The 135528-nt window shown below is 57.1% G+C and overlaps 5 protein-coding genes across 12 annotated transcripts in view; all 5 read right to left on the bottom strand.

Annotated features, from left to right (window-relative positions):
* Positions 1–19271, bottom strand: part of LOC133343117 (dachshund homolog 1-like) — a 32205-nt gene extending 12934 nt beyond the window's left edge. The window contains exons 1-3 of the mRNA XM_061552624.1: positions 17810–19271; positions 16302–16411; positions 15084–15176 (exon numbers count right to left, since the gene is read on the bottom strand). Of these exons, the coding sequence (XP_061408608.1) occupies positions 15084–15176; positions 16302–16411; positions 17810–18714 (1108 nt within the window). The 5' untranslated portion in view covers positions 18715–19271. The remainder of the gene's footprint in view (positions 1–15083; positions 15177–16301; positions 16412–17809) is intronic.
* A 4706-nt stretch (positions 19272–23977) lies between these two features.
* On the bottom strand, positions 23978–63419 carry LOC133343070 (LIM and calponin homology domains-containing protein 1-like). 5 transcript variants are annotated; one of them, XM_061552541.1, is made up of 23 exons: positions 63017–63419; positions 62707–62777; positions 60363–60435; positions 49354–49451; positions 43457–43502; positions 42878–42985; positions 40979–41397; positions 40157–40444; positions 36772–37152; positions 35271–35567; positions 33229–34770; positions 32284–32398; positions 31634–31788; positions 30450–31119; positions 29809–30048; positions 29283–29385; positions 28600–28628; positions 28121–28216; positions 27481–27573; positions 26630–27177; positions 26240–26348; positions 25746–25860; positions 24122–24284 (listed from the first exon to the last, which is right to left on the bottom strand). In XM_061552541.1, the coding sequence occupies exons 1-23, from the start codon at positions 63098–63100 to the stop codon at positions 24262–24264; spliced, it is 5703 nt and encodes a 1900-aa protein (XP_061408525.1). In that variant the 5' UTR covers positions 63101–63419; the 3' UTR covers positions 24122–24261. The 5 variants fall into 5 exon arrangements, with proteins under 5 accessions (XP_061408523.1, XP_061408524.1, XP_061408527.1 ...); XM_061552539.1 differs by lacking the exon at positions 25746–25860 and having other exon boundaries at positions 23978–24284; XM_061552540.1 differs by lacking the exon at positions 25746–25860 and having other exon boundaries at positions 23978–24284; positions 29283–29358.
* A 6082-nt stretch (positions 63420–69501) lies between these two features.
* LOC133343116 (uncharacterized) lies at positions 69502–77519 on the bottom strand. The gene is made up of 9 exons (XM_061552623.1): positions 77506–77519; positions 77077–77200; positions 75864–76125; positions 74829–75083; positions 74078–74284; positions 73391–73421; positions 71830–71870; positions 70761–70820; positions 69502–70230 (listed from the first exon to the last, which is right to left on the bottom strand). The coding sequence occupies exons 1-9, from the start codon at positions 77517–77519 to the stop codon at positions 70193–70195; spliced, it is 1032 nt and encodes a 343-aa protein (XP_061408607.1). The 3' UTR covers positions 69502–70192.
* Positions 77520–87128: 9609 nt separating this feature from the next.
* On the bottom strand, positions 87129–104902 carry LOC133343068 (uncharacterized). Of its 2 annotated transcripts, none has more exons than XM_061552537.1 (13): positions 104454–104902; positions 101526–101649; positions 98914–99261; positions 98388–98684; positions 96417–96713; positions 95781–95811; positions 94848–94915; positions 94619–94696; positions 94270–94323; positions 93551–93628; positions 92789–92896; positions 89447–89545; positions 87129–87877 (listed from the first exon to the last, which is right to left on the bottom strand). In XM_061552537.1, the coding sequence occupies exons 2-13, from the start codon at positions 101587–101589 to the stop codon at positions 87816–87818; spliced, it is 1584 nt and encodes a 527-aa protein (XP_061408521.1). In that variant the 5' UTR covers positions 101590–101649; positions 104454–104902; the 3' UTR covers positions 87129–87815. The 2 variants fall into 2 exon arrangements, with proteins under 2 accessions (XP_061408521.1, XP_061408522.1); XM_061552538.1 differs by having other exon boundaries at positions 95781–95808.
* Positions 104903–109761: 4859 nt separating this feature from the next.
* On the bottom strand, positions 109762–127347 carry LOC133343067 (uncharacterized). 3 transcript variants are annotated; one of them, XM_061552534.1, is made up of 10 exons: positions 126957–127347; positions 122622–122770; positions 117910–117999; positions 116590–116889; positions 116004–116288; positions 115047–115244; positions 114529–114594; positions 114353–114409; positions 114125–114196; positions 109762–112723 (listed from the first exon to the last, which is right to left on the bottom strand). In XM_061552534.1, the coding sequence occupies exons 3-10, from the start codon at positions 117953–117955 to the stop codon at positions 112584–112586; spliced, it is 1164 nt and encodes a 387-aa protein (XP_061408518.1). In that variant the 5' UTR covers positions 117956–117999; positions 122622–122770; positions 126957–127347; the 3' UTR covers positions 109762–112583. The 3 variants fall into 3 exon arrangements, with proteins under 3 accessions (XP_061408518.1, XP_061408520.1, XP_061408519.1); XM_061552536.1 differs by lacking the exon at positions 114353–114409; XM_061552535.1 differs by lacking the exon at positions 126957–127347 and having other exon boundaries at positions 122622–122920.
* Between the last annotated feature and the right edge of the window lie 8181 nt (positions 127348–135528).

The following is a 135528-nucleotide window of genomic DNA, read 5'->3' as shown; positions in this document are numbered from 1 at the left end:
GGGGACGGCACTCAGCACCGGCGAGCGCGGTTATGTAACACGGCGGGGGGCGCTCACGGGCGGGGTAGGGGGGGCAAGAAGGTGGTACGGGTGTGGTTCAAGACGAGCACGAACCCAAGCAGACGCGACAACACGGGCTGTTTACCGTCTGTACAGACACGCACCGTGCGTGTATGGTGAGCGGTAGTGGAGTGTAATCATGGGGGGCGGTAGTGTATTGGTTAGCGTGCTACATGCATCATACATACATCATACATGCCCAGCTTGCCAATGCATTTTGAAGATCGAGCAGTCATCACGGCCTAAGCGTTTGTTACCACCACCACCACTGCAACTCCCTCTGCACTTAGGTATGCGCTTACCCTTTCCAAAAACTTCGCCCATAATATATATTAATGTTAAGACCACACAGTGGTGTTGATACACTGAGACATGTAACACTCCTGAATCAAAATAGCATCTCCAGACCCCGTGCGGGAGGAAGACACCGAGCATGGTCTGGCGAATTAACTCCACCAGCTCGGCGTCTGAAAAGGAACGTGGAATTTCCAGCTCCGTTTGCAATCGGAGTAAGAGAGCAACTTTCTCTTTTTCACTTCGCCAGTCCCAACTAACTTCATGATTTGGTGACAAAGACAAAGCCCCCCCCCCCCCCGTATAGCTTCTAACCAACTGTTGGGGCAAGTGCTGTTAGCGGGTAGCACCTATTAAGTGCCAACACGGCACACGAAGTGGTGGGTGGCCAACACCATCCCCGATCGCCTCTATCTACCCAGTGGAGATGTTTACACAGCGCACCACGCACTTGTTTGAGGCTGAGTCGACCTCCCCACACGCTGGGATACACACGCACACGCCAGCTTTATATTTAACACGCGTGACGTTCCAGCTACGGCAATGAGACCCCAGTCGTCATTCGCAGCGTGAGATCTGACACCATCGCCATGGACTCAAGTAGGAATAGAACAACACGTCGAGGGGAGGAGGTTGGGTGAGGAAACCGGGTGGATGGTCATATGTGCAGCTCGACTTCCAATCTAGTTAAAGGACCAGCAGATTCCAGACACCGGATTGTCAGAGTTGCTTCCCGCCGATCTCACGAGCATCGAGCCATTGGTGCTCATTCACTGCCGGCTCACAGACACGCAAATCTCTGGGCCCTCTGCTACATGCTGGGAAGAAGCACCATTGTCCGAAATTTCGCTTATTATAACTTAAACATATATAATATAAAACACGTCAATGTTATTGACGACTGGGGGTGATATGGAGTGAGTTCAAAACAACGAGCAGAGCGCCGAGCGGCTAAAATGCCACACGTTGGCACAGTAGGAAGCACAGGTGGCGCATCTGCCAGTCATAATCACTCAGTCAACCCATGGAACCTGGGTCTGTGTCGTGATCTTCTGGACTCAAAGTGCACCTAGCCTGGCACAAGTGCCGTGGTGTTGTATACAACTCTGCATCATCAACTTTGCATCTCTAAATATTTGGGAGGAAAATGGGTGTTGGTTCCCGAAATCCACACACATATATAACAAAAGCCGCCACACACATGTAAAGACAAACACACATGCACACAACTACCGTACAATGTACACATATATTGCACATAATGATTACGCAAGCCTTGTCAGTGCAGTGGTCGAGACTAACGCGAGAGTGGCAGGGACTCGCGATGATGCTGGATAGGCTGATGAAGTTGCAAGTGCGATTTCTAAAGAACGAAGCGTATGGAAATGTGGTTATTCAGTTCAGTTTATTTTCAGTTCAATAAGTTCAGAGTGTGAATGTGATTTTGACAGGGAACATGTCGGGCAATGAGAACCATTGGACGCAACTGGGAGGAGAATCCTCGCTCCTCCGATGAGCACGGTCGGCCACGTACGGTGCCAAAGAGGTTGAACATGCAACTCGATGATGCAGAGTCGTTGAGTCTACACGAGCCGGCGTCTTTAAGAAAGGGCGTGGTGGCTCACAGACGCAGAGAGAGGGAGCGAGATTGCAAGGGGCTCGGTCCACTGGTGTCCGCGTGCCATATCTGTCGTGCCTCGCTTTCTGGCCCGGGTGGCAGGCGCGGCCTATCAGCGCCATTTGTTGTGGGCCCACCTGCACGTGAGGACGCGCAGAGGGCCGTGACATCTCACAAAGGGCGCCAATGTATTCGTTTAGAAACGTGTGGTAGGTACCCTTTCGCAATCGTGGCAACTGTTTTTTTTTGTACAAATGCGTCGAAGTCTCTTTACTTATTTACGCACGCCGGCGTATTCATTACACATATACACATATAGACTACATGCCCGCGCGTGAGCACACAGGGGCGCGCAATCCCATGTTTGGGAAGCCTCGCTGCTGCTTCTGCTATTGCTGCGATTGTGAACACGGCACCACAAACATACAGATCCCCGTATAGCCTTAACAGACTTTTGGGGCAAGTGCTGTTAGCGAGCACCGCGTGTAGGCTGGCCCGCCACACGTGGAGGCCGTGTGTGTCCTGCCCCACGCCCGGCTGCCTTTGTCTCTTGAGTAGCAATGGTAATACATCGCACTAGGTACGGTACTCGTTTTTGCTGAGTTGACCTAGGGGAGGCCCCGGTTAAAATAATCGTCACTAGTGTTTGCGGCAGTCAGAGAGAATCCAACTTGGGTCACCGGGTTGTTAGCGCAGCGCGCTAACCACTGCACCACCGCCCCCCCCCCCCCCCCCCCACACGCGCAACTCCGTTATAACTGTGCGATTCAACCACTCGGCGATTCTTATTTTGGAACCCCTAAAGCGCTGGGGTGGCACGCGTTACGGGGTGTGTTGGAGGGGGGGGGGGTGAGGGTCAGCCCCGCAGGTCCCCTTACCCCGTCGGGGCCCCAGAGATCCCCTCTACCCGTCGGGGCCCCCCGGCAGTTGCACGCGGAGATGTCAGCCGCCTCAGCTGCCTGCCAATTATTTACGGCCCTCGCAGTTGTAAATAAACGAAGCGATGCGCGGGGTGCGAGGTGGCACAGCCGCCGCCACCACGAAGCTGCACACTCCACACGCGCGTCAATAGCACCACCGTGGCCTTAAGAGGGAAACACATAACAGGCGACGTTTCGGGTGATGGCCCCTTCTTCAGTTGCACGTATAAATGCGCTGCTATTAATACACACAGCACATATTTCACGAATCGGACGTAAGTAGAGAGGCCAGAGGAGAGACCGTGGACGATTAGAGTTGGAGAGAACACTTCACACCAAGGGACCAGATGGCAATTCAGTTAAAAGGGTCATTGCCCGAAACGTCACCTATTATATATTTTAAGGCCACAGTGTAATTGCGTGTTGGGTTGTTTTCTTATTACTGCTCGTGCACCACCACTGCTAACACGGCGATTAACCCCAGAAAACTGCGCTCGCCCCATCGCCCTTTCCATGCCGAACGCGGTCACGCGACTCGCCCCACATAACTACAGCGCCAGCCCCTTAACACAGTGGCCTGTCCCACTCGCCCTGTCCCACTGAGCCTCACAATACTCTGACGTTCATCACATCTCGAGCCCACAACCCTCCGAGCCCTTCGCCACACGCACCCAGGCCGAGAGCTCTCCCCTCCCCGGCCACCGCGGGAGGAGGAGGCGCTGTGAAGGTGAATATGAGAGTGGAAGCGGTGGGGGGGGGGGGGTATTAATGGCCGTGGGGTGCGGAGACAATCGAGGATGCGAAGATATCGATTTCTAGGCGTGGGGTGGGGAGCGGGGGTAGGGGGGTGGGGGGGGGCCGCGTGGAGGCGGGGGAAGCGAGCGCGAGTTTCTCGTCTCCCGACTCAGAGCCCCGCGCCCCCCTAGCGGCGCTCCGTGCTGCCTGAGCCGGTGATGATTTTAGCACAATTATTTAATTATTAAATCATTAATATTTACTTATTATTACTACATTTAACCCCCCTCTGCCCAAAGCAGCGACTCAATGACAGCAACGGCAAAAGGAGTTGGGCCGGGTCCCATCGCCCTGCTCTGCGCGCTCTGCCAGGGGCGAGATGCGGCCTCTCCTCTCGAGGGAACGGACGCGCCCCCCCACCCCCTCCCCCCTCCCCCCCCGCCCCCACCCCCTGCACGAAGCTCGTAGCCCCGCGGCTCCCGTCTCAGATTCAACCGCGTCAAGCAAAACGGGTCCTGCACTCGCCCCCCTCCCCAACCCCCTCCAATCTCCACCCCACAGACTCAACTCGGCGAGAGCTTTGGCACACGTGACCCTGGGTGTGAGCGCAGTAAGACGGGGTGGGGGGGCTGTCTGAGCACACCCGCCGTGTCCGTGGTAAGGAGACACCCGCTGCTTGTGGCGCAGTCTCCGCCACCGCGCCCCTCCTCTCCTCCTCCTTCTCTCTCTCTCTCGTTGGTTTCTCCGCCGCGGAGCGAAGAGCGACCCGCGGCCACGTCTCGCACGCGTCCGATTTCAGCGCCCGAGTGCCAAAACACCTTAATATAGCTGCGGCAGCCTGGCACTGGCGGCCACGGCCTGGAGAGGCGGCGTGGACTCCTCGCGAGGAACATGTGGAGTACGGCCCCCACCCTCGATCCCCCCCCCTCCGCCGAGTCACCCTGAGTTGAGACGTAGATGCTACCTGAGATTCATCCACATGCCTCGATCACATCGACCAAATAATTTCACCATCAAATGTTTCTACCCAATAACTCATCCGCCAAGTCGTTCGTCCCACACCATTAATTTCCACCACATTAATCCACCATCAGATCTCTCGCCCACCTTCTCACTCATCCCCCAAATCACGCATTCACATTGTTTGTCGTTCACCAGTTTCCGTATCCACAAATTCCGTAATCGACCAAACCACTCACCCACCAAACCACTCACCCACCAAACCACTCACCCACCAAACCACTCACCCACCAAACCACTCACCCACCAAACCACTCACCCACCAAACCACTCATCGACTGCACACCTCTACCGAACATAGCCCCCCACCCCCCATTCTTTGCGTCTTTTTTTCATGGTCGCTCATCCGTAACGGGGACACGGGGTTCATTTCTGAATCGTAGCGAGTAATTTTAAAACGCGCATTGTTCTCTCATATAGCGCGTTGCGCCCCGAGCACTCCGGAGCTCTACTTTCACCGCGACATTCCATCGGGTCTTCAACGTGCGGCGCTCTACCGCGACGTGCACTTTGGTATTTCCCCTGTGGTGGCATTCTCGTCGATACTCCCAAGTGGACTTGTTCACAACACTGGCCCCTCCCTCCACCCAACCACACCGCTACCCATTTCTGCTCCCCCTGAACCCCTGGATTCGCCTCGCCATTCCAATCTTTTATGATGTTGAGATGACAAATATTTACGCGGCTCCACGCTGCCGCATTTGTATTTAACTGTAATGGCAGTCGCGGTGTTTATTTGGAGTATTTTACGCAGAGGGCGCCTGTGTGCGTGGGGAGTGGGAAGCGGTGAGCGCTACGAACCTGACGACCCAAGTTTGATTCCTGCTCAACGCCATCACCAGTGACGATGATCTTAAACGGACCAGGGCTTCCCCTAGGTCGACTCAGCCTCAAATGAGTACCTGCTGCGATGTGTAAACATCGCCACTAGGGAGACAGAGGCGGCCGGGCGTGGTGCTGGCCACCCACCCCCTCGTGCGCCTTGCCGGCCTTCACAGGTGCCCGCTAACAGCACTTGCCCCCACAGTCTGTTACAGGCTATACGGGGGCTCTTTGTCTGTGTTTACACGCCGTGTTTGCTGTGCGCGCGAACGCCGCGCCTCGAAGTGGTCGCGCCGCGCGCTGTTTGTTTGGGGCGGACGCAGCGTGAATTTACGAGTCGCCCACGACGCAGCGGAAATCGCTCGCGTCCCATCGATTCACCCCTTCCTCTCCCTCTCTCTCGACCTTACTGATTGACCTGTCAAAATTCACCTGCATAATTGACCGAATGACCTTGTTGATTGACCTCACGTATTGACCGGTCCTACCCGATCCTATTATGGCATTTCTCCCCACGCATGGGGTGTGTTCAGCCTTTCCTGCTCCTCGTGTTTGACCGAATGACCTAATCGATTGAACTTGTTGATTCACCTATGTGATTGGACCTGACCCGCGACTCGGTGACTCGGGCACGGAGACGAGATGAGGATCACGATTCGCACGTCGTTGGCAATTCGGAGCGTTCAATCGACGCCTTCAATGCCGCCGCCTCTCGCATGCAGGTCTCCCTCCTCTCTCGCGACACTGAGCCTTGGACTCACGTGGGATGTCCGTGATAAACTACTGTGCAGCGCCTTACACATTGCAGAAGTATGATTATTGGTCTAATAATAATTATAATAATCGGAAGAAGAGGGGAGGCCGTGAATATTTAGAATGTATTGGGCGTTTTGTCAAAATGTGAAATTGTCTCTGAACGAGAGTGACCACTCTGGGGGGTTGGACGTGGCATGCGGGGCGTGGCGATGATGATGACAACAACAACAACAAGGACAGCAAGCGAAGGTCGTCGTTGTTATTGACAGGGGCGTCTCAGAGTGCTGCACGCGCCATACACCGCAGTTGACGGCATTCGTCTAACGTCAGAAGGGGTGAAGCATTCAGTAGCTTCAGGGGCGATAGTGAGGACGGAGCCCCCCTACACCACAATTCGAGCCCCCTACCCCGAGAGCCTTACCACCATCGCACCACCTCCTTTCCACGACCCCCTCCCCGCCTGATGCTGGAGCAGCGCACGGGGTGGGGCGTCTGGGGTCTGGAGCAGGCCCCGAGTTCCGTGCGCACGGGGAGAGGGATAAGGGGAGGGGGCTGGAGAGGGGGGGGGGTATCGCGCGGATTGCGGAGCGATTACCGCGCGCGCGTCCCACAAGCGCCGAGTGACTCCGCTCAGACGCGGCAGGTGGCCGCGCTTCAACACAAATACAGCGCAAGGCGATCCGCGGCGGCTCTCATCGGCCCGTGTGAACAGCCTTCGGCGACGTTACAATTGCGCAATTGCGCAACTGCGGGTGTTGCCCGGGCGGAGTTCGTAAATCCCGAGCATGATCCCCGCGATGCTCGCACAGGAGCCTGGAGCCCGCTTCGCCGGGTGGCGGAGGCACTGACGACGCGCGCTGCTGCCGCCACGACCGCCTCCGCCCACCACACCCCCCGGGGTCGCGCCGCCTTCGATCAGAGTTGATAGTCGCGGTTGCCCGATCGCAGAAACCATTTAGGGTCCATTTAAGGTCTATGGCGCAAAGCGGCCAGCGACTAAGAGCCCCACAAGGTAATAGAACAAACCCATTGTGGCTTCGTTTTCATTTGAGCGAGGGTGTCGGAACAAACACAACAACCACACTGACGATGGCAGCGGAGTTCCAAAAGTGGAGGAGCAGTGCGATGGGGAGACGGGGGAGGAGAAGTTGTGGTGGTGGTGGTTGTTGTTGTTTTATTCCAGAAATGTGGCAGTTGAACGCAGTGCGGGCGAGGGAGGGAAACCGGCGATCTGATCGAAGCTGCCTGCTGCTGTCGCCCGCAATCGCGCCCATGCCCCACTCCCCCCTCCCTCCCTCGCTCGCCGGCTCGCGTTTGTCTGGCGGTGGCAGCACCTGCCCGAGTCGTCGCCATGGCAGGCTCCCACCTCCTCCTCCTCCTCTTCTTCCTCCACCTCCTCCTCCTCGAGGCTTGTCCGCCACGACGCGCGCACGCTTTGATCATCAAACACGGCCCCCGATCCTGGGCTGCCTTTGGTACGGACCGCGACATCAATCAGCGAACACTCGCGCGCATTATTATTACTTACTGCTGATTAAAATAATCTGCATTACACGCGAAAGCAAGCTCGGGTGGGGGTTGTGATGTTGGGGGAGGGGGTCTGGGGGGGGGGGCATTGGGGGGAGGGTGGGATCTGAGGTAATGAAATGGCAGAGGCGCGCGCACCCGCTCGGCCGGATCTGCAATGCCCCGATAAGCTGCTGAATGGTAGAATGTAATTAAACCCAATCCAATTAAAACAGCGTCTCCGCTTTCTGCCTATGCAAACAGCTTCTGCGTGGCAATAACTAAGCCCTTAATAAAAGTGCTCATCCCTCCGTGGGGCGCAGATTAAACAAACTTCAATAAATACCCCGCGTCCCGCGACAAACGCAGGATGCGTTGTGACGCGGCGCTGACCGCGAAGTCCGAACATCCACCGACTCGCACACAAAGACAAAGGTTGGCCTGCCGACGACATGCCCGGCCGCCTTTATCTCCCCAGTGTTGATGTTTACCACACACAGCACCAGGTTACCCATTTAAGGCTGCGTCGACCTAGAGGAGGCTCGGGACAGGTTCAAACATTCGCTGCTATTGTTATGATTCCCTAGGTGGGAATCGGGTCACGGGGTGCGTTGCGCAGTGCATCCGCTAACCACCGCGCCACCGCTCCCCTCCGACACACACGCACGGACCCACACAAACACGAGGACTCGCACTCGCAACAACAACAACAACAGCAACAGAAGCCGCCATTCGCCACGTAGTGGCGGTGACATCACCACGGCTCCTGTGCCAGGTCAAGTGCACTTTGACGCCACGTGAAGTGTCGAAGGTTCGCTGACAGGAGGTCACGGGACAGATCCAGGTGCCTTAACACACACATGAGATCGAACATACACGCGTACACACGTGCACCATTGACGGATCTAGAAACTTCCCAAAAGGGAGCAATTGGGGGGTCGGTCCAGTAATGGCAATCATTTAATTCGAGCCCCCTACATTAATAATGAAGACATTCAATGTATGCCCTCTGGTAAATATTAATACAAATACCAATTTTTGGGGTCTCAATGGAGGGCGGGGTGGTGGGGGAGGGTGAGCGATCGATGCCCTCCCCCCTCGACACGGACTCGCCGAGATGATCTTCAACTCACGGACTACTTAAATCACACACACGAGCAAAGACAAAGAGCCCCCGTATAGCCTGTAACAGACTGTAGGGATAAGTGCTGTTAGCGAGCACCTATGAAAGCCGGAACGGCACACGAGAATAGGTGGCCAGTGGCGATGTTTACACATCGTATCAGATATTCATTGGAGGCTGAGTCGACCTAGGGGAGGCCCAGGACGAGTTTAGATAATTGTCACCGGCGTTGGCCCCGAGCGGAAATCGAACTCGGGTCGCCAGATTCGTAGCGCAGCGCGCTAACCGTTGTACTACCGCTCCCCACACACACACTCGTACTTTCTCCGACACAATCACTCTCACACACTCACTCGCACACTCACACACTCACATACACGCACTGTCACACACACGCACACTCACACTGTCACACGCACACTCGCACACACACTCACTCGCACTGTCAGACACACGCACATCACACTGTCACACACACTCGCACACACTCGCACTGTCACACACTCACACTGTCACACACACTCGCACACACTCGCACTGTCACACACTCACACATTCACACTGTCACACACACACACACTCGCACTGTCACACACACACTCGCACTGTCACACACACACTCGCACTGTCACACACACACTCACACTGTCACACACACACACACTCGCACTGTCACACACACACTCGCACTGTCACACACTCACACGCACATCACACTGTCACACACACTCGCACACACTCGCACTGTCACACACTCACACTGTCACACACACACACTCGCACTGTCACACACACACTCGCACTGTCACACACACTCACACGCACTGTCACACACACACTCGCACTGTCACACACACGCACACTCGCACTGTCACACTCTCACACACTCTCACACACTCACACTGTCACACACACGCACACTCACACTGTCACACACACACTCTCACACACTCACACACACACACTCACACACTCACACTGTCACACACACGCACTGTCACACACTCGCACACTCACGCCAGCGTCTGCACGCGAGCGCAAAAACTCACACACTCATAAACAAGGCGCGCACACAGCCACACGCACACACACACGCACGCACACACACACACAAAAGCACGCACACACATACACACAAACGCACGCACAACCCATTTACAATTCTAATGAGGAACAAAAAGACATTTTACTCCCCGATAAAATCCGAGTAATGCGCCGGCCTGGAAAGGACAAGTATTCTCTGGCGGGCGCCGGCGCTCAGAAATTTAATAAAACACGCAACGCTTGACTGGCCTTTCTAATTACAATCCATCAATTCTGCGGCAGGACAGCGCTTCTAAAGAGACGTATTAAATGAGAAACTCCCGAACGCAAATCTATCATCTCTTCAATTACGCGGCCCTTTCACTGCTCTCTGAGAGCCCCGTGCCGCTGGCGTCAAGGACAGAGTTGTCCGGTCGCGGTAAGGGGGAGGGGGGTGTGTGCGTGCGTGTGTGTACTGCGTCTGTGTGTGTGTGTATGTGTGTATGTGTGTGTGTACTGCGTCTGTGTGTGTGTACTGCGTCTGTGTGTGTGTGTGTACTGCGTCTGTGTGTGTCTGTGTGTAGCGCGTCTGTGTGTGTGTACTGTGTTTGTGTGTGTGTGTACTGCGTCTGTGTGTGTGTACTGTGTGTGTGTACTGCGTCTGTGTGTCTGTGTGTAGCGCGTCTGTGTGTGTGTACTGTGTGTGTGTGTACTGCGTCTGTGTGTGTGTACTGTGTGGGTGTACTGCGTTTGTGTGTGTCTGTGTGTAGCGCGTCTGTGTGTGTGTACTGCGTCTGTGTGTCTCTGTGTGTACTGCGTCTGCATGCATGTGTACTGCGTCGGTGTGTGTCTGCGAGTGGGTGGATTGGGTCAGCGTGCTGAATTACGAACCTGGCCACCCGAGTGACGATTATTTGAACCGATTCTGGGCCTCCTCTTGGTCAACTCAGCCTAAAATGAGCACCTGGTGAGGTGTGTAAACATTGCCACTGGGGAGACAAAGGCGGCCGGGCGTGGTGCTGCCCATCCACCCCCTCGTGTGCCGCGGGGACCTTCAAAGGTGCTCGCCAACAGCGCTTGCCCCAACAGTCTGTTAAGCCTATACGGGGGACCTTTGTCTTTACGTCTCTGTAGGAGGAGCTCCCAGATTCACGAGTCACTGGTGTCGCGCACAAGGACGCGGAAGAAACGGAATCAATTTGTTTGGACTCACGATGGGAGGGGGCCGCACGTGATCCGGCTGATTGATGAGCCGGCTGATTGATTAATTATATTATTTATTTATCAGCGATCATTGAAGAGTCACGGCGCAACCGGCCCCGTCCATGTCTGGAAAAAGCGCGGGGTGGGTGGACGGGGGGGTGCAATGGAGAAGAAATGGGGGGGGGGGTTGCAAGTGCGGGGTGGGGGGCTGTCGTGAGAGCCGCTGCCACGCCATGAGTAATCGTCTGTTTGTCCCAACACTCGGAGAAAGGTTGAACTCAAAGCGTTCACTTTTCCGAGGCCCCGCGTGCGAATTTAATTACGGGAGCCGCGCCACCCCTCCCCTCACCTCCTCTCCCACCCCCACCCCCGCTCCTCTCCCCCCCCCACCAGCATCTCCACTCTGTCTCGATCTATCCATCTCTCTCCCCGTGCCCCCCCCCCCCCCCATCTTTGTCACGTCGCTCCCTCCGATCTCTCCCCCCGTGTGCGTCCAGCGACAGGCCACGCGACATCTGCGGGACTGTGAACAGGGCGCTTACCACGAGCCGCTCGCTCTGTCGCCCCCAGCGTCACACCGACCGGGAGGCGAATGACTTGGTCCACTGACGATGATGACGACGTGGACTGTGCGCGCGCGTGTGAGTGATTAGCGGGATGTCGGAGCGTTATGCTGACCCTGTCGGAATGTCATTTTCTTCTCCTAAACACGATATCGATCGGACAAAAGCTCGGAATGCATATCAATGGCACAAGCAATGTTGAGGGTTTCAGGGTGGGGAGAGGTGGTGCCGGGGCTGGCCTCCACCGCCCCCCCCCAACTTCTCGTTCGTGGTGTCTGCGCTCTCACGTGGTAGAGCGGCATCTGTATTGCCACAGACTCTACAGACTGCCTGCTAAATCTCAGCTTCATAGTCCTTCTCAGAAAGTATACATCGATCAGTTACGATTCTCCGTATGAATCACGCCAAGTTAACGTTTCGGGCAATGGCTCTCTATCAGATGGTCTTCAACATTCGTCTTGTATCTGCTGTATATATTTGTTTTGCGGCGATGTTAAAGTCAGACGTGAGTGCCCTGTGTTAGTGGGGAGCGGTGGCGCAATGGTTAGCAAACCGCACTACGAACCAGGCGACCCAAGTTCAACTCGCGCTCACGACCAATGATGGTGGAGAAAATGTGAACCGGTTCTGAGCGGCGCCTTAGATCGACTCAGCCATAGCTGAGTGCCTGGTGCCGTGGGTAGGAAACATCAGCACTGGGGATACAAAGGCGGTCGGGCGTAGTGTGTGCCATTTCGGCCTTCATAGGTGCTACTCGCTAACAACACTTACCCGAAGCAGCATGTTGAAGGCTATACGGGGGATCTTTGTTTGTGCTCGTTCGTGTACTTATTAACTCCCAACGAGCCGAGACACCTTACAACAGCGCGAACTATTCGCCCATAACACCGTGGCCTGAAACAAGCAATGTACAATAGGCGACGTTTCGGGAAATAGCCCACCGTCATAGCACTTCGATCAGCACACACGGACCAATCACAGGAGGCGTCTCTCTGTATCAATTGACACGCACGATATGTCAACGATGGCACACACACACACAGACAAACACTCCATCGCCCGTAACGTTACGAAGACTGCCATGGGAAAGGACTGTCAGCGAGCACCTATTATAAATAGCAGGCACGGCACATCAGGAGCCGGTCTGGCTGTTGTCTCTCCCAACGCTGCTTTTTCTTCTACTTCTTTCAAATGGTACCAGAAAACGAATTCAAGGCTGAGCCGACCTTGGGGAGGGTGGGGAGCGCGGGGGGTGACGGGATATGTCCAGGTAGCACGTACCACTGGTATTAGTCCGGGGCCGGGACTCGGACCCAGGTCTCCGCAGCCACACGGTGATTCATCTTGCGGCTTTCTTCTTCTTCAAAAACAAATATTCACTCAATATCTCTGACTATGAAAATGGAGCATTGCCACAAACGTCGCCTATAGATACATTTGTTATATTTATTCTTGGGCTACGGTATCATTATGAGTATTGACTCGAGGCGGTATTTGTTGTTATTGTTGGCTGTGCTTGTGTGCTACTGCCAAGGCAGTAGCAGCATCGCAATGTTTTGCTTCAATTGCGTTTTTTGCATTTTACTCTATTCCCGAAAATAAACACAATAATAAAAATAGTCATTAGAAATATTTTAGTTTTTCACGTGGAGGAACAGATACGGAATAAAGTCGGTTGTCTGCTGATCGATTTGGTGTGACACATTCTCCAGAAAGCCGCTAATTGTTATTTTGTGTTGCGTATCATGGAGTTGTCCGGCCAACTCGGACCGTTGTCTAACAGAGAGGGCCCTTGCCTATCCACATCTGACAGTTCAACCAACATTGGTCCAAGCGAGAGCCTGCTGATGAGAAAGTGAATGTCGCAAAACCGGCCCACAGTTGTGCTTGAATTAGAACGAATCCTGTTGAAAATACCACTCCCAGAAGGAAGCGGAGTGCGACTGATGGGATGTGTAAAACAATAGTTTTGTTTGCGTATCGTGGGGAGTGATAGATGGGAAGGAGTCGTTGTGTCTGCTTGTGTTCGTTGTGTCTGCTTGTGTTCATTGTGCCGCGAACACAAACGGCTCGACGGGCCGAGTCCGCGACGCGCCCCACAGCGAGAGGCAGGGTCGTGGCCCTCGAGGGCCGAACACCGCGACCCCATCTACCCCGCTCAGCAGCCCCCCCCCCGCAGGTCCTGCAGGATCCCTCCTCCCCTCGCTCTCTTCTCCCCGCTCGCTGCACCCCCGCGGGACGGGCGGTCTAATTAGGAGGCGCGCGAGCGGCGGGCATGCTGAGAGCGAGCTGAGAGCGAGCTGAGAGCGAGCATCCCATAACGAAGCTCTAATTCATTTGGGCGTGTTATTTTTAAATTACGTGCAATGCTCCTGACATTTAGATTAATTTGATTGTCTGAGTCTCCCACGACACGTCCGTGCAGCTAAACACTCCCGCTCCTCACAAACATCCATCTCATCACCCCCGCCCACCCTCACCTCACCACCCTCCCCCAACATCACTCCCTCCCCCACCGCCTCCCTCGCTCAGCGCTGACAAGCAGATGAGCTACAGACTCCCCCTCCCCTACACGGGAGAGTAACTTCACCGCGGATATTATGTGTACATCGCCACCATAATCGCCCTCATAATAAATACTCCTCTGTGTGCGACTGCGGCGACATACTCCCAAATCATGGACCACAGAACTTCGCACCGCCCCACATATACCCGTGAAAGCGGTGGGTGAGTGAGTGGGTGAGTGAGTGGGTGAGTGAGTGGGTGAGTGAGTGGGTGAGTGAGTGGGTGAGTGAGTGGGTGAGTGAGTGACTATGCGCGTGAGTGGGTGGGTGGGTGCGTAGGTGGGTGAGTGAGTGGTTGATTGAATGGGTGGGTGAGAGGTTGAGTGAGTGGGTGAGTTAGTGGGTAGGACAGTGAGTGGGTGGATGAGTGGGTGAGTGAATAAGTAGGTGGGTGAGTGAGTAAGTAGGTAGGTGAGTGAGTGGTTGAATGAATGGGTGGGTGGGTGAGAGGCTGTGTGAGTGGGTGAGTTAGTGGGTAGGACAGTGAGTGGGTGGATGAGTGTGTGAGTGAGTAAGTAGGTGGGTGAGTGAGTGAGTAGGTGGGTGAGTGAGTAAGTGGGTGGGTGAGTGGGTGAGTGAGTGTATCTGCAACTCACCAACTCTCAGAGCAATTGAACGGCCAAATCACGCAGAACGTATTCTGCAAGAGCTGCTCTTCTGTGGCCGCACGAAATTAATTAGTCAAACAACCACCATCATGCGAGATCAAGGACTCCGCCAAACTGGGAAAGCAGTGAAATGCAAACCATGAGGCGTGCAATACCACTGACGACTGCTCAACAAAACACGCGGTGGAGCGAGCGAGCGAGCCAGCTGCTACCCTGGATGCTGCTGCGGAATGGCCACATCTTCCTCGTCAGCTCCTTCCACGCTGACGTCTCACGGAGCGCGCGCGCGCCGCGGAGCCCGAGCGGAACCGAGAGGAGCGCGCAGATGAACGCGCGGCGCGCGTTCCCGTGCACGGACGGACTGCGACTCCGGTGCGGCTTAGGGGGGGCATGGGAGGCGGGGGGGGGGTGAGGCGGAAGGCGGAGGAGGTATGACGAATTGGGGAACCGAATTTCAACTGATCCGATGGCGGGAGGTAGCGAAGACCCCCCCCCCATTCACGAACTCTTTGTAGCGACCCCGCGTGACCCCCCCCCCCTCAGAGCTGGTGAATTGAACCGTGATACACGCGCTAATGCTCTATCACGCGCTCCTGTGAATCATGATAGAATGGATGCATGAAAGAGAGGATAAAGGAATGAATGATCGAATGAATGAATTAGCGAATAGATGGATTAGTGAATGAGTGAGTGAATACGGATGACTGTGGCGTTTGTTGCGTGAGCGTCTCACGGCCGCTATCAGTGGTGCCGCTGTGACAATGAAAGGGGTCTGGGTTTGGGGGGGGGGGGTCACAGTGGGAGGGGTGCGGGCGGACAGCCGCGTGTGTGTCGGGTCGAGGGGGCTGGGGACGTCCCGGGGCCCTCGCGACGTGCAAATGTGTCGCCAATTAACGGCGCTGTCGCCAATTAACCCGCGAGCAGTCGCGCCTGTTTGCTCATCAAAGCGACGTTCAAAACATCTCGGAGGCGTCGCGTTGAGAGACAAAGGCGCGCGTGTTTCCGCTACGAGAAGGCGCGCGGCTTGCTCTCGGGCAAGGCGCGCTTCAGTGACGGAGCCCTTCCCCATCCTCCTCCTGCTCCTGCTCCCATCCAGCACAAGGTTGACCCCCTCCGCCCCCCATAGCCCCCACAGCCCCTCCCGTCCACCCCCACCTCGCAATAGCGCCCGAGCCCCCCTCCCCCCCGGGTCGCCGATGGAGGCGCGCGGGACGCGCAGCCGAAGGCGCGGAGAAAATAAAAGGCGACCCGCGATGAACAACAACGCGGCAGCCAATCAGAGTCGCTCGTGGAGGCACACGGGTGGTGTGCGGGGGGGGGGGGTAATGGGCGCGACAGAACCAAGTATGGGGAGCAAGGGGACCGCGGCCAGAGTTGGCGCTCGGGGTACGGGGGCTGGAGTTGCCGATTGGTTGCAGAATTCTTTTTCTGAACTCCAGACATGACCAACACCCCCCCCCCCTACACCTTGCCCTGCCCACCAAACCCGCGATGGCCCCCGACTCCTTCATCCCATGCGCCCTCCCCGCTTCTCCCATCCACAGCCCCTCCACCCGTAGCTCCCTCCTGTGCCTCGCGTCCGAATTCTCAGCAGTGCTGCACAGACCACGCGTCGAACCTGCCCCGAGCGGGTATCATTCGCAGTCTATGGGGGGCCCAATAAGCATGACAAAGTAATACAATCTTGACATGAAAGGTGCTGAGTCTCAAGACTAATTTACAGGCGAGTCCTGCCCTGGGATGAGGGCCCCGATGATTGTTTAATGAGTTGGGGCTGTTCTTGCTTCGTGTGGGAGGTGAGCGGAGCACCCGGAGAAAACCGGCCACGCGTTCGATGGTGGATGAAACAAATCAAATGTCCGCACAGATAGGTGCGTGAGCCCGCTCGCTCGACTGGCCACCGCATGGCCACTCACCCAGCCCCAGCGCGTTTGGGAGTTTCAAAATCTCTACATGATCCACCAACCCCCCATCTCACGCTGCATCCTCCACCCTCGCACACACCTCTCACACCCCCAACCCACACACCTCCCACACGCACACACACACACCTCTCACACCCCCAACCCACACACCTCCCACACGCACACACACACACACCTCTCACACCCCCAACCCACACACCTCCCACACGCACACACACACACACCTCTCACACCCCCAACCCACACACCTCCCACACGCACACACACACCTTTCACACCCCCAACCCACACACCTCCCACACGCACACACACACACACCTCTCAGACCCCAACCCACACACCTCCCGCACGCACACACACACCTCTCACACCCCCAACCCACACACCTCCCGCACGCACACACACACCTCTCACACCCCCAACCCACACACCTCCCGCACGCACACACACACACACAGACCTCTCACACCCCCAACCCACACACCTCCCGCACGCACACACGCACACAGACCTCTCACACCCCAACCCACACACCTCCCGCACGCACACACACACCTCTCACACCCCCAACCCACACACCTCCCACACGCACACACACCCCGAACGCACCCTCGCCATATACACAGCCTCACACAAATACAAAGATCCTCCGTATAACCTTAACTGACTGTTGGGGCAAGTGCTGTTAGCGAGCACCTATGAAGGCTAGCACGGCACACGAGGGGGTGAGTGGCCAGTACCACGCCCGGCCGCCTTTGTCTCCCTAGTGGCGATGTTTATAAATCCCACCAGCTATTAATTTGTGGCTAAGTCAACCTAGTAGAGGCCCAGGACTGGTTCAAATCATAGTCACTGGCGTTGGTCGTGAGCGGGAATCGAACTCGCTTCGCCGGATTCATAGCGCAGCATCCCAACCGCTGCGCCACCGCTCCCCCCACGCACACACAGCTCTCGCCCCTACTACACCGCGCACGTACCCTCGGCGCACGCACACCCCACCACGCACACCCCACCACGCACACCCCACCACGCACAGCCCACCACGCAGAGCCCGAGCCCCGTCCGTCACCTGGCGCTCGTGCAGTCGCGGTAGAGGGTCTCGAAGTCGCGGCGCGACAGCAGCTTGCAGCGGTTCACGCCGGGCTGGATGGCTCCGAGTCCGCGCAGCACCCGCACCTGCTCCACGTTGCACACGAGCGGCGCGATGTGCAGGCGCTTGAGCTTCGTGTAGACGGTGTGCAGCCCCCCCACCAGCGTCTTGAGGAAGAGCTCGAACGCCTGCGGCAGGCACAGCATCTCCTGGCCGTGCACCGTGAAGGCGGCCACGCGCGCCCCGTGCACCTCCACCAGGCGACACTCGTTGTGCGCCGGGGTGTTCTCCACGGGAGACGGAGACGCGTAGCCGCTGCGGGGCTCGGCGCGGGGCGGGCACGACGCCCCCAGGGGCCCGAGGGGACCCAGGGGACCCAGGGAACCGAGCGGTCCCGTGGGGCACGCGGGCCCCAGTTCCAAGCGCAGCACTGGGGCGTGCGCGGCGCGCGGCGCGGGGCTGCATCCGCTCTGGGGCTCCAGGCGCGGCGGGCCCTCGCTGCCCTCTCTGCCCTCGCTGCCCTCTCTGCCCTCGCCGCTCTCGCCGCCGCCGCCGCCGCACGGGACCTCGGGCCCTCCAGGGCTGCTCGCGCCGCTGCCGCTGCTGCTGTTGCTGCTGCAACCACCGCCGCTGCTGTCATCGCCACATCCTCTTCCGCCACCGCCGCCGCCGCCGCTGCCGCACGACGCTGCTGCTGCTGCTGCTGCTGCTGCTGCTGCTGCGGGGGCCAGGAGCGACGGGCGAGACCCGTCCGCGCTGCTCCCCGGAGAGACGACGAGGGAGCGCGTCGGCGACGCGGCGGAGGCGACGGCGATGAGCGGCGGCGCTCCGGCCCCGGCCACGACGGCTCCTGCCAAGGCCACGGCCAACTCGCGCGCCTCCATGAGCCTCTTCCTCTGCCGGGCGCTTCTCACCTCATGCCCGCGTCGCGATCCGCTCGGCGGGCCGCGCTGGCGTCAGTGTCCGCGCGGCCGCGCTGCCGCCCGTGTTTGTCTCCCCGCGCGCGGCCGGGCGGGGCGGGGCGATGCTTATCGCGCGCCCTCTCCCGGGACGGAAATAAACACGCGCGCCGCGCTCTCCGCGCCGCGTTCCCCCTGCTTCCCCGGCCCGCGTAATTGACTTGTCCTGGATATTTCCGGCACCAAACAATGGGCGAAACCACGGACGCGACGAGATGCGGCGGGGCGCCCGGGGGGCCCAGATTCCGCAGCTCCTGCTGCCGTTGTTGCCCCCCCAAACTCCTGCCTCGTGCCGCGACTCCGCGTGCGCGACCAGCGTCGGCTCCGTGCACCTGCGGGAGCCGCGGAGCTCGGAGCCCGAGGGCGCCGCGGGAGAGTGAGCGGCGGGTGGCGGCGCGTGGCCGCGTCGCCCCCCCCCCCACCGCTCGGCGCTGCGCGTTCCTGACCAAAAATAGCGCGGGCCGCGCGGCCGTCCCGCGCTCTCGCGAGCGGAGTGACCGCCCCGAGTGACCGCTCCAGGCCGGGCGCTGTCGCGCGCGTTGTGTACCGCTCAGGGGGGCGAGTGCCCCCACCACCCACTCCCTTCCACCTGCCCCCCCCCCGTACGGCCTGCGGGCAGGTGCGCGCGTGAGAACGATGATTGTATTGTTAAGGAGGAGGCGAATATACGTGGCCACAGCCCACGTCGAGGATATGCATTGAGAGGACACTGCTTCGGCCTCTTACTTGAGCAATGCCACCCCCTCAACCCCCTCAAACTAAAACCGTGAGGAAGCAATTACCCCTCGCTGTCTGTGCGCCCAGACTCGCGTTGCGAGTGGCACCTATACAGATCATAACGAGGGCCCTGGAATTAGCTGCCAGTCTCAATTCCAACGACAAGACAAACAGTGTGAGACACGTGGTATTTGTCATTCGGTCCACCCCGTGGTGTCACCACCAAGAATCTCGCCCAGACCCGGAAGAACGCGACTGCTGTCCGAACCAAGTCCAAGTGGAACAACGCAGACGTCCAGGACAAACACCTTTTTATTCCAGACCAACACATAATCGCACCTCTTCCTGGCTTTGATATTTATCCTCCTCGAAGTCACTGGTGTAGCCATCACGACATCAACGGCAGACCGATGCCCACATCTCCATGAATGAAAACTTAAAGTCACAAGCCACAGTTGTTCGATTGTCGCCATGCAACTCAAACTAAGGACCGCAACAGCAACCCCGCTGTAGTCTGCGCTCCTTCGACGGAGGAGAAACAGCAAAACTACACTGACCCCCCTCTCGTGGTGACCAGCAGCCCTCAGGCTCGCGTGGCCACGCGGGTCACATTTATTGCGTGAGTCTGAGAAATACTTGTGAATGCCCCCTGCCTCCTCCTTCTCCTCCTCGCCCTTCTCGCCGTGCACATGGGGACCTGAGTCTCGCCGCCAGGTCCCAGGCGCCCCCCGTCCGCCTCTGTGGAGGTGACACGCGCCGAGCTCCGCGCGTCCACGCCGCGCCCTCTGCCGTGCCGAGGTCGCCGCGCGTCACTCGCGTCCGCCGCGAAGACGGAGCGAGGAGATCGCCTCGTGTGTTCGTGTGAGAGAGCGAGAGCGATTTCGTTGCTTCGTCTACTGGGAGGATGTCCTCTCGGGCGCGTTCTGTTCTCTGGCTGCCACTCCGTTATTAATCTCGACCATCGTCCATCATCTCTCCGAGCCACGAGGCGGTGCTGCCTCTAAACCCGTTTGCTGTTTTTAGCAGTTTGAATGACATCAGTTTGACTTGTGACAGAACTATGAACTATTAACATACCCCCCATAACCGTCACCAATTATATTAAAGATTAAACTGATGGTATTCCATTCCTGCGATGGATTGCAGCAACCAGTGCAGCAGCGGAATGCCAATGTCCAAGCGTGCACGTGGCCACGAGGAGATGGCTTCAGCAGAGAGTCCGTTCGTGTCGTTCTCCTACTCCTCCTCCGCTGCAGGAGCGCTGACTCCAGTGGGCTGACTGCACGGTCCGTGGTGTGGGTTGCATGGCCACAGTCGCAGTGGCCTGCGTCTTTAACTTCCCACAATTGGCGCGTGTGCGGAGTGGGTTATTGCATCGCATGGACAGTTGAGAGAAGGCAACCGCTTGGGGAGACCTTCATCCAGCAGTCGATAGATCATGGCGTATTAACGCCCTCTATCTTAGGAGGGCGGGAGGGGGGGCTGTGAGCTCATCACCTTCACCTAGAGCTCGTGGAGGCCGCTGGATGGCGCGCGTCGCTTGAGGGGAGATCCTGGGGACCTCCCGGACCTCGAGCCTGGGCGAGCTCTCTCTACCCCCCCGCCCCCCGGTATCGCGCCCCGCCACGCTGCTGCTATCGCCGAGTCTGCATCTACACAAAGCCGCAAGGTGCACGACTCGGCCGACACGTTTTATTGATAACACCTTTATTGTTGTTGTTGTTGTTATTCGAATGGGAAATCAAGCGGTAAAAATTTACGCAAACAGAAAAAAATCCACACGAGTTTTTGAGGCTTTGTCTTCGCTACCTCCTCCTCCTCCTCTTCACCTCGAAACGAGAGGAGAGGCGCGCGTAGGACCCGCTCCGCTCTCACTCCCATCCCGCGCAGCACACACACACAGGCAGCATACACACGCACACGCAGCACACACACACAGGCAGCACACACACAGGCAGCACATACACGCAGTACACACAGGCAGCACACATATACACGCAGCACACACACACGCAGCACACGCAGCACACACACACAGGCAGCATACACACGCACACGCAGCACACACACACACGCAGCACACACACACGCAGCACACACACGCAGTACACACAGGCAGCACACATATACACGCAGCACACACACACGCAGCACACGCAGCACACACACACAGGCACCACACACACGCAGCACAAACACACGCAGCACACACACAGGCAGCACACACACACACGCAGCACACACAGCACATATACATGCGTGCGTACACACGCAGCATACACACAGACAGCGTACACACACACACGCAGGTAAACAAACACGCAACATACGCAGCGAACGCATACACACAGCACATATACACGCAGCACACACACATGCAGCGTACACGCACGCGCACATAAACACGCGCACACGTAAACACACACACACGAGTGCGCGCGCACATGGCCACATACACACGCGTGCAAACACACACACGAACACGCGCGTAGCATAGACAAATAATAATAACAACAACACTACTAATAAATACTCCCGAGGCGCGGGTTCGCAGGTGCGGGGCGCGAGGAGAACGCGAGACGAGGGAGACAGAGAGAGTGAGAGACGGGGGATCCGTGGTGAGCAGCAGCACCACCTGCAACACCTCCAGCACCAGCAGCAGCACCACCAGCACTACCAGGACCACCACCAGCACCACCAGCCACATCAGCACCACCAGCACCACCAGCCACATCAGCACCACCAGGACCACCACCAGCACCACCAGCCACACCAGCACTACCAGGACCACCACCAGCACCACCAGCCACATCAGCACCACCAGGACCACCAGCACTACCAGCCACATCAGCACCACCAGCACCCCCAGCCACACCAGCACTACCAGCACCACCAGCACTACCAGCCACATCAGCACCACCACCAGCACCACCAGCACCACCAGCACCTCCAGCACTACCCGCATCAGCAGCACTACCACCAGCACCACCAGCACCTCCAGCACTACCCGCACTACCCGCATCAGCACCACCAGCACCTCCAGCACTACCCGCACTACCAGTATCAGCACCACCAGCACCACCAGCACTACCAGTATCAGCAGCACCAGCAGTGCACCAGCAGTGTACGAACTCGGGTCGCCGATTCCCGCTCACTGCCAACACCAGTGACGATTATCTGAACTGTTTCTGAGCTTCCCCTATGTCGACTCAACGTCAAATGAGTACCTGGTGCCGTGTGTAAACAGCACCACTGGGGAGACAAAGGCGGCCGGGCGTGGTGTTGGCCACCCATGTCCTCGTGTGCCGTGCCGGTCTTCATAGGTGCTTGCTAACAGCACTTGCCCCAAAAATTATGTTAAAGGATGCATGGAGCATCTTTGTCTTTGTGTGTGGGAGTGTGACCGTGTGTTTACAAAGCGAAGCGGTGGTGCAGTAGTTACCGCACTGCGCTACGAACCCTGCGACCTCGGTTCGCTTCTAGACCACGGATAACATCAGTGGCAGGTGATGACAGAATCCGTCAAGGAGGTTCCCCTAAGTCGACTCAACCTCAAACGAGTACCTGGTGCGGTATGTAAACCAGCTCTGGTGATGGTGGCCACACCACTCCCTCGAGCGCTGTCCAGGCCTGAATGGGTGCTCGCCAAAAGCACTTGCCCCAAAAGTCTGTGTAGGCTATACAGTGGCCTTTATCTCTTTCTGTTTGTGTGTGTGTGTCAATGAACGAATATCAAAGACAACGATCCTCCGTACAGACTTAGCGAGCACCTATTAAGTTCGAACGGCGTACGAACGGGATGGTTTGGTCATCATAACGCCCGACCGCATTCCCAATGCTGATGTTTGACACACCGGACCAGTCGAGCCCAGGGCCCCTGGTTCAATCACTCACCGCTGCTGTCACAGGCATGGCCAAGAAGGACTCGAACTCGCTCGCTGGGCTCGTTGGCACACATTGCTCTTGTGACCAAGAGGCGGCTTCCGCTCATTGGCCCACGGGTCGGTGCCGTCAGCCTCTATCCACTGCTGATGTGTTAGATGAGTGTCTGCTAATTAAACCCGTTACTTGCTGCGTGATGGGTGGGGAAAGGAGGTTCGTTTAATCCCTGCACTCTGTTAATTCAATAATTGCCTCCGATTAATCACAACGCTTCATCCACCGTAGCTGCTAAACCATCGTGAACCCGTCTTAAACAGCAGTAAAATATGTTTTGTTTTCTTCTTAGAACACTTATTATATCATCATAATTGTCTTCCAACGCGTCTGACCAGCGTAGAAGAGTCGACCGCACTACCCGATCGAGATCATTCCTTGCTGGAGGAAGACTCCTTCAGCCAGCAGGCGCTTGAGCGAGCACTTGCAGGGCTGCGCTTACACCTCCACTGCGTGTAATGTCCAGGAGCAGGTTCGCCGTTATTGGGCTACTCGAGCACGGATGGAGATGGAGGCAGGTGGAGATGGAGCCAGCTGGAGGCGGATTAGGTGGAGGCGGATGAGGTGGAGATGGAGGCAGGTGGAGATGTACCAGGTGGAGATGAGCCAGGAGTAGATGGGCCAGGAGGAACCGAGAGAAGCGCTGGATAAAGTGGAGCTGGAGCCAGGTCAAGGAGAGGGTCTGGTAAAGGTGGATCTGGTTCAGCTGGAGCTGGATCAGCTGGACCTGGATCGGCCGGAGCTGGATCAGCTGGATCCGCTGGAGCTGGATCACGTGGAGCTGGATCGAGGGCCGGGTTCAGGTGAGATCCCCGCTCGTCACACGGCCGTGGGTTTCCCGGCTGCGGGTCAGGGAGGTGGAGGGGGGGGTCACAGCGGCGGCGTGAGCGGAGCCTCTCCCACGCGCGCCTTCACTGAGCACGCAGGGAAGCTCCTCGGAGTCTCAAGACTCCTTGTCACGAGGGTGCTGCTACGTTGGAATGATTGGCCAATGCCATTGTTTAACAATGAGGATTGCTTTGATTCGTGTCGGAGGAAAACCGGAATGCCAGGAGAGAAGCAACCGCCTACGCGAGGGGTGTCTCACTCAAGGTTCGATATTATTGCTGCTGCTGCATTGGCAGTGGTGCACTAACGACACATCAACACGCTCATCAATAACGCTCTATGTGCGGCCTGGAAAATAAAAACATTGGGTACGTTTCGGCCAATTACTCTCTTTCATAGAGGAGCCAGGAGAGGGTCAGGGCGGACGATACGAGTTGTGGATTGCGTGGGTTTAAACCGTTGGGCCTGGTGATGCTCATGAGAATGACATCTTAAACAATGTTTTCTGATGAAGTCAGTTTTTTTTTACTGCCACGTGAATAGTTACACTAATAGTGGCTGTTGGGTAACAGACAAACCCTTCACTAATCGCAAACGTATGACGAGATGCACTCAGTCATATCAAAAGTAAAATGTCCACCGCGAGGCGCTCCGGGCCTTCAGCTGTGCTGCCACCTCGCGGCCTCGCAGCTGCGGGTCGCAGGGACGCAGCGCGGTTCTGGCAGCTTCGCTCATCGCTCTCGTAGAGAGACGGAGCGCGAGAGGGGACGACTCGGAGGCGCCGGGAGGAGGCACCACAGGCGAGGAGCGGAAAGGCAGCAGCAGCGTCGGCCACGCGGTGAGGAGCCGGCGTTACCAGCAATCGCCCAAGGTCTGCCAACTAATGAGTGGTTTACATGTCGGAGGAAACCCACGCGTGCGAGGGGGAAACACTCTATCCCGTGCAGATGGAACAGGCAGAGTCCACATGTTTGCTGTTCCGCCTTCTGAGGAGCCAGGGGACGGCACCTGCTGGAAGGGAGCGCCACAAGATCTCTGTGCGACCCACCAACCCGTGACTTCAAAGGAAGACGAATGAGCAGACGATGGGAGCCTCGGGGTGAGTGTGGGGATGTGGGGTGGACAGCGATGGAGGTGGCCGTGGAGGATGCTGGAGGGGTGACGACAGTAGGTGTGAGGTGCGTGTGAGGTGGGTGAGAGGTGGCGATGATTGGTGGTGAGGGTTGGTGAGGCAATTGTAGGGGAGTGATGGGAGAGCGCGAGGAAAAAGGGTGAGTTTGGGTGAGGAGGATGATGACAGGGGGTGGTGAGCGGTTGGTGAGGTTAGTGGTGGGTGGTGTCGATGGGGGATTGCGAGTGGTTCGAAAGGTGGGTGGAGCAGCAGATCCATGCATGCTCCATGAGGCAAGGTGAGTAGCCGGTGAGTAGCCGGTGAGGGGCTGGTGAGGGGCTGGTGAGGCTATGGAGGGGACCACCTCTCGCGCGGCTGTAGCAGGTGGCGCAGTGCAGCCTCGCGCCCCGAATGCGAACGTCCGCTCCCGTCCCCGCTCCCGCCGCGCTCGCAGCCAGCGCCCGGCCACAGACGCCGCACTGGCGGAGGGGGGCGGGGGGAGGAGGGGTGGGGGTTGGCGTGGGGGTCATTCGCGAGGCATGTAACGCCACCACCCTCGTCCCTGTGGTCCAAGTTGGTGGCGGGTTTCATGGAGGAGGTGTTGGGGCGATCGGGGGGGGGGGGGGGCTGATCCCCACCAATTGAGTGGAGTTATTTTTACTATCGAGCAATAACTGGAGACCAATGACTGTGGACCCAACGACTTTCGTTACATGCCGAGCGCGTGTTAGTTCACATGGAATGAGACGCGCGCGTGCAAGAGGCGCAATGGGTGGGTTGAGTAGGGGTGGGGGGGGGTGATGTAAGTGTGCCGATGTGCCCCCCCCTTCCTCTCCAGGGGGGAGGCGGGACCCCCACCTTGAAGCACTCCATGTGGTAGTAGAGACCCACGGACTCAACGATCATCGCGGCGCCTTTCCCCAGGGGGCACCCACACGCCGTGCACAGCTTCCTGCCGCTCACGGACCTGGGGGGCGTTGTGGGGGGCGAAGGTGGGGGGGGGGGGGGGTTAGGAGAGCGGCAGTGGCGGCGTGGAGAGGTTAGTCAGTGAGAGGGGTTTGTCGCCATCGTGCGGTGACCGCGTGAGGCTGCCACCTGACGCCGCTGGGATGCCGCGTGTCCCCTGAGACGCGGCACGAGCCACGTGTCTCTCTGCACCACGTGCCTCTCTGCACCACGTGCCTCTCTGCACCACGTGCCTCTCTGTGACGTAGAGTGCACGCGTCCCACGTGTCGCTGTGGCCTCACCTGCTGGGAGACGTCGGCGCTGACCCCCGCTCGGGGGGCGGGGTGGGGGTCGTGCCCGCCACTCCCCCCGGCATCGCCTTGAGTAGCACCGACTGCTGACAATCTTCGCCGCCCTCCGTGGCGCCCACCGCGACCTGCCCGGCGCCCCCCGGAGCCTCCTTCCACGTCCTCGTCTCTTCCTGCCACTTCCTCCTCCTCCTCTCCTCCTCCTCCTCCTCGAAGCTCATCACCTGCTCCTCCAGGGACCGCTTCTGCTCCTCGAACTGGCGTCGCAGCTCGTCCCTGTTGTGCTGCTCGGCGCACTCCATCTCCTCCTTCTCCGTCTTCTCCTTGGCTTCGTGAGCCCCCCCTCCCGCGTGAGGGGGGTCCCCCGCCACCTTGCCCCCCCCGTGAAGCGAGGACAATTTCCCGCGCGTCTCTATGTGGAACGCGGGGGGCTGGGCGCGGCTCTGCGGGGTCGGCGTCGACTTGGCAGTCGCGCCGGGAGGGGCGGCGAGCAGAGCGTGCGGGGTCAGGGGGACGATCGTCTCTGCCAGGATTCGCTTCTCCTGCGGGGCGGGTGAGTGGGGGGGACGATAGAGATGGGGGGGGCACGGGGGAGACATTGGAGGCGAATATATGAGAGACGAGAGAGTCAGGAGAACACGGGGGGGGGGAGCATGGTGATTGGGGATTGACACTTTCTGTTGGGTGAGATGGTCAAAATTCACTATGACCGTCCACCAACCGTTAGGGCCAATCAAACGAAGCTGTCAGGCGTGGGGGGGGGGGGGCAGTGGGTGGTGCCCGCGTGCGCGGCAGGAGGTGGTATGATCCGGGAACGTGGCGGCGAGCGTGGCCTCGTGAGCTACCTCCTCGTGGTACCTCCTCTCCTCCTCCTCCACCTCGCGCTGGGAGCGCTCCCACGCCTGGCGCAGCTTCTGCTGCTCCTGCTGGTAGCGCTCCTGCTCGCAGCACGCACAGCGCACGCGGCACACACGCAGCACACACCCAGTACATGCAGCACAGAGTACGCGCAGCACACACGCAGCACACACGCAGCACACACGCAGTACACACAGCACACACGCAGTACGCGCATCACACACGCAGTACGCGCATCACACACGCAGTACGCGCAGCACACACGCAGTACACACAGCACACACGCAGTAAACACAGCACGCACGCCCCGAACCCCATCGCCAGCTGCCAGGGTGTGGACCTCATCCGTAGCCCGTGGTGCCTCGCGGCTCCAGGTCGAGGAGACTACAGACTCCACCTCGGGGTTTGCAGTCCCGGGTGCCGCCTGCAAGTGGATGTATTGACGACTGGTTGATGATGCTGGTGGTGCTGGAAGTCACAAGACATATCTCTCTGCGTGATCCACCAACTCCTGCTTCCAACACACCACTGGATCACAGCGCTGTGGCACCTGAGACTTGAAAAACCCGGGGTGGAGTTTGTTAGCCTCCTCCACCTGGCGCCACGTGGGGCCCCCCGCCCCCGTACCTGGAGGTGCCTCTCCTGTTCCTGCTGCCAGCGCTCCTGCCGACTCCTCTCCGCCTCCAGGTCCCAGGTCCAATTGCCCATCCGCGCGACCGGCCCCTGGATTCCCTCAACAGGGGGCCCAGAGGAGAGATTTCACAAGAAGAAGAAGGGGATGGAAGGGGTGGCGAGGGGGGTTGAGAGGGGGGCAGACTCCATGAGACTCAGCAGCAAGTGGAGAGGTTCATACTGAGCGCGTATGCGAATCAACAATGGGGTAAATCGCCCGTGCGTGAACAATGTGTAGCAGGTATCTGCACGAGGGAGACAAAGGGGGCCGAGCGTGGGGTTTGACCAGCCAGCCCTGGTGCGCCGTGCCGGCCCTCATCGGTGCTCGCTTAATAGAACTTGCCCCGACAGCCTGTTAAAGGCTATACGGGGGATCTTTGTCTTTGTTGTGAGCGTGTCGCTATGTCGTGAGCTCCACGCGCCACCCGACTCACGTCTGCGCCGCCGACGCCGACTCCGCCACCTGCGGAGAGAGCAGAGCACAGGGGGGGGGGGGGGGAGCGTGGCGGCCTCGCGCTGGTGAACGGTGCAGGGGCGTGCGCGTGAACCATCCCCGTGGACGTGAGTGAGACGAAGAGGAGGAGAGCGATCGTGTGCCGACGTCGCGGTCCGCATTTTAATTGGGAAACTCGTGGCAATCATCTCCCCCCCCCCACCGCGAATACAGAGCAGGACCCTCCTGAAACAGAGCCTCAGGACTCTCCTGTGTGCGGGCAAGCGGACGGGTGGTGGGATGAGGCTCGTTGCGGGTGAATCTCCGCGCCTCCACACACCAGACACGTCTCTCGTGCTTGACAAGCTCGTCACGTGGCCGACAACAGTGCACCATGTGAGCGGGGCTGTCGAGGCATCACGAATGATCCCATGTCGCAATCCGGACCGTCCACTAAATGGCTTCCCGGCCACGAACTCGCAGCAGCGCGGGTCAAAGCAGGCAAACTGTGAACCGGTTTGTAGTCCATAGCCGCTGGCGGGTGGGGATACAAAGACGGCCAGGCGTGGCACTGGCTGGCCACCCACTACCCTCGTGTGCTCTTGCGGCATCGACAGGCGCCACGGTGGTCGTCGTCGAGGCTACACAGGAGGAGTGGGGGGGGGGGGCTGGGGGGGGACGTACCCGTCACGCCGGCTCCGCCGTCTCTCTGCCCCTTGGTCCCCAGTCCATTGGCTGGTCCAGCTTCGCGATACGGACTCTTCACAGACACAGGGACACAGAAACACTGACAGAGAGACACAGACACAGGGACACAGACATCCCGTCATCGTTGAAAAGGACTGTTGGGTCAAGTGCTTTCATTAGCGAGCACCTATGGAGGTCTGGCACGGCACACGAAGGGGTCAGTGACCGACACCGCGCCCGGCCACCTTTGTCTCCCCACTGCTGAAGTTTAACACACCGCACCAGGTACTCATTTTGAGGCTGAGTCTATCTAGCAGGACTGGAATCCGTGTCGCGGGTCTCGTAGCAAGGCAGCCAATCACCGCTCTAGCGCTGCCCCGCAGCCAACGGCGCCAGCGTTGAGCCCCGTCGTCGATCAGTGCCAGCATGCAAGCAGTGCAGCCGTGTCCTTGGTTACACAACGCCAATTAGCCGAGAGCAGTGAAGTGTCACAGTTGCTGTCGACCCCGCACGCGCGTCTCACCAGGGAGCCGAGCGCGCTCGCGGTGACCCCTCCCGCCGGCGGCATCCACATCCCAGCGGACGCCGCGGGGGTCGCGGGGGTCCGGGATTCGGGGCTCCGGGGCCCCGCGCTGCCCGCGCCGCCCGCGTCCGTCGCGGGGGGCGCCTCCCAGGGGGGGATCACGGCTCCCCGGGCGCCGTGAGTGGCCGCGCCCTGCCCCTTGGCCTCGTTCCCGTTCGGAGCCGAGCTCTCCTCCCCCGTCTGTAGGAGCGAGAGCGACAGAGGGAGCGTGCACGATCAAACCCAATCTCCCATGTATCCATTCGCTAATTCCATTCGTTGTTCATTCACCCATTCACTTATTGCACCATTTATTTATCCATACAATCATTAATTAGTCCACCCACTCATTCGTTCATTCACGACATTTCTTCAATTAACTTATGAATTCGCTCATTCAATAACTGACTAAATCTGTAATTCACGTATTAGACATTTCGTTCACTGAATCCTTCACCCTTTCATTCATGTAAGTATTAGCTCACGTATTCATCATCAGCATCACAATTGCTACCGAGTTGCCACTTTATAATGTGTGCAGTAAGGAGTAGCAGCAGTACGAGTCGGTGGGCTGCGTTGCTCGCAGTGGGAGCGGCCTGCACCTTGGGGTAGCGCAGCATGGCCTGCAGCTTCACGGGCTGTGCCCGGTAGGGACGCGGCGCGAACACGGGCAGGAGGCGCGCCGCAGAGGACGAGGCGGCGGCGGCGCGCGCGGCCGCGGACCCCGGAGACCCGGGACCGCCCGCGGGGGACCCCGCGGGGACCGGCGAAGCTGCGCTCCGCGTCCCTCGCGCCTCCGACGCCGCCTCGGCCGCCGCCACCGCCGCGTCCCCCGGGGCGGGGGCGCCCTTCGCGAACGAAGAGCGAGGAGGAGGCGTGGGCGCGTGCCCCGGAGTTGTCGAGGGCGACTCCGCGGCCGGCGCGGCGCCGCCTACGCGCGCCTCTCCCCCGGGCCAGCGGCTCGGGGGACCGCCGCCCGGGGGGGGGCACGGCTCGGAGCGTTGCCGTAGGAAGGGAACGCCCGGGCGCGGGGGCGCGTCGGGATGCGCGTCCCCGTGTGGGGGTGCCCCCGGCGTTCGGCCCGGCTGCTGTGGCTGCTGCGGCTGCTGCGGCTGCTGCGGCTGCTGGGGGTGCAGGAAGGCCGGCGCCTCGTAGCTCTCGCCCGCAAAGTCCTGCAGGAAGCGCTCCTGGTAGTGGCGCAGGATCTCCCGCGCCTCCTCCGCGGAGCGCGCTTGGCGGTACGCGTCCTGCAGCTCGCGCTCGCGCCGGGCCCTGCCGGGGAGGGGGGCGGGGGGGGGGGGGGGGGTGGAGGGGTGGGGGCGAGGGGGGGCAGGCAGGTGGGGGCATAGAGAGGGGTGCGTCATTAATATGAAGGCAGGAATGGGGGGACAGGTAGAGAGACAGACACAAGACGGGTAGGGAGATGGAGTTTGGCAGCAGGGAGAGGCACTGAGATATACGACGTGGATCAGAGGACACGGAAGGAAGGCGACACAGGGAGGGAGAGAGTACATAGACAGCAAGATGACGTCAAGGAGAGGGGTGAGACAGGGAGATGGGGAAGGAGGGGAGGGGAACAGAAGCTGGGAAAGGGGGCAGGCAGAGGGGGCTCTTGCTGCGAGTGTTGGTTGTGGTGTTGGCGTGCGTGGTGTTTGTGTTGCTCGTTGTGTTGCTGGTAGTGGCTCCTTGCAGCATCTCGCGGTCGGTGGTGTTTCTGATGGTGGTGGTTGTTGTGTGGTGGCGGTGGTGTTGCTGTGGTTGTTGTGAGTGGTGGTGGTGCCCCCACTTCTCCTGCAGCATCTCGCGGTAGGTTTTGATGCTGCGCAGGCGGCTGCTGCTCTCCCCGTCTCCTCCGCCCCGCTCGCGCTCATCCCGCTCCTCCTTGCGCTTGATCAGCTCCTGGGACAGGCTGCGCCTCCGGCTCTTCCAGCGGGCGAGGTCCTGGCCAGAGAACGGCGAGTGGGGGATCACGGTTGGAGCTCAGTGATGCATCACTTTCATAATCGTCATCACTTTGAATCATCATCCGCTTCCAACCACCACGAGCAGCATTATCGTCATCCACTCTCACCAGACCACAATCTTCTCATCATCATCATCATCAGACGCCACCATACTCACCATCATCACCATCACCACTACCTCCATATACGCTCATCACACCACTCACGACTTCATCAACACCACCACTCCACGATCACGTCACCACCATCTGCCAATCTCATCACAACGACCACCCGCTATTATCACCATCACCACCACCACCATATGCCAATTTCATCATCACAACCACCACCATCATCCACTCATACGACCACCATCACCACCACTCAAACGATGGCATCAGCACGATCCACCAATCTCATCCCCACCACCATCTGCCAATCTCATCACAACGACGGCGGCGGTGGTGGTGGTGGTGGCGAGGAGCATCACCTCCTGCCAGCGCTCCTGGTCCTCTCTCAGCATGGCGTGGACGCGCTGCAGTTCCTCGTGGTGCTGCCGGCTGTGCGGCTCGGGCCCCTCGCCCTGGTCCCCCTCGCTCATCCTCCTGCGGGGCACGACACTCGTCGTCGTCGTCATCGCACATGGGACTCACCCCGCTCGACCTTGAACGGGCTCTTGGGGCAAGTGCTGCTAGTGAGCACGCCGCCACAGCACACGACGGAGGTGGCCAGCACCACGTCCCAACGCCTTTGTCTCCCCAGTGCTGCAGTTTACACACCACACCGAGTACCCATTTTAAGGCTGAATCCACGTAGGGGAGGCTCAGGGACCGGTTTAAATATTCGTCACTGATGTTGGCCGTGAGCGAGAATCGAACTCGGGTGGCTGGGTTCGTAGCCCAGCGCGTTCGGACCACCCAGTGAGGACATTCTGCACTCACTCGTGACCGCCGCGCGTTGTTAGCGCACGCGTCGCGCGTTGAAACCCACAACAACAACCACGCGCATTCATGTCAGCAGTGCAAGTGTTAGCGACTCGTCGCGACCTCACACAACCGTGCTGGTAAAACACAACAACAACATCAACATCGCCATGGATTAGTTGACCCTTCAGGCAAATGGGCTGGCATGCCGACACAGAGACACTTAGAGACAGCTTAGTCTTCAAACCAGGTCATTGTTCAAGCCAGATCACTGTTCACGCCAAGTCACTGCTCAAAACCAGATCACCGTTCGGAACAGAAGCACTGCAAAACCCAGCCGAGACAGCGAACGTTGCGCGTCGCGTGCGAACGCAGATTTAGTGGCAAGGCATGCGGTGTGCGCGCACGCGCGCGCGTGAACCTCGCGTTAATCACTGAGATCACCACAGGGGTCGGGAGGTCGTGCTGCGAGGTTAGGACGAGCCATGCACCGCTCAGACTCCAGAGCTCACATCTCTTCGTAGAGCAGGAACTTCCAATCATCGGGGGAGCCTCCTCCCATCGCCGCTTGCATCTCCCTCTCCCACCCCGGAGGGATCTCGAGTCTCGGCAAGGCGACGCCTTTGCTCCACGCGGTGCCAATCAGAGCTCCTTTCGCGCTGCTCTCGGGCTCCGGGCGCGGTGCCTGCTGCTGCTGTTGCTGCTGCTGTTGCTGCTGTTGCTGCTGCTGTTGCTGCTGCTGTTGCTGCTGCTGCTGTTGCTGCGGCTGCTGTTGCTGCTGCTGTTGCTGAGAATAGGGCAGCGACTTCTTCTGCTGGGAAGCTGCAGGAACCCCTGCAGGAGCGGCCGCCTGAGTCCCCGTGTCACGGGGCACTGGCACCGCCGCCGCTTCCTCCTCGTCCGTTTCCTCCTTGACGATCTGGAGCTTCTGCCACCTGAGCAGATCCTTCTCGCTCATGGGCCCGGCGCTCACGAATGGTTTCTGCGGGGTCGTGCTCGGCGCGCTGTGAGGCTGGGGATGGGCGGGCCGCGTCGTCTGCGCCGGCTCCGGGGAGGCGGCGGCGCGTCCCTCGACCTCCGCGTCGCCCTCCTCTCCTCTCCCGATCTGAAGCTTCTGCCACCGCAGGAGATCCTTCTCGGTCATGCCGCCCCCCGTGCCCACGAACTTCCCCGTGGATGAGGAGGAGGAGGAGGCGGGCGCCCTGGGTTTGTCGCTCACAGTGGCGGAGCAGCCGCTTCTGCCCTCGTCTCTCTGCCCACTGCCTTCCTCCTGCTGCTGCTCCTCCTCCTCTCTGGAGATCTGCAGGCGCTGCCACTTGAGCAGATCCTTCTCGGTCATGGCGCCCGCGCTCACGAACTGCGCGTGGTGCGCTCCCGTGCCGCCGCTGGCCGGGCTCGCGGCCGCGTGCGGGTCCTTCTCGGGGCCGGGATCGGCGAGGGGCGCCCCCTTCTCGCCCTCCTGCCGGGAGATCTGCAGCCGCTGCCACCTGATCAGATCCTTCTCCGTCATGGGGCCCGACGGCACCTTGGGGTGCTGCCCTGGCGCTTTCTGCTGCTGCTGCTGCTGCAGCTGCTGCGGATGCTGCTGCTGCGGCTGCAGTTTGTGTGCAACCGGAGGCGCTGTCGCTGCAACTGGCTCATCCCCCGCGTGCTTCTTCGCCGCCTCCTCCACCTCCTCCTCGTCCTTCTCGCTCGTGATCCGCAATTTCTGCCACCGCTCCAGGTCCTTCTGCGACATGGCCCCCGCGCTGCTGACGTGCGAGTGCGGCCCCGAGGCCTTGCCGTGCGCTGCCTGCTTCTCCCCGCCCGCGCCCGCCTCCTCTTCCTCCTTCTCCACCTCCTCCCCACCGCGGCCGCCTTCGTCTCCCTCGTGGGCGATCTGAAGCTTCTGCCACCGCTCCAGGTCCTTGCGGGACATGGGCCCCGAGGAGAGGAGCTGCGGTTGGGGCCCGGAGCTCGGGGCCCGCGCCCGGCGCTTGGCCAGGTCGTCGCGCGTCGCCACCTCCGCGTCCACGACCTGAAGCGCGGCGGCGGCGGAGGCCGCGTCCCCTTGGCTGCCGAGTGGGACACGCGGCATCACTCACTCACCCTCACGCTGCCTCTCCACGCAGGTGTCTCCAGCGTGACGCGTGCCCCCTCTGTGACACACGTGCCCCTCTGTGACACACGTGCCCCTCTGTGACACACGTGTCTCCAGCGTGACGCGTGCCCCCTCTGTGACACACGTGCGCCCTCTGTGACACACGTGCCCCTCTGTGACACGTGTCTCCAGTGTGACGCGTGCCCCCTCTGTGACACACGTGCGCCCTCTGTGACACACGTGCCCCTCTGTGACACACATGTCTCCTCTGTGACACACGTGTTCCCTCTGTGACACACGTGCCCCCTCTGTGAGACACGTGCCCCTCTGTGACACACGTGTCTCCAGTGTGACACACGTGTTCCCTCTGTGACACACGTGCCCCGGTGTGACACACGTGCCCCTCTGTGACACACGTGTCTCCAGTGTGACACACGTGCGCCCCGGTGTGACACACGTGCGGCACCTGCTGACCTGGCCGCCTCTCCCGAAAACTGAAGGCGCTGCCAAGTGTGGAGGTCGGCGTCCGTGGCCCCCGCCTGGCACGCGTTGGGGGGGCCGTGCGGCCCGGGGCCTCCTCGGGCCACCTGCGCTTTGCGCCTGGCCAGGTCGTCTCTCTCGGGGTCTGGCCGCACCACGACTTTCCGGGGGCCCCCAGCTGGGGCCGGGGCCTGGGCTGGCGCGGCCGCGGGCTCCCCCTCGGGAGAGAGGCCTGGGGGGCCGCTGCCCCCCCCGTGAGAGGCGTCTCCCTCGGCGGCCCCTTCTTTGCCGCTGCGAGGTGGCGAGTGCAAGGACGGCAGAGAGATGTAAATAATCATGGTCACAGCACATCAAACAACGGTTATGAAAGGCTTATGTTGTTGATACGATTCGGAAGGATAAATAATGAAGTTGATCCCACGTGCAAAAAAAAGTAATCTTTATAAAAGGTCAATTAACAGCAACAGTGGATTACACAGCACCCCTGTGGTAGGAGCAGACAGTCGGCCTCAGATGGACATCACCAAAGACGAGAGAGGGCACAATGGGCTCCCCAGACTGATCATCATTCCAAAAAACATCAGCAGAGCGACCATGACTTAGAATCACCATCAGACAAGTGATGAGCCGAGAGGAACACCGACAACCCTGGCCACTGAAGGAGACCTTCTCCACCCATGTGCTGTCGCGACCATGGCGACTGCTCTCCCGAATGAGTGAAAGTGTCCGACCGTCAATTGTGGTCGACAACTTCCAGAGAACTCTCCCCACCGATGTTCTCAGCTGCCGTACCTCTGGCGGTGAGAGTATGCGGTCTCTTCCCTGCTCCCTCACCTCACCACTCCCACACCTCACCACTCCCTCACCTCACCACTCCCTCACCTCACCGCTCCCTCACCTCACCACTCCCTCACCTCACCACTCCCTCACCTCACCACTCCCTCACCTCACCACTCCCACACCTCACCACTCCCTCACCTCACCACTCCCTCACCTCATCGCTCCCTCACCTCACCACTCCCTCACCTCACCACTCCCTCACCTCACCGCTCCCTCACCTCACCACTCCCTCACCTCACCGCTCCCTCACCTCACCACTCTCTCACCTCACCACTCCCTCACCTCACCACTCCCTCACCTCACCACTCCCTCACCTCACCACTCCCTCATCTCACCGCTCCCTCACCTCACCACTCCCGCACCTCATCGCTCCCTCACCACTCCCTCACCTCACCGCTCCCTCACCTGCACCTCACCGATGTGCAACCCGACCCGGCGCGTTAGCGCCCCATTATCCCTCCAAGGTCGATGAATGAGTACCACTGCACTACACTGCCCCTGCGCTACCACTGCACTACACTGCACTACACTACCACTGCACTACACTACCACTGCACTACACTGCACTACACTACCACTGCACTACACTGCACTACACTGCACTACACTGCCCCTGCGCTGCCCCTGCGCTGCCCCTGCGCCGCGCGGGGCGGACCTGCGCTGCAGCTGCAGCTGCTGGATGGCGTGCTCGCGCAGGCGACGCGACGCCTGCAGCATGTCGTCCCAGCGGCGCGCGTCCTCGGGGCACGAGGAGGCCGGCACGAAGCGGGCGGGCGGCACGGCGGGGGCCCCGTGCGCCGCGTCGTGCCGCTGCGCGCGCCGCGAGACGAGGTCGTCCTTGCGCACGTCCGGCAGGGCCCGTCTCCTCCGCTGGCCGCCCCCGCCGCTGCCGTCGACGCGCTCCCCCGCCAACTCCCCCTCGTCCCCCTCGTCATCATCAGAGTCCCACTGCCAGGGAGCTTCCTCGGCTCCTCCTGCTGCTGCTGCTGCTCCTCCTGCTGCTGCTGCTCCTGCTGCTGCCGGATGGCCCCCCGCGCTGGATGAGCGGTCCACAAGGCATGGCCGCGGGGGTGAGCGTGTGAGGTTAAGAGAGGCCGAGTGGCACGCCATTTGTCTCACGCGTGCGGCAACAACAATAATGATGATGACGATGTCGACTCGCAATGCCGCACCGCCGCCGGACAGTCTCCGCTCCCTCTCGACAAGAGAGAGAGAGGAGACGGCTCAGAGGCACGAGGAGGAGGAACCACAGACGAGCGGGAAAGCAGTCGCAGTCACGCGGCGAACGGCCAGCGCCAAATTCCTCTCTGCCCTCCAAGCTCTGCTGTCCTCTATATATGAAGGCGTCATCGGCCAATTAATGAGTGTCTATACACGTGTGAGGAACCCGGAGCACGCGGACAAAACCCACGAATGTGAGGGGGCAGCACTCTATCCCCGTACAGATGGAACAGATGGAGATGATCCACTTGCTGTACCGCCTTCTCCTGGTCAGCCAGGGTACGGCTCCTCCACGGAACGGTGCTGTATTTACAGGCCACGTGCCCAGCCACTGCTGCCCAATATCATAGTTCATAGAGCGAGAGACGGGGAGCGGGTGCGTTGGATGAGGCACGGAAATTCAAACCTCTATAAAACCAAGCTCATTACTCAGGGGTTGGAAGTAATTGTTGTATTTTGCTACGAACCCGGCGACCTGGGTTCAATTCCCGGGCACAGCTAATGCAAGTGACAAGATTGATCTGAACCGGTCCTATTCCACCCAAAACTATGTTCGCTAAAGCGCACTGACCAGCGTGGTGAAGTATGGTCAAACCACCCCCATGACTGACACGGCGTGGGGTGGCCTTCATTCAGCAGTGAATTTAAACATAAATAACACGTGGAAATTACCGTGGCTCTATGCACCAAGAGACTCTCACAACTATGGGGGCCCTGATGGGGGTGGGGAGGGTGGGGGGCGGCGACACCACCGGCGGGAATCATCATCAGCAGCAGCCGCAGCAGCATCGTTCATCAGGGGTCGCGCATGCATCAGAGCTCGCGCATGCATCAGGGGTCGCGCATGCAGCATCACAGCGCACGGGGCTCGGGTCGGGAGACTCCGCGGTGAGCATCCCCCTGATGGCCGGAAATAGAGCAGAGCAGCCAATCAAAAGCCGAGTCGTGTTCGAGCGATCTCTCCACCCAACTTGTCTCCTCGTGTTGGTAGCGATGGTGCACAAACAACATCGACACTAAGACGTCCGTCAATAACAACACTGCGTTTGCCGTTAATCTGGGTAAATATAACAGGCGACGTTTCGGGCAATGGCCCTTCTCAATAGCGACATTCCTCACCACAAAACCTATCCGTCCCCTTGTCCCCACGTGTGTGGTTATGTCGCGCCCAGGGACACCCTCCCCCCTTCACTGCCCTCTCTGGACCCCGGCACCGACAGCCGGCAGCCCCCTGTGTGTGTGTCTTGAGAGTGAATGCTCGCGGTGGTGCCTCCACGTCGAATCATCTCGATAGCTGCGCTCGCGACGCAATGGATCGATTCGTGCGCGTGTCTCGGACGCAGCGGGTTCACGTGACCACCGCTGCCGATATCCAACACAGCGTAAAGCAACATACCTATGACGCAATCAAACTGCCCCCCCCCCCAACCCCTAAATTCGGCCTAATCACCGTCTTGTTAGAACTGAAACGCGACCAGGTGCGGTCGCGTTTTGTTCCAGCTGCAGCGCGGGGCTGCCGCCGTCGCCGCCGCGCATGCGCCGACCGTCGCACTGAGGTCGCAGAGGTGACGGGAGGAGCGCGAGGTCAGCAGAGGTCAGGAGGTCACGCCCGGAACCCGTCGTCGCGCGCGGCGCCACGGCACTCGAGACAAATCCCACCACACCGTGCAGCAGCAGTACCACGTGCAGCAGCAGCAGCACCACGTGCAGCAGCAGCAGCATGAGCAGCAGCAGCAGGAGCAGCAGCACCACGTGCAGCAGCAGCAGCAGGAGGAGCAGCAGCACCACGTGCAGCAGCAGCAGCACCACGTGCAGCAGCAGCAGCATGAGCAGCAGCAGCATGAGCAGCAGCACCACGTGCAGCAGTACCACGTGCAGCAGCAGCAGTACCACGTGCAGCAGCAGCATGAGCAGCAGCAGCAGTACCACGTGCAGCAGCAGCAGCACCACGTGCAGCAGCAGCAGCACCACGTGCAGCAGCAGCAGCAGGGGGAGCAGCAGCACCACGTGCAGCAGCACCACGTGCAGCAGCAGCAGCAGCATGAGCAGCAGCAGCAGCAGCAGGGGGAGCAGCAGTACCACGTGCAGCAGCACCACGTGCAGCAGTACCACGTGCAGCAGCAGCAGCAGGAGGAGCAGCAGCAGCGAGCGCGGAACACGAGGCAGAGGCGACGCCGCGAGGCGTTTTCCAGCTGATGTTTTTATTTCTTAAAGCGACGTCGGTTGTCTGAGCGCTACGAACAGACGCGCCCTAAGATGACGACGTCGCCACCTCCTCCAGAAGGTGGTGGTGGTCGTGGTGGTGGTCGTGGTGGTGGTGGCGGTGGTGATGGTGGTGGCGGTGTTCTGGCCACAAACGTCGATGTTGCTGATGTCCCACTTCACCTTGACACATGCGTGAATATTTGATAAGTATCCTCGTCTGTGTGTGTATATATTAGTACAATAGTCACCCCATGTATTGGTTTCATGTCAATGTGTGTGTCGCATGGGTTTGTAATTTTGTGCTGTTATCCGAGTTGAGCTGCAGGGAATGTTTTTCCTCACGTGATGCAGTCGTCTTTGTTCTGGTTTTTGTATTCGCTTTGCTTTTTGTCAATTTGGTGACCCAAATCACTCTTGCAAACGAGACTCGCCCTGGTCTCTCGACATTTCAGGCGGCAAACCAAAGCGAACTTGAAACTTGAAACTTTACAGCGACGTTTGCGACGAATAACAAGGCCAGCTGGAAAACGCCATCATCGTCATCATGCAGGGAGGCAGCGGTCGCCACGGCCACCACCACGCAGACAGTCGCATGCCCGAGCGCCGATCCTGACCTCGTCGCTCCTCCGGGCGTCGGGGTCACGCTCCCGGTGCCGCCGCAGAAGGGCCCCACGGTGCGGGGACCGGCGTGGGGCAGCGCCACGGGCCCCGTGTACCCGCGGCTCCTCCCGGCCACGTGCAGAGCGCGCACCGCCAGGTCGTCACGTTCCAGGTCCGGGTCTCGAACCTCGCCCTCCGACTCGGAGCCGCTTTCGCACGCGGGCGCCAGCCGCCAGTCCCCGCTAACCCCCGGGGAAGGAGGCCCCACACCGGCCCCCACCCTCGCCCCCGGCGCTCCGGGTCTGTGCGTGAGCGCGGCGGGGCGGGCAGACGCGGGGGAGCGGTCACTCGGATAGCCGCGAGCCCCTGCGGCTCATGCACCGCGTTCACGGCCATGGCGAGGTCACCACGGCCAACGTCGCCGACGCCAATCGCACCTCGCCGCGGCCTCCTTCCTTCTGCTAGATCCCCTCAGCTGCTTCAGTGACCACACTCGCCCTCCGATGATGCCCCAGCCTCATCCCGTGCCGACCCGAGGCCGTGTTGCACACTCGTCAAGTCCTTCAAGGAGCCCCCCGACAGACGGCGCTGCACCCCGTGGCCTCGGGGCTTCCCCTCGACCGCTCGCCTCCAGATGCGCCGCACACGCGACCCACCACAACTCCCTCATCACAACTCCCTCCCTCCCTCTCTCACCACATTATACGCCGAGCCTCCACCTTGTTTCCCCACTCCAGCTACGGTATTCGAATTCCCGTGATCGACCGCGACCGTGGCCCTACCTGGGCCCCGGCGGGCGAGGGCCGCAGGCCAGGGGGAAGGTGGCCGCCACTCACCTCTCGGGCTGCCGCGTCGCCTCCTCCGGCCTCACGTCCGCGCGCTTGCGGCGCAGCGGCGCGGGGATGTGCGCGGGTTGCCCTGGAGGCGCCGACTGCTGCTGCTGCTGCCCCGCGGGCTGACTCTGGGTCTGTTTGCCCGGGAGGAACTGGTTGAAGGGCAAGGCTGGTCGCGGCTCGGAGCCCAAGGAGGAGCGCCTGGCAGACATGTCGTCGTCGTCGTCGCCCCACCGGGCCGCGTCGGGTCTCGCTGACGCCGCGGGGGCGCTCGGCGCCTGGTGGCCGGGGACCGCGGGCGAGGGGCTCCGCTCGCAGCCGTAGGAGCGGCCGCGAGCGTGCGACGCCGCGGGGGGTCGTGGGGAGCCCGGGGACTCCGGGTCGCGGTGGAGCCCCGGTGGGGGGCGGGTGACGCTCGGGTCCTGCGCGAGGGGAGGGAGTGAGGGGGAGGAGCGCGCGCCGGAGCGTCACGGCTCAGGTGGGCGGCAGGAGCGCGAGAAAGTCTCGGGCAGGTGTGCGTGACGGTGTGAGCCGGTATATGTTCGTTTACGTTCTTTCGCACCGTACGTAGCCAACCGTGCTAATCGAAGGTGCGGGGGAAGGACCACAAACTAAACACAAACAGCAGGTGTCAGGGTGTCACACAGGTGTGTGTACAGTGCCACACAGGTGTGTGTGTACAGTGTGACAGGTGTGTGGGGTGTAACACAGGTGTGTGGGGACACGCGCATTCCTCGCCCGCGTGGCACACGTCGCGCGTCACGTGACAACACAACTCGTCGTCGCGAGTGTCACGTGGGGCCGCTCGGTGTCATCTCAACAGCAGCCGCGCGGTCCGCACACCTCGCAGAGCTGAGCGCGAACCAATTACCCCCCTCACCCTTCCACCCCCCCCCCAAAGTGTCCCCTATCCCCCGCGTCCCTCCCCCCCTACACACTGACCCCCACCCCTCTCTCGCCACTCAACTCTTACATCTCGTGGGGAGTTGAAGTCGCTCCTTCCCGCGTCACCTGTAACGAGCACAGATGCGCGGAAGAAGGTGGGGGTCGGGTGGGGGGCGCCTCTTGTGAGGGGTCCGTCCGGCGTCCGCCCGGGGCTCGGGTTTGCTCCATGGGAACGCGGCCACGCAGCGAGTCTAAATGCAGCGGCACGCTAAGCATAGCCACGCGGCGGCGGCACCCAGCACCCCCCCCCCTCTCTAGCTCCCGTTACTCCTCCTCCTCTTCTCCCCCCCACCTCCTCTCTCCCCCCACTCCAACCCCCCCCCCCCCTCCCCCAGACACACGTCCAGAACGCTTATCAGGCCGTGTCCCGCATTTAGAAAGCCGACAATCCTCGGCTAATCGCGCGCTCCGAGTGAGTTCCACGCGCAGCCCCTCCCCTCTCCCTCTCGGCCCTTCACGGTCCACGGCACTGCGACGAATCCCGACGGCTCGCCGCCTCTGACGGAGCGCGGTTAACGGGAGTGCGCGGGTTGTCGCATTTAAAAGGTCGAACAGTGTGGAGCTTCGCGTGTCTCCCCGTGCGTTTTCTCGGGGTTCCTCCCGCACGAAGCCAGACCCTGACTCGTCGAGTTGGCCACACATCCTAGTGACGCAGGACTCTCTCGACTAAACGAGTCTCGAGACTAATGGATTGGAGGACTTAGGGAGGGGAGCGGTGGCACAGTGGTTAGCGCACTACACTGCGTACACGCTTATCCGAGTTCGAGTCGCGTCCACGGCTGACATCAGTGGTGAGTGATATCTGAATAGTCGTGGGCTTCCCACTCGCTTCACGCCCCGCACAGAGCCAGCGCGAAGTGCAAACCAGCGGCCCCCGAGGAGCGAGGCGGCGTGGGGCGGCCTTCATCCAGCAGCGAATACACGAGGGGACGCGCGAAGGGGACGCGCGGCGCGTACCTCGCCCAGAGCCCCCGTGAGGACCCCTGTGAAGACCCCCTCGTCGAGACGGGGGACACCGCTGACGCTCTCGGATGCTCTTCCCAGGCAGTAGATGGTGGTCAGCACCTGCGGGCGGAGGGGCGGGCGTGAGAGGGGGGCTCGGGGGGCTCTGGGGGGGGGTGCTTTGAAGATTGGGGGGCCCCTGCGAGGAGTCCCCCGACGTGCCGCGTCATCGCCAGCCGCGCCGCACGCCGCGTCACGGGGCCGTGACCAGTGCCGTGAAGATCTGCGGCCTCTGTCACCCGCGCGGTCACCTTCGGTTGTCCACCAAGGCCCTCTCTTCCCCCCTCCCGTCACCCTCATCCGCAGCGCGACTACAGCCTCGTCCGCCGCTGCGTCCGCTCTACACCGACGTTGAAGAAATGACGAAGGGCTCGCCTCGTTCTTAAAGGGCCACGTGTCAACGTGCGCAGCGCGCCGTGACACGATCCTTAAAGCAACTTCCATCAAGATTGACAGCCACCTCAGTGACGTCTCTACTGAGCCGTGAGAGAGGCGAAGCCTCGCGCATGGCGGGTGGGGGGTGCAGACACTCACATTCCTCAGCCTCCTCTCTTCCTCCTCCTCTTCCTGATCCTCTTCCCTGCGAATTGCAACCACGCACGCACACAACAGCGGCGGTGGCCGTCAGTGGCGACGAACCACACGCAAAGCTCGACTCCAGGTCCCGCCGCGGCCACGTGAGTGAGCGGCGTGGGTAGCCCCGAACGAGGAGACCGATCGTCCACCCCCCCCCCCCCCAGGCATCGGGGCGTGGGGGGGGGTGTGGGGGGGGTGGATGGGGGGACGGGGGGGTCGGAGTGATGGACACTCGCGCGTGTTACTCGCAACCAGTGGGGAGTGTGAGCGGTGACATCCCCCTCCACGTCGACCTCCCCCACCCCAACATCCTCCACTTGCCCCCCCCCAGCCCCCGGCCTAGCCCCCACCCTCATACCGTGTCACGGCGAGAGCCCATTACAGAAGCTGTGCGTCAACCGGGCGAGACGAGGTTCGGAATGCGAGCCAAACGCGGGAAGGTGGAGATCGCCGTTCGTCGACCTTCACTCTGCTGAACCCAGTTATGGCGACTGCTGGGTGGACGTCGGCGGGCCCACGGTAGCTTCAGAAGCGTCGCTCCGTTGCTGTAGCTGCCTCGCCGAGAGATCGAGTCTCGCAGGGCGATATCGCTGGGTTTCCAGCCACGTGGGCTGCCAGCCACGTGGGCTGCTCACCACCCAAGCATCATCCCCGAATAAATAGAAACACAATTTATACCGCCACCTAAAATTAATGTTTGCTCTCCGCTCAGCTGTGCCCAATTCCGATGGCAGAAATACACACGGGGGGTGAGGGGAGGGGGAGCGGGGGGAGAGGGGAGGGGAGGCGGGGGGAGGGGGAGGCGTGGCGTGGGGGGCAGAGGGTGGGGGGCTCCATGAGGAACCCGCGTCACCAGAAACCGAGCACAAAATATGAATGAGCGTCGTCGTGGAGAGTGTGAGGAACAAAAGCAATAAGCACTCGTCCCTCCTTCGGCGTCGCAAACACTCAAGCGCTTTCTTTACACATCCCATCAGCCACGCGGCATCGTTGGGAGGACATCAATTCAGCAGCGTTGGTTCAACGCGAACAAAAAAACGTCGGACATCGATGCCGATCAGCACGCGGTACAAGAGAAACACGAGACAAAGATCTCCCTTATAGCCTTAACATACGTTTAGGGCAAGTGCTGTGAGCGAGCACCTATGAAGGCCGGCACGGAACACGAGGCGGTGGGTGGCCAGGTCCACGCCCGGCCGCCTTTGTCTCCCCAGTGGCAATATTTACACACCGCACTAGGTACTCATTTGAGTTTGAGTCGACCTGGGGGAGGCCAAATACCGGTTCCGTTAAACCTCATTGGTATTGGCCATGGGCTGCCATGGGAGGGAATCGTGGTGCAGCCTACTAACGACTGCGGCACCTCCCCCCGAGAGCTCGCACGGGAGAGCGAGAGGCGTGTGGTGACATTATTGTGGGGGGCAGCGGGAGGGTTGGGGGTAGGGGTTGTCGGTGGGGGTGCGGGAGGAGGAGCTGCCACCAGGAGCCACGGGTTCTGGGCGGCACCCTCCCCGCGGCTTGTGGGCTCAGCGCGGTGCGCGCGCGGAGTAATCACGACCGGTGCAGAATCATCATCATAAAAAATAGACAATTATTACTTTTAACTGGAAACTCTCGTACTGACAGAAGGGCCATGAGGAGGAGGAACCACAGGCGAGCTGTAAGGCAGCAGCAGCCACGTGATGAGCCGATGCCACCAACATTTGCTCAAGCTCCGCGGCCCTCTATAGATATATGAAGGTGTTATCATGTAAGTGAAGGTGTTATCATGTAAGTGAAGGTGTTATCATGTAAGTGAAGGTGTTATCATGTAAGTGAAGGTGTTATCATGTAAGTGATGAGCGTTCATCGGTGTGGGTGGAAGCCGGAGCAGCCGCAGAAAACCCCACGCGTGCGTGGCTGCAACATGATCCACCATCATCATCATTACCATCATCATGACCGTCATCTTCATCATCATCATTACCATCATCATCACCGTCATCTCCATAATCATCATTACCATCATCATCATCATCACCGTCATCTCCATCATCATCATGACTGTCATCATCTACATCACTCGACACAGCTGCGGGAGAATTATCTTCCTCTGTACTGCCACTCACCACATCTCCCCCTCCCCCAACACCACCTCGTCATCTCGTGTGCGCTAATTGGGCCCAGCCATTAACATTCCAGCGCGCGCGGACGGATGATGACAGTGGCTGGAGTCGAGCCAGCGCCGCCGAGTAAACTCGAGCGCGTGGAAAGCGGCGGAGAGGGAAAGAGATGGAAGGAGAGGTGAGAGCGGCAGAGAGGAGCGGATGAGCGAGGAGCGGATGAGCGAGGAGCAGACGAGATAAGAGAAGCGCAGAGGGAAGCCGGGAGGAGACGCGACGTGGTACATGGGACCACGTGACTGTGTTCCCTCGTCCAGGGCATGGGTCAACTCCAGCCTTTGGGTCAACCCAGACGCGGGGCTCTGACTCTGACGTGCCCGCCAATGCCACAGATTGTCGCGTGTATTCTCAACATCCCCATCTATTGTATATCCACTCCACAGTAGTCGCCCTGTCAGGCCCGTTCCATACTTTGGCTGCCATTCCGTCACTGGTCTCGTCCATCGGATATCATCAATTCTAGATTGTGTTTTCTGGCCAAGCAGTGTGTTTTAAATGGCCAGGAACACGCGTGCGCGTGTGTGTGTGTGTGTATTTTGGGGTGCACTTTGTTTTCGTGCGTGTGCCGGTGGCTGTTTCTATTTCTCTGCGTGAGCGCACAGCCTCGAACTGGCGCTCCCGGAGCGACGCGGACAGGTGTCTCGCTCCGCGTGTCCTGGGGCACTCCGAGTGCTTCTCCACCCCCGGACCGCGCGGTCCCTCCCTCATTCAGCTCCCTTGTTAAAAGCTAAATCGATGACACGGCGCTGGATAAAGACATTATTAGAATTCTTAACAACTCAAAACGATCATTAGCGAGGTTGCGGAGAATAGCAGGAACTCTGCTGATTAGACACTGTGTGTCTAAATCAGTCCAGAGTTTTCCTGTCAAACCCCTCGAAAAGCGTGGGTTTTATCCGGGTGCTCCGGTTTCCTACCACATGCTTTGTAGAAAACATATTAACATAGAGAGGACCGCAGAGCTCGGGCAAGTGTTGCTCGTGCCGACTGCTACTGCTGCCTCCCCGCTCGTCTGTGGTTCCTGCCCTTTCCATCCCTCTCACTTCGAGAGCGAATGAACACTGCGGTGGCGGCGCGTCACGGCCCGGTGTGGGCGGCGTGTGCCTCCCCTAGGTCGGCTCGGCCTGAACGTTACGCGGGCGCGCGCGGCGGTGGCTGTCGGTCGCTGGCGAACAGCCACGCAGTGTTCGGCGCGGGGTGGCGACGTGACGGCTCGAGGTGAGGGTGGAGGGGCGCTCAGTGCGGCCTGGGTCCGTGGCAGGGGCCGGTGGAAAAGTCCCCCCCACCCGCCCCCCATGCCCAGCACAGCCCCCCAGCTTGTGCCATTGTGCGGGCAGCCGCGCGATTGGCGTGGGGTGAGGGGACGAGCTCCAGGGGAGGAGGCGGGAGAGAGGCGACATTGTGCGCGCCACGGCGCGCGTGACATCACCGGGGGAGGCGCGGATCCAACACAGCGAGCGCTTTAGAGGCATCAGTGGCAGTGGTGGTAGCGGTAGCAACAGTAACAGCAGCAGTAGCAACAACACCGGCAGCAGCAGCTGCAGAGGTCACCTACAGAGGCAGCAGCAGTAGCAACAACAACCCCAACAACACGACCGAAGCAAAGGGGGGGGAGTGGGTGAGCGGTCCCTAATGGGGAGCTTGTTAAACAGGGCACTTCATTAACAATACAAACAGCAACAACACAACCTCGTTCAACGTATTTTCTCTGGAAAGTATACACAACATTCTACTCATGTGTGAGGGGGGGGGGGGGTCTCAAGGGACTGCTGGCCCCGTCGCACCCCACCCCATCACCACCGCGCCCCTCCTCTGACCCCCACCTTGGACCCATCACTGACTCGGAGGGAAGAGAGAAGTTGGGATCACCGCGCTCAGCTCAATGCTGAGAGGGGGGGGGGGGGGGGGGGCTCGGGGCGTCGTGTTCTGGGGGTCGAGGGCAGCGGTGGTGAAGTGGTCAGCGCACAGCGCGACGGACCCGGCCACTTGGATTCAATTCCCGCTCACGACCAAATATGACCTCTTCACGACGGATATTTCAACCGGCACTTCGGCCGACTCCTCTATCTCGAGTAACTGAGTATTTGGAGTGCTGTGTAAACATCAGCACTGCGGAGACAAAGGTGGCCGGGCGTGGTGTTGCCCTCTCCCGTGCGCCGTGTCCGGCCTTCATAGAGGTGCTTGTCAAGAGCACTTGCCCCAACAGCATGTTCCAGGTTATACGCGGGATCTTTGTCTTTGGAGGACATCGTGAGTGGATGGTGGAGGTGGAGGGGCAGGACGGGCTGTGAGTCGGGGGTGAGGTGACAGGAGCGCCGCCGCGTGACCTCCTGACCTCGTAAAGTTGCGAGCGCGCGTGGCGTTTAGGGTGACCTACCGCTCACCACAGCCAGTGCCGTCGCTCCCTTCCCCATGCCAGATCACGCGGCCGTCCCACAGTCTCAGCCCGACCGCCGAGAACTGTTACAGTTACATCCCAATATCGCGCTTGAGGCCTGAGGACCGTGTTTCACAGCCAGCGTGGTCCTCCAAGGGTACAGACATAAAAGGTGCAAGCGCAGCCCTGCAAGTGCTGTGCTCACGCCACTGCAGGCGGCAGAAGTGTCCACAAGAGAGAACTGGAGAGGGCCCCTCTTGGAAGAGGTGGCAGTACCCAGGTGGCACCCCACCACTGACGGCTCGACAGAGGCGGCGGAGATGCAAGAACATCGCCCATTAATCAAACACGTCACTCTCATTCGTGGAATGCACGGCCAAACATTCCAATGTAGCAGAACCACAGTTTCATTCCTCAATAGATATTTTCCGGATCGCTGCTAGGCTTAATTCCGAGTATAGATTATGGCGTAAGGCACTACCACGAGAATACAAGGCATATGCCTATTCTATCTATTATTGTACTTCACCAGCAACATTCACTCGTGGCTACACCACGGGAAAGGGAGTAGCATCAAGGATGCAATTTAAAGGGAAAATACAACGTGGCAGGAATGAAGGGAGTAGAGAAGAAGAGAGAGAGCATGGCGACTCAGGGGAAATGGATGGGAAGGGAGAAACGGGAGCACAGGGGTCGGGAGAGACGAGGCATCGGGGCCTCGACGCTGCCATACAGAGGCGGAGCAGCGTCTGTTTTCACAGGGGGCGGGGTTAGAGGGGGGGTGTTCAGAGTGGGGTTGGCCACGCAGGAGCCACGTGACTGTACGGAAAACTGGTTGAGACGGAGAGATGGATATTGGTATGATTCTGCCAAGGGGCGTTGCGAGGAGAGGCCAAGGCGAGATGAAGGGCTGCTCAGCCAGAAGAGCTCCGGACTCTTCTGCCTGAGCAGAACACTCCTGGAAAAAGAGTCTCAGAGGCTCTTTGAGACGTTCCTCTGTTAATAGAAAGGTCACCCTCGATAATATAAATGAGGCATTCTCCTTGGCTGTGGGACGCAGTTATGTAATATGCCAGGGGGCAGTCGGGCAGGCGGGCGGCATGAGTGGCCTGTGTTTGCGTGGGAGCGACAGAGAGAGAGAGCGTGAGTACGTGAGAGAGAGAGAGTACGTGAGAGGGAGAGAGAGCGTGTGAAAGTGTGAGAGTGTCAGAGAAAGAGAGAGTGTGAGAGCGTGCTCAAGAGGTGCCTGAGTAATCGCACGCGAGGGAGTCCTCGTGTGTAGGTGGGGGGAGGAGGGGGTAGGGGGGGTCACGTACGTGAGGGGTTCGACGTTCAGGTCACAGCAGGGGTCAAACAGCTGGGAGCTCCGCACTCCGAGGCGTGCACAGCCGCTCCGGAACGCGCGGTGGAACCCCTGCGGGGGGAGGGGGTGAGGGGATGTGAGAGACGGGGAGTGGGGGTTGGTGGGCGACGAAGGTGAAGCAAGGAGAGGGGTGGGGGGTAGAGAGACGCGCACACACGCGGTGGCTCAGCCCCCCCCCCCCTCCCACGACCCTGCCCCCTCTCCGCCCTCCCCCCCAGCGCCAGTCGCTGGGGGGGGGGGGGGGCGGAGAGGCGCCGGGCCGATTGACCCCAACGCGCGCCTCGCCCGTGGGGATAACTTCTCTCTGACCCCAACCCCATCGCCCTGACACTTTACTTTTGGTGATCACAAAACTATGATGATTATGATTAGAATGATAATGTTACCGATGATGATGTCATTGACGTCGACGATGATGATATTCATGATGATGTTTCGTTTTTTGCCCTTTCCACGCACCTCCGATTAGCACAATTGGCTACGTACGGCGCGAAAGAAGTTCAACATACATACACGTTATTGCGTATGTCAATGGTGTTAATTTGAACGATGGGCATCATGTTCATGACGATGATGTTAATGATGTCGATGATATTAATGATAACGATGATGATGCTGTCCATGATGATGTTGGACCGACGGGAGCAGCTGTGCGTGGCGGAGCTCTCGAGCCGAGCGCGTGGAGTGCTCCGAGGCTCTTCAGGAGCCACTGAGCCCACCCCCCCGCCCCCCCGGCTCCTCCACCACGAGCACCACTCCACCAGCCCCACTCCCCCCATCCTCCACCCCCGCACAGATGCACACGTGCATACACACGCGCACACAAAGACAAAGATCCCCCCGTATAGCCTTAACAGACACCACGCACGGCCGCCTTTGTCTCCCTAGTGATGATGTTTACACATCGCACCAGATACTCATTTGAGGCTGAGTCGACCTAGGGGAGGCCCAGGACCGGTTCAAATAATCGTCACTGGTGATGGCCGTAATCGGGAATCGAACCCGGGTGGCATGTTTCATAGCACAGCGTGCTAACAGATAAACACAAATTGTCTCTCTCTCACACACACACAATAACACACACATACACACACTCTCTCTCACACACACAATAACACATTTTCTCTCACACACACAATAACACACACACATTCTCTCTCACACAATAACAAAGATCCCCCATATAGCCTTAGCAAACTGTAGGGGCAAGTGCTGTTAACGAGCACCTATAAAGGCCGGCACGGCACACGAGGGGGGTGAGTGGTCCACACCACGCCCGGCCGCCTTTGTCTTCCTAGTGGCGATGTTTACACATCGCACCAGGTACTCATTTGAGGCTGAGTCGACCTAGGGGAGGCCTAGGACCGGTTCAGATAATCCTCACTGATGTTGGCCACGAACAGGAATCGAACCCGGGTCACCAGGTTCGAAGCGCAGCGCGCTAATCGTGACACTACCGCCCCCCACTCAATAACACACACATTCTCTCTCACACACTAACACACACAATCACACACACATTGTCTCTCACACAGAATAACACACGTACATTCTCTCACACGCACACAATAACACATATTTTCTCTCACACACACACAATAACACACAATAACACAACATGCTCTCTCACACAATCACACACGCTATTTCTCACACACACAATCACACACACACGCGCTATTTCTCACACACAATAACACACACAATAACACACACACAATCACACACACACAATCACACACACACGCGCTATTTCTCACACACAATAACACACACAATAACACACACACAATAACACACAATAACACACACACAATCACACACACAATCACACACACACGCGCTATTTCTCACACACAATAACACACACACACAATCACACACACAATAACACACACACAATCACACACACACGCGCTATTTCTCACACACAATAACACACACAATAACACACACAATAACACACACAATAACACACACACAATCACACACACACGCGCTATTTCTCACACACAATAACACACACAATAACACACACACAATCACACACACACAATCACACACACACGCGCTATTTCTCACACACAATAACACACACAATAACACACACACAATAACACACACAATAACACACACACACAATCACACACACAATCACACACACACGCGCTATTTCTCACACACAATAACACACACACACAATCACACACACAATAACACACACAATCACACACACACGCGCTATTTCTCACACACAATAACACACACAATAACACACACACAATCACACACACACGCGCTATTTCTCACACACAATAACACACACAATAACACACACACAATCACACACACACGCGCTATTTCTCACACACAATCACACACACAATCACACACACGCGCTATTTCTCACACACAATAACACATACAATAACACACACACAATCACACACACAATCACACACACAATAACACACACAATCACACACACGCGCTATTTCTCACACACAATAACACATAGAATAACACACACACAATCACACACACAATAACACACACACAATAACACATACAATAACACACACACAATCACACACACAATCACACACAATAACACACACAATAACACACACACAATAACACACACACGCGCTATTTCTCACACACAATAACACACACAATAACACACACAATAACACACAATAACACACACACAATAACACACACGCGCTATTTCTGACACACAACACACACAATAACACACACACAATCACACACACAATAACACACACAATAACACACACACAATAACAAACACACAATCACACACACACAATAACACACACACAATCACACACACGCGCTATTTCTCACACACAATAACACATACAATAACACACACACAATCACACACACAATAACACACACAATAACACACACACAATCACACACACACGCTATTTCTCCCACACGCACTCTCACGCTCACTCAGCTATTACTCTCGGGCGAGAAAAATAGTACTGGTAGGAACCTCCTGGTTACACCAGCCCACAGGGGATTATTGTGTCCGTCCGTCCGTCGTGCATCCAAACATGGGAGGGGTGGGGCTGGGTGGAGAGGGGAGGGTGGGGAGGGGCTGGGTGGGGAGGGTGGGGAGGGTGGGGAGGGGCTGGGTGGGGAGGGTGGGGAGGGGCTGGGTGGGGAGGGTGCGGCTCGGTGGGGGGTGGGAGGGGTGGGGCTGGGTGGGGAGGGGCTGGTCACCCCGTGGTGCCCTTATAAAAGTCAACGTTTAACCTACTCACGCCCGCTTGTGCCCGCCCTCTCAGTCGGGCATATTTGCAGAATACACCACGCCGCCGTTGACCCTGGCCATTGACCGAGCAACCCAACGTCCCTACCAGCTCCCTCCGCAGGAATGTGTTTTCCACTAATTTTGGGAAACAAAATTGCCGGCATATAAATTAACGTTTTAATCACCTCACATTGATGTTAACATGTGTAACATCGGATATTATAAATCATGCAAACATATGGATTACGTAAACGCTTTCGATCCTACAATTGTCGTCGGGAGTGCTGAGCGATGATGACGTCAATGTGCAACAACCATTTGGCGCTGGTTCATTTGTTTTTGTCTTGCCAAGCGATGTGGATCCTCTGGTCGGTGCCAGGCGATGTGGATCCTCCCCCGGGTCTCTTCCAGGGTGGAGCTACCTCCCAGGAGCGCACCTCCAGGCTCAACGTGAGCTCCTATGGGGTCATCTTCACAAGCGTGCGCGTGGCCCCCGCCGCTCCCTCCACCCCCACCCCATGAGGCACGCACAGACGAACAGTTGTATTATTATTATTATTGTTTGTGAATGTGTCCATGATTTCGTATTAAATCTCTGCACAAAGAACGTCGAGAATATCTTGCCGCGTCATAGCCACATTGTGGCAGGGAGGAAGAGCCACAGACGAGCGGGAATTGCAGCAGCTACGGGATGAACCGGCGTCCCAAGCTCTGCAGTCCTCTACATGTCAAGGTGCTCTCTGCTAATAATGGATGTTTGCACGTGGGCAACACTCACGCGTGCGTGCGTGCATGGGGGGTAACGCTCGATCCCATACAGAAGGAGCAGGTGGATTCAACATGCTTGCTGTACTGCATTCTCCTGGCGAGACAGGCCCGGCACGGCTCCCGCTCGACGCCCATGGGGGAGAGTTCCACACACAACGTCTGTGCGTGGTCCACCAACCCGTCACTCTCGAACCACGCAGTCCATGCGGAGCGCCCACGTGGTGTCGCGCTCGCCTCTGTCTCGCGCCGTGACACAGAGGATCTATTCCGGTGACGTTGTGGGGGGCAGCGGGGGGAGGCGCGGAGGGAGGGGGCGTGGGGGGGGACTTCTCGGAAACGCTGGGATGCTTCGCTGTTGGGTGGCGGACCTGATCGCTCAGGAGCGTGCGTCAACATCGCTCGCGCCCTTAGTCAGAGTGAGCCCACGTGGCCTGGGCTCCTTCGGAGGAGGAGGAGGAACAGCGAGACGACACGAACTCTCTCTCAGGAATCCCTCTCGCCGTGGCCAGCAGCAGCGGACCTCACCATTGGCGTTCAGCTTTAGAGCCACATCGCTGTTGCTGCTACTGCTGCTCCCGCTGCCATCATGCTCACGAGTAGAAGAAAAATCGTGGCCTTAACGATTCTATCCACATTCGCGATTCCATCCGGGGGGCAAAGCTCCCCTCGGTTGCTCCCCCGGGCTGCTGCCGCGCAGCTCGGGGCTCGCCTCTCTGGCTGCTGCTGCTGCTTCTCGTCCTGGTGGGTAACGTTTTTGTTTGACACCGACAAATCTGACCCCCCCCCCCCTCCTATCCTCCTCCTATCCCCCGCCTCTCTCCCTTTATCTCCATACTTTACCATCATGACAACTTTCAGATTCGATTATTGTTGTGCGCGGCTCACATCAGATCCATGGGACCCATCGTAGCCTCCGCCCCCCGCCTCCCCCCCCCTCTTCACCAACGCACACTGAACTAGCGTGGTGAAGTATGGCCAGACAGCCAGGAATGGCCGGCAAGGCGTGCGGAGGGCCTTCATCCAGCAGCGGATTGACATAGGGGCTGCACAAAATCCACATCATCATCAACGTCATGAGGATGATCATGATGATGAAAATCGTCATCATCAGCAATGATCAGGATGCCAACTCGGGTCCCTGCGACCCTCACCGCTGTTAACTTCTCCTTGACCCCGTCCCCCGGCGCTGGCTCCCCGTGGAATCGATGTCTCGTGGAAAAATCGTTCCACGCCGACCACGGGAGTCAACGATTTCCCCGTCAGCACGACGGGCACAGCCACCGTGCGCAACCGAGCGAGCGCCGCGCCATGAGCCAGCCGTGAATCAAACACGCCACCTACCCTCCCACCCACCCATCCACCCACCTATCCACCCACCAACCTACCCATTGACCAACGTATCTACCATCCCACCCACTTACCCAGCAACCCCCGACCCATCTACACAGCCATCCATCCAGCCTGCCACCCAGCCACCGACCCACTCATCCACCCACCAACACACCGCCTACCCACCCATACACCTACCGACTCACCCCCCCCCCCAGCACAGCTAGCCACACACCTACATATCCAACCAATCACTAGTCTACCCACACACCAACCCCCCCACCCGCCCGCCCCCCAATCCGCCTGCCATATAACAGGCGGTGGTGGTGGTCGAGAGGGTCGTTCCGGGGTTACTTTTATCAGAAAAGAGCATTGCAGCAACATCCATTGTTGTACTGTACTATGCTGCGATGACTGTGCCAGGGGGCTGAAGGGAGAGGACGAGAGGGAGGGGGGCGTGTGCTGGAGCCCCCCACACTCACACTCACGAACCCTGCCCCCCCCCCCTGCTCCCCTCCCCTAACGCGCAGAATGTGTCTATAAATAATACCCGCGCCCTCTCCCCAGTACACCCACCCCCTCCCTCAATCCACCGCCACGCTTCCAGACATTGTTTCTTCCGTTACTCATCCTGCGGGATTCACCGCCATGGCGAACCTTTGTCAATCCACTGCTGGCTGAGTGTCGCTTCACGTCGTGCGGCTCGTGAGTGTTGCTTGACCATACTTCACCACGCTGGCAAGTGCGGGTCCTTATAGTGGGGAGGTTGCCCACGACCGATTTCTGGCATCACTCGCCACGGACGACAGTCCAGGCCCGGATTAGAACTCGGGTCGCTGGATACGTAGCCCGGTGCGCTAACCGCTACCCCCCCCCCCCCCCCCATCCACGTGTAGTTACGGGCATAGACTTCCCGTATCTGCCCCGTGGGACTGTCGCTGTCAATCTCCAGGGCGCTGCGCTCCTCTCGAGGGCCGTGGGCTGTCGGCTCTTCACGAGGGCACGGCGCGGTAGCCGGGCGATCAGCAGCACGAACATTCTCACTCGGGCCTCTGTTTTAGCACGACACTGGCTCCTGTTTACCTCGGTGTGATCATTATAGCTTTAACCTCTGCTTCGTGCTGAAGCTGAATTGCATCATCTGCGGACACACTTCACAGACGGACAGAGCTAATTGATTAACGCCTTCAACCTAAGTTGTAAATTATAAAACAAAATCTCCCGCATAGTCGCACGGCCTTCCGAGAGAGTAGACCATGTCTGTATGTTGGACTTCTTTGGCATCGTCAGTGGTCAACCGCGCTAATCGCAGGTGCGGGGGAAGGACAGAAAACTAAAACACATTCAACGCAAGCAACATTCTGGACCGGTTTCCACATTCAGTGTCTCATCAGCAGGGCCAGGCTCGCCTCAAGCAGCGCGGTTCAACTGCCCCGTGACCTCTCCGTGTCCAGCGCGTGTAGGGCCCGCGCGGCGCTGCCCGACTCGCGGGGCCTCGAGCCTCTCAAGGCCCCCCCCCCCAACCCTCTCCGCCCCCACACCGCCCTCACCCCTCACCCCCCCCATGGGCCCCCCAAGTCGCGACTTCTCGCCGTGACCCGCGCCCCTTGCTCACATCGCTGGCATTTCCACCGCTATTATTAAACTGCTCTGCCACCCGACACCGCCTCGGTCCACACACCCCTCCCCACTTGCGCTGCCGGCAGCCGCCAGCCAATTTGAGCAACAACTCCCACCCCGCGTGCCCCCCCCCCGCCCGCGTGCTCAAGGGGACCGGCCCAGCGGTGGCGCACAGATTCACTGCTGGTAGCCACGGGGCCCCCTCGGTGGCCGCTGGAGACAGGGTGACACGGGGCGCTTGGGTCACTGGGGCCCGGGGAGGGGGGGGGACAGCAGTGGTGTGGCGTGACTGGTGATGGGTCCAGCCCGATGACCAGTGAGTCACGCAGAGATCCATAGGCTAGCATAGAGGCGCGTGGACTCACACGGAGACGGTATGGGCTTCAGCGCAAGGAGTTACGTTCATCCCCCGTGTTATTTTGCTCCCCCTTTCATATCCCAGTATCTGGAACCCCCATCTGGTCCTTGTGGCCTGGTGCAGCTGCACCGCCTGCACACTCGGTGCTGCTGCATGAGTAGTGTGAGTCGTGGGCAGGCGCGGGGGTCCCGCCATGCGGGACGCGTTAGGGGCACAGGGACGTGAGGAGACAGAAAGGGAGAGAGAGGGAGGGCGAGCGGCTGAGAAAGTGAGAGACGAGGGAGAGGAGTGAGTTCATGTACCTGGCAGGTGAGCGCGCAAAAGGGTACCACGTGATTGCTACAGAGGCGCGGGTCCGTGTGCGCGCACAACAAAGCCAACAACAGCGACTACAGCAGCCGATATGTCCCCCCTCTTCCTCAACCGCCCCCCCTCGTCCCCCACCCCTCTCCCCCTCGTCCCCCACACGCGGCTTCACCGATCGTCCCGTGCAGGTGAAGCTCCCCCACTTGACCTCAGGCCCGTGCGACCCCAGTGAGCAGGGCCAATGGCAAGGAAATGTTGCCACTGACCATAGAGCCGTGTACCGTAGACGGCGAGACGACTGACCGGCCTGGAAGAATGGGCCACGTTCCCATCTCGAGGGGCTCTCTAGAGCGGCCTCTAGAGCGATCAACTTCAGGGCTGCGCCTTTAGCTCTACCCGTCCTCTCACACCGAGTATCCCAGTGGCGTGGCTATCGCGTGCGCAGGCGGTGCAGCTGCCACGGGGCCCACGGGCACGACGTCAGCTCGCTGAGTCTATGATTCCCTATCCATGATCTCTGTGTGAGTCTATGGGTCCCTATGCAAGTCTATGGGTCCCTATGCAAGTCTATGGGTCCCTATGCGAGTCTATGTGTCTCGATGTGAGCCTGTCTTCCAGGACACAACAACAGTCGCAGCGATGAACACGCATCTGCTATAATTCTCGTTCTCATTGAACATCTCTCTCCATGTGGAGACTTAGCAGCGGACAAATTCGCATCAACAACACTGCGCTCTTTCCTTGCCCCACAAACCGTGAAAATTGCCCTTGCCAGCGACTCCTCCTCACCCACAGCCACCACTAGCACCATCATCATTGTCACATCTGCGCTGGGCAGGGGATAAGGAGGCGAGGTACCTGAGCTGATTAATTTTTCACGGAGCTGCAGGGCGCAAGACAATGAGAGGAGCGTGGAAAGAGCCCGCGGCCAGAACAATAGCGGCCAGAACAATAGCGGCGACATCTGCCCGCGCACCACCACCGCCACCACCACTCCCACCGCTCCCCTCGTTACATGGCCCTCATCATCGACCCACACTGAGGCTCGGTGATGAGGGCTCGGTTCTGCAGAAGTTCACTGAGGGGGTCGTGACAGCAACCTATACCAACAACTACTACCGACAACAACTACCAACAACAACATCCCACTACCAATAGCCACTACCAACAACAACTACTAACGATAACTACCTATACCAACAAGCACAACAACAACCACTCACAACAACCACGAACAATTGCCGAGAGTGGTCAAAATGTATTGAATGAAAACTAACAACCATAAACCATAACAACCAACTTTTACAACACACCACCACCACCAAAAAGTGGTGAACAACCACCACCAAAAGTAGACAACAACCACGCGCCAACATTTATCAACCACCAAAAGTGATTAACACGCACGAGTGGTGAAACACCAATCACCACCACCACCACCACCCACCACCACCTCACCTGGCCCCGCGCTGCTGCTGTGGCGAGCCCGGCGCTGTGTGTCCACTCTCTGCGTGAGCTCTGCTCTTCTCAGCTCTTCTCTCCCAACTGTCCACACATTTACAAACCCCCCTCGGCTGCCTCTGCTGCTGCTGCTGCCTCTACTGCTGCCGCTGCCTCTGCTGCTGCTGCCAAAACGGCAAATTCAGCTGTGACAGCCGCCCCGGCTCTGGGGAGGGGGTGTGGGGTGTGAGGGGGTGAGGCTTGTGGAGTGGGGGGGGGGGGGGGCAAAGGGGGGGGTTTTGGGTGATGGACACGTGCTCACAGGGGTAAAGATCCAGCCACTCATCCCCCCCCCCCTTCACCGAATCGTTCCGTGTTACGATTCAAGAATCGATGTCGATGCTTGCCTCGTTCGGGCTGTCTCTCTGCTACGTGGTGAGCAGCAGAGGGCGGTACAGAAACGTCCCCCGTTGTTGTGCTGTGACGCTATGCTCCCAGGTCCATGCTGCTCGCCTTTCACCAACCAACTCGCACTGACCAGCGTGGTGAATTATGGTCAAGTAACCCCCCCCCCCTCCTCCCTACGACTCGCACGGCGTGGTCAGGCTCTCATCCATCATATTGTCTGTCTCGTTTGCATTGTCCGTCTCATTCGTATTGTTCTTCTCGTTGGTATTGTCCGTTTCTCTCCATTAGCATGAACGTAACATTTACAAATTATTTTCATGCAATTTATATACATCGTTAATAATCGATTCCTGTACATGCGATTCGATGCTTGTGCTTCGGACGTAACAATCGATTCCCATCGATTGTTGGTGTCAGGCTCGAGTCGAGGAATGTGGAAGTCGGCACGCGCGGTGAATGAGACGCAACAGCTGCAGCCAGTCTGCGCTGCTTTTGGCACCTAGAGGCCGGTGTAATGGGCAGCCGGAATCGTCCGGAGCATCGTTCTGATGATCATTTAGCACGCCGGGTCCATCTCGATGGGGATACAGGGTACAACAATAATATTATGGACAGACGTCCCATGCACTCTCGTGGTGGTGCCTTACGCCGATGATCCCTACTCCAAGCCAGCTCCAGCAGCGATCTGGAGCATAGCGAGTGACAAATTCATCGCTGGGGATTCGGGTTGGGTAGGAATAAATTACGTTCGGGTTAGATCGTTGGGTTATATTTAAGGGTTATATTAGGGTTATGGTTAGTGAATATGATTGGGGTCAGGGTACCTGTTTGGGGATATTCGTAGGGGATGTGGTAGTGTTAGTGTTCGGGCAATGGTTGGAGTTATTGTTCGGGGTTGGGGTTCGAGTTGATGTAGTACACTTGTTGGCTGTCGCACTATCAGAGCAGTCGTGTGACCCGAGCCGCAGCTTCCTCTCAGAGCCCCTCGGGAAGGGTGTGGGGGGCTTAAGGACCAAGAGGTCCGGATAACTCAGGGTTCCTAGGGGACTTAAGCGTGGAGTCGCCGAGGCACCGATCCCGTCTCTACGCAGCGCGGGATGTAGTATCGGATTTCCCGGGGGGGTCGCGGCTGTGCGATGACTTCTCCTGTCAAGCGAAGGCATCGCAGCGGCAACGGGGAGGGGGAGCTGGGTGGGGGGGGGGAGTGGAGGGGGGTTGGGTGAGGGGTCCGGAGGTGAGGACGGCAGAGGAGAGGGGGAGGGGTGGTGGGGCAGCGAGCGTCCTCCTGACAACGAGAAGTGGGCCCTGCTGGACTGGGCCACTGTAGAACAGTCGTCACCGTTGGCTGGGAAGATTCAGTCGGGACAATTGACCCCCCCCCCTTTGTGTCCCCTGCTATGGCCCCCGCCCGTGGGGGTGGAGACGCCCTCCATGACTCCCTTACCTGCTCCTCCAGGGGTTCTGGCTCTTCCAGGGGGTTCCACTCAGCGTGCTCGCGGACCAGCGCGCTGACGAGTCTGTGGAGGCAGCAGAGGTGAGGGTTGCTCCATTGTCACCGCCGCGTGCTGCAGGCCCAACCCAGCGCGCTCCACGACGCACACGGGGAGCGGGGATCCGTGACGCGCGTCGGCGGGTCGCCGCCTCGTCCGCCACTGACCCTGCGACTCAGATCCACCCGCGGTAGTCCTGCAAGCCTCGTGATGGAACTGGCCAACGGCGTGTTCACAGTGGAGCCACGGTAAAACCCATCCCGTTATTGTCCGCGGCGCTCGTCCGGGAATAGCGGAGCCCAGGCGCGAGTCGTTAAACACACAGGGAGCGCGACGCGCAGGAATTCACGAAACATTCCCGACGCCCCCCCCCATCGCTCTGTGCCCCCCCCCCCCCCACTGCCATCCGCTCGCACCCTCCTAACCCCTCCCCCCGTCAGCGGCCGCTTTGTGATGCGGACAGCGGGAAGGGGGGTGGAGGGGGGTGGAAGGGGGTGGAGGGGTGGAGGGGATGGAGGGGGTGGAGGGGTGGAGGGGGGTGCTGCTGAACTCGAGCCAGGGTCCTCATCGCCGGGGGTCGCTGAGACGCGCAACGGGGACGGACGCGGAGGAGCGATCGGGACGATGGGGCTATGGGCGCCTCCGAGCGCCCAGGGGAGCTGCAGGCGAATGTTGTCCCCAGATCGCCAAGAGACAACGCCTCTTGCCCGACACACAGCACAGAAGAGGTGGGGGCCCTGTTGGCCCGGGGGGTGGGGGTCCGGGGCCCCGCGTTCCCAGGCGGTCGGGTTACAGTGCGCGCGGGCACAGAGGGGCCTTTCTCTACCGGGCACGGACTCGTCGCCACGCACCTTCCCCTCTCTCTCCCTAGAGAAGGGGCTCTTTCAGGAGGGGTCTGGGGGACGGGGGGGGTGAAGAGGAGAGGGGCTCTCTGGTCAGCGAGTCGCTGCACGCTCGCCACTCCACGCGCAGACCGCGCCATTCGCTTGCGCGCTGCCGCGTCACACGTCAATAGCACCGGGGCTCTGAAGGAAAATTAAACACATGATAGACGACGTTTCGGGCAATGGCCCTTCTTCATAACACAGATGCGTCAATACCCGAAACGTAACCTCGTGTGTATTTTTCTCTTTGTTTAGGCCACGGTGTTATTGACCGAATGTGTTGAGTTTGTCTCTATTCGTGTTAGTATTATTATTAACTGTGCTTGTGCACAATCGCCAACGCAGCGGCAGCTTCTCACCAAACAATTCGCTTCACAGGCGGTGGGAGTTGAACAGGGACCGGCATCTCCAGCGCCTGCAGGTGGGTTGGGCGTTCGTTCCGGGTTGAGGGCTCTGAGCCGCAGCCTTCCCGGGGCTGGCTCCGTCGGGAACGGCGCCGGCCACGAGGCCTGCGGCAGCAGCGGCAGCAGCGGCGCCGCTTCCCCTGGGAGCTCCTGGGACGCTTCGCTTCGTTTGCCCCCCCCCCCCGCGCCCCCCCGCGCCCTCCGCACCCTGCAGCGTGCTATTGCTGGCTTGGGGAGGCCTTCATCTAGCAGTGGATAGCTCTTCATTGCTGATGCTACAACTGCTGCTGCTGCTGACGACGAAGTTTAAATGTCTCAATGCCCGATGCATCGTTTTTCTTCACACTCAACAGAGCATTTTGTCTGCCTCCCTTGGAAGAGACACTTTGACGACACGTCATTATCTATCCACTGCTGGTTGAAAGCCTCCCTGAGCCGTCGCCACCCATCTCACTCCTGCGCGTGAACCGATCTCACCGCTCCATCTCCGCGACGGTCGTCTCCTCGGGAGCGGTCTCTCTCCATCGGCTGCTACTCGGGCCCGCGCGGGAGCGGGTTGGGAGTCGGAGTCATTGGCAGGAACGCGCGGAGTCGTCACGCGCACTCGTGGAGTCGCGTGCGCGCGCGTTTTTATTGACGGCTCTCTGAGCCAGCGATGGAAATTCCACATTCGCATGGCGGGCAATGGTCCGCACACAGAAGCGACCACTGCTGACGTGACACGGAGCGGGGATCGCTGTTCGGGAACTCGGGGGACGTTGCCGACGCAAGGTGCACGCACGCGAGAATTTCGAACGCTACACGTGACAGTCGAAGAGTCGAAGTTTGCGCGCGACTTCGGAAGAAGTCACCGTGCCCACCGAACTCCAGACGAACAAATCCGCTTGCGAGGTGAATCGGTCCGAGTTTTTGAGACTCGCAAAACTCACACCAAGCCGTGGATACGCGGAGTCCGCGGCGGGAGGAGTTTGGGAGCCCCCCCCCCCCCCGACTGCTTGACCCACACTTACCTGTACAACGCGACCCCGTCCCGCAGCGCGCAGCGAAGATCCACGCCTTCCAAGCTGACCCCCGTCACGGCCTGGGAGACCGCGCCGGGCAGCAGGGAGGGAGGCGCAGCGGGTAAGGGGATGGAGGCCGGCACCGGGGCGCGGGCAGCAGGGAGGAGGGAAGGGCGCGCACACATCGCTTCATTATTCAGGGCGCTCTCGCTCGTCAGCGCGCGGATCGGGTGTCCGCGCGTTCCCTACAAAGCGGCGCGACAGCGGCACCACCAGCAGCAGCAGCGGCACCTCCCGCCCGCCCGCCCGTCACGCTCACCTCAACCCAGCGCCGAGCTTCCTCCGCCGCAGCGCGGATCCGGGAATCCCGGCGGGGTTCCTGCGAAGCCATCGGGGGGTGCATGGGGCGAGGGGCGGCCAGGGTGGAGGGGGGGGTCGCTCGGGACTTGACGTTCACGCCTCGCCCGCGCTCCGTCTCCTCCGTGGCGGTTCGCGCGCGGCGCGGCTCCAGCCTCCCCGGTGTGGAGGAGCAGTGACCCGGGGGTAGCTAAGGGGCTCGCCCCCCCCTTCCCTCACTCTCTACCTCCGCCCCCCCTCTCCTCGCCAGGCGTTGCTCTTACACGAGTTGGGACCCCCCCCGCCCCCTGTCGAGTCGCTGCTGCCCCCGCGTCGCTGGGGGGATGAGCCGACCTCGCGCGCCGCTCGCACTCCGCGCATGCGCATCGCGGCGCGACGCACGGGAGGAGCGGTGGGGCAGAGAAGTTGAAGTCGGGGGAGAGGGAGGGGGCTCGCGGAGAGAGGGTGGCGACGTGTAGACACGCGCCTCGAGTGCTGGCCACCCACCCCCTCGTGTGCCGCGCCGGCCTTCATAGGCGCTCGCTAACAGCGCTGGCCCCGAATGGAGGTTACATCTCTCAGGGGGGATCTTTGGCTTTGTTAAGTTCTGATCGGTATGGCTCACGTGCCTTGTACACTATCATCGTCATCATCGTTATCATCATCAACATCACATGTCATTGTCGCGATTGGAAATCATCAGTCGGCTATCACTTAGCCAAAACATTATCAAGGGGTCAGTCAGCATAAATCAGTCGTTATCATCATGAATTCGTGATTATCACCCACGGCAAGCCATTATCATTGCAGTTGTCGTCGTCATCAATCTTCAATGTCAATGGTCATCAACCTCATTACGTCATTAAACTACGCTTTCATATAAATCAATGCGGGGGTGTGTGGAGTGGGCACTGAGGGGCGGGCTTCTCTCCACGAACTGTGAAGCGTTGATCAAAAACAGCCCCTCCCCCTGGTCCCTCCCTCCTCATCTCCCTCTGCTCTCATCACCCCTCCCCCTCCCTCCCTCCCTCTCTCCGTCCCTCTCCCTCCCTCCTTCTTTTTTTTTATTTCCCTCCCTCCTTCTGTCCCTCTCCCTCCCCCTCTCCCTCCCTCTCCCCGCTCTCCCGGTGACGTCGTCACGTCTCGCTGCACTCCGGAGCCGCCACGCGCGCTCCCTGCCTCCCCTCCCTCCCCGCCCTCCCCTCCCTCCCTTCCTCCCCTCCCTCCCCTCCCTCCACTCCCTCCCTCCCTCCCCTCCCTCCCCTCCCTCTCCCCCCCGTGGAGTCCCCGGGGAAGTTCAGCCCCTGGAGACGTTCGGCCACCGCCGTGGCGACAGGCACGAGGCGACGTGGGGGGCGAGCGGGGGATGAGTTACCCTCACATCGGCTATTGTGGGTTTAGTTCCGTTTAGCTCTGTCCACGATGGTCACTCAAGAACTTGTTCGTCTAACGGCAATGTTAGTACTCTTTGGGCAATATGCGTCTAAGTGCAATGTTGGTCTATGCATGTATCTAGAACTTCGTTCGCACCGTACGTAGCCAACCGTGCTCATCGGAGGTGAGGAAGTACAACAAACTTTATACAAAAAATCAGTTCAAAATAAATTAGCTTTCAATCTACGAGCAATGTTAGTCGCTGGACAATGTTCGTTTATGGCAATTCTAGTCTATGGGCAGTGTTAGTCTATGGGCAGTGTTTGTCTATGGGCAGTGTTAGTCTATGGGCAGTGTTAGTCTATGAGCAGTGTTTGTCTATGGGCAGTGTTAGTCTATGGGCAGTGTTTGTCTATGGGCAGTGTTAGTCTATGGGCAATGTTAGTCTGTGAGTCTCGATTTTAGTTGATGGGTTAGTATATAAACCAATAGGCCTCAGTGACGTAGCGTGGCCTCCTGTCCGCCTGGGCGTCTCCGGCCCGTGGGTGCTGGCGCAGTTGCACCGCCTGCACACCCAGGAGCGACGCCGCGGGCCGCTCCACCGTTGTGGCAGCTGGCGAGTCGTGAGCAGTCCCACCCCGTGGTCGGCAGGCGGCGGAGGGGCGACGCGGGGCGAGAATGCGCGTGGCGAGTCTACAGAGTTCTCTCCGACCCACAGAGATTCGATGGGCTCTGACGATTCATAGCTTCGAGCGATTAATCGTCACCATCTCCATCGGCCATGGTCAGTCCACTGCTGGATGAAGTTCTCCCCCGAGCTGTCCCCAAGTTCTCACGCGGCCCTGCGATGTAATGATCCGCTCAGCGCCTGCTCGACGCACCACGATTTTATTTCATCATCGCTCCGTCTCCCCCTCCTCGGTGGGACGTCCTCTCGGACGCGTTCCTTGCCTTGGCTGCCGCTCCGTCATCATCCTTGACCATCGTCCCTCCTGTCCGTGACGCCTCCTGCCCAAGCCCCACTCACTTCGCGCGATGCCATCCCACGCGTCTTCTCTCGTTCACGTGTTCCCCTTCCTGTCTTTCAACTCGGGAATTAAAGACACAAGCCACAGTGGTGCGACTGTGGCCACGCGACCCAGGCTATGGACCTATAAAGTCAACTAGAGACACATGGAGACTCAGGGAGATACATTTAAGAAAAGCCATAGCAGTGCGATTGGAGCATTTCAACCCAAACTATATACCACGTAGTAAATCCATAGAGACTCATACAGTATATATATATATATACATTGAGATCCATAGAGAGCCATAGAGACACATTGAGTTAAATAAAAAGCAAGTCATAGTGCGATTTGGGCACTGTAATTCAACCAGGGATGTGGACTGCCTCGTCAACCCGCTGTGACCTGCGCTTGTACCACGTGGGAGGAAGAGCAGCGACACGACGCGAGCTCTCTCTGCTGAAGCCCTCTCGTCGCGGCCACCAGCAGGCATCGGCCTCGAGCTCCTCACCAACATTCTACCGCTGCTGCTGCTATCTTGCTGCTGAATGTTATTACAACCACGCATCTCTCTCTCCACACTTCTTGGCAAATAAAAAAAACACCTTTCAAATGAAAAACCGTTGCGTTTGAATGAATGACGGCTCAGATGTGCAATGCTGGGTTGGGGAGATTCGTGAGCGCCGATAAGACCGCGCCTCCATGCCCATGGACCTTCAGCCCGGGTCATTTCCCGCACGGGAGCGTTACGCACGCGGCCCAGCGCTCTGTGCCGTGACTGGAACCGCAGGCGCCTCTCACTCAGCCTTTCCCCTCTGCCTGGCCATGGTGAAGCAGCGCCAGCAGCACGGGGATTCCAATTGCCGTCAGCAAAGAGAACGCAACTCACTTGCGGAGTAACCGCGTCAGCCAATTACAATCAACCAGCTCGGCTTTTAATAGAAGCGGACTTTCTTCCAAAACAAAGTGCAGAGTTGATAACAAATATTATTTTCCGTATTTTTATCACCCGCGAGTTATTTTTATTCACTGCAGTGGAAAGTTTGGGTTTTTTATTTCGCGTGAAGCACACGCACTCCAGTTCACTGACGAGAACTAAAAGGTCAAAACCGGCCCCAGGGTTGTGCTCACTTCAACAAAGGCTGCCGGAGGATATTTTCTGGAAAGCCAACGATCAGATGATGGTCGAGACTAAATAAATAATGTGAACAAAGAGAGACACGCACACGATTCAACTCCTTCAGATTCCAAGAACACAGGATGAGATGTTACTATCATTTGTGCAAGCACTTCCAAGAGTTCATGAACAGTGAGCCTGGTGAAATTTGGGGAGCGCATCGTCAGTAGTGAACCTTTGGTTCCTAGGGTGTTTCGGCCTTTCATACTATACACCCTCACCAAAGGCGGCCAGCGACAGGGTGATCAATCCTGCGCTTGCGTCCCATTCCCAATTAGTCATTGGAGTTGCCTTGTTGTTGATAGCCAACATCCCATCACAAATCCGTCCCGTGAACAATAACAACCCAACGCGTCTCTCAATAACACCGGGCCTTAACAGGTACAATATAAAATGGGTGACGTTTCGGGCAATGCCCCTACTTCATAGCACACAAATAGAGAGGCGCAGACTGGACGATGATATTTGGGGACTGACTGCGAGTATTTCCATCGTGGGGCCTGCTGATGAGAATGATTAGATCTTAAATTATGCTTTCTGATCAGACCCGTTTTAAACTGGCACGTTTATAGTTAGTTATCAAAGACATACTGTTATTTATTTAAATAAAATATGTACGACACATCCCGTCAGCCGTACGACCTGTATAATATCAGCAGCACCAATACAAGGCAACGTAACGGTGTTGATGCGGCGTGTGGAGACGCAGACTGGAGTCGTGCTGCTGTTACGCTGAGTGAAATGAAGACGCCAGAATAATCGCAGCGCGTAGGTTTATTGCTGAATTTTGGCGCGACCACCGCGTACATTTATGTTACAATGCGACTTGGGGGGGGTGGGGGGCTCGCACGGCTCCCGAGAAGTGAGTCTCCCGGCCTACCGGGCACTCGGTGGCGAGAGCGGTGCGACTCGGACCGCGTCGCCCCCGCACACGAGGCGCTCTCAGTCGATGGAGACAGAGAGGGGCGGGGGGCGACTCAGGGACGCCTGGAAGAGGAAGCCCAGGCGAGTGGGAGGCAGCAGCAGCCACGCGGTGGTGACGCGGAGCCACATACCCCCCCTCCACCCTCAAGCTCTGCGGTCCCCTGTGCATGAAGGTGTTCTCGGCCAATGAATGAGTGCTTAAACACGTGTGAGGGAAACCGGAGTGCCTGGAGACGCCGCACGCGTGCGAATATGGCAACACTCTCTCCCGTACAGACGGACCATCTGCGCGCTCCCTCTCGGCAGAGTCGTCAGGGTGTGGCTTCCTCCTCGACGCACACGGAGAGCGAGTTTCGCGACGTCCGTGTGGTGATCCATCAACCGTCGCCTGGCTCGTGCGGGCCTGTGCCACCGCCACGTCACGACAAGTCGAGCAGGGGCTCGTGCGGGGACTGCCGCCAGAAATCACGAACTCAACACATTCGTCAATAACGCCATGGCCCTAAAAGGAAACATAGTAATAGGCGACGTTTCGAGCAATGACCCTTTTTCATAACACGTGTCATTGCGACACAATGACGGGTCATCATAGAACATGTGCTCTAAAGAAGGGGCATTGCCCAAAACGTCGGCTATCATCTATTAAATGATATACTCCTGACTTGGAGTGACTGGCGCGTGATTTTGTGCTCTCCCGACAACGCAGCACTGTTCGCGATTCCGAGTAAGGGGCTGAGTTAGAATCCAGCTCGTTCAGAACTCAGCTCTTAGAGTCCTTGCGCGCACACCGTTTCACGAGCGGCACAGCACACAGCTGCTCCCTTTCCTTTGCCCTGGCTACTAGTCAAGTATCGAATGGACTGTAAGACCCCGCTGCTGCTGCTGCTGATCTACAAGGGACTCAATGGGTTAGCCTAGCAACATCTACAGGAAATGATCCGTGTTGACTCTCCAACGAGGTCCTGGAGATCTTCGCACCGCCTTCTTCTAAGGACTCTGAGATCAAGGCTCTGTTCCTGGGCTGACCGGGCTGTTGTCACTGTATTTCAGTCAGTCTTGGAAACTCGCCTCTTTAACGTGGCCTCTATACCATGTCTAGTCCTGGCGTTTACCCTGCAGGTTCTGTTCATTTCCTGATGTGCGTACACGGAGCGCATTGGTGGGACCCACGGTCCTCGAGAAACAGGGCAGCTTCTCGCACAGGGAGAGTCACTCACTCCGTCACCGTCACGATCTCGTTGAAAGTCACTCACTCCGAGATAGTCACTCACTCCGAGACAGTCACTCACTCCGAGACGATGACTGCAGCTCATACGGCCCGGGATGACGTCGGCGTGTCCGCATGATGTCATCGCTCGCGTGACGAGGATTCGTGAGCCTCTCGGCGATGATGATGATGATGACGATGATAATTAAGAGGTTTATCTTTTTCATGATTTCCGTTTAGTTACTATTCATATTATTAAAGGTGGATAAGTTGAGATAGATTCATATTCAGAGCTATGCTGTTCATGATGTTTTAAACATTACGATGATGATCTTGATTATATGAAGGATGGTTATCGATTGATGTGAACATTATTATGAAAGCGATGATTGCAGATGACGACGACACCGACGATTAATAAAAAAAGGTCACCTTTATAAATTCGTAACCATTTCGAAAATGTCGATGATAATGATTATAGATGTTGCTTAGCCTCATGATATATAGACTATATATACGGTATAATTATATATATATACCTGCTGTAGTGGACTCATCCGCCCGGCGCGTGCGAGGGGAATCCGCGGGGTGATTGACGCTGCGAGCAGTGTAGAGAAATGCGCGCCATGTGTGCGCGACAGCACTTGCCCCAAGTGTGTCTCTGTGTGTGTGTGTCTCTGTGTGTGTGTCTCTGTGTGTGTGTCTCTGTGTGTGTTTCTGTGTGTGTCTCTGTGTGTGTCTCTGTGTGTGTCTCTGTGTGTGTGTCTCTGTGTGTCTCTGTGTGTGTCTGTGTGTGTGTCTCTGTGTGTGTCTCTGTGTGTGTGTCTCTGTGTGTATCTCTGTGTGTGTGTCTCTGTGTGTCTCTGTGTGTGTCTCTGTGTGTGTGTCTCTGTGTGTCTCTGTGTGTGTATCTCTGTGTGTGTGTCTCTGTGTGTGTGTCTCTGTGTGTGTCTCTGTGTGTGTGTCTCTGTGTGTGTCTCTGTGTGTGTGTCTCTGTGTGTGTCTCTATGTGTGTGTCTCTGTGTGTGTCTATGTGTGTGTGTCTCTGTGTGTCTCTGTGTGTCTCTGCGACCCGAGTTCGATTCCCGCTCACGATCAACACCAGTGTTGATTTCCTGAACCGGTTCTGGGCCTCCCCCTAGGTTGACTCAGCCGCAAATGAGTACCTGGTGCGGTGTCTAACATCGCCACTGGGACACTGTCGGCCCGTCGTGGTGCTGGTCACCCACCCCTTTGTGTGCTGTGCCGGTCTTCATAGGTGCTCGCTAACAGCACTTGCATCAAAAGTCTGTTACATGCTTTGCAGGGGATATTTGTCTTTGTGTAAAGGGAACATATATATATATATAGGTGCAATATACAGTCACGAGATGTCTTCTCTGTGCAAACTCGCAGGATCGAATCCTCCATCCGCTTTCTCCGTGCACTTCGTCTCTTCCTCCTCCTCCTCTTCCTCCTCCTCCTCGTGTCTCACACGACTCGCGCGCAGCTCCGCGTGTGGCTGTTGGCTGTGCACATGGCGGTGTTCCAGGGTGAGACGCGAGATCGCGGGCTCCCAACTACAATCGCAGCCCTCACTCCAAGCTCAACCCAATCCCTGACCGTAGCCCTCTAACCCTATCACTGACCATAATCACGGAACCTCAACCCTCTCCCTGACCATAACCTCTTAATCCCAATATCAACAGTGGGATGGGAATACAAAAAAACAAGGTTGTGGTGAGGGTTATATAACGGAGGGTTAGGATTGAGGTTAAGCATCGGGATAGGGTTGGGGCTAAGGATAGAGTTGGTGTTAAGGATGTTGTCGGGGTTAGGGGTAGGGTCGGTGTTAGGGGTGTATGTTTGTTGAACTTCTTTCGCAGCACACGTAGCCAACCGTGCTGATCGGAGGTCGGCACAGTTGATGATATTGTTACTGTGACCCCAACTCCTGTCGCAGACGCCTCCTTTCAACTTTCACGTGCAAGGTAACGAATGAATCGCGTGCAGAGAGGGGGGGTTGTTCTGGCTGGGGGCGTGTGGGGTTGGGGGTTACCTGTGGCCTGCGGCGCAGCTTTGGGGGTCTCCGGGGTCACGTAGCGGTCACTGTCGGTGTCTGTGGGAGAGAGGCGCTCTGTCCGTGAGACGCGGAGGAATCCCTTCGGAAACCCGCGGAAGTGTCTATCGCGCGACTACTTCTGAGATCCCTTACAATGCCCTCCGATGTCAGATTTCTTTTCCCCGCACACTACGCGCCAATTAGTAAGTGATTATTATACACGTGCAAGGAAATCGGAGCATCCGGAGAAACCCCACGCGTGCGAGGGGCAACGCTCGATCCCATACAGCTGGAAACAGATGGCGATGAGTCCACACTTTGCTGTCCTGCATTGAGCTGGCGAGTCAGGGTGTGGCTCTTCCTCGACTGCCGCGGGGAAGGGAGCCTCGCGACGATTGTCATCGTGCGCGATGGTCCACCAACCCTCGCTACTGCTGCTGCTGCCCCCAAAGCGCTGCATCACAGCAGTCACGTGCAGCAGCGGAGCCACCACCACCACTACCACCACTACCACCACCACTACCACCACCACCACCACCACTACCACCACTACCACCACCACTACCACCACTTCCACCACCACTACCACTACCACCACTACCACCACCACTACCACCACCACTACCACCACTACCACTACCACCACTACCACCACCACTACCACCACTACCACCACTACCACCACTACCACTACCACCACTACCACCACTACCACTACCACCACTACCACCACCACCACCACCACTACCACCACTACCACCACCACCACTACCACCACTACCACCACTACCACCACCACTACCACCACCACCACCACTACCACCACTACCACCACCACTACCACCACTACCACCACCACTACCACCACCACCACTACCACCACTACCACCACAGCCACCACCACCACTACCACCACCACTACCACCACTACTACCACCACCACTACCACCACTACCACAGCCACCACCACCACTACCACCACCACTACCACCACTACCACCACAGCCTCAGCCACCGTCCGACTCTGAATCGTAGCGAGGGGGGTGCGGGGGGGTGGGGCTCTTACCTGAGTCGTTCTCAAACGCGAAGTCCTCGCACGTGCGCTGTCTGCAGGAGACAGAGAGAGAGAGAGCGTCCGTGCGTGAGCCATGCCACCACCACGTCGCTCCATTTACAGCGCTAACTTGCAGTGACATTTTACAAAAAACAATACAACCTTGCCCTTCAATACTGCGGTTTGCCGACCAGAACAAAATCATCAATTGGAATATTTGCCCACTTGACAACTCGATATGAGTGGCCACGATGTGTCTGGAGCGAGGCCCGAGGCACCCTCTCGTCAGGATGGTCCGATCCGAGCGGACCTCAAGCACCAGCGCTGTGACTCTGCAGTCTGCAGGGACCTCCAGCACCAGCGCTGTGGCTCTGCAGTCTGCAGGGACCTCAAGCACCAGCGCTGTGACTCTGCAGTCTGCAGGGACCTCCAGCACCAGCGCTGTGACTCTGCAGTCTGCAGGGACCTCCAGCACCAGCGCTGTGGCTCTGCAGTCTGCAGGGACCTCCAGCACCAGCGCTGTGACTCTGCAGTCTGCAGGGACCTCCAGCACCAGCGCTGTGGCTCTGCAGTCTGCAGGGACCTCAAGCACCAGCGCTGTGACTCTGCAGTCTGCAGGGACCTCCAGCACCAGCGCTGTGACTCTGCAGTCTGCAGGGACCTCAAGCACCAGCGCTGTGACTCTGCAGTCTGCAGGGACCTCAAGCACCAGCGCTGTGGCTCTGCAGTCTGCAGGGACCTCAAGCACCAGCGCTGTGGCTCTGCAGTTTGCAGGGACCTCAAGCACCAGCGCTGTGACTCTGCAGTCTGCAGGGACCTCAAGCACCAGCGCTGTGACTCTGCAGTCTGCAGGGACCTCAAGCACCAGCGCTGTGACTCTGCAATCTGCAGGGACCTCAAGCACCAGCGCTGTGGCTCTGCAGTCTGCAGGGACCTCCAGCACCAGCGCTGTGACTCTGCAGTCTGCAGGGACCTCAAGCACCAGCGCTGTGACTCTGCAGTCTGCAGGGACCTCGGCCACATGGAGACGCGCAAGGGGCTTGCTCCCTTACCAACGGCCACGCACTTCAAGTGCCGCTAGACGCCTGGCAAAAATAACACGATGTGTGGACTTAAAGGATATCCTTAGGCGACGTTTCAGGTGAAGAGCCTGCTTCACAGCACATAAATAAGCGTTGCTCAATAGTCGCTTGTTACGTGGTGTGTCGTGTTCAGGCCACGCACACAGTGCTGTTGTAATTCACGAATGTGTCAAGTGTGGTGGTGTTGTTGACTATGATTGTGCGTCACTGTCATCGCAGTAGCAGCATCGCCAACATCACTTGTTTAACATCGTGTGTGTGTGTGGTTAGTCCTCTCTGTGTGTGTGTGGTTAGTCCTCTCTGTGTGTGGTCAGTCCTCCCTGTGAGTGTGTGTGTGGTTAGTCCTCTCTGTGTGTGTGTGGTTAGTCCTGTGTGTGTGTGTGGTTAGCCCTGTGTGTGTGTGTGGTTAGCCCTGTGTGTGTGTGGTTAGTCCTCCCCGTGTGTGTGTAGTTTGTGGTATAAATGGAGGCGCCCTCAGATGTGCGGCTTACCGTGACGCTTGATGCAGAACGCGAATGTCATCTGCAAAACAAAACATAAATAGATTTAGATCACATAAACACATTGTTATAATTGTTATCGCGAAGTCACGTAGCATGTAGGCATTGCCTTCAAGCCACAGTGCGACTGTGGCCATGCAGCACAGACGAGAGAGAGATTCAGAGGAGCGCAAACCCACAGAGAAGCGGGGCAGGCAGCGAGAACAGACCACGTGTCCAAGCCCTGTGGCCCTCGACTGCGATGTGTGTCCAACCCGCCTGATCTCGACACTCCAGGTACAGTTTGACCTCTTTCGTTCTCGCCAATTGTTCTGCCGCTTTTTGTGTTGGGTATGAATATTAGTAATAGTATCGGTGCCCCTATATTTCCCCAGGAAAGCAGCAGTGAGTCTCAAGACACTGTTCTCGGGAGGCCCCTGCTACTTTGGGATTTGGCCAATTCAGCTTCAAATGAGTTGAACCTCGTGTGTGTGTGGGGGGGAGGCAAACCGGAGCACCCGGGGTAAGCACGCACGCGCGAGCGCCAGGGTACGGCGACTCCTCAACGCCCGCGGGTGGAAGGGAGTTTCGCAACACGCGTGCGTGTACCACCAACCCTGTCTTCTGGCCACCCGCAGTGCCGGATTACGGGCAGCCACGCCACGTGCAGCGGCGTAGCCACTGCGACCTGGCGCGTACCTGGCTGCATTTCCCTGCGTCTCCTCTTCACCAGAAGCCAGACGAGCAGCGCGGCGATGATGATCGTCGTGGGGATGGCGGCGAGGGTGGCGAGCAGCCAGGGGGGCCAAGCGAAGCTGTGCGCATCGTGGGGAGAGGGGGGCCCCTGCGCCTCCATCATCGCCGCGCTCATCTTCCCGCACCCCCACTGCTTCGATGAAGGCGAATCTAAAGATGGTATGGGGATAGTGGGGAAGGGGGGGGGGCAAACACATAGAGGCACGTGTTACTAAACACAACTATGATTATTTTACCAGGTAAGACCCACTGAACTATGAAGCTCTTTTTTTTCAGAAGCGACCTGGCCACTAATGATGTCCGAGCCACGCGGTTACTACTGCTGCTGCCCCCCTCCCGTCTCTTGTGAACTGACGAGTTCCGAGTGGGAAGAGTTGCGGCTGGCGGGATGGGGGTGTACTGCTGTGTGTGGTGCTGTGTAGGAGCCCCCCATTTTGGCTTTCTACTTTGTAACACCGGTGATTAATCCGCCCCCCCCCAATCCTCTCTCCCTCCTCCCTCCCCCGAATGGGTAACCGAATCGTTGGAAACGAAGCGTGCTGTGACCGCCGGTGGTGGCTCAAATCTTTGGTGGTACAGCGCCGCGGTAGCCTGGTGCTTTGGTTGTGGTGGTGTGCGGTGGTGGGGGCTGGGAGGGTGGGGGTGGTGAGGGACTGCAGCTCGCGAGGCCGTCTCGCCGAGGCGTGCGACTCACGGGCGAAGGTGAGGCAGTACTCGGCACGCCGCCCGCGCCTCTCGCACGCCCACACGCCCTGCGAGCTGCTCTGGGCGCCACGCACCGCCAGCTCCACGCCTCGCCGCTCGGGGTCTCGCTCGCCGTTGCGCCACCACGCGACCGCCTCGTCGGCCGCGCCCGCCGAGCCCCGCGCGGCGCACCGGAGGGTGATGTTCTGCGACTGTCGCACGGGCCCCGGGTGGTCTGACACCACCACCACGGGCGCGTCGCAGTCTGCCAAATAGACACGCGCACGATGCTCGACGCGAGATCCGTAGTCGCATCGCGTAACCACGAGTCGCGCGCTACTGACGAGTCGCCCGCTACTGACGAGTCGCCCTGACCGTGCACGTGGGGAGAACATCGGAGCACCCAGAGACCACCCTCGCCTCGCGCGAGGGGCAACACCCTAAACCCAGACGGAGATCGGTGCACTTCGTGAATTGCCTTCCTGGGTCTGCCTCCTCCTAGACGCCCACGGGCAGGGAGTCTCACAACGTCTGTGCAGTGATACACCAACCCCTGCGGCCTTCACAATTATTCACCCCCCGCGACCCCTCCAGAATGGGATGCCATGCGGCTGAGTCATTAGTATCTATTTGTATGTGGAGAGATAGACATGTGAAGGGGACGAATTGTCTGCAAGGAAGGAGGCTGAGCCAAAATACAGCAGCACCACGACAGTAGTACAAAGTGGCTTTATTGTTATGATGATGGGTCATGGTTAATCCACTGCTGGATGAAGGCCTCCGCCAAGCCGCCACCCACAATGACGATCCTGTCATGCTCTCTCTACGGGTTGATTTCATCGCCACATCTCCAAAGGCTCGACCACCTTTGTCTTTGTGGCGATGTTTATAAATCGCACTATCTACTCGTTTGAGGCTGAGTCGACCTAAAAGGAGGACCGGTTCAGATAATCGTCACCGGTGCTGGCCGTGAGCGGGAATCGAACTTGGGTCGCATAGTGTAGCTGCTCACGACCACGACCGTCCACCAGCACCACCCGCGTACCTGGTCTGACATTGAGCCTCACACGGAGCGAGACATCTCCCCACTCGAATGTGAAGACCCCCGCATCTCCCAGGTGCAGCTGGCGCAGCTGCAGGACGCACGGCTGAGCCTCGCGGAGCGTGTGGCGCTTGGCGAAGCGTTTCTGGTCCTCGCCGTCCCCCACGCACTCCGGGTGGTCGGGGACCCACGTCCAGTTGGGGTGGGGGCCTTGAGACTCCCCTGGCCTGGAGCACGGCACCGACGCAGAGCCTCCCTCCACCGCCTGCACCGACACCACCTCGTCTGCTGACGACGCCGACGCCGCTGCTGCTGCAATAATAATAATAATAATGACGATGATGAGGATGTCAACTTGAAAGGCGCCGCTGCCGCACAGGACGACTCTGAGGCGCCATGCAGAAGAACCGCAGACGAGCGAGAAGGAAGCAGCAGCCACGCGATGAGCCGGTGCTACCAACAATTGCCACTTATTGAGTGTTGGCATGTGCGAGGAAACTGGAGCACCCGGAGGAAACCCACGCGTGCGACGGGGAACACTTTATCCCGCGCAGATGGACCAGGTGGCGTCAACAGTTGTTGTGTACTGCATTTTCCCGGCATAGCCATGGCGTGGTTCCTCCTCGATGTCCACGGGAAGGAAGTTTTACAAAATCTGCGTGGGGTCCACCAACCCTCGCTGTTGCCTCCCCTGTGCCGGGTTATAGCGCCTGTCACAGAAAATCCACTCCCAATCCAAGGTCAAACTGAAATCCTCCTAAAAAGAGCACCGAAGCGGTGCTAAACTCCTCTTCACAATCCTGAAGCGGTAATTCCACATCGTTGTGGCACGTGCGAGTTTAACCATTGGGAAACCACCGCTGACTTCGCGCAAAGTGGTACTCATTTTATCAACCTCGGAGCAAGGGATGATGATGGGCTGAAGTCAAGCCCCAACCGAGGATGTGACCTGGCGCCTGTCCGATGGCGAGCCACGCGCTATCCCCCTGAGAGCCACCACGTAGCCGGTTTCCCCAGATGAAGGCGCAGCCCTGCAATTGCGAGCTCACGCCCCTGCTGGTGCAAGGGTCTCCACAAGAAAGTCCCACTGTAGGGTATTTGGCCTACTCTTTCACACTGGCCATGCGTCTTGGAGGAGGTGGGAGGACCCAGACTTTACCCCACGACACGCAACCCGAGGCCGCCCGAGTCCCCAGCACACGGCCCCCACCCCCACCTCCCCGTCGGGCTCGCACCTGCAGCGCAGCAGACGGCGACGAACACCACGAGGACTCGGCTGGGCCCGGTTCGCGAGGCGCTCATCGTGGGTGAGGTCCGGGTCCTTGCTGGAGGAGTCCGAGCTGAGCGCGCGCGCGCGCACGGAGAGAGAAGAGGGCGAGCGAGAGAGAATGTGGTGTGTGGTGAGCGAGCAGTCGTGGAAGGGAGAACCACCGGTTGGCATGCAGCCTTTATGAGACTGGCATCGGCCGTGACTCATCTGCAGTAGTGTGGAAACTGATAACAACTGGATTCATAATAAATAATACATATTTAGCGTGTTTAAGCTCAAATTGAAAGAAACAACAATTTCCCTTGCGCAATAGCCGCATGGATAAATGCAAAGTGTGTGGCGTCGTGTTGTTAGCAGCGGTGGCTTTGCGCTCACTCAGGTTGTTCCATGCTCAGACCTGCCGTGGTGTTTCCACGGCTCCTGCCCGCCACCCCTGACCCTTCATCAAATGTCACACCGATTATCATCATCACCACCACCACCACTATCGTCATCACCACCACCACCACCACCATCGACCATGGGGTATACATAGAGATATATGTGTATCCGTACAACTCTGTTGTCAATCCACTGCTGGATGAGGGCCTCCACGCTGTGCGTGTCATGGCTGGTAGCGGGAGGGCGGGGGACGATAGGGGGGGGTATATGACCATACTTCATCAGGCTGGCTCAGTTTGGGTTGTAGGGGAAGAATGTAAGCAGAAGCATATACAGTACAGTACAACGGTGAATGTTACTGCCCTCCTGCTGCCCATAACGTAACCACCCCCCCACCCGCCCCTGGGCAGCAGCCCATGAATGACAATCGATCCACCCACTAACCAGGCTCAAACCTGCTTAGCTTCCAGCCCGACCCTGGACTGAGGCTGGACTGTGCGTGCCATCAGCTGGAGCCGATTCGTCCCCCGGGTTGACAATTCCCCCGTTTACCCGGGTGTGGGGATTATGTTTGTTTTATCAATCATGTGCAGTCCGACGTTTCGCTGCTTGTGGCTAGCAGCTAATCCAGGACAAGAGCAACAACAACAACAAAACCCCCGAAACAACTCGGAAACACATCGGAGAGCTACGCACCAGCAAAGCCTCCAACACCATACGCAGTCCTATAAGTGATTAATACTGACAACGATAATGATTATCTTCGCCGTCGTTATCCACTGCCACATCATCACCAGCATCACCATTGCCGATGGATACAGTGACATCATCATCATCGCCCGCGAGCGACTAGGTTGAGAATTTCCGTGAAAAACTCAACTCAGGTTTTCGCTCAAATTTGTATGAAAATAGCCGCGTGTAGGTACGCGGGGGCGAGGGGGGCTCTCCCCGCGGTCAAACTTTCTCCGAACTGATGCGAGAGGCGTGGGGGGCAGGGAGCGGGGTGGGGGGGGGGCACTGAGGCAGGGGCTACGAGGCAGAGCCACGGCTCCACCGGTCGTACACCACGACACTGTCGTCCATAGGCCAGGTGATGGACTTGTCTGCACCACAACATATTCACGAAGTACTCTTTGTGTAGAATATTAACGACAATATAAATAGCTCCCTCGTCCTATGTTATGTTTTCCTTGTAAACAAATTACGCAATCTTTTGTTCACATCAGCCACATTGCCTGTTGGATGGGAGTACAAACCTATCAACAGCATTGGTGCGATACGAAGCAAAGGTAAACCTGAGCCAGCTTCAACGTTCTCTTGTCTCATCAGCAGGGTCAGGTTTGCCTGTCTGTACCAGCTGATTCTCGCCCCCTCCCCTCCCCACCCCTTCCTCGTCTTTCCCAGCGGAGGGAATCAAACCCGCAGCGCTGTTGGTTTGTGGTCAAAAGACCGCAGTGGGTGGGGTTTGACTGTGTGGTCCCCTCTCACCTGCACCGCAACCCCAATGCATGGGCCGCGGCAGCTCTGTGTGAGAGACTCTGAGAGTGAGCGGAACGAGGATCCTGAGCACCCCGGGGGGGGGGGGGGGAGTCGCTGCGTCTCATCAGAGCCTACGACTGCTGCTGCTGCTGCTGCTGCGGGAAGTGAAGCTGATGATGATGATGATGGTGGTGATGATTGCGCCACTTGCGTGAGATACGGCAACTACGACGCTGTGTACACGTGGCTCGCTTCCCCCTATTCCTTGGGTCTTTAGGTAAAGTCTCGTGACTTTGCGTGGGTTCGACCCCGACCCTGGCGCCTGCTGCTGTATATTTGGAGTTCTCCCCGCGGTTGCGTGGATTTTTCTCCGGGCCCTCCGGGTTTTCCCTCCACATTTAGAAATACGCGTCTAGAGTGTGTGGCTGCTGCTGTACATGTCCACGTGTAGAAACACGCGTCTAGAGTGTGTCGCTGCTATACATTTCCACGTGATAAGCCACTTCGTTAAGTTGTCATTTGCATCCAGGTCGCTTCTGAAAAAGAGCGATGTAGCTCAGTGGGCCTTACTTGGTCAAATATGCCGTGCTTTTGTTTAACAGCTATTGGATGTAATTCTGAGTGAAACGTCGAACAAAATCGTCACAATTCTGCTCGCTTTTCAAGATTCCTCCTCCTCCTGAGAAACCAACACATTCGGGACGATTAGCCCCACATGACAACGTGATGTGATTGGCTCTGTCGGGTGGTGAAGGGCTATAATAAAGAAACATGACTTTATATTTACACGATAATCAAACTCAAGAGAAATTACTTGTGAATCCTGAATATTGGTCGTGAAATACTCTGCGTAACATTCTCTCTGAGGCTCTCAGAAACAAAGATACAAACATACCACGAGCAGACAGCGCCATCTGTGCGTGGCCCCAGCAGCACCCCCTCCCCCGCTGCTCACTCGCCTGCGCACAGGGGACGAGGTCGATCTTCAGGCTCCGTGCGTCGCGCTCCCTTCGACGCCGCGCCGTCTGCACCTCTTCGCGCCTCCTCGTGCCGTAAACAGTAACAGCGGAGGGAGGGCAACCGGACACACGGACCGACGCACCCGTCCAACTAACGCGCCCACCACCAGCCAACGCGCAGTGGCACTGCCACCTGTCCTCTGCGACTCGGTGTCACCTCCCGAATATAAAAAGTGGCGCGCTAGGCGCTGACGTCGGTGGGGCGCTGCATTCATTGGAGGAGAGCCCCGCGGTCCGCGCGGTTTACGGGAAATCGGAGCCTCGACCGTGGAAACATCATCAGCAGATCCGTGTCTCGCCTCGCTGCCTCCTAATCGGCGCGCAGTGAAAGGGCAGTGCGTGTTTTGTGTGTGTGCATGGTGGTTCCAGATGAGATCCGTGACGCGTGCAAGATAGAGATAAGCGCGAAATGATAACGGGGCCCGAATGAGATCCTGCGGCGACACGGGCTGACATTTCGCTCGAGTGGAAACATCAACGAGTAAACAACGAGTTCTTGTTGTTGTTGCTGCTGCTGCTACTAAGAATAACAATACTGGTGGTGGTGGCGGCGACTATTGTAATTGACGTCGTCAAAGCGATCGGGTCTCCTGGCCGCCGACCGCAGCCGGTGCCGCGCGTTGAGACATTCGCGCACCGCGGCCGCACCGCGGTGGCTGGAAGCCGCTCCCAGCGGTTTGACCGCGAGAGGAGAGGCCTTGACGCAAATGCGAATGGTGGCGGGCAGACACGTGCCTTATCGGAGGCGGCAGCAGTGGAAATGAGCAATGCCAGTTCTGACAAATTAATCTGCCAGCCTCGGCAATCATCACCTTGCAACCAGGGCCCCTTATCTGGAGAACCGCTATATCTATGGGACATTTTTGCCAGTATCGACATGATGAAAAAAATAAGAATAGGTTTTGCAAACAATGGAAACAAGCACGATATTTGTTTGCATGTTTTGCCACAAGTGTGTGTGGTGAATGGCTTGCAAAAAGAGTAGCTATTTGGTGTTTGAACATCTTAACGGCCGTTTTATTGCCAGAAAGGGTAAACCCTGTTCTGATATTTTTGTCATTATTTCGAGCGTCGTCGTTACACGAGCGGCGCTCCGCCCGCCGTGGCCGCGTGCTTGTCACACTGCGCTGGGCGTGGTGCACAAGCACAATTAATTCAAATGTTACAAAAACTAAACTCATCAACACGTGTGTTCATTACTCTGCCCTAAACGACCGGTTGCGACATTCAGCGTCTCACCAGCAGAGTCGACAGGCTTGCGTCAAGCAATGCTGGCGATCTGCTGCCAGATGTTTGCGAGGCCAAGGGCCCATGTCTCGTCTGTGAGTTCCGCGCCGATCCGTCCGGGACACAGCCGATCGGCCACTGACGTCGCTGTGCAGTCGTAGGTGGCGGCCGGTACATGACTTCAGGTATTGTATTGTGTGTAGTGTGTGTATGTATTGTGTGTATGTATTGTGTGTATGTAAGTTGAACTTATTTTGCACCGTACGCCGGCAACCCTGATTATAATCGGCGGTGCGGTGGAAAGGGCAAAAAAGACAAAATACAAAAAGGAGTTTTAAAGAGATTAATTTCCAATCTATAGAAATTTGGTTTCCATGGCGCGTTCATTTCTGGGTCCCGTGAGACGATTCGGGGGGGTGGGGCTACCTCCCCCCGCCCCCCCGTGCCTCTCCCACCAACCCCGCTAGGCTCTGCCGCGTGACTTGCTGTCAATGCAGCAAGTGAGACCGCGAGCCTCGTTTTCTGCGCGTGGTCGGATGTGTGCATATTGAACTTCTTTCGCACCGTACGCAGCGCACCGTGCTAATCGCAGGTGCGGGGGAAGGACGACCGACGACGAGCGTGGTGGTTGTCTCCCCGTAGGCGCCGCGGAATCTTTTTGCGGAGTTTCTCTGCCGAGTTTCTCTGCCGAGTCTCTCTGCCGAGTCTCTCTGCCGAGTCTCTCTGCCGAGTCTCTCTGCCGAGTCTCTCTGCCGAGTTTCTCTGCCGAGTCTCTCTGCCGAGTCTCTCTGCCGAGTTTCTCTGCCGAGTCTCTCTGCCGAGTCTCTCTGCCGAGTTTCTTTGCCGAGTCTCTCTGCGGAGTTTATCTGCGGAGTTTATCTGCCGAGTCTCTCTGCCGAGTCTCTCTGCCGAGTCTCTCTGCCGAGTTTCTCTGCCGAGTCTCTGCCGAGTTTCTCTGCCGAGTCTCTCTGCCGAGTCTCTCTGCCGAGTCTCTGCCGAGTTTCTCTGCCGAGTCTCTCTGCCGAGTCTCTCTGCCGAGTTTATCTGCCGAGTCTCTCTACGGAGTTTATCTGCGGAGTCTCTCTGCCGCCTTCGTGCCCGAGCGAAGCGACGACCCCTTGAAAGAGCGCGTGGCCAAACGTCCGAATGAAAGACCCTCTTGAAACCTTGTCTTGAGACTCAGCAATGTGCATCGTATTTTCTCAGCAACATAAACAGCTTTAGACGAGAACACGAGCTGCGTTTCAATTTCGTGCATTTGTTGTTTGTTTGACTCAAAGCGGAGTTGACGAATTTATCTAAACAATTGCACCCTCGTAAGAGCAGGGTATGGTTATCGCAATTGCGCTGTGAGACCCAGCGGGCCTGAGCTCGCTTCACAGTCGCCACAGATTAAGAACCGCAACCAGCAAGCGATTCCTGAACAGGTCCTGGGAACCACCCCCCATAAATAACTCAGCGTGGGGTGGCATTGATCCAGCAGTGGAATGACAAAAGGGAAACGTTTGCGAGCCATGACATTCGTTTTCTAATAAATGAATGAGAACGAGGGAAACATCGCGGGTTCCCGTTGAGCGGCTCCTCGCGGGATTTTTCATTGACACCGCGGGGAGGGAGCCGCCCCAGCCACGCTGCGCGCGTCACGCGCGGCCCTGGAGCGGTCACCGGACCGGCGAGTGATGACGTCACAGCGTTTTGAGAATCGACGCTCGGCGGCCTGACTCGAGCTTTGGTGAAGGCGCAGTCGGTTCCCAAGAGTTGGCGGAAAAAATGTCGTCTTTGTCCAACAGCTCTAAGGCAGGAACCGCTCTCCACTGGGCCGGCCCGGGCCCACGCGGTCCGCGTTCCCCGCGTGCACGGAACGCGTGCCGCAGGGGCTGGCGCTGATCTCGAGCGAGTGAGCGCTGTCTCTCCCACGCAGATCTATCTCTCTCTCTGTCTCTCGTACCTCCATCTGTCCTTGTGTTTTTATCGCTCCCTGCTTGTCCCTCCGTGTATCTCGCTCCCTACTTCATTTCTCCCTCTCTTTTTTTCTCGATTTAAAGCTTTCGTGACTGCAGGGATTCATCTTCTTGGTTCTTTCGGTAAAGTCACGTAGAAGAGAAATAATAAAATAACAAAAAATAAAACGTAATAAAATACATTTCTCACGACGTTTCGGCCACAACGCAAGCAGCCGTCCTCAGGTGAAGAACAGGACTGTCGGAAAGACAGCGTCTGAATGAACACCACCAAGCTTGGCAGCGTATATTTAAGCTGGGTTAGAGGAGGAGGGCGCCTTGACAAAGGAATTAGCATATCAACAGATGAATTTAGCATATTTATGGAAAATGCAGATATGGGATTAGTCACAAAATTACTTGTCAAGGCGCCAAGCTTGGTGGTGTTCATTCAGACGCTGTCTTTCCGACAGCCCTGTTCTTCACCTGAGGACGGCTGTTTGTGTTATGGCTGAAACGTCGTGAGAATTTTATTATGTTTTATTTGTATTATTTTATTATTTTATTATTTCCCTTCCTGACTGTGTCGGGTGGTGGAGGGTTACGACACATTTATACTTACGCGATCTAACCCTAAAACCTTTATCATGAATAATATTGGTCGCGAACGCCTACGTGTTAAATGTATCCTTCATTCACCCATCAGCGATCCACTCAATTCTCTCGTTCATTATCCCCTCCAGCCATTCATTAATTCAGTCAAACTCCCACTCATTGACCCGCACGAATGACGTCATTATCCCATTAATTCATTCCCTGCTTAATTCATTCCCTGCCGCCGTGTCTCCCCTCCTCCCGCTCCCCCTCACACCAATTCCTCTCCACCACAACCTCCACTCCCTCACTTTCGCTTCCTCTATAAGGAGCTGCAGAGGGGGGAGGACTCTATCCCGGGCCTTCGATCCCTGAAGGGGCGGGGGCTTAAATAGACCGAGGGGACCTCAGGGAGCCTCATCTGCCATTTTGCCCCGGACCTCGAAAATATTTTCGGTGACTCCCCCCCGCCACCTCGATCTCCCCTTCTCTCTTCCTCTCCATTTCTCTCCTCTGCCTCTCCTACCCCCCTCCCTCCTTCCCTCTCCCTGCAGTTATCGCGTTGCGGTTTAAATCGCATTGCTTTGCAGGAAACAGCGAAGCAAAAAAAAACGCAAAATCGTACCCAGAGCGTTCCACCTTCAACGATAGCGGAACGCAAGTGGGGGGCGGGGCTGGAGTGGGAGGAGAGAGCGGGGTGGGGGGTAGCAGCGCCCAATGCACGGCTCTGTGTGTAGTGTGTCGGGGCCCGCACTAAAGGCCACCAGGGGCCGCCAGGAGCCCGCGGGCCTTGCGATGAAGGACGCCGCTTCGGTGGGAAACGTCTGACCATCTCGATTCTCAATCCGCTGTCTCCCCGTGGCTCCAGGCCGAGGGGGCTACAACTCGAGCCGTGCATCGATCGGGTGACCCCCCCCCCACGCGGGGCCGCTGGGGTGCGGCCCGTGACGCGCCGACGGTGACCCGACTCGCGCTCGAGCGGCGACTTCTTCTCCTGCTGCGGCCCGCGACTCGCGGGCGACTCGACACGAGTCGGGGCCCCACGACGAACCCCGCCTCGCCCGGCTCCCCCCCCCCCGGCATTGGGTTGAAGCGTGCAGCACCGCGCGGTGCAGCAAAGCGCGGCGCAGCAAAGCGCGGTGCAGCAAACACACGCAGCGATGAGAAGGAAACGCTCAGATGAACAATGCTGGATAAATACTCAGTTTATTTATTCGCGTATAAATTACTTCCCACCTCGACACAGTGTGCCGGTTTACACGGATGAGTCTGAGTTCCTAGACGATACCTGCGAATCATCAACAGGCGAACGGCTGAACGCGAACACCCATTTTGACAGACGAGACGTGACGCGCGTCGCTCGGGCCACGAGGTGGGGGGCCTCCTCGCCCGGCGGCCCCGCCCGAGGTGGCGCCGCTTCGCCGCCTCCACTTTCCCCACGTGGCCAACAACGGTGAGTGATGCGATAACCGTTTGCGATGAGTGGGGGATGAACGGGCAATTGACTCTCGTTGGCCGCGTGGACAGATGGGATGCGACTCAAGCTGTGTGGCCCACGGTGGTGCCGAGTGCTGTCCCTGGCCCATGGACTCGGTGGCATCGACGCAGCGGACGTGACACCAAGATGCACGCCGAGCGCGTCGCACACACACTGCGCGACCCGCCTCACTCATCAGCGGTCACCGTAAACTCTCACGCGCCCTATTCAGTTGTGCCACGCGTGTACGTGGAAGAGAGATCTTCACGGTGTGTGTTGTGCGTGTGTAGCTGTGTGTTTGTCACGTGCTGTGGAGAACCATCACACGAAACGTCGCCTGTTATATATTTTTCTTTTAAGGCCACACACACGGTGCTTGCTATTGACGAATGTGTTGACTTATCGTTGTTTTTGTTTGTACACCACCACTGCCAACGCAGCAGCTTTTGTTGTGCAGGGTGTACTCAGTGTAACACATGCATTTAGCGTACATACAGTGCTCTTAACGAGAGACAATGACGGCGCATGATGAGAAAGCGTGATCAGCACCACGTCTGGCAGCGTTTGTTTCCTCTCTGCTGATGTTTGCAGGCTGAGTCGACCTAGGAGAATCCGAGCAACGGGCTCAAGGGAAAATCTCGCTACCGATGTTAGCCGTGGTCTTGGAATCTAACTCAGATCGTCGCTTGGTGGAGCTTGACAATAATTATGCCACCTCTCGCCACAGAATGTGTTGATTACATTCATGCGGTCAGGAGAGCCACGATTAGTCCTTGTATTTCAAGAAGTAGTCGGCCATCTGATGATGAGTGTCTATTCTACACGTGGGAGGAAACCCACGCCTTCCACGGGAAGCAACACTCTGTCCCCGTACAAATGGAAAAAGATGGAGATTAGTCCACTAACTAACGGACACACGCCCACGCATACGTGCACGTGCGTGTGGAAACGTGATAATAAAAGCTCACGAAGTCAAGGAAAATCATCCTTCACCATCATCAGGGCGATGACGGTGATCTCGCGTGCCCACTAACAATATATCGTGAGGTCAACTCACGCGGAAAACATAAAAATAGAACAATCGTTTTAACTGGACCTATACATACAAATTGCCCCGCTCAGTATTTTTTTTAGACATGAACTATAACTCATGAAATACGGTTCGATCACTCACGCATTGAGCACTACGACATGACGCACGCCTCCGGAAACAACGACAGAGAGATGCAGGCTGGGCTACAGTGAAGGGACACAGTGTAGGCGCGTAGCTAACACCCTCGGGTGTAAGGTGGGGGTAACGTGGGTGTAAGGTGGGGGTAACGTGGGTCTATCGAGGGTGTATTTTGTGATTATTTTAATCCCCAAAGCTGCATTTCACAAGGCCACTCTCGGCCAGAATGGGCTTTCAATTAGCAATAATGCACAGTTGCTTTGTGATCACGTCGGGTTGTTTGACCTCACCCACCACGCGGTTGACCGCCACTGAGTTGGTAAACAGGACGCCAAAGGACCGGAATCAGATATCCAACTAACCGCTGACGTCAGCCGCGGTCGCGGGAATCGAACTTTGTTGCGCTAAGGACTGCGCCACCGCTCCACACAATGGGCTGTGTTTACCTGGTTGTGTATTCATGAGTGCGTCTCTTTAATTGTATGGTGATGATGATGATTATGATGCCCCCTATTGAGACGAAGGTAATTGCAGCTCGGCGCCTCACAAAACATTCGGGGAGGGTTTCAATTAACCGTGAGTCGTTGAGCACGTGGAGGCGATTGGGATCATGCTAAAGGGTCGGAGAGTCGATTATGCGGACAAATCATAAAATACAGAATCTCTTTAAAGCAACACGATCCACCCCCTCCCACTCCAGCCCCCCCTCCCCCTTGCACCCCCCCCCCCCCCCCCCACTCGATAGAGGAACACGCGCTATTGAAAATTCATTTGCATTTCGTGTCTTTCTCGATACGGGTTGAGGATGCGGTTAACGAGAGGAAGGAGGTTGCATTCGTGTGGACGGTGAAGGCGCAGCCCTGCAAATGCGCCCTCACGCCACTGCTGGCTGAAGATGCCTCCGACCGAGGGCGCTGCGGAGAGCCCCGCGCGGCGCGGCCGCCACGCGTGACGCGTGCGCTTGTGGTCGTGAGTGAACGTCGCGAAGGCAAAGGTCCCCCGTGTAGCCTTTCAAATCATTGTTGGGGCAAGTCCTGTTAGCGAGCACCTATTCGGTGCGGCAGGGCGCACGAGAGGGTGGTGCGAACCCGTTCCACCGCCCGACCGCCTTTCAGTCGCCAGTGGGCACGCGTGATATCAGATACTCGTTTAAGGCTGAGTCGACCTAAGAGAGGGCGTAGGAGAAGTCCACCGACACGACGCCTGGGAGTCATCGGACGCAGGTGGCAGAAGGGAACGGTGCGTGCACCACCGCAACACCGACACCGACACCACGCACTCGGCCACCGCAGCCGTCACTATCCTCGTCAACATCGCCATTAACGTCGTCGTCGTCTGCGTTCGTTGCGGCTGCCGCAGCAGCAAGTGTCGGCTCCACCTCGCCTCGTCCGCGCGGGTCACATCCTCAGAACCTCGTAAATGCAGTCCTGGCTCGTGAACTCCTCGGGTGCGCAGAACCCTGCGGCACATGGCGAGTCACGGGTGGGGGGCAGCAGGGGTAGGCGGGGGGGGAGGCACGGGCGCTTGTGTTAGGGGGTTAGCAGGGAGGGGGTGGATGGTGGGTGGAGGTCTCGACTCGGACTCTGAATGAGCGAGAGTGAGGGTGAGGCGGTGGTAGCTGTAGCAGCGTCTTTGCCTCTTTGTTGCAGAGGTTCGCGGTTCGGTTAAGCGGCCCCCCTGGCTAATTCTGCGGCGTGTATTAGCAAGTCTCGCTTCATAGCGGACGTTAAAGACCTCGCGACGTTATACGAAAAGTGTAGGCCATTGCGTGTCGGTGCGTCACGGCCCGAATTTGTCAAATTTGAAAGAAAACAAAAATCACCCGAAAATTATTGATTTGGGATCACAGACAGCAGCAGCAGCAGCACCGCCTCCTGCTATCACATCACCGCACGCTGTTCCTGTGAGGCAGCGGCGCCTCCACGCAGGGCGGGCACCCCGCGCTCTGGAAACGACAGCACCCGTAGCACGCGCCCGTAGCACGCGCCCGTAGCACGCGCCCGTAGCACGTGCACACGGTGATCGGGTGATTCGAGGTGATGGTTTGATCACGTGGAGCGGGAACAAGAAGGTGCGAGATCGCAGCGTGTGGAATGATGGTTACGCGACAATGGAAGAAGTGTGTGGGTGGGTGAAGGTTGTGGTAAGGGAGGTGTGTGTGTGGTGAAGAGCTGGGGGTGTGTGGGTGTGTGCGTGTGAGTAGCGGTTGCGGTGCTGGCAACCGATCTCCGCGTGTGCCACAGTGCCGGACTTCACAGATGTTACTCGCTAACAGCTCTCGCCCCAGCAGTCTCTTGAGGCTATACGGGGGGTCTTTGTCTCGTGTGAGTTGCGGAGTCTAACATCAGTGGTGGATTCAAGGGGTGAGTGGAGGGAAGGCTATGGGGACAATCGTACCCCCTTGGGATCCTAACAGTTGGTACTTTGTTGATATTTAGCAGAAACAAGACGTTTGTTGTGTTGTTATTGTTAAAGTAGGGCACTTAAAAAATAAACTACTTGAAATGTAGCGACCGCCCCATCCCCGCCCCCGTTGAGACTTGGAGAGCGTCTCTCCCCGTCTCTGGTGTGTAAGTGTATAATACATATATATGTGGTACACGTGTGTGGTACGTGTGTGTGGTACGTGTGTGTGGCTTCCAAGTGCACCTAGTCTGGCACAGGCGCTGCGGCGACGCCACCGTAACTTTAGTGGCGAGTGGACGGCGGTGACTCTTGCGTGCGTGTGGGAGCTGCAGCTGACGCTAAGCTAAGCGTGGTGGGTGTGGGTGGTGAGTGTGGGTGGTGAGTGTGGGTGGTGAGTGCGGGTGGTGAGTGCGAGTGGTGAGTGTGATTGGTGTGGGTGGTGAGTGTGTGGTGTGAGTGGTGAGTGTGGGTGGTGAGTGTGAGTGGTGAGTGTGGGTGGTGAGTGTGGGTGGTGAGTGTGGGTACTGAGTGTGGTTTGGTGAGTGGTGAGTGTGGGTGGTGAGTGTGAGTGGTGAGTGTGGGTGGTGAGTGTGGGTGATGAGTCTGTGCTCGGGTCGCTCACCCTCCCCTCCCCGCGTCTCGTCCCAGGTGCTGGCTTTGTGCTCCACGGAGTCCACGGACTCGTAGGCAGGGTTGTCCCGCATGCTGCACAACCGCGCTCCTGGACTCGCCACGCCACAAGGGAATTTTTTACCAAAGCCACAAAAACAAACACACACGTACACCCACACACACAAACATACAAACATACACAACAACAACAACCGCCATTCGCTACTAAGTGGTGGTGACGTCACCACGACGCTTGTGCCAGGCTATGTGCACCGTGAGGCCACGTGAAGTGTCGAACGCCCGCTGGCAAGGAGGTCACGGGGCAGACCCAGATGCGGGCGACTGCCTCCAACTGCCCGGTAGCGTCCTTCACGAGCCTCCTCCACAGAGGCCGATCTTGACACCGCTGGTACCAGTCATTGGCAAGTCCACTCAGCTCCACATCCTCCTGTACCACATCACTCCATCTCTTCTCTAGCCCGTGCCGCGCCCGTTTAGCCCCCTCGATCCGGCTGAACAAAAGCTGTTTAGGCCCAGCCAACGCAGCCTTGTCTGCCGGAGGAGCTCACCGATGTGACTTTGTCCGGATCTTTCAAGGATTTGTGAGCTCCTCACACAATACAGCCTGGTTAAAAGCAGGATGGGTCGTAGGTAGGCCAGCTAAATGTTTATAACCGGCGAAGATGTTCCATTAGGGGGTTCCACGTTTCGCAAGCGTAGAGAAGGGAGGGAATGACTGTGGCTGAGAAGACCTGAAGCTTCGTGCGGAGCGACAGACCAGGTAGCTTCCACAAAACGTTACGCAACCGATGAAAAGATAATGCCGCTCGACTGATTCGGAGTGAGACCTCTGCTGTTAAACGAGAGCCAGCCATGATCACACTGCCCAGGTATGAGAAACTCTCCACTCTCTCCACAACTGCCCCATCACCAATTGGGAGTTGTGGGGTTGAAGTGTCCGATGGTACAAAATACCCAGGCAGGTGCTTAGTTTTGGTGGGGCTGATGGTAAGGCCCCACACCTCTTAGTGGCCAGCTCCAGGTTCAGCAGCAGCGCCTCCAACTCCTCCTCTGAGTGAGCAGCAACCACCAGATCATTGGCATACATAACGTGTCATGGTTTTTTGTCTTTTTATTCTTATCTATCTACGTGACTTTACCGAAATAACCAAAGAATATGAATTCCTGCAGTCACGAAAGCTTTACGTCAAGATTTAACCGCCTCGACGGGGAGGGTTTCCACACAACCATTAGATCTGTTAACAGACTCCGAAACAAGAAGGCTCATCTGGTCGAGTCGCTCACTTCTCTGAAGAGATGCCGCGACACCAAGGTAATACCGATCGCCTTATTTTTGTTTGCATTCTGACCACAAGTATTGTGGTTAATACAGACATAATTAGCCTAGGTATTCCTAGCTCTGCGATCTTGCATTCACTTGCAAATTCCATCTCTAGTCCCGCCTACTCCAAGCAATTATAACTTTTGGTTGCACTGGCTCTGCATTTGGCTCAAGCAGCTCTCTCGCGATATTTTTCTCAACAGTCCGCCAGCTGTATTTGTTCACCTTAGGATGATCGCTTGTGTTGCAATCGAAACTTCGTGGTTTTTTTGCTTTTTATTATTTTCTATGTACGTTAATTTACCGAAAGAACCCAATAATACATTTCGATTTAAAGCTTTCGTGACTGCAGGAATTCATATTCTTGGTTCTTTCGGTAAAGTCATCACGTAGAAGGGAAAGAACCAAGAATATGAACCCAAGAATATAGGTAACGTGGTTGAGCAATAGGGAGCCATCCCTTGATCTCACCCGGGCATCGATCAGCCTCCCATTGTATCTGTACCAGATGGAAATTCCTCCGATACAGCTATTGAAGGCTTCACGAACTACGTGGTCGAAATAGATGTTAAATAATATTGGAGCTAGAGGACATCCCTGTCGCACCCCAACCAAAATGTACAGGGAATGGCTCCGACTCCCGGCCACGTAGTTTTACCCGGGCCCGCTCACCATCATGAAGGTCCTTAATGATCATGAGCAGAGGATCAGGGACTCCGAAAGCACGAAAAACAACCCAGAGCCCAGGCCTACTGATGGTATCATAGGCCTTGACCAGGTCAATAAAGCAAAGACGTAGGTCTCGTTGGAATTCCCTACACCTTTGCAATTGCAGACGGACAGAAAATATGGCATCTGTGCAGGACTGCCCTTTCCTGAAAGCGCATTGGGGCTCCGCAAGCCTCTCCTCAGCGTGCCTAGCAAGGCGATGTTGAATAATCCTTGCCAGGACCTTTCCCAGCACAGGCGTTAGATGCCCCTGTAGTTGTTACAGTCTGTGCGGTCCTCCTTCTTTAAAGAGGGGGACCACCAGGGCATCCTTCCAGTCCTGCGGAACCCGTCCAGTGGTCCAGACTGTTGTTATGATGTCATGTAGGCCAGTCTGTGCACAAACGCCACCCTCCCTCAGCATTTCGCTTGAGAGATCATCTCTGGCCGGTGCCTTTCCTGGTCTCAGACTCTGGATCGCCTTCAGTACTTCCTCAACAGATGGCACCTCAGCCAGCCACTCACAGGGTGTGACTTCTTCCAATATTTGAGGCACTGCAGCCTCGGCAGGGTCATCTCCACTTTGTCCCACGTTGTTATCCAGGCTGAGGGATGTCCCCTCCCCCAGGACCTCACAAAAATGCTCAGCAAATCTGCAAACCTGTTCCTGGGGGTCGGAAATTGGATCACAATTCTTTCCTCCTGCCCCGAGTAGAAGACTGTCCATCCTTCATGGTGCCAGGAGCCAGAGCCGGTCCACTGGACCCCCTGAATACCGCAGAGATCCAGACGGTACCGGTCCAGCTCCTGACAGGGGAGTGGTCGCCTCTCCACCACAGTGAGCGTTTGAACATTCCACGTGGCGACCCGCAGTGGATTTTTGCTGTTTCTGAAGGAACCCCGAGAGTAAGGATTCAATCTCCTGGCTCTGCCAAATGGGGTTTGGCCAGGAGACGTCATAGACGCCTGTCCCCGCGGGGCCTCTGGCACAAGCTTAGCTCGATATTTTTTTAGTAGTTTGGTGATAATTTATTGAAGGTGGAGGGGTTACCAGCCCCTCGCACCCGTCCATAGCCCCCGTTGGCCGCTGTGGTGGCTACAAACGCCATGAAGGGGAGTTGCAAATCGAAATTGGCCCTCTCCCCGTGGCACTGCTCACCACAGCGTCACCGTCCAGCACCAACGAGGAGGTCGGGGTTGGTTTGCCGGATGGTGAGTGAGGATGGTGAGTGTTGGTGGTGAGTGTGGGTGGTGAGTGTGAGTGGTGAGTGTGGGTGGTGAGTCTGTGCTCGGGTCGCTCACCCTCCCCTCCCCGCGTCTCGTCCCAGGTGCTGGCTTTGTGCTCCACGGAGTCCACGGAGTCCACGGACTCGTAGGCAGGGTTGTCCCGCATGCTGCACAACCGCGCTCCTGGACTCGCCACGCCACAAGGGAAAATTTGAACCAAAGCCACAAAAACAAAACATGCATACACACAAACACACACATACATACACACACACAAACACACAACACACACATACACACGCGCGCACAAACGCACACAAACACCTCAAGGCTCGCCTTTCGCCTCTAGAGGCGCGACCGCTCAGAGACTGACTGAGCAGTGTCCGTGTCAAATCAAAAACACAACGTACAGCAGTGCGACCTTGGCCTTGCAACCCAAACTGTGGACCACATCGTGAAGCACTGCAGTCTGCGCTCCTTCAGCGGAGGAGGATGGGGAACCGCGCGACACGACACTAAGTCTCTCTGCTAAAGCTCTCGCAGACGAGGGGAATGAATTATTTTATCCAATGATTGAAGCGTGGGTCACATCGCCCCGTGCGTAAAATGCCAATGTTGTGTCGTAAACCCTCCTCCACCCGACGAGGCCAAATAAAAAAAGAATGTGTCACGTGAACCGCACGTGCCTGGTTCAGCACAGCGGTGTTGTGTGATGGGGACGAGCGATCCCCAATCAACGATGTGCGCAGCGAGTGAGTGAATGAATGCGCCGGGCGAGCGTGGTCACGGGTTCGGGGACTGTCCCGCGCCGGCTGCCCTCTGCGTGGCGCCTCTCACCTCTCCGCCACGCGGGGGGCTCCTCCCGAGCACCGTCCAGGTCAATGGAGTGGTAGATGGGGTTGACGCGGATCAGTCCTGAGAGGGGGAGACGCGGCGAGACATCGACGTGAACGTCAACTCGCTGCGCTGCGCCGCAGCCGCGCGGTGAGGAACGGCCGCCACTAACAATTTCCCGAGCTCTGCGATCCTCCGTATACTAAGGTGTCATCGGCCAATTAATTAGGGTTCACACGTGGGAGGAAACCGGGGAATGCAAAGAAACCCACAGGTGTGAGGGGGCAACACTGTATCTCATGCAGATGGAACAAGTGGAGTCCACATTCTGCTGTACCGCCTTCTCTGAGCGAACCAGGGTACGGCAACGCCCACGGATAGAAGGGAGTGTGAGTGGACACGAGTGTGAGAGTGTGTAAGAGTGTGAGAGTGTGTCAAAATGTGAGTGGCTACGAGTGTGAGTGGGTGCGAGTGTGAATGGGAACGAGTGTAAGTGTGTAAGAGTGTGAGTGTGTGTCAGAATGTGATTGGGTACGAGTGTGAGTGGGTGCGAGTGTGAATGGGAACGAGTGTAAGTGTGTAAGAGTGTGAGTGTGTCAGAATGTGATTGGGTACGAGTGTGAGAGTGTGTAAGAGTGTGAGTGTGTAAGAGTGTGAGAGTGTGTAAGAGAGTGTGAGTGTAAGTGTGTAAGAGTGTGAGAGTGTGTGTAGGAGATGCGTACCGCCGTCGCCATAGAACGTGTCCTGGTTCTGACTCGCAACCAGCAGCATCACTTCTGGGAGGAGGAGGAGGAGAGAGACGCGCGGGACACGATGCGAGTGAATAAACAATTCTATGAATCAGAGGGACGAATAAATGAAACATTTAATGGGTGAAATAGTTAATTGACGGGTGAATAAAACAATCGAATGAGTTCATGGCTGTGATGGAACTAGTGACTAAATGCCCGAATGACTGAAATTTGCGACTGATTGAATGAGGCCATTACCGAAAGAATGAGCAAAAGAGTGAACGAAGGAAGGAAGGAAGAAATGAGCGAATGAGACGTGGCGCGCGTGCGGGGCGCGTACCGGGCGGGGCGGGCGGGGGGCCGCGGGGGTGCGGCCGCACCGCGGCGTAGACCGGCTCCGGGTGCTCGGGCGGAGGTCCTGCGGAGCGGGGGTCGAACCGGTGAGTTTCAACTTAGCGGACGATCCCCATTCAGTTTAACTCCCCTCCCCCCCCGTCCCTCCCACACGCAACAGACGAATGTGTCGCTGCGCGTGTGTCGGCGTGGATGCGGGGCTCCTCTGAGCTCACCCAGCGCGTAGAGGCGCCGCTCGTCCCCCGAGTCTGACTCGTAGCTCTCCTGTGCGGCGAAGGGAAACCTGCGGCCACGATCACATCGGGAATGATACAGAAAGCCGTAGACTCACGCATACAGTCATAGACTCACACAGAGAGCCGTAGACTCACACATACAGTCATAGACTCACACAGAGAGCCGTAGACTCACACATACAGTCATAGACTCACACAGAGAGCCGTAGACTCACACATACAGTCATAGACTCACACAGAGAGCCGTACTCACACATACAGTCATAGACTCACACAGAGAGCCGTAGACTCACACATACAGTCATAGACTCACACAGAGAGCCGTAGACCCACACAGAGAGCCATAGACTCACACATACAGTCATAGACTCACACAGAGAGCCGTAGACTCGCACAGAGAACCGTAGACTCACACAGAGAGCCATAGACTCACACAGAGACCCATAGGCTCATATAGAGAGCCATAGACTCACACATACAGTCATAGACTCGCGCAGAGATCCATAGACTCACGCATACAGCCATAGACTCACACAAAGAGCCGTCGACTCTAGAACAAACACTTAGATTCACACAGAGACTGAGAGTGAGTCTCACACAGAGACTAAGAGACTCACGAAAAGAGATGTGGGCGCACATTTAGAATCATAGACTCATACACGGAGCTATTGACTCACAGATATTCATATACTCACATCGAGAGTGACCCATTCTCAGAGAGCCACAGACTCACACAAGGTGCCATAGGGTCACACATAGAGCCACATTCTAACAGAAAGACTCACGGACTCATATAAGACTCACAGAACCCCACATACTCGTACAGAGACTCATACAGGGGCCGGCTCAGTGTATCTGACACAGCCATCATGAACCTCGTCAGCCTCAGAGCTGTGGCGGCGCTTTGCTCACCTGCTGCGATGCGGGAAGTGCGGGGTCCCTGCTGGCCACGGGGAGACACACGCGGCGCGGTTCGGTTAGACACGCGGGAGGCTGCAGGGCCCCCAACTCGTTGTGTGCATGCTGCGCTTTGAGTGGATTGCTGTTGTTGTTGTGTCGCGGTTTGGGTGAGAGATGGCAGGAGGCCTGGGGGAAGAGGCCATCGTCTAGTAGTGGATTGAGCATGGCTGCTCATGAAGGCGTAAATGATGATGTTTGAGATGAGATGTATTGCTCGACTGAGTTACGAAGGCATTTAAGCCAGCACATCATACTTGGCGTGTATTGCTATCACTTGTGTTAGCATGAACGCTTTTTGTATTCGCGCTGGCATGCTCGTAGCGCAAGGCATTCCCAATGAGAAGGCGCTGCTGTGCGTCACAGTCGCAATCGGCGGTCTATCATCACCGCGTCCTCTCGCTCGCTCGCTCCCTCCGTGAGAGGCAATGCGCCACTGAGTTGCGAGCAAACACCGCGCGGAGCGGAGCGTAGCGTTGGCGCGTTGCTGCCGTAGCGAGCACGGCTACGTCTGGCACGAGGTAGCCACGGCCGTTCTGCGCAGTCCCCACTGAGTAATCGATGGGGCTATGGGGGGGGGGGGGCTGCTACCTATGATCGAGTGGCCCTCCTTGTCCTTGCTCGCACGGGACCTGCGCACCGCCCACACCAGCAGAGCGCTCAGCACCACCAGCGCCGCGGCGCCCGCCAGCAGATAGAACCCCGCGGGGAGGTCTCGATCGGGGGCGCTGGACTCGCGTCCCGGGGCCATGGCACCACCGCGGGGGGCCCAGGTCGTGGCCGGGCCCTCGGAGGCGACGAGTCCCCCGGCTTGCGTCCCGGTCGTGTGAGAGGCGGGGGTCGCCGTGGCGAGGTCGGGACAGCGCCATCGGCTCGAGGTGTGGGTGGCTGCGGGAGGGAGGTGAGGGTGGTGAGAGAGGTGTGGGAGTGGAGTGAGGGTGGTGAGGGTGAGTTTGTCTACGCTATTGCGGTTTGCTTGAAAGGGGTCCGCGGAGTTTAGGCCGAGCGCTCTTGCCAACAACATCGGACAATGCCGCAGCAATGGTTCACACGACCTCGACTCGTGCTGATGAGACCCCCAAGGTCGAAGCCGGTACGGAGTGTCGCTTTGCCTAAACCAATGTCCTTGCTGGATGGAGCTCAGTTGACATCAGAAGCGGGACCGGGCGCGTGCGGGCTGCAGAGCCGCGATAGCGAACGGCAGCAGCAGCCCTGCGTCACCGCGTGGGAGGTAAGAGGCCGAAAATAAATAATAAATACGAATTTGTTAGTACAAATACGAATTTGTTAGTAAAATACGAATTTGTTGGTAAAAATAATGCGGTAATCGTTTCATCAACCCATGTGTCACGAATCGTGAAGCCAACATCTGGACGCAGGGTGTGGGAACAGAGGGGGAGGGTTTGAGATTGGGGGCGGGGAGAGAGGGCCAAGTAATACGCGGTGCCCCCTAACTTAGCATTCTGTATGGGGTCCCCTCGCCTCTTACCCATGGACCCCCTTGGCTACTCCACATGACCCCCTTGGCTACTCCACATGGCCCCCTTGGCTACTCCACATGGCCCCCTTGGCTACTCCACATGGCCCCCTTGGCTACTCCACATGACCCCCTTGGCTACTCCACATGACCCCCTTGGCCACTCCACATGACCCCCTTGGCCACTCCACATGGACCCCCTTGACCACTCCACATGGACCCCTTGGCTACTCCACATGACCCCCTTGGCCACTCCACATGGACCCCCTTGACCACTCTACATGGTCCCCCTTGGCTACTCCACATGACCCCCTTGGCTACTCCACATGGACCCCCTTGACCACTCCACATGGACCCCTTGGCTACTCCACATGACCCCCTTGGCCACTCCACATGGACCCCCTTGACCACTCTACATGGTCCCCCTTGGCTACTCCACATGACCCCCTTGGCTACTCCACATGGCCCCCTTGGCTACTCCACATGACCCCCTTGGCTACTCCACATGACCCCCTTGGCCACTCCACATGGACCCCCTTGACCACTCCACATGGACCCCTTGGCTACTCTACATGGTCCCCCTTGGCTACTCCACATGACCCCCTTGGCTACTCCACATGGCCCCCTTGGCTACTCCACATGGACCCCCTTGACCACTCCACATGGACCCCATTGACTACTCCACATGGTCCCCCTTGGTTACTCCACATGGACCTCCGTGGCTACTCCACATGAACCCCCTTGGCTACTCCACATGGCCCCCTTGGCTGGCTGCTCCCCATGTGGTGTCGCCGTGGCGACACCACATGGGGCTCCGTTGCGTCTCTCCACGGTTCCTCTTGGCTTGGCGATATTGACCAAGGCAGTCGAGTTCAATTCAATGCGCTGCTGTTTCCCGTCGCTGTATTAACTCGTTCATCGACTTCGACGCCAGAGTCGTCGCGGCGTTTTGCTCCCACTGACTCCGTCGCAGCGAGCGGCGGTAGCGAGCGAGATGTCGAGAGTTCCCCTCGGAGCGCGACGGCGTTTCGCGTCCCTCGCCCCCCCGCCCCCCCGCCCCCCCGCCCCCCGTGCCCCCCACTCACTGGAGAACGTGAGGCAGAAGGAGGCGGCCGCTCGCCCCTCCTCGTCCTCGCACTTCCACGCGCCCTGGCGTCGCGCCTGCACGTCCGTGATCTCGACGCGGAGCCCCGAGTCGACGATTCGGACTGGGCTCGACGAGTTGTCCCCCTCTGAGGGGATCGAGGCGCCGTTGAGCGTCCACGTGATGCGGGGGCCCGTGGCCTCCGGCCTCTCGCCCAGCTGACAGGTCAGGGACAGGTTCGACGACGGGGTCACGGGTCCTGGGGGGTCCACGACGATGCGAGCCTTCGCGGAGCAGTCTGCAGGCGACATCGAGAATCGCCGTCGGTGTCATCATCAGCAACGCGTCGGCTTCAATGTCAAAGCGCAGAATCATCGCCGCCATCAATATTAAGAGCAGCATTGTCACATTAACCGTTACCATCTTTACCATCACCATCATCCATTCTCATCATTCACGCTCATCACCATCCACTGTCACTCATCATCATCACCGTCCCCGTCGCGCGCTTAGATTCACGCCAGCACCTGGCGAGACTCGCAGCCGCGTCTTCACCCAGTCCGATTCGACTCGCCACGAGGGGTCTCCCGAGGAGTCCCCCGATGACTCCTCCGAGCCCCTTTGCAGCATGAAGATCCCCGAGTCCGTGAAGCGCAGATTGCTGACGGTGAGGGCGCAGCGCTTCCCAGCCCGCTCCGTGCGCACGCGCTCCGCGACGTCCTGCTCCGCGGGGTCGCCCTTGCACTCGACGTGGTCGGGAATGAAGAGCCACGAGAAGTCGGGGTCCGTGCCCGTGCAGTTCAGGGTCACCGAGCCCCCCTCCGTGCCGCTCGCCTCCGCCAGGCTGAGGGGCACGTGTATGGCCTCGCCAAGGGCTGCAGATGTAAACGGTTATTCATCGATTACAAGCTCACGACGATTGATCGACGCGGCGGCTTCGGTTTCGTGGCGCTGCGAGGCGTCTCCGTCGTGTCTCGGCGCGATGTCCGACGCGTTGGATCCGCGTGGCGCGAGTGTTTTTTTCAGCATTGAATTGTCGGACGTCGCGGCTGAAGAAGCTCCACGTAGCACGCGGAGCCAAACGTCGGACATCGCGCCGAGACAGTCGGAAACAGCCGCCGCGAGAGCGCACGTAGGCGGGGTTATCGCTCGCTCAGCGTCTCGGCGTAGAACTCTTTTTGGTTTCGACGCTGTTGGGTATCATCAATGTTCTCGTCTCAACGGTCAATTCTGGATCGGCGGCATCAGTGCCATAGCGCGAGCCACTGGGCGTGCACCCTCCTGAGCTGTAGGTGACAGTGGCGAGACGTGGCGTGCATTCCACTCCTTCAGAAGGAAAACATCTATATATAACAGGGAACGTTTCGGGCAATATCCCAACTTCGTGTGCTTTAATGGTAAGAATGATAGGTGAAGTTTCGGTAATGTGCTATGAAAAGGGGACGTTGTCCGAAACGTCGTCTGTTATCTATCTTTCCTTTTTAGACCAATGTGTTGAGTTGTTGTTGATTAATATTATGAAGCAGTATTTGTTTAAGCGAGAAAATATATGCAACGGGTTCAACCTTCTGGATCACATCAGCAACAGCAGCAGTAAGCATGCGTGTCAAACAAACTGTTGCCGGACCTGCAGATGATATTGGCAGGAGCATTCGAAACAACGCGTGGAGCCCCATTAGACGCGAAACAAAGAGTAGTGCCGTCGATACAACCCCACAAGTTGATCTCTTCTATTTGTTTATTAACATAGTTCACCTGGATAACACCTTGAGATTGAACCTGAGGTTCGCGTGACTTTAGGGGTTACCATGGAGGGTTGTGGGTAAAAAACAAATAATCCAGCAAGTGGCCAGAAACCCACGTCACGTGCTGTGTTTACCGCGGTCTGCTCAGAGACCGCATTTCCATTACACTTTTGAGGGTTACAAAAACACCTAGGTCAGGTTTCGTGCAAATTAGCACCTTTCACCGGGAAACAAACCCCTGCGTAATCTAATCTCGTCGATCTCGCACATTCGAGCCACACAGAGATGTCAATCAGAGCCAGGACCTCGAGCGGCACGGGAGCGCCGGTCGCCCTGGGCCCTGGCCCGCGGGGAGGAGGGGGGTTCAAGTTTCACACAAGCGCCCGGCGATTGTTTCACGTTGCCCCGCTTCCAAGAATGTCCGGACCATCACCACTCGTCATTATCACCACCACCACTACCACCATCATCATCGTCATTATCACCGCAATCGTCGTCGTTATCATCACCATCGTCATCATCAATCACGATTTATCATTCTCGTCGTTATCACGAGCAGCAGCAGCAGCGGCGTTGTCGGTCTGAACGCTGCTCGGCCGGCTTGGAGTCAGGATTATCGGCGTAAGGCACTACCACTAGAGTACAATATATTAATATGATCCCATGAACAGTCTCATTAAATAGAGAAGTCATTCACAAAATAAGGCGAGATGGATGGGGCTGGGTGCCAAAATAATCCTTGGAACATCGTCCGTGACTGCTCCGGCAGTTATTAATCATCGGGAATGGGTGAGCGCGAGTGAGTGTGATGGAGGGGTTGGAGAAAGGTGGGGGGTAGGGGTGGATAGTGGTGGTCTCCTGTGAGTGTCGCGTGGACCAGGTGGGGGGTAGGTGGTGGGTAGTGGGGGTCACCTGTGAGTGGACCAGGTAGCGGGGTAGGGGTGGATAGTGGAGGTCACCTGTGAGTGGACCAGGTAGCGGGGTAGGGGTGGGTAGTGGGGGTTTCACCTGTGCGTGTCGCGAGGACCAGGTAGCGGGGTAGGGGTGGGTAGTGGGGGTCTCACCTGTGAGTGTCACGTGGACCAGGTAGCGGGGTAGGGGTGGGTAGTGGGGGTCTCTTACCTGTGAGTGAACCAGGTAGCGGGTAGGGGTGGGTAGTGGGGGTCTCACCTGTGCGTGTCGCGAGGACCAGGTGGAGGGTAAGGGTGGGTAGTGGGGGGGGGTCTCACCTGTGAGTGAACCAGGTAGCGGGTAGGGGTGGGTAGTGGGGGTCTCTCACCCTTTGCGTGTCGCGAGGACCAGGTAGCGGGGTAGGGGTGGGTAGTGGGGGTCTCACCTGTGAGTGTCACGTGGACCAGGTAGCGGGGTAGGGGTGGGCAGTGGGGGTCTCTCACCTGTGCGTGTCGCCAGGACCAGGTAGCAGCAGCAGCACGCGGCCAGCAGCGCGCTCCGCAGCATCGTGCGGGGTCGGCGCGAACCGCTCAGCTACCTCCCAACTCAGCTCCCCTCGCCTCGTCCCTGCAGAATCGTTGTGCACAGCCACGCAGGGGAGTCACGAGTGGAGCTCCCTTCACGTTAAACAAATCCTACCTGGTGATGCTGCTGCGTTGGCAGTGGTGCACAAGCACAAACAACAACAACTCAACACACTCGTCAATAACCCTGTGGTCGTGAAAGGAAACAAAGATATATGACGAGTAACGTTTCGGTTACTGGCCCGTATTCATGTGTGCCTTGAGGAGACGTGTCGGGGTAGTTATAGCAGAAACATCAATCAATCAAATGTTATTTCTAAGGCACTATTCGTGCAAAAAAATGCTATACAACGGGCTTTACAGGCATGAACAATAAAAGTGAAATTATACGCAAAATTAAATCACGTTGCAACAAATTTCTAACAAAGATATAAAAAAATAACACATTCAGAAAAATCCTAATTAAAAGCCAGTTTCAAAAAGTACGTTTATAGATTAATTCCAAAAGTGCTTAATGATTCTGAAGCCCTCAGATCGCCTGACAGGCTGTATCACAGGCGAGGACTGTGAACACTCAACGCCGCTTCTCCCTAGGGTTTGGTCCTGGCCTTTGAGACGACTAAAAGACCAGGACCAGAGGATCTGAGGGATCTTGTTGGTTCATATCTTATAAGCATGGAAGACATGTATACAGCTGCCAGACCATTCAACCACTTAAAAACCAATAAAAGCATTTTCAAATTCTCTGACTTTTTCTTTCGTATGGCATTGTGAAAAGCAACAGTTTTTATGTTTCCTTAATGATCGTCATAAATTAATGCAAAGGTTCCTCATCCAGTCCGTTACGTGAGTGTTACGTGAGTGTTAAGTGAATGTTATGTGAGTGTCACGTGAGTATTATGTAAGTGCTCTTTCTGGTTGCCTCAGAACACGTGCCCAGCACGGAATTGTACTGCGCACCAAGAGGCCGAGAAGTTCCCTGTCAGCTCGAAACAAGGAAATGTGAGTCGCGATGCGCCACAGCCTCCGAGCCCCGACCCCTCGGCGCAACACTCCAGCCGCGTCCTCTTGCTCAAAGAGCCGCACTGGCTGGTCACGAACCGCTAGAACTCACCAGTTATGGAACACCTCAAATTGTCCAGTCTCGCTAACGAGCACCCCCACCTGCTCGTGAGTGACCCGACGCAGATCTCTCTCCCTCCCTCTCTCTCTTGGCTTCCATATGATGGGGGGCAACCTGGTGGGCGCAGCCCCGAGCCGCACGCGAACCACGACAGCGACCGAAGCTAGCACTCCGCAGGTGCTCTCTTGTCTCCGCATTGGGCACTCGTCACGTACCGAGTGGACTAGAAGACCCCGCCGCTGCTGCTGATCTACAAGGGACTCAATGGGTTAGCCCCGCAGCATCGACAGGAACTGGATCCGTGTTGACTCTACAACGAGGTCCCTGAGAGATTCGCATCGCCGTCCTCTCAGTACTCGGAGATCAAGGCTCCGTTTCTGGCTTGACCGGGCTGTTATCACTGTGCAGCTCCCAAGGTTTGGACCGCGTTTCCTTTGCTGACAAGACAATCCAAGTCTTTGCTATATTTGAGTCAGTCTTGGAAACTCGCCTCTTTAGCCCCTGTCTAGTCCTGGCGTGTACCCTGATGTCCGTACACGGGGCGCATCTACGGATGAAATTCCGCTTACAAGTGTAAATCATCATAATATTATTATTATGATCATGATGATGTACAAACGGAAAGTTTAAAATTCTCCTCGGGTCAGTGTGCGACGACTGTGGTCACCTCCCCGAACAGAACCGGGCAGCACCGAGCGACTCAGGGCCCCACTCACAAACACGGAGCGGCGGCATCATCCTCCACGCAGCAGCGATGCACCACCACTCCGCGACTCCTCCCGACTCAATCATCCGGCTCATTAACCACCTCGACGTCAACAATCAGCCGCACGGAAAATAAGACGATGAATAGCCGCATAATTGTTATTATGATTGTCAAATCAATTTCACTCATTGATCAAATTCTCACTTAATATAAAGTTTCACGAACGATGACCTCGATAATCATCGTATTACAAATCGGGCTTAATTAATGATCGTTTCCCATGACCGTCTCACTAAATATCAATTAGAACTAATTATAAGGACTCACTAATGATCGTCTCACTCATGATCAATTCTCACCAAATCATCGTCTCAATAACCACTGGCAGACGAGGCATCGTCCAGGCCGCGTGAGATCGTTGTTGCACTGATCATCTCGTCTACCGCCAGCTGCCTTCCCTCGACTCATCTCCCAGCTCCCCCTCACTGCGGTGTCGCTCTCTCGCGCCTCGCCCCCACGGCGCGAACTCGGACGCGAGCAGCTCAGCCGCCACGCGATGACATCGCCACACTGCGAGCGCAACGCGGCTCTGTCTGCAGGGACGGGATGCCGACGGCAGCGGCAGCAGCAGCTGCTGCTTCCAAACCGCGTGAATAAGCCGTCCCTCTAGGAACACGCGCGCAGCCACCACCACCACCAACACCACCGTCGCTACCACCGCCACCACCACCACCGCTACCACCGCCACCGCCACCACCGCCAACACCACCACCACCACCACCAATGACACCACCAAAGACAAAGATCCCCCGTATAGCCTTAATAGACTGTTGGGGCAAGTGCTGTTAGTGAGCACCCATGAAGGCAAGCACGGCACACGAAGGGGTGGGTGGCCAGCACCACGCCCGAGCGCCTTTGTCTCCCTAGTGGTGATATTTACACACCGCACCAGGTTCTCATTTGAGGCTGAGTTGCCACCAACACGACCGCCGCCACTACCGCCTGCTGAAGTACTCACCCACTCGGTCGACTTCTCTTCCAGTCCCTCAATCTCCACGCAGACCGTTTGAGAATGAGGTTCGAATCCCTGGTCGCCGCTGAACCTCGCGTGTCCCGGTTCAAACCCAGGCGCTCAGAACAGTTCCACGTCCCGGTTCGATCTCAGTCCCAGAATCGGAGTTTCCCCGTCCATCTTCGTTCCCCCGTGCCCTCGGTTCGGTGCCCGCTCTCGGTGTGACCCCCTGATCCTGGTATAATTTTTACTTTATTGTATTCCGCTTGGCTCGACCTCGGGTCAGAGCTGAACACCGCGCCTAAGGTGCGGCCTCGCGTCTGGGTGCGAGTCCTCGTGGTCAGCTTAGACCCTTCGCGCCGACCTGGCTCGATGGCCCAACCTCGACCCTCTGTGCCCGTCCGAGTCTCGGGCGCCTCCGGCGCAGCTGCGGCGCTGATCGCCGCCCCCGGCGCTTTCCGCCCGTCCCCACAAAACCGCGACCGCAGAGACCCGCTGACGTCACCGCGCGACTCACAGCGAGGTGACCGGCCACGGAAGGACCATTTCCCGAGCCGTCAGCCCTGTTATTTATACATCCCCATACAACGTGAGGGCGGTGTGTGTTGTCATACAATAAATTATGCAAATAGTTACATTTATATTTTCTGATATTATTTCATGGGTTTTGGCCTATCCTGCCGTACCAGTCTTTGGGGTTGTTTGGCCATACTTGAACACGATGGTCAATGAAGAAGGGGAGAGGGGGGAGGTTCAGCTATCAGTCGCCGCTGATGTTAGCCATGGCCGGGAATCGAACTCGGGTCGTAGTGGCACCAGCGCCTCTAATCCAGCACTGTGGAGGCAACGTTTGGTGGATCGCACAAATGTTGCGAAATTCCCGTCCCGTGGGCATCGAAGTGGATCCGTAGATGAGCTCGCCAAGATGTCCGCAACTGGACTTATGTGAAAACGAGCTTTACAGCGCATCGGATTTCTCCGGTGTTCATATTTTGATTCACATTCCGAATACGGCACCGCAGATGTGACTCCACCTGTTCCATCTCGATGCCCCCTCGCACGCGTGAGTTTTTTTTACCGGGTGCTTCGGTTTTCTTGGGCAATTGTTGGTGGGGTTGGATCCTCACCACCGCGTGGCTGCTGCTGCCGCTCGTATGTGGTTCCTCCTCACGGCACCTCTGAGTCGTCCTCTCTCGAGGAGAGCGCGAAGCTGACACCGTGCCGTGATGACGCGGTGTTACGAGTTGTAAAAATTGCATATTTTATTATTGTAAGCAGTATTACTGCTCCACCACAAATAGTAAATTACGGACTGCAATTAGAAACGATTCTACGCGAGTTTGTAATAAGACAGCGGTTACAGACGACAGTTCGCGAGATGTGTATATTATTTACAATAGGAGAGGCCACGGCGAGCAGTGGAGGTCACTCTTTATGTATAGAGGAGGTCAGAGTTGAGAGGCATGAGATGCGTGTGGGGTCATCAAGGTCACTTTGTCTCGGGCTGCGAACTCGCCGTGGGTGCACGCCCAGGGGCCCCGTGGGGGTCGCGCTCGGGGTCACGGGGTCACGGGGCCGCACGTCGCGACGACGATGACGACGTCGCGACGCCCGCGTCACCTCTGACTCCTCCGCGATTCCGAGAAATCCGCGCCCCTCCGCCGCGTGGCCTCGTAGCTCTGTCGTTGTTTCACTGCTCATCGCCTCTCGTTCACGCCCCACTCCCGCGCCTTCTCTCGCTCCTCCCTCCCAGTCCGAGTCGCGCCAGGCGGATGCTGCCCGCCCTGCGCAGCGCAACTTGACGTGCTCCCATCTGGCGCTTCCTTGACCTGCCCAATGCCTGCCCAATGCCTGCCCTCAGCAATAGCTCTCTCCTGCCCCCCCCCCCCCCGCGTCTTGCCCAGCTGTGGCGCTGTGAGTGGCGTGACGTCTCGGAGAGCTGGCTGGTGTTGGCAAAGCGCGTGGCCTGTGGAGGCAGTGTGGAGGCCGTGAGCGTTGGTGGATCACACACAGATGGGCTGTGAAACTCCCCTTCCCCCCGTGCGTGGGCGTCAAGGAGGTACCATACCCTGGCTCGCCAGGAGAAGGCAGTACAACAAGTGGACTAATCGCCATCTATTTCCATCTGTAGGGGGATGGAGTGTTGCCTTCTCGCGTAAGACGCGGGTTTTCTCTGGGTGCTTCGCTTTCCTCCCACATTTGAATAAGAAACTCAGGCTCATCATTAATTGGCTAAAAACATTTTTACAAAATAAAAACCCCAGCGGCAGGATCCTCCACTGAGTCCTACGACTCAGTGTGGCTCCCCTGGATAAATACGCAAATCGGTGCTCCTACGGTGGAAAGCGAAGCCGGATTTGCGTGCGCGCGGGGGGGAGATAAGGGCCCCGCGCGGCGCGTGCTCGTGGAGAGATAACGACGCGGAGGCGGCGCGCGGAGGCGGCGCAGTGAGGCAGCGCGCGGAGGCGCCGTTGCCGCGCGGGGCGAAGGGGAGGAGCAGGAGGAGGGTAGCGAATTATGGGGTGGGGCACGGGCGGAAGTGCTGCTGGCGGTAGTGGAGGTGGTGGTGGTGGTTGTGGCTATGCCGCACGCGGCCTGTAATCCAGCCGCGAGGGTTGTTGGTAAAACTCAATTTCCCGTGGGTGTCGAGATGCACGAGCCGTATCCTGGCTCGCCAGGAGATGGCGGTACAAAACATGTGGACTCCATCTGTTCCATCTGTATGTAGATAGAGTGTTTGCCCCTCGCGCATGGCGCGGGTTTTCTCCAGGTGCTCCTGTTTTATTCCCACATGTAACCACTCACTTGGCAGATAACACCTTCATATATAGTGGACCGCAGAACTTGGGCATTTTTGGGTAGCGCTGGCTCACCGCAAGGCTGCTGCTGCCTCCCCGCTCGTCTGTGGTTCCTCCTCCTCATGACGCCTCTGCGTCTCTGTCGGTCTGCGTCTCTGTCGGTCTGCGTCTCTGTCGGTCTGCGTCTCTGTCGGTCTGCGTCTCTGTCGGTCTGCGTCTCTGTCGGTCTGCGTCTCTGTCGGTCTGCGTCTCTGTCGGTCTGCGTCTCTGTCGGTCTGCGTCTCTCTCCGAGAGCGAGCGAACAAGCACCGTGGGTTGGCGGCGCGATGCGAGTCAACATTTCCGTTATTACAAACACTCGAGCACAAGCCAACCAAATACTAGAGCCACCCTTAGCCATTACCCAGATAGCCAAGCATTCATTCCCACCACTACCAAGGAGGCAGCCTATCCAAAGGAAACAGACCTCCGACCATCCCAATCTCATTTAACAAAATAGTCAACGCACTCCACGTATTTTTCTAAAAAAAATGTTTTACACATCTCATCAGCCAAATGTTTTTTTGTTCAGCTGCATTGGTTCAATACACAAACTGATCTTAGTTATCCAGCCAATAGGCTACGAGCCACGACCGTATCTCTAATTAACCAGCCACTCGTACCATTCCTACCCTAACCAACCAGCCACTAGTACCAACTCTATGAGGGGCGCCACAGTGGCGAGATGTTAACTACCTCGCAGGAGGTCCTGGCTTCGATCCCGACCCTGACGCCTGCTCTATATTTTGAGTTTGATGTTCTCCCCGTGGTTGCGGGGATTTTTCTCCAAATCCTCGGGGTTTTCCCCTCCACATTTAGAAACATGCGTTTTAGAGTATTTGGCTGCTAAATTTCGATTTAAAGCTTTCGTGACTGCAGGGATCCATCTTCTTGGTTCTTTCGGTAAAGTCACGTAGAAGGGAAGCAATAAAATAATAAAAATAAAACATAATAAAATAAAATAATTCTCACGACGTTTCGGCCACAACGCAAGCAGCCGTCCTCAGGTGCGTTGTGGCCGAAACGTCGTGAGAATTATTTAATTTTATTATGTTTTATTTTTATTATTTTATTGCTTCCCTTCTACGTGACTTTACCGAAAGAACCAAGAAGATATTTGGCTGCTATACATTTCCCCGTGATAAGCCACTTTGTTGACCTATCATCTGTGGCCAGGTCGCTTATAAAAAGAGCCATACAGCTCAGTGGGCTGTACCTGGTAAATCAAAATATTTTTTTTTCCTAACCCTGATTAACCAGCCCACCAGCGACTATGACCTAACATACTCCTAACCCGTTCTCAACCATTTTATTTGTTCCCTTCCTATTGCCCATAGCGCCCCCCCCCCCCCCGCAGTCAACAGCACGAGGTGCCCGTGGGGCAGCAGCAGCAGCAGCCGCCTGGGAGAGCTGCCCCCAGGGCGTGCACGCGGGCAGGAGGAGGCGCAGGAGGAGGCGCAGGAGGAGGCGCGCCACCTGCTGGCACGAGGCGAGGAGTGTGATTCGAGAAAAGCCCCGCAGGTGACTCGACCGCCGCCTACTGGCAGCCTGGACCCATCGGCAGGCCGGAGCTGCGTTCACTCTGTGTGTGCGTTAGTCGACGGATGTCCGTACCACTCCATTGTCGCTTTACGAGTCTCTGGGTCTCAGTGAGCGTCTAACTCCACGTGCAGGGCGGTACCGCGCGCACCTTCGTGCCGCGCTTAGGGGCAGCTGCCACCGGGGGTCTCCTATGGTAGTCTGCCGCCGGGCAATGCGATGGTGAAGACAAGAAGTGATTGTAGACGCTGAGAGTTGCTGATGCATTGAAGCGAGCTCCTTGTACGAAGTGCTTGCCTGTGCTTACCTGTGCTTACCTGTGCTTACCAGTGGCTGGGGGGAGGCCTGAGGCTCTGTGAGCTATCGAGGTCTCCGCAACTCACAAGCCGGCCGTGTGGAGGAGGTTAGTGATGGGTTCCCACGAGGATTGTGAAACCCAGTAACGGGTAAACCGGTTACAGCTTTTGTAATCGGTTACTGGTTCAGAAAGTCAGGAAACGGTCCTATTTTTTGCGTGTGTAATGTTGATGACTGAAGTGATGTGGGTACCCTCACTTGACTCCACCACACGTGACCTGCGTGTCACGGACCGTGTTGAACCCACTTGGTACCGCTGAGCGGACAGAGTTTGCGGGGCAGGGCGCGGGAGATTTCAGAATCGACTCCCATTGTTTCAGATGCCGTGCCGGGAGATCGAATCGAACCGGAGTCCTCTGGGTCGCAGGTCCAGGCACGTGCTGCTCACCATTACTCCTGCACTGCCGTAGCTTCGTTTCTCAGGGCAAGCGTTCATTTTTATTGTTGGGCATTTATTTATTAGCGTGCGGCAAACCGGTAACAGCAGGGCTGGGAATGTGAATACATGGTTGGGGAACTCATCAATGATTCCCCACACCCCCCACTAGATCTGATGAGGTTCGCCCGTGTGTCTATGGGTGCCTGTTCGTGTCTGTGGGTCTCTGTGTGTGCCTGTGGGGTTTTATGGGTCTCTGTTCATGTTTGTGGGTCTCTGAGCGTGGTTGTAGTTTTTTGTGGGTCTTTGTTCGTGTCTGTGGGTCTCTGAGCGTGCCTGTGAGTTTTTGTGGGTTTCTGTTCGTGTCTATGGGTAACTGAGCGTGGCTGTAGGTTTTTGTGGGTCTCTGTGCATATATGTGGGTTTATGTGCGTGTCTGTGGGTCCCTGTGCGTGTCTGTGGGTCTCTACGTGTATCTGTGGGTCTCTGAGCGTGGTTGCTTCTGGGGGTCTCTGTGTGTCTGTAGGTCTCTGAGCGTGTCTGTGGGTCCCTGTGCGTGTCTGTGGGTCTCTCTGTTAGTATAGGAGTCTAGCTGTGAGTCAAATACTACGGCAAAATAAAAAGATGAATTCTTGATTTCTCCCGGCACGCAGTCGGTCGGGTTCAAATTCCCACTCTCACCGCGGCTTCCCGGCCCATAACCACCGCAGGGAAAGCGAGAGGGTGGGGGGAGGCCCTCGTCTACCCGGGGATTGCGCCTGGCTGATGGTGGTGGCGGTGGTGACGATGGTGAGTAAGAGACCACGCCGTCGCCCCGGTTGTTGTCCGTACAGCGCACCTTGTTGTATGTACAGTCCACGTTTATAAAGGCTTCTCTTTCATTTGGCATGAACGTCGTGAGCGATGTCATACAGTAGTACACAGGTAACTCGCGGAGTAACACTGGTCTCGAGATGTAACATACACCGTGCGTGTGCGCGCGCGCCTCAGTGCACCTAGCCTGGCACCAGCGCTGTGGTGTACGTGCCGTGTGTGTTTATATATATACACGTGTGATTAAGTAAATCGGCCACGGCTAACATCAGGGCCGAGTGATATCTTAACCGGTTATTTAGGCCTCGCTTATATGGACTCAGCCTTAAATGAGTGTCGTGTGTGGTGTGTAAACATCATAACTGGGGTGACAAAGGCGGCCCGGGCGTAGTGTTGGCCACAGCATCCCCTCGTGTGTCGTATCGGCCTGAACAGGGTGTCTCGCTGACAGCACTTGCCCCGACGGGCCGTGTAGGCTACACGGGGGATCTTTGTCTGTGCGAGTGCAACACAATGCGCATTCCGTGCCGCGCGGTGTCGCTCTCGTCACGCGAGTCCACGGCCCGGGCGAGTCTCGCGCCCGCGGTGGTGGGTGAAGTCTCGCGTGGTCGCCAATCGCATCGTCTCAGTGGCCAACGAGAGGCGGGGAGGGGGATGAAGGCTTATCGCCTCTGCGGTGGGAGTCACATCCAGACCTGGGCAGCGAGTCGCCTGTTCGCGGCACGAGAGACGCTCGCCTCTGCCGAGTATCCCCGCTGCCTTGTCGGTGTCGAGGGACGATGGCGCCGTTGCGTCCGAAGTCTGACCGATACGAACGTTCGTAGAGAACGTTGGATGATTATAATCTACAGCGAGACGTGTTATTTGGTGGTGGTGCTGCTGCGTTGGCAGTGGTGCACAAGCACAATCAAAACATCAACACGTTCGTCAACAATAACACTGTGGCCTTATCAAGAAAAATATTCAACAGGGAACGTTTCGGGCGATGGCCCTTCTTCAAAGGACATACAGAGAGAGGCCAGGGAAGAGAGGTGACGACAAGAGAGAGGGACTGCGCGTGTATACACAGTGGGCCCTGGGGAGAATTACATTTCAAACAATGTTTCGTGATGAAACCAGCTATTAAATGGACATCGCTATAGTTGCACTTATCGTAGCTATTGATTAACGCACAGTATTTACGGCTAAATAAACAAATTTATATTCAAGGTGAAAATATGCAATGTTGCAGGCACAATCAACCGACCAATGCTTTCATCCTGGGCCCAGTCACCATGAAACACAATGTCAGCTGCCCTGATTCCTCAGGTGGATAATTACAGAATCTATGGTAAATTATTTTAGAATAACCCCTGAAATAACTAATTACGTTATTTTAGATTTCCACTCAAACGTACGTGGGGAGACACTCCCCTAACGATTGCCACCCTGGTGTACATTCCACATTCCTATGGCAGGTAAATAGCACGTAAAACCACCCGAATAGGCGTGCGTGTCTGTTCGAGTTGACTCGAATCTACGAGAGTTGACTCGAGTTGCTCCGATTCCTCCACGACCTCGGGTGGAGTTGATGGGAACTACAGTTGCCGCAGTCGCTCCCACGAGTCGCCGAGCTGCTCAAGTTCCACTCGGGGCAGTTGATTTGCTTGTCAAGTAATTCGGTCAATACCGCGTTGCTGGCAACATCAATCGGTGATTGGTAGCCATAGAAACTAAATGTCGAATTCTGTGTTGCCAGCGGCTCTGAATCCTGGGCCAGACGGTTCAGGCCGGCGAGCGAACTCTGGCCACACGACCCTGAGCTGCAGACCTCCAACTCTCGGGGGCTCATCAACCTGACGGAAGCATTCCGTCTCGGATCACGGAACCTCGGTCTCACGTTCACAACAACAACAACAACACCCAGACGCCACGCACCGCGGCCGCATCGCCTCGCCACACCGACAACGTCTCATGGCACAGCGACCGCGTGGCAGTCCGTGACTGACCGCCGCTCAGGCCGAGCGAGCGATGTGCGCGCTGACACTGCGAGGGGGATGTCTGCTTGGTCCAGGGACTTGCGGGAAGAGGGGTGGAGGCTCCGCGTCTGCGCGCCCGTCGCTCCCCGCATGCACGCATCTACCCCTTCCCGTCCACGTCTCCCGCAAAATAAAATTATCTCCGCGACCCCCCCCCCCCCCCCATTGGCCACCGGGAGGCGCTGCGGGTCACGCGTCACAGGGGCTCGGGCAGCTTGAAGCCGCTCAACTCGTCGTAGGCCGGGCTCTCGGGGCAGCCGCAGCCGCTCACGATGACGGCGGCGATGGAGTCGGAGGTCGCGGGAGTGGCCCCTGGTGGTGGCGGCGGCGGCGGCACTGCGCACGCGGGAGGCCGTGAGCGCGTTAGCGACCGTGGCGCGCGCCGCGCTGAAGAAGACAACCCCAACTCGGCCTTCTCACGCGGCTCGCGCGGACTACTGTGCTCGCAATGAGCGTAGTGTCTGTCTGGTGGTGCTCGTCAAACGTGTAACTGCGCTCGATGCAGAGGCGCGGGAAATAAACACAGAGTTCCGCTTGCGAAGGCAGTCGGAACCAGCACAGCAGACAATTGCCCGAGCTCTGTGGTCCTATATTTGAATTTCTGGCCAACTCGTGAGTGAGTTATGTGGCGCTGCTGCTGCTGCTGCTGATATGACAATGGGGCACAAGCACAATCAACAACGACCACTCCAACATATTTGTCACGAACACTGCCCGCCCCTCTCCCCACCCCCATCCACCATCCTCCACATCTACATCTTCCCTGATCCCCACTCCTCTACCATCAAAAAGCACATTCATCAATAACACCGTTGCCTTAACATTAATATATAATGCGCGACGTTTCGGGCAATGGCTCTTCTTCATCGCACATAGAAGACATTGCCCGAAACGTCACCCATTGTGAGAGAGGGGAGGGAGCGTGGAGCAGAAGGGAGATGGGCTAGGAAGAGGTTTGGGGCTAGGGTGGTAGAGGGAGCTGGGCTGGGGTGGTAGAGGGAGGTTGGGGCTGGGTGGTAGAGGGAGCTGGGCTGGGGTGGTAGAGGGAGGTTGGGGCTGGGGTGGTAGAGGGAGCTGGGCTGGGGTGGTAGAGGGAGGTGGGCTGGGGTGGTAGAGGGAGCTTGGGCTGGTGTGGGAGAGGGAGCTGGGGCTGGGGTGGGAGAGGGAGCTGGGACTGAGGTGGGAGAGGGAGCTGGGGCTGGGGTGGGAGAGGGAGCTGGGGCTGGGGTGGGAGAGGGAGCTGGGGCTGGGGTGGTAGAGGGAGCTGGGCTGGGGTGGTAGAGGGAGGTGGGCTGGGGTGGTAGAGGGAGCTGGGGCTGGGGTGGGAGAGGGAGCTGGGGCTGGGGTGGTAGAGGGAGCTGGGACTGAGGTGGGAGAGGGAGCTGGGGCTGGGGTGGTAGAGGGAGCTGGGGCTGGGGTGGTAGAGGGAGCTGGGGCTGGGGTGGGAGAGGGAGCTGGGACTGGGGTGGGAGAGGGAGCTGGGGCTGAGGTGGGAGAGGGAGCTGGGGCTGGGGTGGTAGAGGGAGCTGGGGCTGGGGTGGTAGAGGGAGCTGGGCTGGGGTGGGAGAGGGAGCTGGGGCTGGGGTGGTAGAGGGAGGTTGGGGTGGTAGAGAGAGCTGGGGCTAGAGTGGTAGAGGGAGCTGGGCTGGGGTGGTAGAGGGAGCTGGGGCTGGGGTGGTAGAGGGGTTGGGGTGGAGGGGAGAGGGGGGTTGTAAGGGGCGGGGCGAGGGAACTGACCTGCAGTCCCGGGCAGGGGTCGCTTCATGACCTCGTACACGGTCAGCTCGTGCGTCTCGCCCGCGCGCTTCCCTGTGCGGCACGCGCGGCGGAGGGTCAGAGCGACGTTCACGATTCTCAACGTACCACGAGACACGCGTGGAATCCCGTGCGTGAGCATCGATTTGGGGGATTAAGGACCGAATTGAAGACGACGACGTAACGAAGATGGTGATGAGGATGTCTCACCGTTTCCTTTCATCACGTTGTCGATGTTCTCGTAAATCGGGTTGTGCTGCCCGACATCTGAAACACACGTGGAAACCCCCTCGCTATCGAGTCCTCGAGTCCGTGAGCAACTTGGCCAATGAGTCTGTGAGTCTGTGAGCGAATTGCCCGTGAGTGAGTTTGTGCCCTGTCCTCACCTCTGCCATCTGGAGCTCGTCCCATAGACTCGTACGCGTTGTCCAGGTTCAGTTCCCCCGTAGCGTCTAGGCGTGGCAAGGGCGGGGACAGCAGAACAATACATTAAATTAGTGTAATTAAATTTAGATTTAAAGCTTTTGTGACTGCAGGGATTCATATTCTTGGTTATTTCGGTAAAGTCACGTAGAAGTGAAATAATAAAATAATAAAAATATAAAACAATAAAAATTCTCACGACGTTTCTACTGCAACACAAGCAATCATCATCAGGTGTGAAATCCACAGCAAGAAATGTATGTTTTAGTGTAATTAATTAACATTTTCACTTGTAAATTCCCTTGAGACAGTACATCTCATCCGATCTGCGTTGGAAAGGGCTATTGACAGAAACGGGGTATTGACGAATGCGTCGAGGGTTTGTTTCTTCTTCTTCGTCTCTCATCTGCAAGTCTGTCCAGCAGTGCGTCGATTGAAACATTGACGCGTCCACAGCGAGCACGGCCAGGCCTTGCCGCACCTTTCTCATCGCGGTGGTGGCGGCCGCGCCGCGTGAGGAGGCACGCGGTGAACGCCACGGCCGCCACGAGGCAGCAGGCGGCGAGCATCGAGAAGAGCGCGAGCTGCAGCACTTGGCCGCGCACCTCCAGCATGCTCGTGGGGGTCGGGAACGGCACCGTCGTCACGTTGATGCACGCGGGGAGCGAGTTGCTCTTGCCTGGTAGATGGGGGGGGGGGGGGTGGGACACGGGGAGGTTGGCGAGGCACACAAAGAAAGACACCGGGATGATGGGATCGGTCTGCAAAGCGAGACGCGGGGGTGGGGGGGGGGGAGACACCGCGGCCACGGGAAGCGGACGTGGAGCGAAATGCATCGACAGAGAGACGCGAAAAGACACGGGGAGGCGCGGGGAAGTACGAATAGACACCGGAGACGCGGGAGACGCGGAGCGCGCGAGGGTTAATGAAGCGCTTGATGCGCGCTGATGACGGCGGCACGGCTCGACATTGATTCGTGGCGAGTGCGAGAGAAGTGCGGCCGCTGGCCGCGTTTATGGCCCCAGCCACCGGGTTAGCAACGCGGCCCCGTGAAGAGCGAACGCCTCTTGGGACGAGGGTGGAGTGCGGTGTCGATGTTGTTATTAGTGATGGTATTCGCGATGGTTGTGGTGCACGGCATCGCCACTTAGTGGCGAACGGCGACTGTGATACTGTATTATTGTTGTTACCCTCGTCTGCTGGGTGAAGGTGGGTATCATTCGTGGTGGCATTGTGTTGGTGATGGTATTGTGTTCGTGATATTGTAGTAGGGTGGAGTTGGCCATACATCCGAATATAGGACCGCAGTGCTTGGCCAATTGTTAGCCGCAACGGCTTTGGCTGCCTTTTCCCACGCCTCTATATTTTTGTAATTCTATTTTACATGAAACTGCGGGGGGCGGTGGCGGTGGATGGGGGGGGGCTAAGCGTTGCTCACCATCCTTGTTGACGCAGTACTCCGAGGTGTGCTTGGACAGCCCGTTGACGGAGCACGTGTAGAGGCCCAGGTCCTGGAAGCTCACGGCCAGGATGGTGATGTTGCTGCCGTCCTCCGTCAGCCTCGAGGGGGGCACGCGATTCCCCTTGAACCACCACACGAAGGTGGGCACCGCGCGCGAGAACTGCAGGGCGCGAGCGCTCCCCTGGCAGGAGAGCACCAAACTGCGTCCGAGCGTCACGGCGCCGTGCGGCTCCGCGCGCAGCACCACGTCCGCCAAGCACGCTGCGCGGGGTGGGGGGGGCGAGAGAGGGGGGGGTCTCTGTGTGAGTTGACTGGTCTCTAAATAAATCCTCTGATTTCTGTGAGTCTATGATTCTCGATGTGCGTCTGTGGGTCTCTGCGTGAGCCTTTGGATGTATTTGCTAGTCTGTGGTTCTCGATGTGAATGTATGGGTCTCGACGTGTGTGCGTGCGTCTCTACGCGACTTCTAGTCTACAACTCTAGTCTCTTTCTGCATGCTAGCATGTATGAGAGTTTGACTCGACCAGTCGTTGTTGTGACCGATGACGACGCGGTGCGCACCGGGCCTCACGACGAGCTCCACCTCGCGCCTCTCCGCGCCGCCGGGCATCTCGAAGAGGAGCGAGCCCGTGTCGCTCGACTTGAGGTCGCGCAGCTCCAGCGAGCAGCTGCTGGGCGGCGCCTGTCGGAAGAGGGTGCGCGCCGCGAACTTGACGCTCGCGTCCGCGTGGCCGTTGCAGACCGGGTGGTGCGGGATCCACTTCCACGTCACCTCCGTGAAGTTGGGCCTCACGGCGCAGTCCAGCGTCACCGACAGGCCCTCGGCCGCCACCACCTGCTCCGGCTTATTCCAACAGCAGCCTGGTGGGAACGGGGGGGGGGGGTTTGGCCCGAGGGCCGTCACGACCACCACACGCAGCCGTTCGCGTGTTCCTGCGACTCTGCCTTGTAACACTCCGTATCTCTCTCGGGCTAGGGCGAGTGATAACGACTCAGCATATTCGCCAATAACACGTGTGTGTGGCCTTGCAAGGAAACTATATACTGGACTATTTGTCGTTTTGGGCAATGGTCCTTCTCTTAGAGTTACGTCCGCGGCAGACTTCTTACAGGAAGACGCAACCCAATTTACTTACGGGCAGCTCTTATCTTTTAGCTAAACGTCTAATAGTGTGTGTGCGTGCGTCTCGTGCTGTCAAACACACGCTTGGAGCCTCATTGATTTGTACCAAACGTTTAAGCTGTTTTACTGATTCCTATGGCACTCCCCCATGGGACATTCCCTGCATTTCGACAAACGTTTGTGCGGAGCGCGTCAAGGGCACTGCCACGATACGTGATTAAGGCACAATAACAACAGCAGAACGTGCGTTTACAATGTGTAACGTTGCTGGCAATAGAAAGCGACGTTTTGGGCGATGACCCTTCTTCATAGCGCGTGGGTCATGAGTCGCACCGCATACAGGAGGCTGACGGGGCCCGCCCTGAACGTAAACACGCGCACGCGACTGGGGGCGGTGTGGGGGGAGGCGGGGGGGAGACGACGCGAGGGGGGGGGGCTGTGTTGGGTGGGGGGCGTTCGGGAGGAGAGGGCGCTCAGCGCAATAAGCGACGCGCTCGTCTTCCGGTCAAGAGTGGGAGAAGGGAAACGGCCGGTGGCTGTCGGAGATGTCCCGACGAGAGCTCGATGAGATTGACGGCAGTGATGCCGCAACGGTGACCCGTTGATGCTGCTACCGATGATGGTAGTAGTGGTGGTGCTGATGATGGTTATGAAGGGCGTTGGTATGGTGATGCTGCTCTGAACATCCGATTCGACTGTTGTGTGCGAAGCGATTCGGATGATAAACATTCACTTGGGGGAGGGGTCGTGGCGCTCACCTGAGCCGAGGGCTCCCATGACGAGCAGGACCCACAGAGGCGCCATGGGCCTGGGATCCAACCGGTTGCCTCCAAACTCCGCGGCTTCACCTAGACACGAGGGTAGACACGAGGGTAGACACGAGGGCAGACACCAGCAGGGTTATAGCAGCGGGCGGAGACGCGGATTTACTCGGGTATCGTACCAAGCTAGGTGTCAGAATCTACTCGTGTTACTTGAAAGCCCTTTCTCAATCCACCGCTGGATGAAAGCCTCCCCGCGTGTTGGTCGTGGGTGTTGATACGTTACATAAACGCGCGGCCACACACACCCACACGATGCAGTGCTCCAGCGAGCGCGTGGCTGTGCCGTCGTGAGAAGTCCAATCAAGGGCGGAGCGAGTGCATGCCGGCTCACGAAATATTTGCTGCTTTAGATAACGGGCACAGTTGCCGTGTTCTCTGTTGGCTAACTCAATTCTGCATGCAGAGACGGGCACGGTGGGTAAGTGAACAGTAAAATGATGTCACATCATAAAACAATGATGCCAACTCGTAGCGCGCTGCCACCGTTGCGCAGCATTCAATCGCTCGTCGCTCTTGCAGAGAGAGAGGACGACTCAGAAAGAGAGAGAGAGGACGACTCAGAGAGAGAGAGAGAGGACGACTCAGATAGAGAGAGAGGACAACTCAAAGAGAGAAGACGGCTCAGAGAGAGAACGACTCAGAGAGAGAGAGGACGACTCAGAGAGAGAGCGAGAGGACGACTCAGAGAGAGAGGACAATTCAGAGGTGCCACGAGGAGGATCCACGGACGAGCGGGAAGGCGGCAGCTGCAGTAGCCTCGAAAGGCGCCGTACAGAGAAGAGCGCGCGTCTTTATTTGAGAGAGGCGCTACAACAGGTCTCTGTGTGCCAGTCTGTGCCTCTTTACGTATAGTTGGGTCTCTGTGTGCGCCAATGATATACAAGGTTGATTTGCTTTTGTATATATTTACACACAGTACTACACTGTGTATATATATATATACACACACAGTACTACACTGTGTATATATATATATACACACAGTACTACACTGTGTGTGTATATATATACACACAGTACTACACTGTGTGTATATATATACACACAGTACTACACTGTGTGTGTATATATATACACACAGTACTACACTGTGTGTATATATATACACACAATACTACACTGTGTGTATATATATATACACACACAGTACTACACTGTGTGTGTATACATAGAAGATCGTTTACTAAAGAAGGCCTTGAGGCTGCCTGCACGTGAACGGGGGCAGGGAATCGACCGCACGACTGGCTGGGGAGTTCAGGATTGAGTGGGGGGTGTCAGCAGTCCGGAACGAGCGACCTTCCACCGAGAGGTGGTCGCCTGGGGTAGGGGGGGGCAGGGGCGGTTTCTTCATTAGGGCGATTGGGCGACGCACCACCAATGTCATTGAACCACAGAGTCACGCTAGCCGTCACTGTGCCTCTGGATATAGTCCAATCAGCGTCATGTCACGTTCTGTGGAGTACCGCCTCTTTTTGGGCGATTTCACTCCGGCTGAGAATCGCCCCGAGTGGCCCCATAGACTTACATTGAAAGATGTTTTTTTTCGAACGGCGGGCGCTCCAATGCATTCTCTATGGCTTCCGGGAGGGTTCGCACTAACGTGCTTACGTCATCATACGTGCTTACGTCATCATACGTAAGCACGTTTCATCCAACAATATAATTTATTGCCACCTAGTGGAATCTTTAATAAAATAAACTTGTGTGGTTTGTTTTAATAGTGAGTATAGAAACAAACAAGATATATTGTAAGAGTCACTTTATTTTTCATTAATATTAAAGAAGTGAAGTTGCCTTTACATGCTTAAGCTGTTAATTTATCCATTGCATGGGTGGACCTTATCCTTATCAATCATCCAGACATTTGCCCCCCCTGAGAGATTTTGCAGGAGCCGCCACTGGGGGGGGGGGGGTGCTAGGATGAGCCCCCCCCCCCCAAGACGTTTCTACAGAAACCGCCACGCGTGTGGGGGCCGCCAAAGGCCGTGGCGAGGCCGTGGTGAGTCCGGGGTTTCCACTCGTCACGCCTGTCCAGGAGTCGCTGCGAGATAAGAGGCGGACTCGCTGTTTATGAACGCGTCGCGTGAATCGGGCGAGGTTATTTGTTCTAAGAATTTGGGGGGAAATTTACTCCGAGATGTTCATCGAAGTGAATTCCAAATTGCAGCAGTGCGAGGGAGGAAGCGGAACGAGACGTGAGGCGACCTGCAGTGTGGTGAGTGAGTGGGTGAATTCGTGTGTTGTTTTAGCTGCTTTATGGCGAATGCATGAATGAGTGGGAGAACGAGTTACGAATGGGTGAGTGGGTGGGCGAGCGTATGAATGGGTGAGTGTGTGTGGTGTTTAGACGTGTAGCATGGTGAATGAGCGGGTGGCTTGTTTTGACCTGCAGTGTAGTGGTGGTTGGTGGAGGTGGATGGTGGTGGTTGAACACCCAGTGTGGTGGATGAAACAATTACAGTGAAGTTTGGTACAGGCTTCACTGTTTTCTCGACATTGGAGGAAAATTCCACGAATCAAATTCTCGGGCACGGTGGCCACGGTCGCAGCGCGTTGTGGTGGCGACTGCAATTGGGAAACGTGCCGATGTATCCGACGTCTCGAGCACCAAACAGCGGGACACGCGGGCGTCTGCGTCTCACGCGGTTCGCGTGGGTGCCACGGTTCCCGGCAGCCGGGCCGAGTTAGCGGCGTAACCCGGGGCAGGTGTCAGACGCCCCCCCCCCACAGCCCCTGCCTCCCCGCGCGTGAGAGCCGGAGAGAAAAACAAGGGCGTGATCCCCCTCCCCCCTCCTCCCCCACCCCCCACAAGCAATAACAACACCAGCAGCACCAGCAGCACCAGCAGCACCAGCGCCAGCAACATTCAAGACAATGATCCCCCGTGTGACCTTAACATACCGTTGGGACAAGTTCTGTTTGCGAGCACCTATGAAGGCCAACACGGCACACGAGGAGGTGGGTAGTCGACACCTCGCACGGCCGCATTTGTCTCCCTAATGGCGATTTTTACACACTGCACCAGGTGCTCATTTGAGGTTGAGTCGACCAAGGAGAGGCCCAGGACCAGCTCAGATAATCGTTACTGGTGTTGGCCTTGAGCAGGAATCGGACTTGGGTGGCCGGGTTCGTAGCGCTGCGGCCAGCACTATTACCACCAACCAAACCGCCATTCGCCACGAAGTGGTGGTGACCTCACCACGGCGCTTGTACCAGGCTATGTGCACGTTAAGGCCACGTGAAGTGTCGAACGCCCGTCGGCAGAAAGTCACAGGGCAGACCCACAACCATCATCACCGTCAGCAGCACCACCACCATCAACCCTGCCCCACCCATGCACTCCCTTTCCACTGACTTCAGTGATGATTGCGCCCTACTGCTTCCTGCGCCGCGCAGTTCTTCTTTAGGAACACCTTGCCACATGCGCCACGGCGACCCCAAAATACCCGGCCGGAAGCACCCGGGCTGACGCGACGGGGCGCCTGTCAGCGTGGCGAGTGGGAGACTCGGGGGTCACTCAGGGCCACTCGCTCAAGGTCACCTCCAACCCCCCTCCCCCGTGACGCCCCCTCGCGGGACCCTCCAAGTGCGCGGACCCCGTAAACGCCACGCGCTGTTGCCTCTGCGACTCAGATATCAGCGGGGTCAGATCTTGGGCGGCTTAGAGAGGGGTGGTGTTGGGGGCGCAGTGTGGGCTAACGCAGCCCGAACAGCAGAGGGATAGCAAGGGGCCCGTCTGGGGATACAGGAGGTCACCTGGGAGTAACGGGGAGCCAAGGGAAACCAGGACGAGTGTCAAATTCATGACTCAGAATGAACATCACATTCCCCACCCCAGTCGTGTTCAAGTAGCGTTATGGAGACAGAGTTGGGCAGAGAAGTGAGATGCGCTCCCAGGTTTGAGAGAGAGAGCCCAAGAGATCAAGATAGATGCGCTTAATACGGCCTGATGATAATTACATTAAAACACATTCGGGTGACCAGACGTCTCGCCTTTAGAGTGGCTCTCTAGCGCTCCCTCAAGCGGAGGCCCTTCTGCCAGAAGTAGCATGAGCCGGCACTTGCAGGACTGCGCCTTTGTCTAGTACCCTTCAGTGCACAGTGCAACGCGGGTTCATGTAGAGGCTCAACGCAGCTGCATCCGTACGGAAACCATCGAATTTATGTACACGACCCTACCCAGGACAGGTCCCAGTCAGAGGCAAATTCCAGACACACGCGGAGTTTGGTTAAACAGTCGCGAGCGGGAGGAGGCTCTGAGTAAATCTCCCGGAATGCGGCCGATCTCGTCTGGGTCTCGGAAGCTAAGCAGCCTTGAGCCTGGCTAGGACTCGGATGAGTGTGAGTCCCGCCGTGCACACACGCAGGGTGCTGCTATAGGGCTGCTGTGCCGACGGCATCAGACGGCACAGCAGCCAGATCTACTGCTGAACTGTACTGCTCTCTGCACCCCACGCATTCGCTCCTCCGCCTTCACCGCTTGCACTGACCACCGTGATGAACTACAATCAACCACCGCCCCCCACCCCCATGACCCGCACGGCGTGGGGGTTGTTTGAGGCCTTCATTCAGCAGTGGAATGAGCAAGACTCATGATGATGATGGCAATGTGTTGGTAATGTCCCGTTAGGTTGTAGACAGCTCACCCGTGCGTCGGATTGCGCTTCACTCCTCCCGGCCGCCCTGCTCAGCCGTCCCTGTGCGGGGTGGTTACTGGCGAAGGGCCGGCCGTTAAACGTCGGACGTCGAGTCTCGAGGCAGCCACGGGTCAGCGAGCACGCGGAGTCGGCAGAGTCTGCGGGGCGGACGAGAGAGGCAATCAGCTGGGGCGAGGCGACGACGCGATCCGGAGAGCGCCGCTGCTCTCCCCTGCGAGTGGAGTGGGGGGGGCGATGGGAGTGGGAGGCGGCGGTGGGGGCGGGGAGAAGGTGAAGCGCTGCCGCTCGGCTGGAGCTGTCGGGGTAGCGGGGCTGAGTCCGCGCGGGGCCAATTGAGGAAGAGGAATTTCCGTGGACGGCCACACGCGTGAAGAAGCGACGACGCGGTGAGCAAACAGTTTAGTCTGGACGTGTAAACAAAGACGGACGGACGCCCTCGCCCGGGGGGGGGGGCGGTGTGTCCAAGGGGCGGGGAGGGGGAGGGGGGGGGGGGACGCGGCTGCCGCCCACGGGGGGAGGAGGGGGCGACGGGGCCCAGGACGTGAGAGTTCGCGTCCGGAGTTGTCGAGACCGATGACGAGGTTCACCTCGTTCGCCCACAAACATTACTGCATCGTCAGTGTCAACGGCAGCAGCAGTAACAGCAGAAATAACAACAGCAGCGGAAGCATCAAAAGCATCAGCAGCACTAATAACAGCGTCATCTTCATCAGCAGCAACATCAGTAAGCTACCCTGTATCGCTAGTGTCATTATCACCAGCAGCAGCAGGAGTAGCGGTGTTATCATCATTAATAGAATCATCGTCATAACGATCGTAATCATCACGATCTTCATCACTAGAATCAGTAACAACAGCGGTGGCGGTGTCATCGTTATCATCACAATCATCGTGATCATCATCACGATCATCGTGATCATCATCACGATCATCGTCATCATCAACCCTCCCTAGGATAAGAGCTTTTAGAAGCAAGAGAATCACGCCGGAAGTTGGAGTCAGCAGCGAGCGAGGAGGAGGGAGGGGGGGGGGTCGTGGTGGAGGGGGGGCAGTGGGGGGGGGGGGGAGGAGTGGTGAGGGGGGAGTTGTGGTGGAGGGGGCGGGGCAGTGGTGGGGGGGAGCAGTGGGGGGGGGGTCTGTAGCAAGGATGGGGGCTGGGGGGGTGTGCACGGTGGTTGCCGAGTGAAGTGGTGGAGGGGGTGGGGGCGAGTGGAGGCTGGGGGGGGGGAGGAAATGTAGCTGGATGTGTAATTTGTTGTATTCGCGGGATCGATGCGCGGAGCTGCGGATAAGAGCCGTGATGGAGCCCTCGCTCGGTGGGGCGAGATGTCGACACTCTCACCCAGCTCCGAGAAACACTCGCACTCGCACACACACAGACAAAGATCCCCCTTATAGCCTTCACAGGCTGTTGCGGCAAGTGCTGTTAGCGAGCACCTATGAAGGCCGGCACGGCACACGAGGGGATGGTTGTCCAGCACCACGCCCGGTCGCCTTTGTCTCTCGTCAGTACTCGTTTTTGAGGCTGAGTCGACCTAGGGGAAGCCCAGGGACGATTCAGATAATCGTCACTGGTGTTGGCCGTGAGCAGCGCGCTATTTATCCCAAAAAGCCTCACGGAGTCTCCAGGCTCTGTTTGAGGCGGTCCTGCAAATTGGATGTTTGGCCGCAGAGAAGTCCCACATATACAAGGAAAATGCCATTCAAAGCTCCGCACAGATTGATTTAATAATCCGTTAAAGTAGTAAACCAGGCACAACCCTGCTTAGTTTCCGAGATATGACGACATGGTGGGCAATCAGGATTACGTGATCGGAGGCGATGATGATGAATTGATGTTGATGATGATGTTATTTAATTGATGTTGATGATGTTGGAATGTATGTTGATGATGATGTTATTGAATTGATGATGTTGCTGATGTCCTACCACATGCCAAAATGTCAGCGAGATAATTTATCTAAAACACCAATGTGGCAGGACTTTCTTTAAACACAGTCTTGAGCCTCCGTTAGAATTTCCTGGGTACGATCAAATGCATAGTTGTTGTTGTTAAATGAGTGGGGCGGTGACGTCAGGTGGCAGTGGAAATTCGCAGCAGAGGTAGGGAGGCGGTGATGGTCGAGCTGTCGATGTGGGGGGCGCGGGAGAACGTTTGTGGGGGGGGGGTCGCCTCTTGTGGTGTTTGTAGGGGGGCTCAGAGGGGCGCCGTGTAAGCACAAATCGCATTCGGCTCCCATCTCAAGGCTGAGCGCGAGCGCCTAGCTCGGCTCCGATTAAATATTCATGACGACAATGGGGCGAGTGCTTTGAGCGAGCACGTTCCGATATGAGGAAGCCACTGGAGCCATGCACTTGTAAATCATCTCGATTCGAGGTGATGCGTTTTGTCTTCAGTGTTGTTGTCCTTCCCCCGCACCTCCGGTTAGAGCGGTTGGCTACGTACGGTGCGAAAGACGTGGAAACGCCACGGTCGGTTACTCATTTGAGGCTGATTTGACCTATAAGAAGTCCCGATAACAGGTTTCAGATAAGGCGCAATATGACTGATTTTGGGCATGACCGGGAATTGAACCCAGACGGCCGGTATCGTAGCATAGAGCGCTAACCGCTGCGCCACCGCTCACCTCATGAATGTATATTTAGTATCACACACATGCGGTACACGCACTACATGTTCGACATTCATCATCAGCAGCAGTATCCATGGTGAATCTCCACTGCTGGATGAAGGCCTACCCACGCCGTCACCATCCCTCACAATGCATGACTGCTGCCATCCATCTCACCCGCACTTATTCACGAATGTCATTGCTCCATCTCCGCCGTGGTTGTCCTTTCTGGACGCATTCTACCCTTAGCCGCGTCGTTCCATCAGTCGATACACACGGGTGCGAGGTAAAGGCGCAGCCCTGCAAGTGCCTGCTCACGCCACTGCTAGCGGAAGCGCCTGCACTACCGATGGAGCGCGAGTGAGCCCCTCTCTAGACGGTAATTGGCCTCCTCTTCTACGCAGACCAGACTTCTTGGACGACGTGGGAGTACCCACACTTGACCCCACCGCGCGCGAGCTGGCGATCACATATTGCAGTGAACCCATGTTGACTGCTGGGGGAGTGCATGTCCAGTCCACGGTCATTGTGGCTGCAAGAAGCCGGCTCCAAGTTTGTCAAATTCTAAAATTATCCCACGAAAGTTCTCAATTAGGATCTCACTCACAGCAGCAAGCACTGGCCCATACCGGCAGACGAATGACCACGTGTCACTCTTGCAAACGAGAGCCATTCTGGTCTCTTGAGTTCTCGTCTGGATAAACAAAATCAACTCGAAATAACTGAACGCCCTCAGGCACTCATCAGCGCATTCAGTTTACTCACCCAACATCTCACCCCCAACCCCCAACTCATTCACCCACTGCTCATCCACTCACTCACTCATCCACTCACTCGTTCAGTCACTCTAGCAAACGAGACGCATTCTGGTCTCGCCCCGGGCAAACAAAATCAAGTGAAACTTTACTGGGACCCCCAATCACAGGAGGGCACCCAGCATTAGTCAGCGACTGGTGCGGCACAACGCCGCGTGACGCAGAGCCCTCGCGGAGGGGTCCAAACGCATCGCATCAGATTGGCAATTTGCCCCCCCCCCCAGATTGAATGATAATGTCCAAAAAAAGATCCCATACTTTCTCAATGAAACAACAAAATCCCCACTGAATATAGAAACATTCGCCCGTAACGCGTGGAACCTGGTCTACTCAATCGGATAACCGATCTATCGGTCACATTGGCACATCTGAGAATAAAACACAAGTTCGGTGGGTAGTGGTGGTGGGGGGGGGGGTCCCACGTTCCTATGACGGGGTATACTGTTATCCATACGACGACCATTGTTGACTTCCCCACAAAGTAGTCTTCATTGTATCGACCCTGGATGGATGATGGGTTGAGTCAGCCCCCAACCAGGATTTAAATGGCTTCGTCATGGAATACGACTTCAACACAGCGAGCGAATCTCAAGACGCTGTGCAGAAACAGCAGACTTGTCGACTTACACTGCAGAGTCAAGAGGGGTGCAGTTAGTCACCGAGCGGGGGGAGGGGGGCATAGGACGCTGTCGGCCCTCGAGTTGAACAGTAGCCGGGAGCTGGCAGCACGGACGGGATGAAGGGGGGAAGGAATTTGGAGACTTTGGGAGGGGGGTAGGCGGGGAAAGTGAGGGAGATTGCGCGACCTTCCCGAGTGAGGGTTCCGTGATTACGTTACTGCTGCCACTGCTGCTGCTGCCGCTGCTCCTGCTGCTGCAACGGGGGGGGGGGGGTACCTTAATGAGCGAGACGCTCCGGAGGGAGGCCGTGGAGGACTCGCAGGTGCAGCCGCGTCCAGATGTTGAGCGCGAGACGCCGCGGAGCGCTGTCCGTGAGGGAGTCTCTCTCTGTCTTCCTCTCTCTGTCTCCACCTTCTCTCTCTCCACCTTCTCTCTACCTCTGTGCGAGTGCGTGGGGGGAGTCGGTGCGCGAACCCAGACGCGCCGGCGGCTGCGGTCGCGGGCGCGTGCGAGCGACTGCAGCGATAGCAGCCGCGACGCATTCACTGCTCGCAGGTAGCGTGGCACGGCTCGTGGTGGTGGCGGTGCCTGGGGGGGGGGGGTGGTGGTGACGTCGCGGCCTCGCTCTGCAGTGTCCTCCCCCCTCTTCCTCGCAGCTCAAACCAACCCCCAGCTCAGCTCAGCCAAGCCGACGATCTCAGCACCCACCCCTAACCTCGCGCTACTAGACTACGCGCGTGCAGAGAGAGAGAATATCTACTCTGGCGACGACTAACGCTTAAATACTTGAGTGTATACACACACGCGCGCGTGGTCGCAACCGTGCATATATTCATTCATGCATCCACCCACACGCGCGCTATCTCACGAACACAAAAGGAAAATGTGAATGCGTCACGGTGGTTTTGAAGAACTTCTTGTTTCTGGCATTTGCCTCCTCTGATCTGGGCCATGCAGCCGGCCAGCTGGGTCATTATTTAAAGCCGCGGTTTGTACCCAATTCCACATCTTCCTAGCGACTTCCATCACCCCGCACCGCCGCCGCTTCTCCCACGCACCCCTCTGAGTCGTCCCGCGCGACGCGTGATCACACGGAGGAGAGAATTTAACGTAGTCGCTTTCCCACTCCTCGTGCCGGTGAACCCGTCCTCGTGAACCATGTTGGGTGCACGCACGAGACCTAAACAAACGAAGTGAAAGAACCTCAAAGGCACCTGGGATTTTCATGGACAATTTGGATGTTCCAAAAAAATCAGCACGAAATCCGATCCTGCTAAACATACAATTCCAATCAACATAACAAGTCGAGCTGAAATCATCTCTGCCATGTCGACATCTCCCTGCTCTTGTCTTACTACGCATCTTTCTTTTGCCGACATCTCACATTCCCCTAACACTTACTTCTCTATCGTCTGTGCACATTTTTCTCATTTCGCTTCATCTATATCCCTTACCCATATCTCCTTCGTCACATTTTGGCATCTCACTATGAGTTCATTAATTGAATGCGCAGGGGGTGGGGGTTTGTGACGGTGGGCACAACAAATTCTGAATGAAGGCGCCCCCTCAATGGGGGCCACCACCACCACCACTGCTGCTGAACGGTGCAGTGGCGACTCTTCACCTTGAGACCAGGACCCACCGTGACGCTGATCTGCCCACTGACCATCGCCGTTGCTGCGTCTCAGATGCGGCTGTCATTCTTCAACTGGGGTGGTGGTGGTGGTGGGCGTGCACCTAGCACCCCATTCAAACACAGCTGTTGGAAGTTGCAAGCGAGAATTTATTTTAATCGCTCGAAGCCGGGGTTGGCACCATCCACACCTCCTCCTGATACCGAGGGGAAATGCGTGAGGTTCATCACTGCAGCTCGCAGAGCCGCTGGGAACCCAGTCCACACATCCCCAGAAGCCCTGGCTCACTGCAGGAGATCCAGCGACATGAGACAAAGCAGCTGGCCTATTCTCACAATTCAATATTTTTCATCGAACAATTTAACCTGGATACACCTTTGTAATAACATATTGCGAATACTATTAACAATTACTAAGTTATCCAGTAAAGCCATGCTATGTTCTCTCGGAATATTTTTAAAGAGGGCCCTACCTTGGTTTGTTTTATATTAAGACTAGTTCAGCTAATACACGACGAGTGTTTAGCATTGGGAAGAAACCCACGCCTTGTGCGAGGGGGCAACACTCCATCCCCGTACAGATGGAAACAGACGGCGATGAGTCCACTTGCTGCACCACCCTCTCCTGGGGATCCAGCAGTGTGGTACCTCCTCAACGTCCACGACGACGGAGTTTCACAACATCTGTGTGTGCCGTGACGCCCCAAGCGTCGCTGCGGCCCCCACGGGGCTGGGCCGCACAGGCCGCCACGAGCGTGGTCACTGCCACCCGGCTAAGGGGCTGATCGTCTCCACGGCTATCCAGGGTGCCAGTTGACGCACCCATGGGCAACACGTCGTGGCACCAATATAACACAAGCACAATTTTCGAGGTCCGAGAATGAGGACGCTAATGGCAGCCTTCGTTCAGAGGTTCGGAGAGCCGAGCGGCGCGGCGCGGACGAGTGGAGATGGAAACCGCCCTCGACAGCTCGCCACCACAAGCCACTCGTTCATCGCATCGCCACCCCAATCACCGGCGTCAAGGATCTCTGGTGTCCGCATCTTCAAGTCACAACGAACAAACACTACTCAACACATCCCTCTATAACACCGTGTGTGGCCTTAAAAGGGATCATAATAATATATTATCGACGAACGTATTCTTGGGTCTCGTAGATAGGTTTCTTTGAACCGATCTACGTGACTTTACCGAAAGACCCAAGAATATGAATTCCTGCAGTCACGAAAGCTTTAAGTCAAGATTTCTCGACGAACGTGTTGGGTTTATTCTGTGTGATCGTGCCCCACTGCCAACTCAGTCGCAGCGCCTCCGATCAGCACAGTTGGCTACGCACGGTGCGAAAGAAGTTCAACATACACACATAACATCACCAAATCATGATAATTGGTTCTTTACCCTTCTATCTGGCAACAAAACTGACACCTTTTTGCAGTTTTGTTGCCAGATAGAAGGGTAAAGAACCAATTATCATATTTTTACTGGCAAATGAGGTCCCCATAGTGTAGATGATCACCAAATCAATTGTTTCATTCTCAGAACCCCAAGATAATATCCGCAGATTTGCGGAGCCCTTGTGTGAGGTTTGGGGGGAGAAGTAACACCTCAGTCCACACACCGCCCGTGTGTGCGTCGGGGTAAGCAGGTGGGGAGCGGTGGCGCAGTGGTTTGTAATCCCGTCTCCTGATAGAGCCCTGATCCAGTGGTGGAAATTCCGCATTCACGTTCTCTATCCAAAGCACGACCACTGTTGACTTCCCCACAAAGTGGTGGTTAGTTTAATTGCCCGGCAGAGATGATGGGCTATTTCTCAACCCTTGCCAGCCGCTCGCTCTACCACTGAACCACCTGGGCGGAGTGCACCTAGCCTGGCACAAGCGCCGGGGTGACGTCACGGGGTTTTACGCGCGCATGGCCGATGCATAGCAGGAGAAATCAAATTTGCGAGGGCATAATCAATGCACGTTAATTATTAAGGGGGCCGCTGCTCGCAGTGGGTTGAGAGCTGCCGTGTAAGTGCAGGTACATAGGGAGAACATGCACTCTCATTACACGCAAAGACAAATACAAAGATCCCCCGTATAGCCTTAACAGATTATTGGGGCAAGTGCTGGCAGCAAACACTTATGAATGTTGGCACGGTACACGATGGGGTGTGTGGCCAACACCAACCCCAGCCGCCTTTGTCTCCCAGAATGGTGATGTTTACACACCATACACGATACTCATTTAAGGCTGAGTCGACCTAGGGGAGGCCCAGGACCGGTTCAGATAATTGTCACCGGTGTTGGATTGTGAGCGGGAATCGATCTCGGGTCGCCGGGTTAGCTGTGCAGTGCTCCAATCACTGCACCACCGCTCCCCACACGCTCACTTACGCACTCACATGTACACACTCACACGTACATACATACAAACATACACACGTACTACCACACTCACACAATTACACATGCTTACTAATCGGCAGGAATTGATGTACTTATGCAATTTGCACTTACATCATTGCTTAGCTTCCCTATACTTTGCACTTTGATCGTGTTTGATACTTTCTGCTGGTGCCACTTTGTGACCCGCCCCCACTGGACATCTGTGAAAAAGAGCCTCGTAGCTCATCGGATTCTTCCGGTCTAAACAAAGATTCTGATTCACAACGCCACACTCGTACACAAAAGCAGTCATCAAGCACACGCACGCACTCATCGCTCGCGTAAACCACGCTCTGCGGGCACTGCTGAATCATAATCATAATGGTAACCATGACAATTAACATCATAACCACCGGCAAATCAAGAGCGGAAAGTGATTTTTGTTGCTATGCTCCCTGATTTTCAGTAACTTGTGGTTTGAAAAACGAGTGGGTGAGTGAGCTGATGAGTGGGTGAGTTTGTGAGTGAGTGGATGAATGAGCGAGTGAGTGGTTGTGTGGGTGAGTGGATGAATGAGTGCGAGTGGGTTGGTGGGTGAGTGGGTGAGTGTATAGGTTGTAGTCCTATCAAGAATGCAGCAAGCAGAGTGGAATCTTACGAGTCAACATGTAAACAACACGTGCTCGCACCCGCTGACCCTGGAGCTGGACTGATTGGCCCAAGGGTCTCATTGTTATTATCGGAGCCTTCGTTGTGAATCGCTCTGAACAGCGAGCTCCGTGTGTACAGGCAAACTGTTTCGTATGAGGCACCAACCGCAATGCCAGTAACAACAACAATAACCACGATAACGACGACGACAACAACAATACTCGTGTAAACCTCCCCCTTTGATCGCGTTTCCCCACCTTCCCTCGTCACCTCCCCGCCCCCCACTACCCCCCCACCCGCCCCTCCGATCGGTGTGCATTACGTGGTTGCTCAGCCTCTGCGACAACTGCGATCGTGCTCTGTGTTGCTGGCCGCTTGGCGTGTTGGGCCTATGGGCACTGCGCGCAGCCATCCTGCATACACTCAACGATGTCCTCCCTTTTTGTGTGCTGCTTGCTGCAAGCAGCACACGTGCCACCATTCCTGGGGAGGGACGAGGGAGGGGGCTTCTCAGAACTTCACGGAGGAAATAGCTCGGATTGGAGCTGCCTCGCACTGCGGATGGACCCCACAAAACAAGCGGTCGACTTTGCAACCTCAGCAGCGGTGCAGCAATCACTATCAGCAGCGGCAGTAGCAGCGCCATCAGCAGCTGCAGCAGCATCAACATAAGCATCGTCGTCATCAACAACAGCAGCTGCTGCTTTATCATAACGATCTATAGAAGCGTCAAACATGCATCGTCGTCATGAAGCGACGGAAGGAACGTAGTCACCATGATCAGCAGCAGTAACAGCAGCATCAGCAGCAGCATCATCAGCAGCGGCATCAGCAGCAGTAACAGCAGCATCAGCAGCAGCATCATCATCATCAGCATCATCATCAGCAGCATCATCATCATCAGCAGCAGCAGCAGGATCAGCAGCTTGCCCACGGCGATATTTTTAGCGGCAAGCGGAAACGACTCCGCTCTTCACTTAATTAAACATACGTGTTCCATATGAACATACGTGTTCCATATGAACATACGTGTTCGTTATAAAAACTAATTTGATGATGCTACTCCTGCGTTGGCAGTGGTGCTACAGCTAGGAACAGCAAACTCAACCATACAATAGGATATATATAAAATAAATAAATATGTGTTTATTAAATTATCAATCTAATTTTGACATTTCCCCCTTTTTAAGGCCACGGTGTTGTTTTTTTTGACGATTGCGTCGATGTTCTAAATAAAATAAAAAACATTCGCGTTCCATAATTGTCCAGGAAGAACATCAGCGATGCCCCAGAGAGGACGTGGTCCCTCCCAGACCGGAGGGGCTCTGGGCGATTCCCTCTGGCGGAGGAGGCTGATGAGGCTGATGACACCGCAGCGGGAACCAGAGTGCGCCGGGGAAACTCGCGCACTGCCATAGCCGTGAACAAATCGGCACGGATGGGTCAGGGTCCGACTTGCTGTGCTGCCACCTCGTGACCACCCTCTCTAGCAGAGCGGGGAATCTCACAGCACGTGGTGGTGGTGATCTTTGCGTGATCCACCAACTCCGGCTACGGAGTGAACACGTGCGCGCACTCGATCTGTTGCTGTGTGGTTGACCCAGTGGTGAGCGAGCACATTTCACAACGTCGACGCATCGTCAATCACGCTGTGGCCTTAAACGATAATAAAACAATCTTGATATGATAATAAAACACATATTTAATGGGTGACGTTTTGGGCAATAGTCTCTTTTCATAGCATTGGTGCCAAGGGCCATTTCCCGAAAGGTCGCCTATTGTATATATGTGTGTGTATGTGTGTATGTGTGTGTGTGTATGTGTGTGTATGTGTGTGTGTATGTGTGTGTATGTGTGTGTATGTGTGTGTGTATGTATGTGTGTGTATGTGTGTGTATGTGTGTGTGTATGTGTGTGTATGTGTGTGTGTATGTGTGTGTATGTGTGTGTATGTGTGTGTATGTGTGTGTGTGTATGTGTGTGTGTATGTGTGTGTGTATGTGTGTATATGTGTGTGTATGTGTGTGTATGTGTGTATGTGTGTATGTATGTGTGTGTGTATGTGTGTATGTGTGTATGTGTGTGTGTGTATGTGTGTGTATGTGTGTGTATGTGTGTGTATGTGTGTATGTGTGTATGTGTGTGTGTGTATGTATGTGTGTGTGTATGTGTGTGTATGTGTGTGTGTATGTGTGTGTATGTGTGTGTGTATGTGTGTGTATGTGTGTATATGTGTGTGTATATGTGTGTGTATGTGTGTGTATGTATGTGTGTATGTGTGTATGTGTGTGTATGTGTGTGTATGTGTGTATGTGTGTGTGTGTATGTGTGTATGTGTGTGTATGTGTGTGTGTGTATGTATGTGTGTGTGTATGTGTGTGTATGTGTCCGGCAAAACAACCTCCTACCTCCTCGCGGTGCCGGACGGGCAACACTGTCGTGGACATTGCTGTGGGGGGAGGGCCAATGCCCATTGGCCTCTCCCCTCATGGCGTCTGTGACCACCACAGTGGCTAAACGGGGGCTCTGGACGGGTGTGAGGGGCTGGTAACCCCTCCACCTTCAATTCATTACCACTAAACCACGAATTAAACATAAACCTGTAACAAATAAGCTTGTGCCGGAGGCCCCGGGGGGTCAGGCTTTTATGACGTCTCCTGGCCAAACCCCATTTGGCGGAGCCAGGAGATTGAATTTTCACCCTCGGGGCTCCTCCAGAAACAACAAAAAACCATTGCGGATGGCCACGTGGAATGTTCGAACGCTCACTGCGGAGGAGAGGCTGCCACTCCTCTGTCGGGAGCTGGACCGGTACCGCCTGGATCTCTGTGGCATTCAGGAGGTCCGGTGGACCGGTTCTGGCTCCTGCCACCATGAGGGGTGGACAGTCCTCTACTCGGGGCAGGAGACTGCCAAACAACAGGGTGTGGCTCTTCTTCTGAACAAAAGAATGAAGGGGGCGTGGGAGCGTGGCGGTGAGGTGTGGGAAGCTGTAAGCCCCAGGATACTTTGGGCTCGCCTTCCCATCAACCAGAGGCGAGGAGTGGTGGTCGTGGTTACTTATGCCCCCACCGAAGACGAACATCCGTGGAGGGATGCAAGCAAAGCCGATGAGTCAGACGCTTTCTATGACCTCCTGTCACAGGTGCTGGCTAAAGTGGCCACTCGGGACAGAGTCATCTTGTTGGGTGACTTCAATGCCCGAGTTGGTCATGATGCTGACACCTGGTCTGGAGTGATTGGAAGGCATGGGCCAGATCAGCTCAATAATAACGGTAGGAGGCTGCTAGATTTTTGTGCAGCCCATGGGCTTGTAATTACCAACACGCTCTTCCGGTATCGGCGCATCCACACAACATCATGGATACATGCCGGGTCCAAGCAAGAACATCTGCTGGACTACATAGTGACGGACCAGCGGATGCGAACCCATGTCCTTGACACCAGGACCTACCGTGGAGCTGATCTGTCCTCTGACCATCGACTAGTCATCTGTAAGATGCGCCTGCCTTTCTTCCACTCCGGTGGTGGGTGTACACCCAGGATCCCATTCCAACCAAAAGTGGCCTGGTCTCAGTTAGCTGATGAAAGTTGCAAGCGAGAATTTCATCATCGCTTGCAGCTGGGGTTGGCATCGTCCCCCACTCCACCTGATGTCGAGGGTAAATGGGCGAGGTTTAGGACTGTGACTCATGCAGCTGCAATGGCTGCTTTGGGTACGCGGTCCAGACCTCCCCAGAAACCCTGGCTGACAGAGGAGGTGTTCAGGTTAATTGAGAAAAAGCGACAGGCCCACTCTCATCGCCTACAGCATCCCACGTCAGAGAATGAGGAGGTTTACCGCAGCCTTCGCTCGGAAGTTCGGAGAGCCGTAAGGCGTTGTAAGGATGGGTGGTGGTCGCGGGTTGCTGAGGAGATGGAGTCTGCCTCAGTGGCCCGTGATCACAAATCACTATTTAACTCCATCAAAAAAGTAACCTGCAGCGCCACACCTATTACCATCATTAGAGGAAAAAACGGTGATCCAATCTCCGACCCCCAGGAACAGGTTTGCAGATTTTCTGAGCATTTCTGTGAGGTCCTGGGGGAGGGAAATTCTCTCAGCCAGGAAAACATCATGGCACAAAGTGGGGATAACCCTGCTGAGGCTGCGGTGCCTCAAATATTGGAAGAGGTCACCCCCTGTGAGTGGCT

This window comes from Lethenteron reissneri, chromosome 16 (genome assembly GCF_015708825.2).
Source record: "Lethenteron reissneri isolate LAM-NWPU_2019-01 chromosome 16, ASM1570882v1, whole genome shotgun sequence".
In the NCBI taxonomy this organism is placed as follows: Eukaryota; Metazoa; Chordata; class Hyperoartia; order Petromyzontiformes; family Petromyzontidae; genus Lethenteron; species Lethenteron reissneri.
Note: the sequence above shows the minus strand (reverse complement) of the source record. Positions and strands in the feature narration are given on the sequence as shown.

Bases quoted from the DNA above. Each gene is read 5' to 3' on its own strand.
- LOC133343070 (XM_061552539.1), bottom strand. From the start codon at position 63,100: ATGCACCCCCCGATGGCTTCGCAGGAACCCCGCCGGGATTCCCGGATC. The intron at 40,445-40,978 runs GTGAGTGGCGGC...GCTCACGCACAG, and splicing joins GCGACGCGGCAGCCCGAGAG to ACCCGGAGCGCCGGGGGCGA. The intron at 26,349-26,629 runs GTGAGGCCACAG...AACGCCCCCCAG, and splicing joins GCGCCGACGTCTCCCAGCAG to GTCCGTGAGCGGCAGGAAGC.
- LOC133343116 (XM_061552623.1), bottom strand. The intron at 71,871-73,390 runs GTAAGCCGCACA...TGTCTCCTGCAG, and splicing joins GTTCTGCATCAAGCGTCACG to ACAGCGCACGTGCGAGGACT. The intron at 70,821-71,829 runs GTAAGAGCCCCA...TCTCTCCCACAG, and splicing joins CGCGTTTGAGAACGACTCAG to ACACCGACAGTGACCGCTAC.
- LOC133343068 (XM_061552537.1), bottom strand. From the start codon at position 101,589: ATGCTGCGGAGCGCGCTGCTGGCCGCGTGCTGCTGCTGCTACCTGGTC. The intron at 95,812-96,416 runs GTAGCAGCCCCC...CCCCGTGGCCAG, and splicing joins GGAGGGCCACTCGATCATAG to CAGGGACCCCGCACTTCCCG. The intron at 94,916-95,780 runs GTGAGCAAAGCG...TCGTGGCCGCAG, and splicing joins CACTTCCCGCATCGCAGCAG to GTTTCCCTTCGCCGCACAGG.
- LOC133343067 (XM_061552534.1), bottom strand. From the start codon at position 117,955: ATGGCGCCTCTGTGGGTCCTGCTCGTCATGGGAGCCCTCGGCTCAG. The intron at 116,289-116,589 runs GTGCGCACCGCG...CACCCCGCGCAG, and splicing joins GGAGCTCGTCGTGAGGCCCG to CGTGCTTGGCGGACGTGGTG. The intron at 115,245-116,003 runs GTGAGCAACGCT...CCCATCTACCAG, and splicing joins GTACTGCGTCAACAAGGATG to GCAAGAGCAACTCGCTCCCC.